This window comes from Neofelis nebulosa, chromosome 1 (genome assembly GCF_028018385.1).
Source record: "Neofelis nebulosa isolate mNeoNeb1 chromosome 1, mNeoNeb1.pri, whole genome shotgun sequence".
NCBI lineage: Eukaryota > Metazoa > Chordata > Mammalia > Carnivora > Felidae > Neofelis > Neofelis nebulosa.
In genome coordinates, this window is record NC_080782.1 from 79,213,298 (window position 1) to 79,357,476 (window position 144,179).

Sequence of the window (144,179 nt, forward strand, 5' to 3'; positions counted from 1 at the left end):
ACCGACTGAGCCACCCAGGTGTCCCAAGATTCACCTATTCTTTTGTTATTATTATTATTTTAAATATTTATTTTTGAGAATGAAAGAGATGTACAGAGTGAGGGAAGGACAGAGAGAGAGGGAGACACAGAACCTGAAGCAGGGTCCAGGGTCTGAGCTGTCAGCACAGAGCCCGATGCAGGGCTCAAACTAGAGATTCACCTACTCTCGATACTTCTCACCATAAAGGAAATTTGCCACCTCTCAACAAACCCTACTGCACATTAGGGTTCATTTGAATACAACTATCCTTGAGCAAAGTGTGGCACTAGAAGAGTTCTTGGTGTTTTCCTGTGATATTCCAGCACTTTTCAAAATAATATGTGCTGTTGATGTGACCCACATATTTAGTTTTATTACTATTACAGTTACACTTATATGAAAGTTTTCAATTATATATATAACTCAGAGGAAAAAGTGAATTTCTATTAAAACAAACAATAGTGCTGGACTATGATACTGACAAAAAAAATCATCTCACTAACTCCATCTGTATGAAACACCACTCTGATTTTTTTAAAAAAAGGGTAGTAGAGAGTAGAAATTAACAACATTAGTTTTAAGGCCAGACAGGTATGCATTTTACTTCCTACTTGAAATTAACCACACAACCGTGTGGTAGTTGCTTATCCCTAAGAGCCTAGGTTTCCAGAACTGTAAACAATATGGATACAGATATTCCTAACCAACAAGATTGTGCTGAGCAATAATCAAGCTAAAATTGTCAGTATATAACAAGATCTACAGGACCGTTATTACTGTTCTTAAAGTGGAAGAAACCTAAAAGTTGTTCCAACTCCCCTTCCCTGGTTTAATAGTCATGTATAAACAAGGAAGGGCATTTGGAGTTACTTGCTAGAGAGGTATGGAAATGAAAACTCCAGAACCCTCTCCATACAAACTATGGAACCATTCATAACCTTTCCAAGCAGCAGAATCCCATCTTTTATTTCCTATTTCACTTAATATATCCTTGTAAAGTATTGCCATTTTATTTCAACCTAAACACTAAAAGCTAAGTTTCCTTTCTGAAATTGTAGCTAAAGGAAAATAAAAGTTAAATTCGCTTTTTTCCAAACTTTTCATCTGAATAGCCCTGTCTTATAGTTTCTATGTAAATAATATTCTTGCCACTATAAAACAATCCAAATCATAGGATAATTGTTACTTTAAGTAACGTATTGCTCTGGTAGTGTAATAGTTGTAAAGAGTGAAGAATGCATTAGAAAGCCATTGACTTTAATTGTATCCTTGGGAATGCTTTGTGTTGTGCTCGCAGCTGGTTTTTTGCGTGGAAAAAAAAAAAGTCAAGGTCTCAGACGTAATTTTCAGTTGCTGCTGAAATTGTGGAGTGATACTATGGCTAATCTTCAAATACTAAGTAATATTTAAAAATGAATAGGCTTTGAAATGTATTTTTCTAAAACACTGAGGATTGTACCCTGCAACAATGGTACAATGTTTAATTGTTTTTTGTTTTTGTTTTTCTTCCATCCCTCCCAATCCCAACCCTCCACATCACTTAGGGAGGATATCAGATGTTATTTCTGGGTAGGAGTCATAGATATGTTGACTTTTCTAAATAATTTTAAAATCAGAAATATAAAGAGACTATAAACAAACTGTTAAACTTAAGAGATGTTTATAAAAAATTTGTGTTGGGGGGGGAGAAGATGTTACCCCAAAACATACTTCTTTGGCATAACAATTATTTCAGTCTGATTATTTTTAAGAAATAGCACACACAGGAGGTCTGAAAATTAAGTAAAACTTACTGTTTTTGTAAAACATTGACAAAAGAATCTCCATTTGTAAGGGTGTCTCCTCTGTACCAGGAAAAGAGAATGACTCTCCATTTCTAGAAATTCTTCTCAATGGAGAAGTAATGGACTTAAATCTGTGTAACAATCTTAGCCTTGTTTACTGTGCTTTATCTGATAACATCCCATAACTGTCTCCTCACTCCCCAACATCTCCTTTTATCTTTAGCTGGAGATGGGATTTAATGTGGTAGCTAGGGTCACTGGGAGTTACACAGTTTTCCAAGGCATCTCCCATATAAACAGAAGGCACACGTGTTATCCAACTTTTGCTTGTTTTTCTCCTGTTCATCTGTCTTTTATTATAGGGAGGTCTCAACCAAGAGACAGTTACCTTACTTAAAGGTAAGTCACCTTACTTAAAAGGTAAAGGAACATTTTTTCCTCTCCTAACAGGGTATAAATAGGTCAATATAGCCTAAAAAGAAATGTCTACAGATTTCCTTTGGTAATATGGCATTAAGGTGGCATCTTTCTCCTAAAAACCTGAGGCATTCTTTAATAACCAACTAATGTTCAGCATGCTACTTTGAGGAAAAGAGAAGAGATGGTTACCGCTAAGAGGAAAGGAAGGGAGGTTCTGAGCACTTAAACATATTGTCCCAGGGGAGAGTAAACCAAAGAAAAAACTAGATGAAAGCAGATCAAAACCGAACATTCAGTCCACTAGAGTCTAAACCTTTGACCTGTGTACACTGTGCTTCAAATTGTATTCATGGGGGAAATAAGCCTTATGGACATCAGTTTTAAGTGTAGCAGAAAAATAATAACATCCTGAGTCATTTATTCAATTCCTTAGAGAAAGCAAGAAGAGCTTCTTCTAAACAATCTGTTCATAAAACAGAAAAAGCAGTAATGAACAATGCTATTTGATGGATATCTAGTCAGTCATGTTTTCCTTTTGTCAGGTACTGTGCAAGGCATTTTACCAGGAATATATTAATGTCCCTATACTAGTGGAGTTTTGCAATGGACGACTGGCATGGCCTTGACCAAGATGGCCTGTTCACCTCAGCTTCACTAAACATTGGACTGTTTTTTGTTTTTTGTTTTTTTTCCCCCTGACTACAAGCCTCTGACCATTCTTTCCTTAGAGCATTTACTTTAGAAAGCTTGTAACCGCAATTTTTTTCTATCCCTTTGAAATGTAGATAAATCATCTCCCAGCCTCTCACCAGTTTTACAACCAAGGAATACCTTTTTCAAAGATCAGGGAGCCAAGCCTTTGAAATACAATAATCTAATAAGATAGATACCCTGTCTCCCAGTCTCCATGAGAGGATAGGTGCCTTAGATAATCAATAACTAGCAAATACAGAGAGCTTAACCACATTGACCAATGATGCCCCTAACCTCCTCTAGTACTTTCCATTGACTCATTCCAACTAATGGAATCTCTCCCACCTTTTGTCTGAGTGGAGCTGAGTTCAATCTTCCCAAAGCTATAGTCTTGAATAAATTCTTTCTTGCCGGTTTAACTCTGCCTAACACATTCTTTTCTTTAACAGCCTATGGGTTCAAAAGAAATTGGACAATAAAGAGATTTCCATATTTGTGAAAGATTGAGAAGTTAACAATTGTGAGAATGTGCATGAAATGATCAGTAAGGAATTAGTCTCAAGTTACAAACTGCATGTGAATCTCTACTTGATGGAATGTATAGTTACAGCCCTCAATTTCTATCCCCTGCATCACTTTAGGAGGCTTGCAGGGTTTGTAAATAAAGTTGAATGTTATCCATTTCCTCTGGGTAATTGTGGAACGGATGGTGAAGAAGAGTCCAGAACAAAACTAATGTTCAGAGAATGCTAGTAAAGAATAAAGAACAATAGATTGTAGAGAGAAAGAAATGAAATTAGGTAAGGAAACAACAACCAAATATACTTTAACTAGAGTGTAAAGTTCATTTTGGAGAAAATCTAGAGATAAAGGTGACTAATTACAGATATCTGTTACTGAAAAAGCTTAAACACATTGTCTTGCTTAAAAGTTTCTTTGGAATAAAGTAATTTTTAATAATAATTTCGAAGACTGAAATTTATATTCAGACAGTCCAAACAATTTGTGTTTTAAACTTGAGTTTTAGAGCAACTCTTTCTGCTTTCTTAACATTAAAAAATAATCGATCACCAAATAACTGAATCATTTTAAAATATTTTCACAGTACATTGCACACATTAAAATATTTTATAGGGTTATGTCATGCAATACTTTAAATATTTGAATCTTACTGTTATTGTTATTCTTATTCAACTTATTGTTATTGTTTATCTCTTCATAAAGTTTTCCATAAATTTCTTTTTTTTTAAGTTTTATTAAGTTAATTTGAGAGAAGGAGAGCACATGCATGCATATGTGCAGGGAGGGACAGAAAAAGAGAGGGAGAGAGAGAATCCTAAACCGACTGCATGCTCAGCATGGAGCCTGACATGGGACTCGATCCCATGACTGTGAGATTATTACTTGAGCCAAAATCAAGAGTCGGTTGCTTAACCAACTGAGCCATCCAAGCACCCCAAGACTTCCATAAATTTAACACCTACAAAAAAACAGCATATGTTTTTATTTACCCCATGATTTCTTCTACAGCTATGATATTAAGCCCTGTGCTCATTAATCAGCTCCACATTAATAAATTTAAGGACATTTTTTCAGGACATAATATTCTCTCATTTCTTTGCATTTAGAAAATCATGAACAATCATGAGTTTCGTTCTAACACTTTCTCCTTCTGCCTCTGAAAGTACATACATAATTAGCATTAATTTTCTTTCTAGGCTTTTTTCCTTTGGAAACCTCATCACTTTAATATTCATCTCTGCAACCTATTAAAGCAAGTGTGAGTTACATCTCTAACATTCCTAAGTGTCTAGATAGGCCTATGATTGTTTAGTAGAGACCCAATGGCTGCTAATAGGAACATGTCAGAGTAAATTCCTGGGACATAGGAATATGACATGTTGACTAGCATGCCATTTATTTATTCAACAAGCATTCTATGAAAAGCTACAGTGTCCCAGACATTGTGATAGATCATGAATATGTACTAATAGATAAGACATGGGACTCACATTCTAATAAGAAAGCAAGCAAAGCAAAGGAGTGAACTAATATTGTAGCAAACTTACCATTTGTCAAAAATTCTGCATGCTGTGAGATTTATGATCTCTTCCTATCCTATGAAACAAAATGCAAAGAAATCAAAGAACCTGCAGATTGTCTCATCTCTCAACACACTGCAGAATCAGGATAAGAATGTAAGTGTAACCATCATGAAGTCCAAATTCTTTCTACATTCCCTTGTGCAAAAGAAATTAATCAGAATGCTATAAGAAGAAGCAAAAAAAAATGAGGCCAGCAAAATAATGAAATAGGAGGTCTCAGCCCTCATCCCTTGCAAAAGCATTGAGTCAGCAGTCATTCCTGACAAAAGTGCAATTGTGGGAGCTTTGGGATCCAGCTAAGAGGATGAAATATCCTGGTGGAGCCCAAGACCAAGAACTGTGGTTTTAAGACAGCAGGCCTGCTTCCTGGTAGCAGGCAAGCTGAACACAGACCTGACTACAGCTGTGATATGGAAGCAGCCCTCTGACTCAGCTCGAGCCCCACTCAATCATGTCCCAGAGACAGTCTTTTCCACTCAGGTACCGAGCTGGAGCCACACCATCCAACAAAATGAACAAAATGAAAAAGCAAATTACTGAATGGAAGAAAATGTTTGCAGTGCATACATCTCATATAGATTAATATCCGAAGTACATAAGAAACTCCTACAACTCAATAACTAAAGAATAACCCAATTGAAAATGGGCAAAGGACCTGAACAGGTATTTCTCCAAATAAGAAATACAAATGGCTAGTAGGTAGGTGAAAAGCTGCTTAGCATCACCAATCATTAAGGGGAATGCACTCAAAACCATAATAAGATATCATCTTACACCTGTCAAGATAGGTATTAACAGAAAACAAAAGATAATAAATGCTGGTGAGGATGTAGAAAAAAGAGAACCCTTTTATGTTATTGATGGGAACATAAGTTATTATAGTTATTATGAAAATGAGTATGAAACTAACTCAAAAAGTTAAAAATAATCCTACCATATGATCCAGCAATCCCACTTTCTGGGTATAAATCCAAAGAAATTGAAATTTGGATCTCAGAATGCACTTTTTTTAAACACTGACTTTAAAAAAAAAAAAAAGCCAAGTACTGCATGATCTCATATATGGAATCTAAGTCCAACTCATAGAAGCAAAGAGGAGAATGGTGGTTACCAGGGGCTGGGGGCAGGGGTAATGAGTAGGTGATAGTCAAAGGGTACAAAGTTCAGTTAGACAAAGTGAGTAAGTTCTGGACATCTATTGTGAAAACTAAGTGTCTATGGTTAATAATAATGAATTGTATACTTTATTTATACTTAATGAATTTATACTGTATTTATTAAACAGATCTTATGCTAGGTTCTCTAATCACAAAGGAAAAAAAAGCAAGGGGAGTGGGATGACATCTTGGGAGGTTATGGATAATTTTACAGAATTGATAGTGGTAATGATTTCACAGATGTAGACCAATATATTCCAAACACATCATGTTGTATACATCATGTAGTGACAGCTTTTTGTATATGTATCAATAAAGTGGTTTTTATTTTATTTTTTACTTTTTCTATTTTTAGAGAGAGACAGCACAAGCAGGGGAAAGGGGCAGAGGAAGAGAGACTCTTAAAAAGGCTCCAAGATCAGCGCAGAACCCAGTTGGAGGCTCGATGTCACAACCCTTGCGATCATGAGTTGAGCTGAAATCAAGAATCGATGCTCAACTGGCTGAGCCACCAAGGCACACCAATAAAGAGGTTTTTAAAAAAACACGTAGGAATCAATCACTAGAGAATGTTTGCCAAAAGCAAAACAACAACAACAACAAAAAAATACATACAACCCCACAGAAAGCGAAGAAGAATGAAATAAGTGTGTGTGTATATCATAGCAAGCCATTCTCCTACCTAACTGGATTTCTTCGTATATTTTCTCTGTGCTTCAAAGTGATTAAGTCATCTAAGGAGGTGTTTTAAAACATAAGTGAACACTAACTGACCTGCAGGTTGAAGATAAATGATGTGGGGGAAAGAGGCAGTTTAGGTATTTTGATCAGACTCCATAATTTGAAGATGGATACATTTTTAAAAGTCAGTTTGGGACAAATGTGTACACTACATCTTCCTTTTTTCTGTACTAGTTTTCTACTAGTACTTGAATAAAAACAATGTTATTTTACCTTGACACTTTATGAATAAAAAAATTTTCAGTGGTAAGACTATAATCCTAGTTTTCATAAATGTGACAAATTTTGGGGGGGGGAATCTGAATGGCAGCACTCCAATGTTACAGCTCTGCTGTTATATTTCAGTTCCTCCTCATTTTCCGAAAGTAATAAGAAAAATTGTGAGAGTACTTCCTTTTTTTCTAAGCAGTTTAGAATAATATTATTTAGCATGGATAACACTATCATTTATTTAGCATCAATATTAATGATTTGGAATGGGAGTAAAATTACAGTAATGAAATTCATAGCTGGTACTAAGTCTTTAGCTGTTAGAACTGCCAAAGAGAGATAAATATATAAAATGACTTGGATTGCTTAAAACTCTGGTTTATAAATTGCAATGGGAGTTTTAACAGGCACTTCGACTTTGGGGAACAAGCACTAGATATTTCTAGAGAGGAATGAAACTTTGAATTGGAGAATAACATTTATAAACCAATATCCCAACTAAAGGAAGATTAGCTCATTTCCCTTGAACCATATATATATATATATATATATATATATATATATATATATATATTTTTTTTTTTTTTTTTTTGCTTTTACACTGTAAATGAAAACTCTGATTTACCCTTTTAAATGTAAGTTACTCATAGGCCAGAGTCCTGTTCATGAAACTTCACCACCAAAACCAGCCCAGTCCCTTAAATGTATGAACTTTTAAAAATCATTCCTAATGAGTTGAAGTTTAACGATCTCTCTTACAAAGCATTAATCTACCCTCTGCTGTATCTGATTCTACCATCAATAATGGCAGTGACACTGGTACCTAGGGGCTATCCTCATGAGGTTGTTAAATCAAGCTACATAAGAGCCATGGCTGCATATATATGGGATGCTCTTCACCTCAGTTTCAACCAGAGTAACCAGAGTAACATAAATTACCTTCCTGAGCTATTGAATCAAAAGGTTGATCAGAGGTATTAACGCAAATAAACTACATCTTGGGTAATATGTGGTAGCAGAGAACATCAAAAACAAAGAAAGATCCTTTAAAATATTTGAAAAAGACTTATTTTAAAGTATTTATTTATTTATTTTTAAGTAATCGTAAATAAACTACATCTTGGGTAATATGTGGTAGGAGAAAACATCAAAACAAAGAAAGGTCCTTTAAAATAGTTGAAGAAGACTTATTTAAAAATTTTTATTTATTTATTTTTATTTTTAAGTAATCCCTACACTCAATGTGGGGCTTGAACTTATGACTTACAACCATCAAGGGTCACATACTCTACTGACTGAGCCAGCCAGGGGCCCCAAGGAAGATTTTTTTTAAACCCTCAAATTTATGGTGAAAACTATTTTTGGAGGTCAGGACTTAACTTAGAGAAGCTAACACATTAAAGATCAAAAGGTATATATCATCATCACAACTCCACCATAATAGCAGTTACCATGCACTAAGAGCCACCTTTGGCACTTATTAGCTATTCCAATCAGTACTTATTATGTGTTACATTATGTAATCTTACTTCCATATATCATTTAAAGCAACTATGACTCAGAAGGGGTGAATAGGCTAAAGTAGAATAATCAGCAAGTAATAGAGTCCACACACAGTCAATGCCAAGGGCACCTTGCCTCCAAACTTGGGGGATCTTTTATCCGGTATAATACCTACCTATAAAAGGTTAGAATTTAAATAAATGTAGAGAAAATGATATTGAGACCAAACCACAGAAAAGAAAATTCCGAAGGATTAGTTGGACATAAATTTTTACCCCTGCATACTGAGGAATTTAAAATTTATATCAGAATTCCACCGAAATATTTATAGCACATTGTATATTATTGGCATATGTAAACTTTATTAAAATGTCTATAAAATTTTTGTTCATTCATTTTTTTTTGTTTTAATGTGTTTTCTTTCTTAATCCTTGGGTAAAAGAAGACTTCCAATGCTTTTAAGTTCTAGCAAGAGATATATGATCAGTATCTTCACAAGACCCTCTAAGTACTATACAGACCAGCTCTCATTCTCGACCTGTGACTTATCAAGGTATATGCCTTTTTGAGTAGTCTACATAATGCCAAAGTAGCTAAGATGGTGTTTGAGCAATGGTAACACTCCAAATAACATATAGTCATTCATACTATAGAGAGTTGTATGAGGAATTACAAGGATTTAGAACAGATAGAAATTAAATTTTTCTTCTGAAAACAAAATCTTGAACGCTCTTATGGGTATAAAGAAAATATTCAAAGTAGAAAATGTGTCTTAAGATCTCTTACATTCTGAAAAAAACAGTTGTTTAACTGACAATTCTCTGGCCACCAGAGGTGGACAAAGATAAGGAAACACCATTCACAAAAATAAACTCAAAATGGATAAAGGACCTGAATGTGAGACAGGAAACCATCAAAACCTTAGAGGAGAAAGCAGGAAAAGACCTCTCTGACCTCAGCCGTAGCAATCTCTTACTCGGCACATCCCCAAAGGCAAGGGAATTAAAAGCAAAAGTGAATTACTGGGACCTTATGAAGATAAAAAGCTTCTGCACAGCAAAGGAAACAACCAACAAAACTAAAAGGCAACCAACGGAATGGGAAAAGATATTTGCAAATGACACATCGGACAAAGGGCTAGTATCCAAAATCTATAAAGAGCTCATCAAACTCCACACCCGAAAAACAAATAACCCAGTGAAGAAATGGGCAGAAAACATGAATAGACACTTCTCTAAAGAAGACATCCGGATGGCCAACAGGCACATGAAAAGATGTTCAACGTCGCTCCTCATCAGGGAAATACAAATCAAAACCACACTCAGATACCACCTCACGCCAGTCAGAGTGGCCAAAATGAAGAAATCAGGAGACTATAGATGCTGGAGAGGATGTGGAGAGACGGGAACCCTCTTGCACTGTTGGTGGGAATGCAAATTGGTGCAGCCGCTCTGGAAAGCAGTGTGGAGGTTCCTCAAAAAATTAAAAATAGACCTACCCTATGACCCAGCAATAGCACTGCTAGGAATTTATCCAAGGGATACAGGAGTACTGATGCATAGGGGCACTTGTACCCCAATGTTTATAGCAGCACTCTCAACAATCGCCAAATTATGGAAAGAGCCTAAATGTCCATCAACTGATGAATGGATAAAGAAATTGTGGTTTATATACACAATGGAATACTACGTGGCAATGAGAAAGAATGAAATATGGCCTTTTGTAGCAACGTGGATGGAACTGGAGAGTGTGATGCTAAGTGAAATAAGCCATACGGAGAAAGACAGATACCATATGGTTTCACTCTTATGTGGATCCTGAGAAACGTAACAGAAACCCATGGGGGAGGGGAAGGGAAAAAAAAAAAAAAAAAAAAGAGGTTAGAGTGGGAGAGAGCCAAAGCATAAGAGACTGTTAAAAACTGAGAACAAACTGAGGGTTGATGGGGGGTGGGAGGGAGGGCAGGGTGGGTGATGGGTATTGAGGAGGGCACCTTTTGGGATGAGCACTGGGTGTTGTATGGAAACCAATTTGACAGTAAATTTCATATATTAAAAAATAAATAAATAAATAAATAAAAAATAAAAAAAAAAATAAAAAAAATTAAAAAAAAAAATGAAATACAACAGAGTGGGAATGGAGGGTAGTTTTGTAGCTAGGGAAGATATAGTGCCTCATAGGGAAATGGAGGAGAAAATTAGCTCCTTTGCTACCTCTGAAAGAAGAGGGAAGTATATGAGGAAGAAAACAAAATATTTCTATAAACAGTGTTCAAAATTTAAACGAAATTCCCCTCTGGTATTATCTCCCTGCTGCAAGAACGTTTAATTTCCACATAGCTGGACACCTTTGTCCAATATCAAGAGGAGCTAGTTGTTTCTGAAGTTTCTATTTGTTGCACAACACACTCTTGTCACAAGTGGCCCTGATAACTCTTTTGCAAAGACTGTTTTGAATCTGTAAAATGATACAATAGGACTAATAGCCAATTTCATTTCAAAATTGTAAAAAGGTCAAAATAAAGCACGGTATTATAGGAGACTAATGTCTCCCACAGAATGTATAAAGCACAAAATCTGAAAGTCTCCCGTGTTTGACATAAATTCCAATAAAAAGGTAAAATGATGCAATAGAATATACCATCCAATGGTAATGGTAAGAAATAGGGATAACAGTTCTAGTTTCAGTGAGTCTTTTATTGCAGGCAAATACTGTAATAAATCAAACTGCTGACAGGGGCTAATAAAAAAAAATCAAATTATCAGAAAGCATAGTAACAAGTGCTCTTAATCTTCCAGGGCTGCCATTACAAAATACCATAGACATGGTGGCTTAAATAACAGACATTTATTTTCTCAGTTCTGGAGGCACAAAAGCCCAAGATCAAGCCCTTGCAGTTGGTTTTCTGGGATAGCTCTCTACCTGGCTTGTGGAGCACTGACTTCTAGCTGTGTCCTCACATGGCCTTTCCCGGGTGCATGCACATGGAGGGAGCAAGTTCTCATCTCTCCCCCTCTTCTAGGGGCCCTAATCCCATCACAGAGTCCCCACCTTCATGACCTCAGATAAACCTAATTATCTCCCAAAGGCTTCACCTCTAAATGCCATCATATTAAATATCAAAACCTCAAAATATGAATTTGGGGGGGGGCACAAACATCCAGTCCCTAACAGAAAATAACTTCTTAATATACAATTGTGTATTTCTGGGATCCACTGCAGAATAAATAAATTAAAATTGCTGCTGCTAGAGTCTGGGACCATGGAATTTTAATCAGTTCTCCTCTATTTTTCTTATGCATATTTAGAGGAGAGAAATAAAAAACTATCAAGTGCTGTGGAAGGAACTTTATTATTTATGTATAAACTACTGGCATTAAATTAAAAAAAAATAAAGTGTCATTATACTAATTGCTGACCTCTTTCCCAGAGAGTTTGAAAGTCTGGTTATTATACTCTGTTCTAAGAATACCTACTAAATCAGAGAAGCAGTCAAAATTAAGAACTTAATTGGATATACAGTGTGCTTTTTATTTTCAGAGAAATTTATTTCAACAGTCTCTAGCTGCAACAAGACCACATAGACATAGGGAACCATTTATAAACTACACAAACAATGGAAGTCCTACACTGAATGAACTAAATGAAATATACAATGCTCTATTTAACATAATTTGGGGTGAGTACTTTCCATTATTATAAGAGAGATATCACAATGAAAGGAAATCTCGTTATCTTGACTGATCAGGATGATTGTATGTTTTTACTAATTTGAATAGTCTGCAAAACTTAAGTGAAAACAATTGAACTTCAGAAACTATTTAAATTGCCTAGATAATGTTTTAGGAGGGCATGCCAAAATAAACTGTGCTTTTAAAAGGATGAAAATGTTGACAGTTTAAATGAGACACACCAAAGAAGGCAAGTTCTATGCAAGCAAAAGAGATTGGGAGAGGTGAGGACAGAAAAGGGAAAATCATTTGCTCTTACTGGTGAAAGGCTTTAGGAATGAGAATTTTGCAGACTTGGTGTTCAATGCAATGGAAAATTGATGAAGGGCTTCGGGTAGGCAAAGATGGGTCAGTGTGACAGATGAAGAAGTCAGCTCTGACAGTAATAGCCAGACAGATGAAAAGTACTCAATCCTGGAAATGGGAGATCAAGTGAAAATGAGGTACTAGCAGCCAAGCTGAAGATAATCAAGTCTATTTTATAGTGAGAAAAAAATATAAAGAGGAAAGGACAAGAGTGGGATGCAAACTAGAAAGCATTTGTAATGTTTCCTTGGAGAACTGACAAAAATAAAGTGATCAAAAGATATTTCTTGAATGAACTAATTAATGATTTATTGAGTGATGACATTTTTTAATTCAACGAACATATATGTAGTACACACTATGCATCAAGTGAGTTTGTTGTTGGGGAAAACAGAAAAATGGTGTCAAAGCTTCCCTATTTGCCACACTAGAGAGATGATGATATTGCCAACTGTGAATAGAAATGTACATTTAATCTTCAAGCACTGAAATGTAGTTTTACTTTGACTTAATCCTAATGTCATCAACTGCTTGGAAAATATTTATTGTTGACTGCCAAAAAGAAGGCATTTTCAAGTGCAATTTCAAACCTTTCAGGCTTGCTAGCAAATTGAATGTTAAAGTCAATAGAATTTGCATTTATGAAGATTCATATGCATAGAAGTGAATTTTTCAGAATGTTTCCATCTATCTCAACCCCTGGAAAATGAGAAAAATGAGACATTAAACTGACTCTTGCAGCTTACCTCCTCTGTCATTTATGACACCTGATTCTGTATCTTGCAAAATTAGAGTATAATGTCAGAAAGCATTTGGTTGATGGTTGAAGAAAATATTAAATGATGCTGTTATTCACATACAAATGTCAGCACCGAATAATACAGCAATGCTTTGCTTCTAGATTTTGTGTATTCACTACCAACAGCGTTATGAACCAGGAAAAAAGAAGAAATGAAAGATTTGTTGCACTGAGTTTCAGGCATTGTTTAAGGTCTGTTTGCAGTAAGGATGTCTCCTCCCTCAAAATAGCATCAAGTATTTTCAGATCTCAAATGAGTTATTCAAGAGAAAGTGAATCCCTTGGAAAATATTTGAATTATCTGCGTAAAAACAGCTATTTTAGTCCATAGGATTAGAAAAAAAAATCACTCTCTCCAACACTGCATCTCCCACTTTCCTAGCTGAAATGACAGTCTCTTATAATGGTACCCCATATTAGATCCTGTCACAACTAACAGGTAACAGCTTTTGTGACAATGTGTAAATCCATACAATCCTGACCTAGGTCTGGGGCAACAGATGAGAATTTTTTTCAAACAACATTGCATCAATTCTACGATGCACTTTTTTTTTTAGGCTCTGAAGTCTATGAAAGCTGAACTGGAAGGATTTTTACTTACTTGGTCATTCACAAAATACAGTTTGCCTTAGGTGTGATGAAATATACTAAGCCTAATTATAATACCCAGCAGTAAATCTCCAACATATCTTGGAATCTGTGACCCAAAGAAGAATTTAAAATAGAGTATGACAAAGGTAAGAACATTCCTATAAGACCCGTGAAGTTATCATTTAGGATGTGTTAGACTTATAATCAGTGGCACAATCTCTACTCAGTGAGCTTGTTGCTTGACCAGTAGCTTGCATAAAGTGTCTACTTTCACATTCACTCGGATGCAAACTTTAATTCCCAAGAGATGAATATAGCTGCTCAGGCAATTAAACAGTTTGTTTAATTTAATGTTTGGAGGAAAAAAAATAAATGCCTGACAGCGTAAAGGTAGCAACTTTAACTACCATTTCTAGAGCCACTGCAAATCACTTGTGTGACCATTCTATCTTAATTATATAGCAGAGTGAAAATGGTCCCACTGCCCAAGACAGAATTCATGCTGTAAAACCTGCCAGAGGTGGAGATGAAATACTGACGTGAAAACAGCCTTAATGGATAAAACACAGGCTTGGGAATCCAGAAATGATTTCTGCTTTAATCTCTCCATCATTTCCTCACATGGTGAACACTCCCTTGGTTGTAAAATGGAAATGATTATGTTTTCAGTCTCTGTGAGATAATATGCAAATAAAAAAAAATCAAAATTTGTACCAGTTTTTGCTCCATGGAAAGAAAAGAGTATTTCAATACAAATAAAAGGAGAGGAAAAAGTATGATAAATAGATCAGAATTACTACTAATTAGGGTGAATAGGAATTTGATTGAATTCTTAAGCTATAAGTTGTATCAAATGAATTTATGTTAAGCAAGAAATATTTGTGACTTTCAAGGCTTAATTTCCTACCAGTTTGGGGGAGGATTGTGGTTTTCATTATGTTTCTACTGAAAAATCCTGACTTTGCCACCAAGTGTATTTGGTGAGCTGATCACAGACCCATAGAGCAGGTGGCCACCAGATGCAGCACACCTCTAGGAAACACAATCAGTGCTTGGCAAATTTGTTTAGGCAGGTGGTCTATGAATCCAGGTGGTCTTCTAAGCAAGTTTCACTGTATTTTCAACCTCAGAAGATAGAGGCAGAAAAACCACAGGGAAAATATTCAATACAGCTGTATTTCAGGGGACAGAAAGTAGGATTCTTATTTAAAAAAAAGAACTTACAAATTTACAAGGAGAGATAGCTTAGCTATGTGTGAGGCTCATTGGAACAGGGATACAGAGACTTGGGTGTGGGTTCTGGCTCTATGGTCGCAGCCCCATCACACGCTCCCAAAGCATCTGTTCTCTATTGCCTCAGAACTGGAGAGAACTCCAGTAATTACTTAGTTCAACTTTCTCATTTTCAAGATGGAGAAACAGATTCAGAGGGAATGAGAGCCTTGCTACAGTTCCATAGCCTGACAGACACATAAAAAGGGCAAAAATTCAGTCTAGAATTCTGCCACTAAACCACACTACCCCTCCTCACCTGAATAAGAAATTAACCAGCAGAATTACTAGGGACCACTAGGTGATCTCTAGCATCTCCTCCAACTCTAAAATTGCCCATTTCACATTAAAACATAGTGAAGTCTTGAGAAGTTTTAAGCATTTACATAGGAAACAATTTTAAGCTAGCTAAACCAACAGACTTAAAGTGGAAAGCTGAATGCAAGCCAAAAATAGGAGAGAAAGGACCATGTGTTCTACCATCTCAAATCTCACTGTCAATCTTTAGCATTTCTTCTCAAGCATTTACATTCAAGATGACATTTTTCTTTATTTACTATCTCCACTTGCAAAAGATATTCGGTTTCAAACTTCCGGGAAATTGCAATAAAATCACATTAAGCTAAAGTAATAAAATGCCATTATTAGAGTGACAAGAATCTGCATTACCTGAAGTTATAATGCCTGCTCCCCTACCAACAGGGATGTTGTGAGGATTAATGAGATATTTAGAAAGCATTTTATGCATACGGAGAAAAGAGCCTCATAAATGCAAAAGAGAAATAACAGTAGTTTATCTCCCCCATCAACGGAAGAAAGCCTGTCTAAACAGATGGACCTGGAATGGTATCTTGAAATTGAGAAAACATTACCTGTGTTAAAGAAGCCTTCGGAGAAAAGGCTTCTTGAGAAAAAAATTATCTTTGAAACTAGAGAGGTTTTATTCTTTAATCATCTCTCTGGGGTGACCAACCGTCCTGGCTTGCCTGAGACTGAGGTGTTTGTGGGCGGCAGGAATTGCAGGGCATTAACTGGGACAGTTCCAGGGCCACCAAGACACTTGCTCACCTTGTCAGTAGTTTTCTTTCAAATAGTTTTCATCTTTCCTATGGCACTGACAACCTCAGTCTCTAACACTGCAAGTCAAATTTTGAATTACTTAATCAACCAGGACGAAGACATGTTTCAGGGAAATGTTCAGACAAAGAACTGAATGCAGAGAAATGAGCTTGATCCTCATTCACCCAGGTCACGGTAGCTTTGAAGACATTCATGGGGACAAGGGAAATGGCAGTGACACTTCAGTGCAAACCCCATCACCTATTTTAACTGCTAATACTTCAACCTGCTAGCCCCTTGTGTTCTATGTAGTAAGTCATGGCACAACCTCCCATGACATTGCTTTTGCACTTTGTGGCTGAGCCTCTGCTCCTCAAGGTCTGACAATGGAGGGGAATTTCCAAAGGTTTGCAACTCTTGAAGGTTTGTCATGGGTTGCCTGATCACAAAGGAGCTCCATTGTTTGAAAATATGCCCAGATAGAGCATTGTTCAAAATGCATCTTATTTGTTGAGCGCTCCTCTCAATACTTTTTTGAAATGCCAAGGTGCTTTTTCTTCTATCATGGACCTCTCCTTAAACTCTTCCTTTCCTTTTAATTTTCTCCTTTTCTTTTTCTTTCTAGAAAAGTTTCTATAAAACTTTAATGTGCAAACACTTAACAAAAATCTATGGCATGTAAGAAGGAAAGGAAGTATTTTGTTTCAAACCTTATTTAAAAATACTGAATTTACTGGCCATTACAAAGTGTATAATTCTGGGGATATTAGGGACAAGATTAGGGAGGATAAAGTAAGGACTTTGCAAAAGTCAAAGTCAAACATCTTCAAATTATTGTTGCAGCCTCTGTTACCAATTTCTTTTTCTTTATTTCTTGTTTTCAGTATACCAGAATGTCAAAAAATGAAATTATCCCAGGCATTTTTACCCTCTGGCAGATGCTGCAACCATGATGAGAATAAACAATATACACAATATGTATCTATCCTTTACACTGTAACCAACATTCTTCTTACTATGACACTGTAAAGAAAATACACTTTCTTTTGTCTCTTTTATGCATCTTTACTTGTCGGATCAATTTGATAAATCACACATTATCAGACAAAGAAGGGAAAATGAACTTCAAAGCTATATTCCACAGTGACATTGTTCTGTACCAGTTGATCATACACTGAGGAAAAAAACAAAGGCATTCACCCAGCTACCTGCTCTTCATTTTAGAGTACTAATTGTATAAATGGAGTCGTAGTTGCTATGGCTGCTTTCCTGCCTCTAGCCTCTCATGGATTAATGCCTATTTGCCTACACTGCTATTTTTAATTCTATAGTATAGCTTGAAAAACAAACACCATCTAAAATCATCAAATCAGGTCACATGTGAAAGGTATTCTCATATATATCCTGCACCTCTTCCCAAATTTACGTTGGATTTCTCAACCCCCTGTACATAGGTAACTTTGTAGTCTTTCTGATTATACAATCATATGGAAACTGGCCATTATATGGAACCAGAGATTAAAATTATAGCTGGATACCTATAAACAGGAGCCCTCCTTGAAAACTGATGGAGTACTCCCATATTTTAATAATGAAAGTCACAGAAAAGCATGTAAGATATTTATTTTCAAACTGTGAATAAACATAAAAATACATTTCTGTAGTATAAGAATTTCTTAAGTAAATAATAACAATGCTTCCATTTGGACATCAAAGGCATCAAAGGCAATGTAAGTTTAGCTGTTATTGTTTGTAATTCTGTGTCCAGAAAAGTTTGATACTAATAACAAATACTTTTGAGTACCTACTGTTTTCAGGGGACAAAGGGATAAGGAAGATATGAGATAAGGGATAGGGAGACAAAGGGATAAGGAAGATAGCTGACAGCCTAAAGGAAACACAAAGGGGGAATATGAGCCACTAGAAGAGTCCTAATTCCTGCCAAAATAGAGTGGGTAAGGGAAATGGGACAAAGGTAGTATGGGGGGTTGAAAAGAGAACGGATTTCATCTGGGGAGAATGAAGAAAATCTTCCCGCAAGGAGTATCATTTGACATGGAATTTGAAAGATGAGTAGAATTTTGTACACAGTATAGGGGCCGTTTCTTCCCCCTTTTCTTTATTATGAACACTAACAAGAAAAATGACATTTTACTATCCATCCTGAATGGTAACCATGATGAAGTAATGAACACGTCCTCTTGAATATTTTTATCTATCCAACATATGTTCATTAATTAGGTGACGTTGCTGGGTCAGATTCCCTGGGGTCAGATTCTGGTTCCTTCACTTATTAGACTTGCCGCCCTGGGCATGTTACTTCTGTGTTTTGGTTCTCAGTTCCTGCAGCTATAAAATGAGTACAATTTCAGTTTCTACTTCACAGGGTTACTATGAATATTATGTGAAATAAAACAAATAAAAACTTAGGGAAAGCTTGGCACATAATAACTAATTTGTATAGGTCAGTTATTCTGAACTGTAGCAGAAATAGCAAAAAGAACCAAAAACACAGAAGTGGGGAACTTAAATGTGTTTCAACATGTGGGTGAGTTTGAATACAGGATAGAAAAATCCTAGGAGAACTACTGAGGCTCACCAACCTGGACACATGGTGTGAGTCATACTGTGAAGGACCACACATGCCAGAGTGGGGAGTCCATTTTCAAGATTTGGAAGGGGCAAACCAGGAAGGTAAATTGTTTCATGGAATCAAGTGGGAAAGCCATTGATAATTATAGGAGCCCAGCTTAAAAATCATGAGAGCCCAGTTACAAGAGACCAGTCAGGCTCCAGTGGAGACTTGCATTTATATCACTTTGCAACTGACTACAAAGGGGGCCGAGGAGATGGAGGGTTCAAGGAGAAATTCAAATTTCATTAAGTCATATAGCTGAGAATCAAGGGGCCTAAGTGGTGACCAGAAAGCCGAAGACAGGAGATACCAGAGTTGGTAAGGGAAGGGGAGAAGAATCAGAGTTCCAAAACCACAATTCTCCTTCTACAATATGCCTGAGGCCTATTTATATATGCAAAATGTTCGAGGAAAGAGAACTTGATGTAACTTAATGGAGTCATCTGTACACAGTGATTGAAAAAAATATTGCCAAGCATAAAGAAAATATAGAATTAAAAATTCCATTTTAAAAAGCATAACAGACAATGCAATATATTTATGATAGTTTAACTTAAATTGATTATAGAAAGCTGTACAAATGAAACTAACCTTAATAAGCTCTTATAGACTTGGATTTCAATCACTGTCCTCATTCTTATCAATGTCAGAGAATTCCAAGAGAATCAGTTTAATGAGCATGCACACATGGCTCTCAATTCCTCGTAGAGAAGAACCTATAGAAACTAAATATTTCAGTTCATTTCAAATAGTGTACTTCAGATTTTCCTCCCTTGGTTGCTGGGGATTTGCTACTGAGGTTTTAATTCTCACAGCTAATGTGATGTTCTTTATACACTGATTTTCCTCTGTTCTTCTTTCCCTCTACCGTAGGCCTTTCACAATAGGTATGTCAATCAAGCTACACAAACAATTCTAATTTAAGAAGCAAATGTATCACGTTAAGGATAACAGAGAAGTCACAGAATTGAATAAATACCCAGTGAAGAGGCCCAGGAAATAAGTGGGAACAAAGAAGAGTGGTGACTAGGCAGCAGCAAACACTCCAGTTCTTACCAAAGGAAGAGTCAGACTAGGATCCTGCCCCAGCATCACTGTTGTGGGAACTCTCCTCTGCTGCGAAACTCTTCCATGGCTCTGCATCAATCCACCAGGATCCAGGTCCTCAACAAGAGTGGATACAAGGTCACAGGAGGGGCACCTGTCCAACCATACTTCCTAGCATCAAAAAAGAGGTCGGACTCCTATTTTGCCATCTGTTTCTCCTGGGCTAGTCTCCATGTTAAAATGTTGGTTCTGAACCTTTCTTCAATGTCTAAGTAAGCATCCACTTCTTTCCTAGCTAAAAAAACAGCTTAGAGATTTGTGACTGACAGTACAGAGGAAGTGAGACACATACTGTGTACATATTAGTCTCTAAACTACAGGAAGGTAAGTTTGCTTTGCCTGTCTTAGTAGATATTTTATACAGGATATTATTTGTGTGTCTGTGTGTGTGTCTGTGTGTGTGTCTGTGTGTGTGTAGACAAAAAAAATGTGTATACAGATATAAGTATTGATATATGACTTGGCCAACTACTTAGTCCAGTCATTTCAAGCAGAAAAGCTTAGCATGACAAAATTAAACATCAAAATCTTAGTTTTAGTATTTATAATGTAAGATGAATTAGGCATGGACAAAAGTAAGCAAAGTAATTCTTTTGATTAAGCAAGGAGCAATCACTGAAGTATTACTTAGCCCCAAATTAATTCTATTCTACAGTCAAGGTGGTTTACATAAATTCCCACCACTGCTGAAAAGATGGGGATGGCATTCACTCTTAGGCACATTCAGCAGGCATATTTCATAAAATGGACAGCAGGGAAGAATCTCAACCCACTAGGTCATAGCTTTGCAAAGATCTTCAGAGTATTTATAAGAAAGGTATTAGTAGAGCCAAAGAAATTACGATACTTTCCAGTTATACAGAGTACTTATTTACACCACTAACAGTTAAAGGAAATAATAATAAAGATATGATGGTCTAAAATGGGAAAACACTAGTGTAAACAGAATTAAGCTGATTTCTTCAGCGTATGACATTCTATAGCCTTTAACATGGTAATGTGAATTATAGATATCCCAAGGTAAGATAAAATAGCTTATAGTTTCCAAACCTAACAGAGGGATCCTGATGTTCTATTGAACAAAGTTGCAAAGTGTTGGACTATACTTTGAAGTGAAAAGTTTGGGAAATTGCACATGTTCAGAACTGTATGCAATTAGCATGTCAACTTTCATAAAAGAAATTTCATATTTCAGAATAAGCCCTCTCAGGATTAAATGAAGACATAATATAAGAAACACTGCAGGACCAAACGATAAAAGAAGAGTCTTCATACTATCCATACAGAATAAGGACATACACGAATATGAAGTTCTCTAGTAAATAAGAATTAAAAGACAAAAAACATACCAGGCAAAAATCTGTACATATAGCTTGATCTCGGTGTGTCTGTATGAATAAATATTTTCCTGTATTGTAAACAAAAAGTGGATGCCTCTATGATAGTGTATGTTTAGACATTTTTTTTTAACTACATGGGATGTAGCTCAACGGTAGAGCACATGCTTTGCATGTATGAGGCCCCAGGTTCGATCCCTGGCATCTCCACTTTATAGAAGCTCCAATTCACTAGGGCACTGGGCAAGTCAGTCAGTTAAGCATCTGATTCTTGGTCTCAGCTCAAGACATGATTTCAAGGTTTGTGAGTTTAGTCCCACATCGTGCTCTGTGCTGACAGCATGGAGCCTGGTTAGGATTCTCTCTCCCCTTCCCCGACTTATGTGTACACTCTCGCTCTCTATCTCAAAATAAATAAATAAACTAAAAAAATAAAACATAGTAAATAGAGATAGCTATTGCCTCACTTGACCACAACTAAGTGTATCAACAAAAATTAAAGTGGCCATGAATTTCTGTATGAGAGATAAGGGCCACCAATCATGGGAGGATTTTAGATCAACCCTTTTGTATTTAGATAAAGCACATGTTAGGAATGCCTGGGTGGCTCAGTCGGTTGGGCATCCAACTTCGGCCCAGGTCATGACCTCACGGTTCGTGGGTTTAAGCCCCGCATCAGGCTCTGTGCTGACAGCTCAGAGCCTAGAGCCTGCTTTGTATTCTGTGTCTCCCTCTCTCTCTCTCTGCCCCTTCCCTACTCATACTCTGTCTCTCTCTCTGACTCTCAAAAATAAACACTGAAAAAAAAAATTTAATCACATGTTACAGTAGTAACTAAAATGGAAAGAAAAACAATGACCCAAGTGAATTTTGAATAATCAAAATGAAAATCCAAAGGTTTTGGGCAAAAATTTTCATATTTTAACAAGAAGGATTTTTTTAAACAATGTAAATATTGCTAATTCAATCAAAATTTATGAAATATGAAAATGGTGTTTTTCTCTTTCATTTTAATGTGAAACAAAAATGTCTTGATATGTGTTTGAACATATTTTATCTTTTACTGTGACAATAATTCCTCAACAACAAGAGTATGTTTGAATTCTTTTGTAGCATACAGAATATATTTTGACCAAGAAAGTTCAATTGATAGACATCTAAAGATTATAAAATTAATTCACCATTAAAAATAAAGCCACCTTCTGGGGCACCTGGGTGACTCAGTCAGCTAAGCATCCGACTTTGGCTCAGGTCATGATCTCATGGTTCCTGGGTTCAGGCCCTATGTCGGGCTCTGTGCTGACAGCTAGGATCCTCGAGCCTGCTTTGGATTCTGTATCTCCCCCTCTCTCTGCCCCTCCCCCACTCAAGCTCTGTCTCTCAAAAATAAATAAGTGTTAAAAAAATTTTTTTAAGGAAAATAAGGTCATCTTATTTTATATACATTTTTTCTACATAGTTCTTCAGCCATGATAATAAAAGGAAAAACCAGTACAGCAATGAAGAAAACAAATTTCAAATAGCAGCAATGTAAAAGGATTTGATAGAGAAAGTTAAGTTTCAGTAATATAAATAATTTGGCCATACTTGGATTAAGTAAATGGGAAAAATATGGTATATATAATTCTCTTAACAGTATTTATTTTAAAAGTCTAACCAATGACTGAACCCAAAGGACTTTTATCTGTGAAAAGACATGATTGCAAATACAGCCATTTATATAACCACAGAGGATGAAAGATATGAAAAGGAAATTAAATTTTCAATAAAGCAATTGCCAACCACTTTGCCATTTAAAATACAATGAACTAGCAGATGCACAATATATTTTTTATTTCATATTTGACCTTCAAGAGTCATACTATTTGTTGATAAGACACTACATATGAAACTAAACAACACTGGTAATAATTGCTATAAATCAAATTTTATGAATAAGCAATGTGGTCAGTCCTATTGGTTTTCTTGACCACATTATTATTATTTTTACTTGTATGTTACAATATATTACATTTTAAACAGATAATAAAAATATTAGTAATATACACATAGAAATCTGAATTATAAAATCAACATATTTAGAAAGAAAATAACATTGAAATTCTAATTTTATTAGAATGCCTTGTTGTCTTGTCTCTCAATATTAGGAATCTGAGTATTATTCCAAGTTGAAGGAAATTACCACTACTTTAACAGAACATCTCTCATCATTAACTCTGTACAGTATTTTATGGTAAAGCATTTTCTTAATTATTTAACGAGCACAGCTAGGTATCATTTTCTATGGGCCAGTGGTTTGATATTTGCATCTTATTTGATATTTGTAACAACCTTCTAAGAAAGATATTTTATTCCTAATTTATACATGAAAAAAAAAAAAAAACTAGACACAAAAAGTTTATAAAAGTCACACAGCTAACAGGTGGCAATCCCAGAGACTGACCTGGGTAATCAAGTTCAAGACTAAATTTTTAAGTCTTATGCTTTGTTGCCTTTCAATTCTCAGAGTAAGTTCATAATCCATTCATGATTTTAGGGTTTGGAACTAAATATAATCTTATTTCTAAAGACAATTCACCTGTACAAAAGGTACCATCACCTTTAAATTAGAAGTATATGTTAAATCTTAAAATGCATATCACAGTCAACATTTTAAGTCTTAACATATACAGAGTCTGCTTATTATGATGAAATATGTATGTGAATTAGAAATATGAACTCATGTTAACAGATTCCTAGTTCAGAGGGGGTAGAAAGACTCAACCATATGTAAATATTGAGTGACCTTAATCAAGTTGTATATTACCATAAAACTCATTTCCTTATCTGTAAATGGATATTTTAAAATTATAAGCTATACAGGTAAGATTATGCTACTGAGACAATAAATATATGGTTGAATCAGTTTTTGTTTTCAAATCATCTATATATCAGCTAATATCAATACCAAAGAGATTCTTCAGTTTTGAATCGTCCAAATCCAGTATCATTAACCTGGTGACTATAAAAACAGGTACTTTCATTTCATCAGCTTTTATTTTCCTTGAAACAATGATTGGTATCTAGAAGGAATACTTTTAAAAGACAGTACTTGTAAGTAAAAGACATTTCCTCTCCATCATTTCCATAATTCTCTTGTCCTGCCTTGTCCTCCAGAGGGTAATTGCAGAAGCATAGGCTGGCCTAAGAGAGTTAGGGCCAATCCATGGAGGAATAAGATCAAGCCCGAGAGATGAGAAAAGGTAGTGACTGTTCATATCATACCTAAGGAGGATGGAGAACACCAGTTTTAAAGCAAAAAACAAAACCTTGGGGGAAGCCAAATCAAGTAGACAGAAGCCTAACAGAGCAGATAAAAAACAAGAAAGCTTGAAGACATTTTGCAGAAACGTGAAGTACAGGAAGATTAGGTTAAATCTAACAATTTATCTTCACAGTGTTCCCTTTGAACATGTCTGCTAAATTCAAAGACTTTAAAAGAGAGCTGCTGACAAATCCACAATGGATCCTCCTAACTTTCATGGTAGAAGTAGAGTCCTTGTGTCCATTTGCCTTTTTCTGAGACATGCTCAGGAACATGGAGCTGGGATAGTGTTACGTAGTGGGCACTGATGTTTCCAGGCTCTATGGGCCCATACTTTCAGATACTGTGAAATGCTGTAACTGGATTGGCAGCTTGTCAAATCAAAACAGACTTGAATGCTTGACCTGGTTCTTTTCCCTAAGTAGTCCAAACAGGTTAGAAGTTGTAGGCACAGATTAAAGTCCTGCAAGTTATATTCAGGATAGACTAGTAGCACACATGGCTAATGATGTACACAGGTTTAAAGAAGAAGGAAAAAGAGGCAGAGAGACTAGGAAGAAAGCAGAGGAGTATTGTATGTTAGACTGTAACATGATATTTGTATGGAAATTTATAAACCAGAAAATAACATTTTGGTGGACATAAGAGAACATAAATATGTATTTTTATGGTAGTGTAGATATTTCTCAGATATGAGTAATCTAAGATTTATGTCTTAAAAAGTATTTCTGGAACCACTAGAGTCCTAAGAACAATAGTTTTCTCTTTGCTGGAAATATGTTCCTTTAAATTTCCTGCCATTTGGGTCTTCTACCTCTGCCTGTGCTTACTTCAAAATTGTCATCATTGCAACTCATGCAATCAAAGTCAGACATTCTACATGCCTATCCAAATATGTACCTTAAATTTCTTAATTTTATTCATCAAGGCACTTATTAAAGTTTTTAGGTGCTTACTTTAATGGGTATGATGATTGACACTGGGGATTCATCTTTCCATTCATATTTCCATTGTTATAATTCATTACCTCATCATTTTTCAACTAAATCTTAGTGGTAACAGCTGTGTTCTGCCTGATTCTTACTATGCCCTTTTCAATCGTGTCTCTTTATTATTCCTAGAATGAGTTTTATAATACACAAACCTGATTATGTCAAGTCCCTGCCATAACTCAAACTTTTTAACATGACATAGAAAACCTATCATGATATATTCTCTGCTTACCTTTGCAGTCTCATCTCTTGCTACTCTTCAATTACATCCAACCTTCATTTCCTCATCTAATTGCATCCCAGAACATTTCTTAACATTGAACTAAAGTTCACCCTGCATTGTCTCTTCCATATATTCCCATCCATCACACTTTATATTTTCAGACTCATTTCAAGTGACCCCTCCTCTGGGAAGGTACTCAAAGCTGTCTATAACCAATCACTCCCAGAAAGGCTGGTAGAGAAACTCTTTGAATAAGTTTTCATAAACACTAATACACACCTTTACCCTAAATTTTGTCACATAGTATAATTACTATCTGTTTAGTACCTGTCTCCACCCACACATTAAGCTAAAAACTTCTGGTGGCAAGGTATGTATCTCAGTTATGTTTACCATATACAGTAAAACTTTCAAAAAACTTAATGGAGGAATACATAGAAGAGTATCTCATCTGGATAAATATAAAACATCTGAAAAAGTTGACAGGTTGAAAATTATATCTGACAAGGTAGAAAGAGAAAATAAGAAAGATCTCGAAAGTTCTCATCACAAAAAAGAAATGGTAATTATGTGAAGTAATAGAGGTGTTAGCTGACACTTCAGGAGTGATCATATTGCAATATATAAATATATCAAATCAACACTTTGTACACTTTAAACTCATACAATGTTATATGTCAATTATATCTCAATTTCAAAACAAAATACTAAATGAATTAAGCTACCTTTCTTGGCATAACATGAATATAAAGACAAGTTCCAACTGGGGGAGAAATATTACAAGAACCTTTTGTGAAAGACAACTTGGTGTCTTATAGTATATCACAGCAAAATGGCTAATATGGGCAAAGTCTGCATGTGAAAGTGAAAACATAGTTAGGAAATTCTCTGAAACAAAGTCTTGACTGGTAGTCATGACTAATCACACCTAATAAAGCATGACAAATGTGTCTAAAGAAATAGATGAGGCTGCAAAAAATGCTCTGTGGAAATGTTATGTATAAAAAGAGATAACCTCAAAAAATAAGAGAAAAATAAGAGCATTGTGGTATGCATAATTTTCTGTAAAACTCCTCAGCATAGACAGTGGATATGAGTGTTTGTGTGTGTCTGTTTCCAGAGCTTCAATACATATTCATGGGACATTTAGTAAACATAACTGGAAATATACACTCTAAAGGTATATATCACTTTAAAGATTAACAAGTGCTTTGACTAACTTTATGAGAATTTTTATTGATTAGCATAATGTATATTAGTAATGGGGTTTTATTGGTAAAATTAGTTTTTCAAGATTTATTGAGAAAAAGATTTGTTCTAGAAAAAAGAAATGGTGTAAAAGTTCACTAGAGGTTTTCTTCACTAGATGATGTATAAAACAAAATCTGATAAGTATATACACATATATGTTTACATTGACATTAAAAGGTTTAATATGCACACATGCAGATAGAGACATAGATATATATGGAAACACACACACACACATACACTGTATTTAGATTTCATTAGTTTTTGCCTAATGCACTTTTTCTGTTCCAGGGTTCCACCCAAGATACCATATGACATTTAGTTGTCATGCATCCTTAAGATTTTTGTGCCATGACAATTTCCTACCTTTTTTTTATCTGGTTTTGATGATTTTGACACCTTTAATTCCTGGCTAAGTATTTTGTAGATGCCTTTCAATTATGTTTGGATGATGTTTTCTCATGATTAGAGAGAAGTTATGGGTTTCAGGATAGAAGACCACATATATGAAGTACCATTTTCAACACATATCAAGGACCTATGCTATCAGTATATTTATCACTAATGATGTTAATCTTGATCACCTGGCTAAATTAGTGTTTTCTAGGTTTTCCACCATAAAGTTAATTTTTTCCCTTTCTATACTATACTGTTTGGAAGAAAGTCACTAAATATACTCACAAATAAGGAGTTGAAAGTTATGCGCCATCATCTTTGGAAAAGGAATATATCTACATAAATTATTTGGAATTTTTATGTATGAGAAAGATGTTTCTTCTTTCTCATCTGTTTACTTAATATAATCAGTTATTTATATCACTATGGACTCATGCATATTTATTATATAATTTGAATTATAATCTATTACTACCTTTTGTTGTTGTTGTTACTCAAATTGTTCAAGTTTTAGCCATTGGGAGTTCTTCCTGTTGGCTCTCCTCCATCTCTTTAATATACCACATTGCTTTATTTGTTGAGTACTTCCTTAGTTTCTAACTGTAAAAGATGCTTATTTTATGTATTTCCTGCCCAAGTCTTAGAACCAGCCATTATATCTACAGAGCATTGTTTTCTTTCATTGGAAAATGACACCAGAAACAAAGATATGATCAAGTAGTCTCACTGCCACTGGAGGATCATTGCTTTTAGACTCCCTAAGTGGACAGAGCTAGGAAATATGTGTATAAACACCACCCTGTGGAATATGGACATGCATGTAATTTATATATCTACCAAGCAGTATTAATGTTAAGTTAAACATTCATTCATATTAGTGTCTTCAATGTTAATTCAGCGCCATATAAGTCATTTTACCCTCCTGCCTCGCTTATTTGAAACCTCCCTGACAGTGTGAGAAACATAGTTAGCACCATTTGCCATCCATTTACTTAATCCTCGTATTTTAAATACACCTATATCCTTACACTAATTCAGAGGGTCATTGTCCGAGTCTGTAAAGACAAATCCTGCTACTAAAATTATGTTAAATTTGTCTTAGGTCTATAGGCCAGATGCTATTTGAGTCCTAAAAGGATTGATCATCGGAAGTCATCCAGGTCACATAAGTCATTTAATTTTGTCTATTTGCTAGTTAACAGCAGAATGTGTGTCAGAGTTTAATCTGGGTTGAAGGGATGACAACAATAGCCTCTTCTATTTCTAATTATTGAAAGTTAGTCATATCCACCCCCAAAAGAATTTACTAACTGTGCCTGTCTAAACTGCCCATGTCAGTTTTCAATACAATGTATATTCAAGAAGAAATTTAAAAGTCAGCCTAGATTTTTAAGCATATCACTAGTATCAAGGATGATTTCTGAATAAATTAGAATTGTGATTAATAATTATGGCAATACAAAGAAAAATTTTAGTTTAATTAAGGCAAAAGAGGAGGACAGTACAGAACTACACTTCCTGAGCTGATACTGCACAAGAGTGGATTTGTGCATGTATTCTTTTCCTTCCAGAGCACAGCCCATTTATGACTACCGCAATAATAATGGATGACACTGTTGTATTTTTCCTCTTGCTATATTGCTTTTACCTTTTCTTTCAGAGAGGATAACCTTTAGACATGAATGGACATGAAAGAGGAAACCAAAGATCAAGATGTTGAACAGGGGCTCCTGGGTGGCTCAGTTGGTTAAGCATCTGACTTCAGCTTAAGTCATGATCTCACAGCTTGTGAGTTTGAGCCCCACATAGGGCTCTGGGCTGGCAGCTCAGACTCTGGAGTCTGCTTGGGATTCTGTATGTGTCTCTCTTTCTGCCCCTCCCCTGCTCATGCTCTGTCTATCTGTCTCTCTCTCTCTGTCTCAAAAACAAATAAACATTAAAAAAATATGTCGAATAACATAAGGAGTATACCAATGCTTTGCCAATGACATCAAGCCTCTTGGTCTAAATTAACTACATTCTGGAATACCAAATCTAACTTCAAAAAAGATTCCTCAAATATCAACAGCCATCTTGGTGCAGCAGTGAAAATGTGCTTTACAAATGTTCAATAAAGAGTAAGTGTGTTGTGCTTTGTATGTATCCAAACAAAAGGTAGGGATGTGGAGAAGTTGTAAAATTAAATATTTTATGTCAACATAAAGGAAAACTCTCTAATAATATTGGATACCCAACAATGGAAGGAAATGTCTGAGAAGGTAATGAACTACTTATTCTTAGAAATGTTCAAAATGCTTACTAGAGATTATTGTGGAAAGAGTTTCCATCAGATTAGGATAGATGGCCTCTCAACAAACTTATAGTTTTGAGTCACTGTGATAACTCTTTATGACATCTCATGAGTGTAGACAGTATAGAACTATGTTTTTTTAATTTCAGTGCCAATTATGTTCTCATTTGTACTTTTCATTTTAACTCTTCTGGCTATAGCACTGAACTAATTGAAAAATTCTTTATATAGTTATAAAAATGGCTCACAGTAGGTGTTAATTCATCTTGTTTGAAGTTAAATAGCTTTCTTAGAAAAGTTTTTTTCTTAGTGATTTTTTTAACTTCATTTATTTTGAGAGAGACAGAGAGCATGCATATGCACACTAGAAGAGGAGGGGCAGAAAGAGAGACAGAGAATCCCAAGCAGGCTCTGAGCTGTTAGGTCAGAGCCCAATGTGGGACTCGATCCCATTAACCTCGAGCTCATGACCTGAGACCAGATTAAGAGTTGGATACTTAAACCAACTGAGGCACCCAGGAACCCCAATTGAAGTTTGTTTTTCTTTTTCTTAAGTTTATTTATTTTGAAAGAGGGAGAGAGAGAGAGAGAGAGAGAGGTAGGGGCAGAGAGGGAAGGAGAGAGAGAATCCCAAGGAAGCTCTGCACTGTCAGAGCAGAGTCCAATGTGGTGCTTGAACTCATCAACTGTGAGATCATGACCTGAGCCAAAACCAAGAGTTGGACTCGTAACCAACTGAGCCATCCAGGAACCCCCAAGTGAGGTTTTAATTCAGAGCTCAAGACATGAGTCAATGCTGATAAATTTTAACTTAAATGCAACAAATTTGAATTTTAATAAATAAATATTTTTAAAAATGTGAGAGACAAGGGATACAACAGATCTATAGCTACATATGAATCAGTTCTCTCTGAAAAAATATATAAAAACTAGATGAAGTACTTCCCCACAACGAAGGATAAAAGAACCTCATCTAGATGGGTGGAAGAGGTAGAGACAGGATCTTAGCACAAAATGCCATACCAAGTGTGGCAACATACAATAGGGAGGAATCGTACCAGTGTAGCACTTCTGGAGGAGTGAGGGGGTAATGGTCCACATCAAACACCCCAATCCTTGAGATCTACACCAGAGAGATGAGCTCCTCAAAACATCTGTCTTAGAAAACCAATGGGACTAACTTCTGAGAGACCTAGAGTGCTATAGGAACCTAAGACTCTCCTTTTACAAGACTCATATACATCTCAATCACCCTGGGATACAGTCCAAAAGCACCAATTTGAAAAACACCCATACTATATGTGAAAGGGTCTCATTTGCTGTTGTGGGGGCATGTGCTTGAGGGTCAGGGGAAAGTTTGGGATCTCTCTGGAGATGGAAGGCTAGCAGATGCCTTCTGTGCACTCTCCATCTATCCTGTTACTGCTAGTAGCCCTTCTGGGATGCTGTACCTTCCCACTGCCCCACTGGGTTGGGAGGAATGAGTGGTCACCGCATTATCTCACTGCTCTGCTGAGGCTGGAGAGTTCAGGCAGTCATACTAATCCTCCACTCTGGCTGGGGCAGGTAAGCACAGCCATGGCATCCCCTTGCTCCCAACCTGGGGCCAATACATGTGCACAGATGCATGTGCACTCTTGCCAGCAGCATCCAGGTGGCCTGTGGGTGCATTCAGTCAAAGCATTTTTCCTCTGCCTTTCTGGAGCCATCGACTGTCTGCCTGTTCCACTACACTCTCCAGATTACCTGATAAAGCTGGCAGAGACATGCAAACCACACAGGGGATGTCCCTTGTTCACCTGGCCCTGGTGGGCAAGGAGGCTGGCATTCCTGAGTTCTAAGTCACTGTGAAAATTAGAATCACAGTTCTTGGCAGGCTAACATTCCTAGGGCACTACACAGATAAAAGACTGAAACATAACCCCAATCTTCCTGGGAAAATGTTTATTTATTAAACCTGCAGCTTCAGCCTGAAGGGCAAGATCCAGGTTTCCTCACATTTTGAGAATATGGAGTGGCTTGCAGAGAACATAAGCAGGGTGACATTATCCTTGTGCACCTCACTACAATTCAACAAGACCTCTCAGGAAAGGGCTATACATTTAACTGGAACCTGCAGTTTGATCTGAGGGAACCTCCAGATCAAATGGTGTGGAGGTCAATAGAGAGTATGATTATGGCACCACAGGGCTGTATATATTTGCATACTTTAAAAGCTGCTGTGTTAAACGAGATCCCTTCCCTTGGGCAACTGACAGGTCTAGGCACACCTTCAACAATAGGGTCTTATCAACAATAAATCACACTGTTTAGACAACTACAAAGGTTAAAGAGACAACAAAGAACTATGGCAAGGTTGAGCAAGAAGTTTTATCACCTACAGAAGGACATTCCATCAAGACTGAATGAGGTAGCTATTTCACTTATTACACAGAAAAAACACAACAACACAGAAAGCCAAACATAATGAGGACACAAAGAAATGTTCGGAACAAGAGAACAAGATGAAATCTCAGAAAAAGACCTTGTAGGTATGGAGATAAGTAATCTACCTGATAAAGAATTCAAAGTAATGGTCATAAAGGTACTCACCAAACTCATGAGTATGGTGAACATAGTGAGAACTTGAAAAAAGAGAGTATATAAGACAGTATCAAAGAAGTCACAGAATAACCGAACTGAAAAATACACTACAAGAGTTCCATATCAGATGAAACAGATCAGCAATTTGGAAGACAAAGCACTAGAAGTCACCCAGACAGAGTAGGAAAAAGAAATATAAACTTTAAAAAGTGAAGACCTGGGGCGCCTGGGTGGCGCAGTCGGTTAAGCGTCCGACTTCAGCCAGGTCACGATCTCACGGTCCGTGAGTTCGAGCCCCGCGTCAGGCTCTGGGCTGATGGCTCAGAGCCTGGAGCCTGTTTCCGATTCTGTGTCTCCCTCTCTCTCTGTCCCTCCCCCATTCATGCTCTGTCTCTCTCTGTCCCAAAAATAAATAAACGTTGAAAAAAAAAATTAAAAAAATAAAAATAAAAATAAAAAATAAAAATAAAAAGTGAAGACCTAAGGGAAAACATCAAAGAGACTAACATTCACATTATGGGCATCCCAGAAAGAGAGGAAAGAGAGAAAGATGCAGAAAACTTATTTGAGGAAACAATGGTTAAAAAGTTGCTTAATCTGGGATAGGAAACAGAAATCCAGGTATAGGAAAGTCCAGAGAGTTCCAAACAAATTGAACTAAAACATATCTATGCCAAGACACATTATAAGTAAAATGTCAAAATTTAAAAAAAAAAAGGAGATAATTTTAAAAGCAGCAACTCATTGCATACAAGGAAAACCCATTAGATTACTAGCAAATATTTGAGCAGAAACTTTGCAGCCCAGAGAAGGTTGTGGTATGACAGATTCACACATCTCAATAGAACAAACTTCTAACCAAGAGTACTCTTTACCCAGGAAGGTTGTCATTCAGAATTGAAGGGGAAATAAAAAGTTTTCCAGAAAAGTTAAAGCTAAAAGAGTTCATCACCACAAACCCAATTTTACAAGAAAAGTTCAAGGGAATTCTTTGAGCTAAAAAAGGAACAACATTAATTAACAAGAAAATATACAAAAGTAAAAATCTCACTGGATAGGTAAATACATAATACAGATAGATAAATCACTTATAAAACTAGCACGAAGGTAAAAAAAAAAGACATAAGTAGTTAAATTAGCTAAAACTACAATAATTATGAGATACATAAAATAAAATGAGGCAAAATGTGACATCATAAACTTAAGAGAAGTAAACATTTAGAGTTTAGAAATGTATTTAAGTGATCAACCTAGAAAAGACTGTTATACATGTATGATGTTATATATGAACACTTCACATGTAACCACAAAGCCAAAACTTATACACAAAACAAATACACAAAAGAAAGTGAGAAATGAATCTAAATATAACACTAAAGAAAGACATCATATCACAAGGGAAAAGAGAAAGAGAAAAATGAAAAAACAGAGAACAAAAACAGCAAGAAAACAATCAACAAAATAACAGTAAGTGCATTCTTATGAATAATTAAATGTCAATGTATTACACTCTCCAATCAAAAGACATATAGTGGCTGAATGGATAATAAAACAAGACTTATCTATGTACTGCCTGCAAGAGAGTGACTTTTTCTTTTTTTCTTTTTTAGCCTAAGTAGTAATGGTTTGGGTACCTGAAAAGTCTAAGTCCAGCCCTCACACATAGATTAGTCAGGGTTCCAGCTCTAATTATCCATTTCTCTATGAATCCCTCTGCTTTGGCCCTATGGCTAGCTTCATTATCAGAATGACTCTCTTCGTTGTCAGTAGGAACCCAGGCTACATGCTTCTTCATTTACATTCAAAGCCAAAAAAAAAAAAAAGAAAAGAGAAGAAAAGAAAAGAAAAAAAAAGAAAAAAAATTACTTCCCACAGCCATTGGGGAAAAAAAAACCCACACATTAGAACTTCATCTAATTGGGCTTCCTCCTGTCAATCAGGTATATTGGAGATGGTTGGTTGCCTCCCTGACATCCACTCCCCATTCACCTTTCCTGACAGAACTTTAAGGTAGACATGCACACCATCTCTATTCAACCATATGCTTTTTTAAATATAATTTATTGACAAATTGGCTAACATACAGTGTATGTATACAGTGTGCTCTTGGTTTGGGGAGTAGATTCCTGTGATTCATCACATACAACACCCAGTGCTCATCCCAACAAGTGTTTTCTTCAATGCCCATCATGCATTTTCCCTTCTCCCCCATGCCCCCCCCAAAAACCCTCAGTTTGTTCTCTGTATTTAAGAGTCCCTTATGATTTGCCTCCCTTCCTCTCTGTTACTTTCCCCCCTTTCATTCCCCCATGGCCTTCTGTTAAGTTTCTCAAGTTCCACATATGAGTGAAAGACATATGATACCTGGCTTTCTCTGACTGATTTATTTCACTTACATAATACCCTCCAGCTCCATCCACATTGTTTCAAATGGCTGGATTTCATTCTCTCTCATTGCCGAGTAGTATTCCATTGTATATATAAACCACATCTTCTTTATCCATTCGTCAGTATATGGACATTTAGGCTCTTTCCATAATTTGGCTACTGTTGAAAGCACTGCTATAAACATTGAGGTACATGTGCCCCTATGCATCAGCACTCTTGTATCCTTTGGGTAAATTCCTAGAAGTGATATTCCTGGGTTATAGGGTAGTTCTATCTTTTTTTTTTTTTTTTGAGTAACCTCCACACTGTTTTCCAGAACGGCTGCACCAGTTTGCATTCCCATCAACAGTGCAAGAGAGTTCCCGTTTCTCCACATCCTTGCCAACATCTGTTGTTGCCTGAGTTGTTAATTTTAGCCACTCTGACTGGTGTGAGGTGGTATCTCAATGTGGTTATGACTTATAGTTCCCTGATGAGTGACATGGAGCATCTTTTCATGTGTCTGTTGGCCATCTGTATGTCTTCTTTGGAAAAATGTCAATTCATGTCTTCTGCCCATTTCTTCACTGGATTATTTGTTTTTCAGGTGTTGAGTTTGGTAAGTTCTTTATAGATTTTGGATACTAACCCTTTATCCGACACGTCATTTGCAAATATCTTTTCCCATTCTGTCGGTTGCCTTTTAGCTTTGTTGACTGTTTCCTTTGCAATGCAGAAGCTTTTTACCTTGATGAGATCCCAATAGTTCATTTTTGCTTTTATCTCCCTTACCCTTGGAGACATGTCAGGCAAGAAATTGCTGCGGCCGAGGTCAAAGAAGTTGTTGCCTGTTTTGTCCTCTAGAGCTTCGGTGGTTTCCTGCCTAATATTTAGGTCTTCCATTCATTTTGAGTTTATTTTTGTGTATGGTGTAACCAGGTGGTCTAATTTCATTTTTCTGCATTTTGCTGTCCAGTTCTCCCAGCACCGTTTACTAAAGAGACTCTTTTTTCCATTGGATACTCTTTCCTGCTTTGTCAAAGATTAGCTGGCCATAAATTTGTGGGTCCACTTCTGGGTTGTTCATTGTATTCCATTGGTCTATGTCTCGGGTTTTGTGCCAATACCATATTGTCTTGATGATTACAGCTTTGTAGTAGAGGCTAAAGTCTGAGATTGTGATGCTTCCCACTTTGGTTTTCTTTTTCAACAATGCCTTGGCTATTCAGAGTCTTTTGTGGTTCCATACAAATTTTAGGATTGTTCTAGCTCTGAGGAAAATGTTAGTGCAATTTTGATGGGGATTGCGTTGAATGTGTAGATTGCTTTGGGTAGTATTGACATTTTAACATCCTTTATTCTTGGATTTAAGAATACACAGAGACTGAAAGGGATGGGAAAATATTCTCAATATTCTATGAAAATGGGAGGAAAAAAGAAAGTTGGAGTAGCAATAATTATCTCAGACAAAATAGACTTAAAAAAAAAGATTGTAACAAAAGACAAAGAAGGGCATTGCATACTGATAAAGAGACCAATCCAGCAAGAATATTCAACATTTATAAATATATATGCACCCAATATACAAGTACCAAAATATATAAAGAAAATATTAACATACCTAAAGGGGGATATTAACAGCACTACAATAATAGCAGGGATTTTAAAACACTACTTATATCAATGGATAGATCATCCAGACAGAAATTCAATAAGGAAACAATGGCTTTAAATGACATATTGGACCAGATGGACTTAACAGATATATTCAGAACATTACATCCAAAAGCAGGAGAATACATATTCTTTTCAAGGACACATGCAACATTTTCCAGAACGGTTCACATGTTAAGCCACAAAATAAGTCTCAATAAATTCAAGAAGGTTGAAATCATATCAACCATCATTTCTGTCCACAACAGTATGAAACTAGGAATCAATTACAAGACAACTGAAAGAAAAACATAAATATTTGGAGATTCAACATGTTATTCAACAACCACTGGATCTTCAAAGAAATTAGAGGAAACATTTGAAACAAAAGAAAAGAAAATGCCTAGAGACAAATGAAAGCAAACAAAAAAAAAAGAAATACTAAGATCAGGATGTAGTAAAAATAGTGCTAAGAGCAATGTTCACAGTAATACAAGCCTACCTCAAGAAAAAAATAAATCTCACATAAAGAATCTGATTTTACACCTAAAGTAACTAGAGAAAGAACATACAAAGCCCAAAGTTAGAAGGAAGGAAATAATAAAGATCAGAATAGAAATAAATGAGACTAAAAACAAAACAGAAAAGAACAATGAAAATAAGAGCTGATTCTTCAAAAATGATAAACAAAATTGACAAAACTGTAGCTACACTAAACAAGAACAGAAAGGACTCAAATAAATAAAATCAGAAATTAAAAGGTTACAACCCACATTAGAGAAATACAAACAAAGGTCCTTAAGACACTACTATGAATAATTATATTTCAACATGTTGAACAATCTACAAGATATGGATAAATTCCTACAAATGTATAATCTTCCAAGATTGAATAAGGAAGAAACAGAAAACCCGAAAAAAACAAAAACAAAAACAAAAAACTGATTGCTAGTAAGAAGACTGAGTCAGCAATCAAAACTTTTCATCAAACAAAAGTCCAGGGCCAGACAGCTTCACTGCCCTTAAAGAGCCTACAGCTGAGCCAGGAAAATAGATGTTAAACAATTACTTAACTATTCACTTTACAATTGAAAGAAAGAATACTTAACTATTCACTTCATAATAATATCCAGGATAATTTTGTGATTATATAGAGGAAACCTTTGGTCTAAAATCCGGAAATGATCACTGAGTCAAGTCTTAAAGCATAAAAAGAAATTGGTTATGCAAGAAGTGAACAGAAGATGGTTTCAAGAAGATGATAACATATATGAAAAGACCCTGAAATAGGAAGGATCATGTGTATTCAAGATACCTAAAATGGTTCATGCTCCTGGGGTGTACCAATAGGAGGGCAGGTGGAAAGGAATGTGTGATCACTGGAGGAATAAGCAGAGACCAGAGGAATCAGAGCTATATGAATATATCCTTCCATCCAAAGTTCATCCAATAAATACAATTACTCTTCCAAAATTACTGCAATGATTACATTTGGATAAAACACATGATTGTGATTTGTTTTTTTGGTCACATTTATAATCCATCTACATTACAGATGGCATAATACGCATCTTTTGAAATCTTAATAAGAGGTTTTGAAGTACTTTGAAAGTGAGCTACAATAAATAAATAAATATATATATATATATGTATGTATACACATGTATATATACACACATATATATACATATATATATACATGTATTTATACACGTACACACACACACATACATATAGTCAGTGAATGTAAATAAATCTTTCTGGTATATTCATATCGTTTCTCAGTCCAATAAGTGATTTGCAAACAAAGGCAATAATCTATTCTTCTCCTAAAACAAAGCCAAAAAGCTAAAAATGAGTATATATCCACCCCCAATGCAGTTTGAATGAATACTATTCAAATATCAATCATGTGATCCAGTTTGAAAGAGGGAAACAATGCATTGCATAGAATGAGACAAATAAATTTACTTCTCTATGTGATTATTTTTTCAACATCATAGAAATGTTCCAATATTAAAGTATTTTTTTCTAATACAGGTATTAGAAATGAATTTTACATTGTTTGTTTTAGAATGAAATAACCAGCTGAGGCCAGAAACAGAACAATTTTCATTCTATAATACGTTCATTTTTTCCAATTTAAAAATTATTCAATTTCATACTCCTCTGTTCCCCCTGCTATTTACCTGTTGGGAATTAAATTGTTTATTTATGCCACTGTAAAAGATTAAGTGGGGAAAAAAAGCAAACACCTACAAATCCATGACATTTTTTTTGTTGTTGTTGTTTTGATTCTCAAGCAAAGTATTGATTAAAGAGACCTGGAAAGAATAATGATAAATAAAAGAACTAATTTCCACTTGGAAGGATCCAGAGGTCATCTAATACAAATTTCCTCCTCTTATAAATAAGAAAACTGTGACCCACGGAGGTTAAATGATTTACCCAGGGTTCTCTAACTAGTTATGGAAGTTGATTGATTTCTGGTTTCCAGCTCTTCCCAATGCACCCTGTTCATAATTTCACTTTGCCATGTTATTGTTTTTCCACATGTTAAAGAAGTGGCTGCATATTGCTTTTCAAACTGCAATAATGTTAGAAATAAAATTCATCTAGGACTCTTGTTTATAAGGCATCAACTTCAAAAGATTCAATTAATGTTGCAAAGTAATGAGAATGGAAAAAAAAAGCCAGCAGAGCAATAGACCAAGATGCAAAAGTAAAGGGCCATACTCCTGCTGTCATTTAATCTTTATGTACCCCTTCAAATGGATAACCTTGGTGTTAAAAGTAAAGGAATCAATTTTGTTACATTTTATGCCCAACAGTGACAGTAAATTTGTGAAGTGCTTACCAGAAACAGAGGGCTTGGTTGGCTGTCTAGCAACAAAGTAAATAAACATATTGTAACTTAACTGTTTTTTAGAGAGACCTCATTTTATTATTCACTCATTAAATCTCTCCACTAATTGGAAGAAAATAATACAAGGCATGGTAGAGAGTGACAACAGGAGAAGTAAGCTCCAAATGTTCTAAATTTACTTTCTAGTAATTTATGAGGATGCACTAATTTTTTTCCCTAATTCAAACAGACCTACAAGGAGATAGATTAAATACTGATGAGATAAAGGAAAACTATTCCAGAATCACTGATTTAAAAAAATGTCTTTGTATTCAGCACTCAGTAATTATGGAAACTTTTGCAGCTATGACTCCTCTTACTTCAAGGAGAAAAGTTTGCTACAATAAAGGGAACTTTGAATAGTTTGATAAAATTTATGAATTATATCTATTACAATCATTAATACCGGTAGGCAATTTTCAAGAGAATTTGCTTCAAAATGAGTGGAAGGAGAAAAAAGAAAAGATTCATTACAGTTTTCCTTGTGAACCATTTCTACTCTTTTTACAGGCACATATCCCATCATACAAAACATAGCAAGAAGAGAGATAGTTTATTTCTGGTCTTGAGCAACTCCCTGGCTCTTGTTCTTGTAAGTAAGCAAATAAGAGGCTTCTGTCTCATCCTTTCTATTGCCCATAAGCAGATTTTGTATAATCCTTGACTCTGAACTTCTTGCTTGGCCTTTGAATCGATGGCATGACCACTGACTTCTACATAGATGTTATTTCCTGACTCCTTACTGTACCCTGATTTGGAGTGCTACCCGGCTTCTGTGTCCGTTTTGGATTTGTATAGTTTCCTTACCTGATCCCTAGGCAATATTTTATTTTTTCTTCACCTATTCTGGTTTTGTCTTTTGCTTCTGCCTCTGACATCTATCTCCATTCACACCCTCTCCATGTGCAGAAGTTCCCTTGATATGTTGTATTATAGAATTTGATATAAAAGACAAAATTTAAACTTTTGGTTGGTCACAGTTCTTTTTAAATACTCAAAATCTGTACTGTGTTGCTACTTAAATGTAATCAACTCTTCATGAGTCAAGACAAACCAAAAGTATGTCAATGCCCATGTGAAAAGCTACAATAATGTAGAGCCAATTAAAATGGATTTTAAATTCCAATAGTTCTGAAGATCATACTACATGTGTATATTCCAGATGTAGATATAAAAAGGAGAGACAAAAATAAGAATTTTATTTTATTATTATTGTTACTAACACCATCTTTTGAGTACTCCATGAATCTAGCTAGGATGGTACCTGATTTCTTTTCACCAGAGCTAAAAAACATTATTCAATGAGTATTTTGTGGAGCATTCACTAACTGCAGATGAGGAAACCAACACATACATAATTTAATTATCTTACTCAAGATCACACACTAAATAGGTGAAGGAGCTCAATGAGAAACTGGGTGTCAGAAAACAAAGAAAACATTTTGTCAGAAAACAAAATGAAATAAAAGGCATCCAAATTGGCAAAGAAGAAGTCAAATTTTCACTTTTTGCAGATGACATGATACTCTACGTGGAAAACCCAAAAGACTCCCCCACAAAACTGCTAGAACTGATACATGAATTCAACAAAGTTGCAGGGTACAAATTCAATGTACAGAGATCGGTTGCATTTCTATACACCAATAATGAGGCAACAGAAAGAGATATCAAGGAATTGATCCCAATTACAACTGCACCAAGAATCATAAAATACCTAGAAATAAACCTACCCAAAGAGGTAAAAGATCTGTATGCTGAAAAATATAGAAAACTTATGAAAGAAATTGAAGAAGATGCAAAGAAATGGAAAAACATTCCATGCTCGTAGATTGGAAGAACAAATGTTGTTAAAATGTCAATACTACCCAAAGCAATCTACGGATTCAACTGCAATCCAAATCAAAATTGCACTGACATTCTTCTCTGAGCTAGAACAAACAATCCATTTTATGTTTTGTTTTTTTTTTTTTTTTTTGGAACCACAAAAGACCTCGAATAGCCAAAGTAATGCTGAAAAAGAAAACAAAAGCGGAAGGAATCTCAATCCCAGACTTTAGCCTCTACCACAAAGCTTTATCATCAAGACAATATGGTATTGGCACAAAAACAGACACACAGACAATGGAATAGTATAAAGAACCCAGAATTGGATCCACAAATGTATGGCCAACTAATTTTTGACAAAGCAGGAAAGAGTATCCAATGGAAAAAAGAGTCTCTTTAGTAAATGGTGCTAGGAGAACTGGACAGCAGCATGCAGAAGTATAAAACTGGAACACTTTCTTACATCATACACAAAAAATAAACTCAAAATGTATGAAAGACCTAAATGTGAGACAGGAAACCACCAAAGCCCTAAAGGAGAAAACTGGCAACAACCTCTTTGACCTCTTTGCTGCACCAACTTCTTACTCAACAAGTCTCTGAGGCAAGGGAAATAAAAGCAAAAATGAACTATCAGGACCTCATCAAGATAAAAATCTTCTGCACAGCAAAGGAAACAATCAACAAAGCTAAAAGGCAACCGAGGGAATGGGAAAAGATATTTGTTAATGACATATCAGATAAAGGGTTAGTATTCAAAATCTATAAAGAACTTACCAAACTCAACATTACCAAACTCAACACACCTGAAAAACAAATAATCCAGTAAATAAATGGGCAGAAGACATAAATAGACACTTTTCCAAAGAAGACATCCAGATGGTCACATCTGGCCAAAGACACATAAAAAGATGCTCAACATCTCTCATCATCAGAGAAACATAAATCAAAACCACATTGAGATACCACCTCACACCAGTCAGAGTGGCTAAAATTAACAACTCAGGCAACAACAGATGTTGGCAAGGATGTGGAGAAATGGGAACCCTTTTACACTGCTGGTGGGAAGGAAAACTGGTACAGCCATTCTGGAAAACAGTATGGAGGTTCCTCAAAAAATTAAAAATAGAATTACCCTATGGCCCAGCAACAGCACTGCTAGGAATTTATCCAAAGGATAAAAGAGTGTTGATTCATAGGGACACATGTACTTCAACGTTTATAGCAGTGCTATCAACAATAGCCCAATTATGGATAGAATCCAAATGTCCATCAACTGATGAATGGATGAAGAAGATGTGGATATATATATATATATATATATATATATATATATATATATATAATAGAATACTACTCAGCAATGAGAAAGAATGAAATCTTTCTATTTGCAGCAATGTGGATGGAACTGGAGGGTATTCTGCTAAGTGAAATAAGTCAGAGAAAGCCAGATATCTTATGTTTTCACTCATATGTGGAATTTGAGAAACTTAACAGGAGACCATGGGGGAATGGAAGGGGAAAAAATAGTTTCAAACAGAAAGGGAGGCAAACTGTAAGAGACTCTTAATTACAGAGAACAAACTGAGGGTTGATGAGGGATGGAGGGAGGGGAAAATGGGTGATGAGCTTTGAGGAGGAAACTTGTTGGGATGAGCACTGGGTGTTGTATGTAAGCAATGAATCATGGGAATCTACTCCTGAAGCCAAGAGTGCCCTGTATATGCTGTATGTTAGCTAACTTGACAATAAATTAAGCTTAAAAAATAATAAAAAACAAAACATTAAAAAATATATTTTAAAAAAAGAAAAGAAACTGGGTTTTTAGGGCCACCTGGGTGGCTCAGTTGGTTAAGCATCTGACTCTTGGTTTCAGCTCGGGTCATGATCTCATGGGTTTAGTGAGTTAGAGCCCTGTATCGGGCTGCATGCTGACAGTGCAGAGCCTGCTTGGGATTCATTCATTCATTCTCTCTCTCTCTCTCTCTCTGCCCCTCTCCCACTCATGTTGCTCTTCCCCTACTTTCCATGTCTCTCAAAATAAATAAACAAGCTTTAAAAAAAAGAAATTGGATTTTTATGATTTCAAAGCTGATGCTGTCAGCAATTTGCTAATTTTTTCCCTAAGAAGCATAGCCTTTGCTCCCCTGAAACTCTGTTAAAAAGAAAACAAATTCAGTAGATGACTCCAACTAAAAGCTTTAAAAAAAAAAAGTCTTTTTCTTTTTTTTTTTTTTAACTTTAAAAGAGGTAGATCCAAAGGGAAGAAAAAGCAGTTATTCTCACACATTGCTGGTGTGGGTGTAAGTTGGCACAAACACAATGGGAAACTATTTGGCAGTTTTTACTAAAGCTGAACATATTAGTATCCTATCACCAGCAATTCTACTGCAGAGTGTGGGTATATATTCAAATGAAGTAAGTGCATATGTCAACTAAAGGACATGCCTATGAATGTTCAATCAGATTTACTTATAATAGCCTAAAACTCAAAACAACCCAAAATTCCATAAAGAATAAAAAAAAATTAAATAGATTGTGATATATCCATACACTGAAGTACTGTGTAACAATGGAAAAAGAAACAACTATGTATATCAAAGACATAAAGTTGAGCTGAAAAACCCTGACACAAAATAGTATATTACATGGTTCCATCAAGTTGAAAAACAAGGAAAACTCAACTCTGGTGACTGTGTTGGGGCAAGTTATTTCCTTTAAGGGGGGTTGTATTGACTGGAGAAGGTAGAGGGCTCCTCTACAGACATAAAAATATTCTACATTGACTTGGGTGTTGGGTTGCACTCGTATGTATTCGGGAACATTCACTGTACAATTAAAATGTGTGCATTTGTAACCTATGCTCCAATTTTATCTTATTCTTATTTTTTAATGTTTATTTATTTATTTTGAGAGAGAGGCAGAGAGAGAGAGAGAGAGAGAGAGAGAGAGACAGAGACAGAGACAGAGAGAGAGAACAGGGGAGGGGCAGAGACAGAGGGAGGCAGACAATCCCAAGCCGGTTCCGCACTGTCAACGCAGAGCCGGACATGGGGCTCAAACTCACAACCATGACATCTGACCTGAGCCGAAATCCACAGTCGGATGCTTAACCAACTGAGCCACCCAGGCACTCTATATGCTTAAATTTTAAAAAAGAAATGTTCTAGGATAAGATAAAAATGAATTCTCATCTATAAAAATGTTATAACAATCCCAGAAAACACACAATTTGAAACACTGTGTTTGCTTCTTTCCTTACAAGGTATGCTTATAAGTATGGTTTCCTTCCAAAATACAGGGTTCTTAAGAAGATCTAGTTAATAATTAGTACTGAGAAAATTGTACCACCTTTAGAGAGGAGAGGAAATACTAAATCATTTTCTCATGGTATACTAAAAAATAAATTCAACATGGTTTTAAAATTTAAACCTAGTCAAGACACTGAAAAAGTCCTGGAACAAATATAGCAGATTGGTTTTTTTTATTATTCAGTTGAATTAAGTCCATGTGTAAAACTCTATTTGAAACCATGAAGGAAAATATTGAACTATTTTCTATTTTAAAATTTATCATCATTAAAAGTTCAAAAGCAGAATTAGAAAAGTGAACCATACCCTAGAAAAGATTTTTTCAGTCTTTGACAGGAAATGGTTACTTATTATCTTTAGTACATAAAGAAAACTTTCTAAGCCTAACTCTGTCTGTCTATCTATCTATCTATCTATCTATCTATCTATCTATCCACCTACCCACCTTCCTATTTACTTATTTCAAAGAAAAGTAGCAGAGTAAAATCAAGAGAATATAGATAATGTAAACAATAAGTAAAACACATTTGTGACCAAATGAAAAATATTCAACTTCATAAGTCAAATGGTATAAATAAGAACTACAATTTAAAAATACTTAATCAGGGGCGTCTGTGTGGCTCAGTCGGTTGAGCAGCCGACTTTGGCTCAGGTCATGATCTTGCAGTCCGTGAGTTCGAGCCCCATGTCGGGCTCTATGCTGACAGTCGGAGCCTGGAGCCTGTTTCGGATTCCGTGTCTCCCTGTCTCTGACCCTCCCCCCGTTCATGCTCTGTCTCTCTCTGTCTCAAAAATAAATAAACGTTAAAAAATTTTTTTAAATACTTAATCAGGGCACCTGGGTGGCTTCACCGGTTAATGTCCGACTTTGGTTCATGTCATGATTAAACCACTCACGAGTTCAAGCTTGCATTGGGTTCACTGCTTTCAGCATAGAGCCCACTTCAGATCCTCTGTCCCCTCTCTCTCTGTCCCTCCCCTGCTGTTTCTCTATCTCTGTTTTTCTCTCTCTCTCTCAAAATAAATAAACTTTAAAAATACTTTATCAAATTGATGAAAAGTAAAAATATAATAAAGGAATAAGAAATACAGTGAAACAAACCCAATTATGCATGCTTATTACATGTAAATTGTATGAAACTTTGTTTTTAAATTTTTTCTTTATTTGGGCAAAATTAACATGTTCAAACTTTCTTGAGTGGAATCTAGCTATACAGCAAGAGCTTTTAAATGCTGTGGGAGTGCCTGGGTGGCTCAGTCAGTTAAGCGTCTGACTTCGGCTCAGGTCATTATCTCACAGTTTGTGGGTTCAAGCCCCATGATATTGCGGTGTGGAGCCTGCTGTTTGGGATTTCTCCCTCCCCTCTGCCACTGGCACCCACATGTGTTCTCTCTTTCTCTCTCTCAAAGTAAATAAATAAAAACTTTAAATGCTTTTGTTCTCTGAGACACCTGGGTAGCTCAGTCAGTTAAGCATCTGACTCTTGGGGTTATCACTGCGTGTCCAATATTTACATGACTATGACACCATTTGCATATTACAGAAGCCAATGACCACTTTTTCTATGTATAGGAGAAATAATTTTGAAATGTGATGGTAGAGTGCACATGGGAATAAGTGTTTAAAATACGGAAACAACTGACAATTAAGACGGTATCTTCAAAATGAGATTTAGTAGGATAAAAAAAGGAGAGAGAAAAAGAAAAGGAAATACCCAAAACTGAAAACTGTGTCAGTTTCAGACATGTTGTAGAAAGAGCAGTTTGGATTTAAGTGAAAACTAATACTCTGAATTGTAGACCCTGATTTGAAATAATGAAGACAAGTCCATGATAACGTTGCTAACATAGATGATAAACAAAGAGTGTAGGAGCTGGAATTTTGGTTGAAAAATCCTTAAGATTTTCTTCGCCACTGGTGGTATATGTTATTGGGAAAAATGGTCTCTAATGCACCAAGATCGATAACATTACTTGGAATAATTACGTATTACATATGATACTTTATGGATTTGTCCAAGATAGCATAAATAGATGAAAACCATGTCAAATATTTGACCAACAACCTCTCTCAATCTCGGGATGGGAACACAACATGCTGTTAGAGCAACTGGATTTCACTCAGCCAAGATACAATGTATCAGAAGAGTTCAGGGAAACAACAAAAGTTTTCAGATAAAGGGCGAAGAGGGGCTTCACACCAATTAAAATTAAGTTTTGAGTACATCTACATATATTTGATAAGAACTTTTATCTGCTATCTGCTATTAATAATACTAGCAAGTCCTTTAAACAAATTAGGGGTGACTGCATGGCTCCATTGGTTAAACATTCAACTCTTGATTTCAGCTCAGGTCATAATCTCAAGGTTGTGGGAATGAGTTCCATGCTGAGCATACAGCCTGTTTAAGATTCTCTCTCTACTTTCACTCCTGCGTGGAATTCGAGAAACTTAACAAATGAACATAAGGGAAGGGAAGGAAAAATAAGATAAAAACAGAGAGGGAAGCAAACCATAAGAGACTCTTACATACAGAGAACAAACCTAGGGTTGATGTGGCAGGGGTGGTGGGTTAAATGGGTGATGGGCATTAAGAAAGGCATTCTTGGGGATAAGCACTGGGTATCATATGTAAGAGATGAATCACTGGGCTCTACTCCTGAAGACAAGACTACACTGTATGTTAACTAACTTGAGAGAAAAAAAAAAGATTCTCTTTTACTCTGCTCCTCCCCTCTCCTGCTCATGCTCTCTAAAAAAATGACTAAACAAATTAAGTTTGGCTGTTTCACCTTTTTAAATACTTTTTAATTTTTTTTATATTTTGGGCGCACCTGGGTGGCTCAGTCGGTTAAGTGGCCAACTTCAGCTCAGGTCATGATCTCACCGTTCGTGACTTTGAGCCCCACGTCAGCTTCTGTGCTCACAGCTCAGAATCTGCTTTGGATTCTGTGTGTGTGTGTCTCTCTCTCTGGCCACCCCCACCCCCCGCTGTCTCTAAAAAATAAACATTATTTTTAATTTTTATATTTTTTTGTATTAAAGGAAATTGCATGTGAAATTTGCATAAAGGTGGTAGTCTAATAAAATACAATACAGAAATGTTTCCTTGAAGAAAATGTTTACATACAAATATTATGAATTACTTGATACAAAGTCTATTTTCTAGTCTCTGTGGACCAATATATAAATATGACTAAACAGAAGGATGAACAAATTGGGAAACATGCTTTATTTTTTTTTAATTTTTTTTTTACATTTATTTATTTTTGAGAGACAGAGACAGAGCACAAGTGGAGAGGGGCAGAGAGAGAAGGAGACAGAATCCAAAGCAGGCTCCAGGCTCTGAGCTGTCAGCACAGAGCCAGATGTGGGGCTCGAACTCACAAACCGTGAGATCCTGACCTGAGCCGAAGCTGTACACTCAACCAACTGAGCCACCCAGGCACCCCGAAACATGCTTTATTTTTAAGTTTTTGTTTTTATAAACATTCCAGCATGAAAATACCGGAAAGAAGAAACCTTGTATGGCTCTACATATTTGCTGTAAAAGATTACAGATACTATTATAAAAATAATGATTTATATGATGTTAAAATATGTCAGGCTATTTTCTAATGATAATTTATTATATGGTAACCCATTATATATTTCAACATGATATATAAAAATGTATAGTTTTTTTTTCCCAGTTTAGGTATTGCTTTAAAAATTTATTTATAATTCCATTTGTTACTACCTTGGCAAAGATGATTATCTTCAAATTTTAATTCACATAACACTACTATGAACTATAAAGATTCCAGAGAAGTTACTCAGTTTGGAATACCAATTGTGTGAAAAATATTCATGACTAGTGACTTTGAAATGAAGGAAATAAATTTTGATAATTCAGTAATTTGTAAATGATATGTTTCATACAACTATCTCCAACATATCAAAGAATATCAGACATGGGCAATATTAATTAGATTGAGTCATCTTTGATCTTGATATTTTTCCATCATTCAGTAATATAAAAATAATACTTTATAAAAGTTTTTATTTATGAAGGTATGTTTGTATAGGTAAACAAAACATGTTTTATACCTTATAAATATTTAGACATACTGTATGTGACTCCCAGTGGTATACCAATACTCTTGGTTGCACAGATGTTAGGCAATAGGCAAGAGTTCAGTCAGTAAGAGTTAACTCAGTAGAGGGGGTGGTATATGGAGAAGGGAGAGGATTTAAGAAATTAAAAACAGCATGGGGGCGCCTGGGTGGCTCAGTCGGTTGAGCCTCTGACTTTGGCTCAGGTCATGATCTCACAGCTTGTGAGTTCGAGCCCTGTGTCGGGCTCTGTGCTGACAGCTCAGAGCCTGGAGCCTGCTTCGGAGTCTGTGTCTCCCTCTCTCTCTGCCCCTAACCCATTCACATTCTGTCTCTGTCTCTCTAAAAAATAAATAAACATTAAAAAAAAAAAATCTTATAAAGGGGCTCCTGGGTTGTTCAGTCAGTTAAACATCTGACTTCAGCTCAGGTCACCATCTCATGGCTTGTGAGTTCCAGCCCCACGTTGGGCTCTGTGCTGACAGCTTGGAGCCTGGAGCCTGCTTCAGATTCTGTGTCTCCCTCTCTCTCTGCCCCTAATCCATTCGCATTCTGTCTCTGTCTCTCTAAAAAATAAATAAACATTAAAAAAAAAAAAAAAAGATGGCCACAATTGAAAAAACAAAAACAAAAACAAAAACAAAAACCAGCATGTATTATGGCCTGGAATTTTTCATTTTTTAAAAAAAAAAAATTGTTCCCATTAAAATAACTGAAAATATTTCAATATACTACAACATTAGCTATGTGATAAAATGCAGGGGTGGATTTAACAGTAGATGAATAGTTAAACACTTTATGTTGTATCCATACAATAAAATGCTACACAGGCACTAAAAATCAAATTTTTGAAGGCTGTTAAACTTAAAAGCATTTGCCTATGAATTTAAATACATAGTAAGATATAAAGTAAGATTTCCATCGTGATCTGGGTTATATCCGTTTTTGCTTTCTTGTTCATTCTGATGACTCTCTCAGGCCTCTGCCTCTTTTGTGATACTATCATTTTTATACATATAAAAAATAAGTAATAGTCTAAAATACAGGTGATTTAAAAATATTATTCTTTTATTCTTAGAGGCTTAAAATACCAACTCCTTCCACATATGTCAGTCGTAATGGGAATGTATAAAGTGTTCTATTAACTGAATTGTAATTTTGTATCAGTGAGGGATAATCTGTTATACATTTTATAACTCTCATTGTCTAGCTCAGTATTTAATACAATCATGCTTCAAATAATGTTATTTTAAGCATGAGTCCAATACTTATCCAGCATAAGAACTGAATGTCCTTATTAGAATGAAATTCAAACAAGCCCAATGAGTTAATGACAACAAAGGACAAATGGACTTCCTTGAAAACTGCAGTTACCTTGGCTATGAAAATGACAAATGACAAATGATATTGTGAAAGGAACTTCAGGTTAAATTTTTGTTGTCAATTCTACTTATCAATGTGGGAAGAACACCATCAGTATTTACCGTGTTAGAGCAGATGGGAGGGTCAGTATGTATCTTAATATACATGCCTAATGACTCGCTATTTTCCTCACTGACGTATAGAAAAACAGGAAACATGGGGGATATGTATGAATAATTTGACAATCAGAAAGAATCACTTTCACTAGTCCCCAAATGATGATATAGGTGAAGGGGCTTAGTAAAGCAGAAGTTAATCATGATTATCATGCCCAGAGACATTGCAGACTTCTGTGTTCCCTGCTTAAAGAATGTTAACAGGAAATTGGATCTATATAGTATTTCCCAAGTAATTAGACAGAAGGGGCTCTTTGAATTAAGGTTTAGAGAGTTATATATGGTTCCAGCCTTCCTTTGTTTTCTACTTTCTCTGCCTATATTGCCCTTGGCAATATTTCAACAAGGAAATCATAAACTTCTTCTGAAATTAGAAGTCTGTGGTGATTAGATGTAGCACTTAGATGGGCAGACAGTGCTGCTGCAGAAAAATTTTTTAACAATTGTGAATTACTTGCTGCTACATAAACATGGTTTCCCATGTTTATAAACTCAGGTTGGACTTTTGACTGAGGTGCTTCTGCTCACTTCTGTGTAACTTTTCCAGAAGAATAGGCTAGTCTTCTTAATATGGAGGCAGTGCTTCAAGAGGGTAAACCCAATGTCCAAGCACTTACCAAGCCTCTGGTTCAATCATGCTTTTGATAGTCCTTTGGCCAAAACAAGTCACAATGGCAAGCACATAATTAATGTTCAAGGAGACTGCATCAGGGTGTAAGTACCATTATGGAACCAGTAGAAGACTCTACAGTGGGGTTTTCAGCAGCATGCTCAAATAGCCTCAAAGAAACATCATAAATGTTTTGGAGCTAGATAAAGGTGATGCCTGCACAAGACTGTGAATATACTGAATAGCAGTATATTTGCACAGCCTAAATCGTTTATTTTATGTTATGTGAATTTCACCTCATTAAAACATTAAAAGAAAGAAATATCCTAAGATGTTCCTTCAATTGAGAGAACATATACCACATATAATATACATATAAGAGCAAATAAATGTATATATATATATATATATATCTATATATATATATATATAGATATATATATATATACATATACATATATATATACATATACACACACACATATATATATATGTATATATATATATCAGAGATACTTATTCTTCATCAACAAATTATATGGTTATTTAACTATATATTAAAATGAACTATCTGTAGACCTAAAAGAAACTCTTATCTTTTCATGTCAGTTAGAGAAGACAAAGAGCAAATGATTTCACTCATATGTGAAATTTAAGAAACAAATGAGCAAAGGGAAACTAAAAAAAGGAGGCAAATCAAGGAATAGAATGTTTATTTTTTATTTTAGAGAGAGAGAGCTCATGAATGGGAGAAAGGGGTAGAAAGAGATAGAGAGAGCGAGAGTGAGAGCAAGAGAGAGAGAGAGGAAGAATGAATACTAAGCAGACTCCATGCTCAGCACATAGCCTAACATGGGCCTCGATCTCACAACCTTGGAATCATGACCTGAGCCAAAATCAAGAGTCAGACCCTCAACTGACTGAACCACCCAGGCACCCCATGAAAGAAATTCTTAACCATAGAGAACTGATGGTTACCAGAAAGGAGGTGGGTGGGGAAATGGGTAAAATAGGTGATAGAGATTAAAGAGTGCACTTACTGTAATGAGACCGGGAGATGTATCAAGTGTTGAATCACTGTATTATACACCTGAAACCAATATCACACTGTATGTTAACTAACTGGAATTAAAAAAAAAAAAAGGAATTCTTATCAGTGAAAATTATGTATTTTAACAGAAAAAGAACAAATCACATTAGATGGGCTTCTTTTATAAGAAGCTTATAGCTTCTTATAGATTGTTAAACTTTACCTCTTTCAAATTTATTGTTTAATTGAAAAATTCTTCAGAAGAGACAAAATTTTATGTCTCTTAACAGAAGAAACACAATACTCATTTATTTTGCTTCAAATAAATATCCCTACTTTACCATTTTCAAGGAAAAAGACCTCTAACATTCTCTCAAAGATGAGTTCCAAGCAAAAAGACAATCCAATTAAAAAATGGGCAGAAGACATGAAAATGCATTTTTCCAAAGACACACATACAGATAACCCACAAGTACATGAAAAGATGCTCAACGTCATTAATCATTTGGGAAATGCAAATCAAAGCCACTATGAGCTATGACCTCACATCTGTTTGAATGACTATTATCAAAAAGACAAATAATAAGTGTTGGTAAAAATAGAGACTAGGAAACCCTCGTGTACTGTTGGGGGGAAGATAAATCAGGGTCGCCACTATGGAAAATAGTATGGAGGTTCCTCCAAAAATTAAAGAATGTAATTACTGTATGATCCAACAATCCAACCTCTGGTGATCTATCCAAAGAAAACAATAAGACCAATCCAGAAAACTATCTGCACCCCTATGTTCAACAGTATTTGCAATAGTCAAGATATGGAAAGCAGAGTGTAAATGGGTGAATGGATAAAGAAGTCATGGTGTATATATATGTCCACAATGGAAAATTATCAGCCATAATAAAGAGTGGAAGCTTGCCATTTACAAAATGGATGGGCTATGTTGAGAATATTATGCTAAGTCAAATAGGGAAAGAAAAATGCCATATGATTTCAATGATATATGGAATCTAAAACAACAAAACACATGAACAACAAAACAAAACTTATAGATACAGAGAAAAGAGTGGTAGTTGCTGGGAGAAGTGAAGTTGGGGTCTGGCCAAAACTGGTGAGGGGGGTTGGAAGTACAGACTTCCGTTGTGAAATGTAAAGGTCATGGGGATGTTGTACAGCACAAAAGGACTGTACTCAGTGGTATTATAGAGCATATTTGAAGGTTGCCGGGAGAGTTGAGCTTCACAGTTCTCATCACAAGAAAAAAAAATATTTTCTTAAATTTTTTATGGTGACCACAGTCACTAGACTACCTGTGGTGATCATTTCATAGTATAAACAAGTGTTGAATCATTACGTTGTATACCTGAAATTAATACAATGTTGCATGTCAATATTATCTCAATATAGGAAAGAAACAAAAATTAAATCAATTCTTTGGTTCAAATGCCTGTCATTCTTGTTTTCTGTTCTATACATGTTGTGACATGTTTATAATACAATGAATGACTTTTTAATACAAAGAGACTGTTTCATTGTTTCATTAAATTAGAACCATTTTCCAATTTAAAGGGATAGTAATATTTTTAATATATTTTTTCTCCTTTAAAAAGCTATATTATTCTGCTTTCAGTTATTTCAAGTTAGGGTGAACTAGAATCTACTCACTTACATGATTGTTCTTCAAGCCTGAAACTTCTCTCCTACTTTCTTGAGGCTTTAGGTGTGCCTTTAGGACTACTTAGAACTCTGGAGGAATTGTTTTACCCTATTATCATAAATCAAGAGAATTTAATTCAAATAGAATACCAAATACAGCTAGTATTCATGATCAGTTTATTTTCTAATAATCTATTCATCTAATAGAATATGTTAAAATACTCTTTGAAAGATACTTTTTCATCAATATGAATAACTTAACTAATTTTCCTATGTCTAAATTATTAGTGAAAATTGAATTTAAATATAACCACATGCATTCTCTAAAAATTCATGTAATTCCAAAGTCCTAATTACAGTTCCCCATTATTTGAGGCTGAGGCCTGACACAATAATAGAATGTTAAAAATTAAATGTAGCCTCAACTCAGATAGAGATGATTTTAATAAATCTTATTTCTATTTTATAGCTTAGCTAGAAGGAGTAATTTAAATAGATGTATAAATCAATGTTGATGTATATCTGCATTTATTTACATAAAATATGTCTATGGCATATTATTGAGTGAAAAAGCAGGTGCATGCATTCACTGAAAATACATGACATGAACTAGGTTTTTTGGTCAGGATCCAGTTAGGAAATCAGAAACCAATCTATGTAAAGCAGTGAGGGGTCCAAAGTAACAATTTATTATAAAGGTGATAGATGGGCTGAAAGAACTCAAGGAATATGATGGTGTTGCCCAGAAATCAGGACTTCCCACTACCCAGACCAAATCCCCAAGTTCACTTTGATGCTTCTAGATGTATGTACTAAGCAGTAGCTTCTATGCTCCCATTACTGAAACTACTGATGCTGCTGCCTGGGTCACAAAGCCACTTATAGGTGATTCTGATGCTGGAGCCAGAGGCAGAATGGCTATCCCTCTCACCAGGTGTCTTACCTCTGTCCAGAGACAACTATTGGCAGAACCTATGTAAAATCCAACTGCAAAAGAGGCTTAAAATGTAATTTTCAGGTTTCCAATTCTTTGCAATAGTTAACACAAAAGCATGGGAACAGGGGTGAGTACTAACAAATATTACCACCAATGGGGAGAAAAGGTTTTAAACCATGCCCTTATGGAAAGCTTAATCTTCTGAGGAAAGACAATTTATCTGAGAAAAACAAATAGTATTTTACCTGTTACAGCTGCTATGAAGGAGAGGTACCCAGTCTTTTAAGACTAGAAGATATTAGAAATTTATCTAGAAAGGGAGGATAGAATGGTTTCTCTGAAAAAAAAAAAACTGACAATTTAGCTGCTATCTAAAGGTGTCACTTATGTTAACTTCAAGAAAAATTAAGGGGGAAATATCCCAGATAAAGGAATTTCCATAATATTGACATACAAGGTACCATTAGAAACCACTGTGAATAGATCAGAGGGCCAAAGGAGAGGGGAAAATGAGTGGAAATTGATAAGCAGATAGGTTTTAAAATAATACATAGAATAAAAATCCATTTATGTAAAATAGCATACCAGTATCTATATTGATTTATATACATAGAGATACACTTTCTGAGCTATTTGGTGTTTTTGTTGTTGTTGTTATTAATGAATATACATATGTTTTTATAACAATACTATTGAAGCACAAACAAAATCACTGAATGGATATTTCTAGAAAATCTGCAGTCAAAAAAAGATGACCTAATGTAAGCACTGCCATATATATGTGAAAAATCAGTGAGTTTATTTTGAATGACTATTTAGAAAGCTGTATCTTTCCAGACAGGACTAAATTCTTAAGTTCCTTTATTTTGTGGCTCAAATGCTGTTTAATGAGAGGTTTATTATCCAGAGACATAAGTTATATACTGTTGATAAATAATATATACAATTAAAATTCAAATATGAAACTACAGTCAGAGTAGACTCCTGAATTCCTAGACACTCATATCTGGAAAGTCATTCCTGTATAATCAATCTATGCTCCAAAAGTATAAAAGATATTATATCATGGGAAGCATCTTGAAGGGAATAAAAATTATTTACGGCAGCGCTGACCAAAAAAGTATTGCAAAGTTTCCACAGTTTCCTTAAGAAAAATTTGGTCAAAGAATAAAACTTTGTTTTTCTTTAAGATTTTTCTTTAAAATACTAACATAATAATGAGCATTTTAAATCTGTAAGAAGGAGAGGTAATACATAGCATTTCTAAACTCTGTTTGCCAATAGGTCCTGTTTTAAATTATCATCCTGCATTGCTGATATTCTATAAAACATATTGAAAATATTATTGGAGAGATGGAAGTTTAAAAATATTCCATGAATATTCATGTCATCCCTATATATGTACATGCATGTGAACTCTAAGAAATCTATAAACTTCAAATTTTACACAAAGAGGAAACAACTTTAACCCGATTTGAATGACTTAGCCATTTAATTCATTCTTTTAGTCAATCCGTTTGCAACTATTTTTTGAGAGCTAACTCATCCCAAGCCCTATTCTGCATCGCAGAGACTTGTGTAACTCATCCTCAATTAAGAGAATCAAACTTTTAATTCAGTGATAAGGCTTGATAAGGCCTTATCATGATAAGTCATGACAAGGCTTGATATTTTATCTAAAAATATATACTTTTATCTCATTATAAAACTGGTACAAATCTATTATAGAAAAGTGTATCAAATACTGGAAAGTAGAAACAAGGGAAGAGTCACCCATAATTTTACCACACAAAAATGATCATCTTAATTTTTTCATTTATGTATGTATGTGTCTATTTATGTATAAAATATTTGTGATATTATATGCATATTTTTATACCTTTTTTCAATAAGAAACAGAATAATACAAGAGTACAGGATCTGCGATCAAAGTTTCTGGGATCAAAGTTCAAATTCCAACTCTCATGTTCTAATGATGTAAGCTCAAGCAGTTTACCTAACACCTTTCTCTCTTGGTGTTATCCACTATAAAACAGGAATGATAACAGTACTTGCTGTGTTTTGTTAATATGAGAATTAGAAAGTTACATAAATGTTTGGAATAGTGTTTTAAATATAATGAGCTTTCAATATACACTAGCTACTAATTAAATACTAAAATATACTCTTTCTACCACAATATTAACTTTTTGTGAATGTTTTGTTTTTTACTTATATTTTAATTCCAATGTAGTTACCTTACAGTGTTATAGTAGTTTCGTGTGTACAATATAGGGATTCAACAATTCCATACATTTCTCAGGGCTCATTGTGTTAAGTGGACTCTTAAGCCCTTCACCTTTTTCACCCATTGTCCCTCACCACATATTACATTAAATTGATATTATATTAGTGGATAATTAGACTTCTTCCATGCTTTCCTTATTATTAAGAGCACTAGAATAAAAATCTTTCTGTATAAAGAATTTACTTTCTTTTTAATTACTCTTAAAGATACACTATCAGAACAGGAGCTATGGTTCAAAGTGGATGAAGACCTTTAAAGATTTTTTTTAGGAAAGCAAAATGGCCTCCATTAAGGTTGTACCAACTTATGTTTCTTCAAAACTACATAAGCAGATTCTTTTCACAATGCTGAGAATTTTGATCTTCAAACAAAGAGTTACTTGGGTTACCTTGTGGAACAACAATTCTTTGTCAGGCATTAGGGCAGAGAGTGGTTAGAAAAGCAAACCAAATCCGTGGCATCCTGGAAGCTCATCATCTTTTCTTTATTGATTTCTATCAACTCTTCATACTGCATTGTAGCATCTTGAGCCCTGTTTGAGCTATGTTGAATAGTTGCTGAGTGACAGATCACATAAAACTTTTTTTTTATGATGTTTACTATGTATTTACCAATGTGTCCTTTTTTTCTTTTGACTTAAAAAATTCTTCGAGTACTATTTAAACCCCTAAATTCAAAATTCATTATTTTATAACATTTACTTGATTCTTATCTGAATTTAAATTGTGGAAGACCTGAAGTTTAGAGAGAAAGTATATAAAGGTTATTAAAATTATCCATACATGTTATCCAGAAGTAACTGCAACTAGAAATTTGTGCATATATATATATATATATATATATATATATATATATATATATACATGTATTTTACACATATATATATACACACACATAGTGTATACATATCAATATTAAAAATAAAGATAGTATAATTTAATGAGTGGTTCATGTCAATTAAAACATTAAAAGGAATATTGCTAAAAGTTGCCAAATACTGAAAAGACAGTTTTGTTCATGAGAATTTACTCCCACAATTCTGGGTCTATTGTTGTCTTAGGTACTTAAAATCTTGCAAACTGTATTTATTATTATTTTGGATAGAAGATAAACACTTTCTGCTTATGGGATTTACCACCAAACACTAAATGAGCATGTTAATGTATGAAACAAATATTGAGTTGTCAGAGATAGAACAAATATACAGTTGTTATTTGTTTGTATGCTTATCAAGGACTGAAGTTTAGTGACTTTTAATTTTCTTTAATTCTACCTCATATTTGAGAAGCTGACTTTTTCCCCATTTGAATTGAGAAAGATTTTTTTACTAGTTAGAACAAAATATTAAACTTTATCTTAACTATTTATAAACATTTGAGATTCTAATACAACTGGAAAAGTTTTTAGATGATCTGCTGCATTAATATATTCATCAACAAACCAAAATCAGAACATTTGTTGAAATGATGATTTTTCTGAAGACTGGTTCTCTTTTTTCTTTCACTCTTTCATGATGGTTTATTTTAAATATTTTTTTTTTTTTGCTTCCCGGACATACATATGTGAACAAACATCTCCACTGGAAAAAAAATAATGTATATCCATTTCAGCCAAAATTACAGTAGAATTTACCTCAGTAAAAAGCAGGTTTTCCACACACATTTGTTCTTGTTTGGTTCACTCATTTTCAAAAGAAGAAAATGGTAAAGGATAAGAATATTAGGGAGCAAAATTGGATGTAATAATCTGTACAAGTAGCCTTTTTAAGTAGGTAAAATTTTATGAACACTGGAATGAGGTTTCTATAAATATTCATTCATATACATTTATTACAAATACATTAATATGACAAAAGATTTTTATATATCCAAGAATCAATAGCTTAACAGCACATAATTTATAAGAAAAGTTTACTATTATTGTCATTGTTATTCTACTAAGTACATGATCTTTTTTTTTTTAATTTTTTTTAGCGTTTATTTATTTTTGAGACAGAGAGAGACAGAGCATGAGCGAGGGAAGGTCAGAGAGAGAGGGAGACAAAGAATCGGAAGCAGGGTCCAGGCTCTGAGCTGTCAGCACAGAGCCTGACTCGGGGCTCGAACTCAGGGACCTTGAGATCATGACCTGAGCCGAAGTCCGACGCTTAACCGACCAAGCCACCCAGGCGCCCCCATGATCTTTTTATACAACATGAAATTTTGTATATTCAACTTTGAATATTTTCACAAATCCTTTTCTTAGAAAGTTGATAGTTCTGTTATCACAAATAGAAATAAACTGAGGTTGGTGATACAATCACCTTTGTTCCGTATGCTGAATATTTAAGTCAGCACTCCGTAGAAGTTGTGATTTTTTTTAAGAAATATTTTAAGGAAATGTATGAAGGCTCTATGTGCCTAGGAACATCTCAAGGAATATTAAAAATGAAATTTTATCTTCCTTTGTCTTTTTGTATCTTCTGGTAAAACTTCATTAAAATGTATCCAAATTTCAAAAGTAGATTTTATATTTGTATTCCAGACCATACATATTCTTCCTTTTCTCAAAGCTTCTCAAAACGAAGCTGAAATGTGCTAAATGGATTCTGACATATCCTCCTTTATAGATATATAAATTGACAGAAACTGTTAGAAAGATTGGGTTGTAGAATAAATTAATTTTGACAGTGAAAGGATAAAAAGATGCACTCAAGAAATATAGTGATCGTGACACAAGATCTGAATGAGAACTACAACAAAATGTTTTCTTTTTAACTGGAAAAGAAAAAGAGATGTCTAAAATAACCTTATCAAAGTTCCCACAAAGGCTAAAAAAAAAAACATATACCTGAGAATAATGTAGATGAATTTTTTTTTGTAAGTTTATTCTGAGAGAGAGAGAGAGAGAGAGAGAGAGAGAGAGAGAGAGAGAGACAGGGGAGGGGCAGAGAGAGGGAGAGAGAATCCCAAGCAGGCTCCATGCCATCAGCACAGAGCCCAATGCGGGGCTCCAACTCACTGTGAGATCATTACCTGAAGTGAAAAGAAGAGTCAGATGTTTAACTGCCTGACCCACCCAGGCGCCCCATAGATGAATCTTAATTCATAGATACATAGATAGCTCTGCATACAAAATTAAAAGCCTAAAAATATGATATAGGTGGGAAGAGTATTCTTTTTAGAATCCATTACCAGTGCTTTCATTATATTTTTAAAGTTCAGAGATTTTTAGTTCAAGGCAGTCTTTAAACATAAGTGTAATTCCCCTACCTCCCCAAATCCCATTTGGCATTGGGGGATCCCCAGCTGAAGCTATCTATCACTGCATCCAGAGAGCAAAACTACCTTGACATATACTTTCCATTGAACCAGAGCCCACGATCAGCTCTCCTGTTCACAAGAGATGCTATTGTGGAAACTAACTGGCAAATCGCTAAGAACACCGTAGCCACCCACACTCCTCAGTCTAACTCTTACTTAAAAACATGAGTAAGAATTATCAAATATTTGGAGTAAAGATCTAACAACATAAAAGGGACTAAGATGGATTAAAATGAAACATAATACAAATGATAAAAGAATTTTAAAATTCAAATCTGTATTCTCAGCAAGGCTATCTGCAAAAAGGAATAATTATATAACTCAATGAGGGCTATCAGATATTTTAAGATTGATTCCTAAAGGGAAAAAATCCAATAAAATGGCACAAGTGAAGAGGAAATTAATGTTCTGGAAGTTAAAGTACTAACACCAAGTGTTGAACAAATGAGACCTAATAATTACATGTTTTACCTACTTTTTTTTTCCTCAGAGTAATTTGAAAATGTGTAATTAATTATCTTTTCTCAAAATGAAGCTTAGGCACACATAGTTTTCCAGATTTAACTAAGCTCACCCAGTTAACTAAAATTTATTTATATTTTATTTTTACCATTTTAATAAAGAACAACCATAGAATTTAAAGCCATAGAATTTAAAAAGATTTTTTTCTTGGCCTTCCCCTAAGGCATGAATAAAATTTTCTGTAGTCTCTTTCACTCTCTATCTTATCTGAATGACCTACTAGAATTAGATTATATCAGGTCAAGGGTTGTATGGATTGATCTCCAATGGTAGGGTCAATTTCTGGATTCACAAATATCTCCATGACTTTATTCTCATCTCTCTCCAGCCTATTATACCAGCAGACTCACACTGAGCAGGGATACTGTAACCTCCCTCTAGGGGATTACTGTGACACAAACATTTATCCCCCATGAAATCTGGGGTAATCTTTTAGGTTGTATAAAAAGTTAACTAAATTTTAAAATGAAGCAGTGAAACTTGATTAAGTTACTCTCTTTACTACTTCACCATTATGCCTTTTCTGAAAACAACAAGGATAGGTTCCAAAAACATCTAAAATCTACACATCGGAAATTCCAGAAAGAATAGAATTAAATAATCAAAAATAAAATAAAATTCGTCATTTCTAAAAAAAAAAAAAATCACAAACTTCCTCATGGAATGAGCCCTTCAAGAACCAACCAGGACTTTTTTTTTTTTTTTTTAAATACACACACCTAAATCTTTTAGATGAAAGTTCAAAGTTTGAAGAAAGTGAGAGAATTTTAAATTCTACAGAGAAGTGAAAAACGTATCCTATATTACAGGTAAAAATGTCTGGAAACACCAGAGACTGGTGGCGCTCGAATAAATTTAGCAGGGTTTACTATTCTGAAGATGACTGAGAAGCTGAAGAACTGACAAGAACTTTTGAAAATCTCATAGAGCTGGGAGACCTAAAATAGTCTGAAGATTATCAGGGAAGAGGGGACCAGAGCAGGTGTTTGTTTATTTGTTTTTTTCTTTGAAATACAAGAGATCCTCAAAGGCCAAACTCTAAGAATAACAATGTATCAGATGCAGTACAGCTGTGGGGTGCCTGGGTGGCTCAGTAGGTTGAGTGGTTGAACATCACTCTTGATCTTGGTTCCCGGTCACGATCTCATGGTTCATGAGATTGAGCCTCATGTGGGGCTTTATCACTGACAGTGTGGGGCTTCCTTGGATTCTCTCTCTCCCTCTCTCCCTACCCCTGCCCTGCTTACTCTTGCACTCTTTCTCTCAAAATAAATAAATAAACATTAAAAAAAAAAGAAAAAGAAAAAGAAAAAGAAACAATGCAGCTGTTACAAGGACTGAATGCTGCCATGGGTTCAATCCCTGATTGAATTAAAATTGATCTATCCCTAGCCTCACTACCTGACTAAAGCAAATGTAAATTATTTCCAATGAATAACATCATCCTGAGTGTCAAATTAATTCTTACAATTTTTCCATCTATAATGTCTATTATTCAGTAAAAGAAATGAGCAGTTATGAAAAAGGACAAGAATTACTCAAGCAGCAACACAAAAAAGATCAAACAGATTCACAGGTAAGCTGTACATTAGAGTTATCACACAGAGGCTTTAAACTTGCTATAATTAGGGAGACAAACCATAAGAGACTTAAATACAGAGAGCAAGCTGAGGGTTGCTGGTGGGGTGTTGGGTGGGGGGGTGGGCTAAATGGGTGATGGGCATTAAGGAAGGCACTCTTTGGGATTAGCACTGGGTGTCATATGTAAGTGATGAATCACTAAATTCTACTCTTGAAACCATTAGTACACTATATGTTAACTAACTTGGATTTAAGTAAAAAAAAAAATAATAATAAATAAATAAATAAAATAAAATAAAATAAAATAAAATAAAATAAAATAAACAATTAAAGACCAAGCCTCATTCATTTTTGTTAACACCAACACTTGTTATGGATTTGATAGACAGTATACAGTTAACAAATGCTTGTTGTCTAAATAAAAAAATAAATGCTAAAATTAATATATTCAGGAATACAAATAAGATGCAGAATTTAGGGGCGCCTGGGTGGCTCAGTCGGTTAAGCGTCCGACTTCAGCTCAGGTCACGATCTCACGGTATGTGAGTTCGAGCCCCGCGTCGGGCTCTGTGCTGACTGCTCAGAGCCTGGAGCCTGTTTGAGATTCTGTGTCTCCCTCTCTCTCTGACCCTCCCCGGTTCATGCTCTGTCTCTGTCTCAAAAATAAATAAACGTTAAAAAAAAATTAAAAAATAAATAAATAAATAAATAAATAAATAAAGATGCAGAATTTAGAGTCGACAAAAACTATATTTTTAAATTCTAAAAATCAAGTGGAAATGAAAATGTAATTAAGAACCTAGTACATGTGTGCTTAAGAGCAGATCAGATACAGCTAAAGAGTTAATTATTAATCTTGAAAATTATTAATCTTGAATTATTAATTTTGAAAATAGTTCAGGAAAAAAAAAATCCAGACTGAAGTTCCAAGATTCACAGTACTGGCATCCCAGAATGAGAAAAAAAGACAGAACGAGGCAATGGAATATTTAAAGAGACGAGAGCAGAGAATTTTCCAAAACTGAGGAAAGAAATCAAGCCACAGATCTAAGAAATTCCAGGTGACTGTACCTCCCTAGCAAGATGACATGTGAGAGTATATGTCATGTGATACTACTGAGAGCACAGCTCTCTCCCTCCCGCATTAATGAAGCATTTCTACATGAAGCCTTAGCTGGATAAATGTGTTGCAGACTTCTCACCTGGGCCAGTTCATCTCATTAATCTCAGAGGCAGACGTATAATGCATTCTATGATGCTGGCAAACAGTAACCTCTACACAAAATACCTTTTAAAATTCCCAAAGAAACGAAAACTAAAACAATATCTCATATTTCACACCCAGCCTCCCCAGGCCAACTTGGCCTGATCCAAATACTTTCTTGAACTCAGTATTGGATAATGGGAACAGAGGTCTGTTTCTTTGACAATTCAGGATTCATCAGACCTTATCTTAACAGTTGCCTACAAGTGAATGAGAATCAGGCTGATTCATAGCTCTCATTTTTCCCATCCATCTCTTTGTATCTGGACTTACATATCTCCTTTCTATGTTAACAACTGGTAAATGCTCATAAGTTAAATCCTTTTTCTGAAAAGTTCAACTTTAATCCTGTATTCTGTTTTCTATTCATGCTTTTTAAATTCTCCAATTTAAAATATCTACTCCTCTTCTCTTTTTAATATCCCTTACACAGTTTTCTCTATCCTTTTCAAATTTCCTCTGTTAAGTTGTTTTTGCTGTATCACTTGCATATAATAGACAGATGCTTTTTCCATGCTTGTGAACCTTGTTACTTTCAGTGAGAATTTAATGCATTTGCATGTATAGTTTGGACTATTACCGATTATAACTAAATATAAACTAGATTTTATTGTTTCCATGATTGCTTTTGTTTGGTTGTTTACTTTTCTGTTGAGGTCACTTTCAAGGTTACTAAGCATTTTCTTTTTACTGTACATATTTTTTGGAAGAGTAAACTCTATCCTGACCTTAATTTGACTACTTTTGTTATAGACAGAACCACTTGGTTTTCTAATTTATCTGGAACCTATATAAAAATCTCTCTCAAAGCTATAGTCACAAGGTTCATTTTGTAGGTTTAGACAGATTTCCTGTTGAGCTTAGGGGTTTGAGTTTAAGCGGCAAGGACTGTGAATTTGGTGTGAAATTTGTATTTTCCTTTATTTTAAGGAACGTGCCAGAGTGCACTCTGCCTAACAAGTACCCACCTTATTTTTATGTGGATGCCCTAGGGTTCTGCTTCGTTTCCCAATCAAGGGTGAGCTGTTGAGGCTTCATTTCAAATAGAAATAATCTATCCAAGGGACTTACTTTATAATTTTTTATCTTTCCTACAGCCAAAGGAAGGAGAAACAATAAGCAAAACTTACAGGTTTTGACCAATATTGTTATTATTCAAAATAAATAGAGAATATCATTTGAGATTGCCTCTTACCACCAATGTTTTTTTTTTAAGTTCTATCCCTGTTTATTTTTCTTTTTACATTTTGTTTTGAATGAGCATTATCTAGATTATCTTATGGATTCCTAGTAGTCAGATAAATATAAAATGGCAAATTCTTCCATTTTCCCCCCAAGTATCTGGTGATTAATGATTTATCTACAGTGGTAATAAAGGGCTTTTAATCTAGAGTTATAGTCTGTATCTTTTCTCCTCTCCCAATTAACTCCAAGTTATCTCATTAATTTCTTCTTCAATCCCTCTAGTTACAACCTGTCTCTTTTGATAGTATTAACTTACTTGATCTTTAATCTCTTCTGAAGTAGCCTGTTCTTCTTCAGTTCATATTATCTCTTTTAACATGTACCTCTTTATCCTTCCTGTGGTCAAGTGCTTTTTTCTAGAAACCTGTCTATAGCTTTTCATAGACTTGGTATTCTTCTCTAAGAGGCTGGGAGTAAGCTGCAGAGAATTTAAAACTGTGATCAGAATCCCTTGTAGATAAATCCAGTCATATGTATAAAAAGAAATGAAGAGCTGACTTAGCTACATGAAGTGTCATCAAGGTGATGAGGGTGATGATAAATAGCAGACACGGTGGTGGCTCCACTGGCAGGATAGCTTAGATAAAAATAAGGCAATAGCAACAGTGGTGGTGTTTTGATGATAGCTATACTGATAACTATGTTAAGAATACCAGCAAAAGTAAGTGGTAAGTTGCAATAATGAGGGCAGTTATAGTGCTATTTTGAGAGACAGTGATGGTGGTGATGGCAGAGGTGGTAGTCGTAGGGTGAGTGATGGATCTCGTCTCCTGAAAAATGTTTCCCTAGCTCTCAGTCTACAGCTATCCTGCCTGAGGCCCTTTCCCTAGTTATGCTATCACTAATGTCTGGGAGTAAGGAGACTCACCAGCCTTGTTCTACAAGGGATAAAAGGTTACTATCTAACCTCATTGTTACAGCTAAAGAAAGAAAGATGCACCCCTAGATTTTATAGAGAAGCTGGAAGGCATTAGTCTATAACAAGAATTACATATGTAAATTTATAAAGTAATAAATCCATTTTCTTAGCTACAGTATCGGGATGTTAATAATATTTCCTCATCTAATTGTGAGGTTAAGGTGAGACAATACCATCTGTCAAACACATAATAGCTTTCTAATGGCTTTTGAAAACATTTTTTTTTTCCTTTCTTTTCTGTTTCCTTAAAACTTATAGTCCAACCTGGTATGCAAACTGTTACTTCAGTTTGAAAAGGAGGCTCCCATATGAAAAAAACAAAAAAAAAACAAAAAAAAAAACAGTTCCAGGTTTTAATGAAATTGGTTCACGAATTAATTTTCAAAACACACGATTCTAGAGAGGGAATTGGCAGGATCTAGTTTAAACAACTGGGTAGGAGATTTGTCCCACATGTCAGGAATAAGTTTCCCAGACATGTCCCCTCAAAACCCTTATGTTATGGTTTATTTTATAAGAGCTCAAGTAGAAGAAAAAAAAAGTCTATTGTATTTTGTTTGGGCCATGATAGGGAGCACAGAGCTTATGACAACAGACAACACAGATATAGGTAAGAATGCTCAGGTTAGAAGCCACAGCATCACAAAAACACAGAACATTTTCCTTTAATGAGTGTCTAGGATTACACATTTTGCAGAGAGTACTAAAGGAGAGACATCTTCAAAAACAATCCACAACAATGTACTGAAGGCAAACTTTTACCAGTTGCAAATCCAAAAGCTATGATATTTCTTCTTCCAGAAAAAGACAAGTTTGGCCTCCACTTCCCTTCAATTCATCACCTTGAAGCTAGAGCCATCTTTTCAAAAGAAACATCTGATTATTCCATCTCTCTGCTTTTGAATTTTTTGATGGATACTCAATATTCTTAGAATAAAGGCAAGGTTCTTTGTCATGGTCCCAAGGTCCAGCATGGTTTTGATCTAACCTATCAACAACCTCACTCTCACTTCACATCATGCTCTGCCTTGCTGATCCCACTTCAACTGCTTCGTCTTTGTTCACTGCCACACAGACAATTCATCCCCACAGCCTGGAATATTCACATCTTCCTAAGAATCTTTGTTCACACTAGAGTGCAATGGACCATCACCTCAGGGAAGCCTCCCCTGAAATTCCTTACCTAAAGCCAAGTCATCCTCTTTGTGACTCTCATGACTCTTTTCCATGTTATTTACTGTAGTAATTCCCATTTGTTTAAAATATGATTTGAATAATATCTTTTGTTTCCAAATTAAATTTCAACCTCTGTGAGGGCAGGGATTGTGGCTGTTTTTTTTCTTTTCACTCAGGTTCCTGATACCCTCCATACTAAGACACACAGTAAGTATGCATCTTCTATTCCAAATGACCTTCCCTATCACATTAGGTGGGGTGAAACCACGAGTCACATAGGAAGTCATTAAAGCCCAAGGAAAGAGGAATTAAAACCTTCATTGTAAGGGCTAAATTTCCTCACCATTTTTTTGTTAAAGAAGAAATAAAGTATATGTATATGCATAATGTAACATCTAGAATTGATAACCAAATATATTTATAATTATACTAAGAAAGATATTAGTATTTATATTTATTTATATTATTATATATTTATTTATATATTTATATTATTTATTTTTATTTATATTAATTTTTATATATTTATATTATTTATATTATTATATTTAAATTCTTTTTTCTGACATATAAGGTCTGTGAGTCTAAAAGAAATTTGATTGCTATATCCAATATATCTATGTGTTTCCATAAAAAATGTCTACCCATGACAGATCTGGCACTCTTTAATTTTTTTTTTTAATATTTATTTTTGAGAGAGACAGAGCATGAGAGGGGGAGAGGCAGAGAGAAAGGGAGACATAGAATCTGAAGGAGGTTCCAGGCTTTGAGCTGTCAGCCCACAGCCCAACTTGGGGCTCAAACTCATGAACTGCGAGATCATGACCTAAGCTGAAGTCGGACGCTTAACCAACTGAGCTACCCAGGCACCCCCAGATCTGGTATTCGAAACAAAATATTACCATCAAGTTTCGGTTTCCCAAAAAAGATGAAAATGAGATAAATAATACTCCTTGAAGAATATTACTTCTCAAGCAGGAATTCTTTATAGATGGGCATAGTTTCTATGTTTGACTGACGATATGGCTTTTTTACATACAATATTATGACACAATTAATGTTGCTTATCTACACTCACAGTGTTTTTTTAGAAGAAACTATGAATCCCATTCTCACTAACTCCTCGTCCTACCCATCTTACTCAATGTTATGGCTGAAGTTCTAAACATCAGACAGAGACCACACATAGATGACTTCAAGGGTCATTGCTAGGGGAAGTGGAGATCCATGAACATGTCAAATCCAGGCAAAATATATATAAATAACAAGCAGTATATAGTTCCAATACTTATGTATCCCTCACTCATGCTAGAAGCTAGGGGTTAAGTGCATAAAGCCCTCAAAAATGGCACAAGTCATCAGTCTGGTAAATTTATGTTTCTAATTGCCACTATTAATGTAAACTCACCCACACATTCATATTTTATTCATTCCTCTCTACTATGTTCAGATCACTAAGAACTTATTTTCTTCCTTGTATCTGAGAGACCTGCACTAATTTTCTGCAATGGAACCTGGATTATGTTATAAGGAAGGTTCAGAGCTCATCAGAGTTCAGGATCAAACCCACCACCTGGTCTACTATGTAGGGTTTTTGCCTGGAGGAATCAATGGTAATGGCAATCTAACTGCTAATTCAAGAATGCTCCTGAATATATTACTCTAATGGTTAAAATGATGAAAACCTAGACTTATGGGAGATGTAAAAACAGGTCCTTATCAGCTCCATCTTCAACCAAAGGTAAATGCACAGGTCCCTGCTAAAACCACCATACATAGGCTCCAATACATCAAGGTATCTGGCGAGTCTCTGCCTCCTATATCCCATTCTTAACCAGTTTTATGTTGATTATGCCTCCATTATCCCTTATCCTGAGATATACTGCAGGGCTCACAACATTCAGACAGATACTTCATTGTCACTATCCACTGTGCTTTCAATCTGAATTTAACCTCCAACATGGGCTTCTGGATTATTCTAGGCTCCCTGTCTTAAAACTCACCTGCCAGTCTCACAGCTCACATGCCTTGCCTACTTGCCTTACTGAGTCCAGAGTCTTTAGCTTTACTTCTTTGGAAGAAGGTTTGGCAAAAAATACAATGGATGGATTTATAAATCTCCTGGGCCAACAAATGTTAGTGGAGAGAAAAACCAGTACGTCTCATAGGAGTTTTTTTATCTCTACCAAAGAATGTCAAATTTAAGACTTCTGTTGTATAGCTGCTTTATTGCAGTTTCCTGTGTCAGCACTCCAGCTGATAGGAGGCAAGTCATGTCTAGACCAGTCAAGCTTGAGTGTATTAGCCTCAACAGCAGCTTATATGTAGCTACCTTCTCTCTCTAACTTCTTCCCAACATCCACCAGGTTGACATATAAAAAGATGTTTACCTTATTATTTACCAAAACAGGAAAGCATCTAAAAGCTAAAATAAACTGCACTAGAAAATGTGAAAAAGGAGAATGGTTAGATCACAGTTTTTTTTCTTTTTTTTAATGTGTACTCAAAAGAAAGATTTGCTCTCCAAAATCAATTTCTGCCCACTCTGATTCTTGTGTGAGTGTTTTGACAAAAGCTTTGAAGAAGCCTTAAGAGGTAGGAATCAATATTGAGATTACACTAACTGGCCTATAAACAATTCTTGCCTTTGCAGCCAAAAGCTCAGGATAAAAGCCACATAAAGAGGTCATATTTAACTGATTTTTATATGAGAAGCAATAGACAGAGTTGGGACACATGAAATCTGCTTTTTTTCTGCTAGATATTTGATTTCTAAATCCTCACTTATCATATATTGAGGAAAAGCTGACAAGAGTTTTAGATTGTATATGGAAAACTATAAAGTTTATACCTTGGATATTTCCTTATTTAACACATATAAATAACTGTTGATAGCTAAATTTAGATATTTGGGTAAAAAAATCTCCCCATGACAGGCCACCTGTTTTAATATCCTTCCTATAAACATGTGAGGCAAGATGTCATAATGGCTCTATAAACTGGGCACTAGCAACCCAGACAGCTAGTTAGTTAGTCCCAAAATGACTTAGAAGAGCCTTCAGCAAAGTTATATGTGAGCCTCTGCATCATAGACAACTACTCACCCTTTTCTAAGGCCTGGCCTTCCTCTCTATCAGCAGCCACCTCCTTTGGATATCCAGACCTTCGTTAATTTTCCAATGGTAAGAACATTTAAAAACTAGAGGGACTGATGGGCTGTTTGTTTGAGAACAGACTAATTCATGGAATCACAGTAGAGGTGAAACACAAGGCCACAGGAACCAGGAACCAGAGCAAATACGGTGGCAGATATTTATAGACTGTCCCTTTAGATTGCTGCCTGTGAATGGCCAACTGGAACTACAAGCCAGCCCTCATCCTTTGAGGAGGGTGAGAGAGCAGTAGGTAATAGACTGAAAAACCACACTGGAGTAGGGGCTCCTGGGTGGCTCAGTCGGTTAAGCATCCAACTCTTGGTCTCAGCTCAGGTCATGATCTCATGGTTTCATGAGTTTGAGCCCTGCATTGGACTCTGTGGTGACAGCACAGAAACTGGTTGGGATTCTCTCTCTCCCTCTCTCTCTGCTTCTCCCCTGTTCACACCTTCTCTGTCTCTCTCAAAAATAAGTAAACTAAGAAAGAAAGAAAGAAAGAAAGAAAGAAAGAAAGAAAGAAAGAAAGAAAGAAAGAAAGAAAGAAAGAAAGAAAGAAAGAAAGAAAGAAAGAAAGAAAGAAAGAAAGAAAGAAAGAAAGAAAGAAAGAAAGAAAGAAAGAAAGAAAGAAAGAAAGAAAGAAAGAAAGAAAGAAAGAAAGAAAAAGACCGACCACACTGAAGTACCAAAGAAAGAAGAGCTCCCAATGGAAGAGATGCTGGTAAGGCAAACAGAAACAATGTCAACACAGTGCTCCAGAATCCAAGGAGTGTTTTAAAAAGAGAAAACTGAACCAACATTTATCCCACTTGTGCTCAATTTTATACCTATAACTTCATTAGGTAAAAGTAAACTCCCTCCTCAAAAGCCGATTTCCAAGTAAGTCAAAATACCACTACCACCTGTAGCACTGTCATTTAAAAATGTTAATGCTAGGATTCTAGCAACATTATAGTATCACTTTTAAAAGCATAAGAAACTCCACAATATGCATTCAAATAACATGTTTTTTAATGAGATGAAGTGCATCCATTTTATTTCAAAAGATGAGTCATGTAAGAATGATTCAAGATAGCATCTATCACATGCAGACCCTATCAGGCATATAAAAAGGCATAAAAAGTCTTACTCTGGGCATTCTAGCAGATTTAGGTGAAGTGAAATAAAATTTCTAGGTTCCCCAACAAAGGCTTATTTATACTGAATTTCACCGTAGTGGGCCCAGTCTCCTTCTAGAACAGCCCCTGGTAATTTTAATAGGCTTTCCCTGATCACTCTGATCTCCCCTGTTTTTAAGCATCAAAAGCTTAAGTTATTATAATTTCAATTTATTTTTGTTAATTATTATTAGTTTCATAAGATAGAGTAAAATGATAAGGTAGTATGAAAAGATAAAATTTAGCATAAAATTATATACCTGGACTATAAGAAACAAAAGATTAATGTTTTTATCATCTATTCAGGACATTAAATTTGAGGGAAAAAGTACTGATAGCCTTAAAGTTCTATTTCCCTATTCTTCTTAAATTGTACTTTCTTGGGGTGCCTACGTGGCTCAGTTGGTTAAGTGTCCTACTTTTGATTTCATCTCAGATCATGATCTCATGGTTTGTGGGTTCAAGTCCCATATCAGGCTCTGTGCTGACAGCTCAGAACCTGGAGCCTGCTTCAGATTCTGTGTGTGTGTCTCTCTCTGCTCCTCCCCTGATGCTCTGTCTCACTCACTCTCAAAAATAAATAAACATTTAAAAAAATTTTTTAAGTGCACTTTCTTTAGAGTCTTAATTTTTATTCACTCTTACAAAGTGAATTGAACACCCAAATGCTCAATCTTGATGAATAAGAAATGAGCTATATGGTGAGTGAAACTTTTTCATTGTTGTTGATCACTCCCAGAATTTAAAAAATTTTAAATAGAATTCTTTTTAGCCAATTGCAAATGCCTGTGTTTCTTCAGTCACTGAACTGCAAAGAGATAAATCCGAAGAAAGTGGTATCCTACTTTTTTGCACCAAGCATCACCTTTCAGTAGCCCCAACTCAAAACCAAATTTTCCCAAGAAATCTTAGCAACACTTCTCTTAAGAATAAAAGGAAAATCTGGGGGCACCTGGGTGGCTCACGATTGAGCATCCTCCTCTTGATTTTGGTTCAGGTCATGATCCCAGGGTTGTGGGATTGAGCCCATGTCAGGCTCCAAGTTAGCATGCTTGAGATTTGTTTTCTTCCTTTCTCTCTCTCTCTCTCTCTCTCTCTCTCTCTCTCTCTCTCTCTCTCTCTCTCTCTCTCTCTCTCTGCTTCTGCTCCCCTCTTCTACTTGCTCTCTGTCTCTAGAATAATTAAAAAAAAACTTTTAAATAAACAAAGAATAAAAGACAAATCTAATATTTATAACTAGAAAAAAAAGCAAATTTGTTTTGTTTTCAGTTAGCTAGACATAGAAAAAATCCTTGTTTCTTCTTAGATGCCTGACAGGTTGAAAACTAGTTCAGTGAAAGAGACATATAAGAAAGAGCAAATGCCATTACTTTCTCATATCTTGACAAAACAATGGGATTTTCCCCACCAAAAATATGGCTTAAGTATGCTGAGCAAGGTGATTTTATTGACAATGCTACCAGTTATCCTATTCAAAACATGCCTTACTTGCCTGAGTACTTTAACATAGTTTAAAATCTATGGACTTTTTGTTGTTGTTGTTGCTGTTGTTGTTGTTGTTGTTGTTGTTGTTACACAAAGGTTTTCTTTGCTTTCATGCACATCTGCCAGCAGTCTTTCTAACATATTTAAGAAACCCATAGCCATAATTCCAAAGACATTCTAGAAGCATATTTTCCATCTGCTTATTCTATCCAATATCAAAAAAGAGATACTAATGAAATATAAACTAATCACTTTAAGCAGCTCCTTTGTAAAACATAATAATCTTTTCAATAATCATATTAATTTCTACCCTAAAATCTGTATGTGTTAATTTTTAATAAATTATTAAAGGAATACCTTCATGATAATGCTTTTTACTGGCATACCTAGTTTATCAAGCAACTTTTTTGCTAACCTGCTAAATAGTTGCAAAGATTTTATTAATATTACCCCTTATCCTTGATCTGATTTTTTTATTTCCATTCTATGAAACTATTATGTTCTAAGAAATACTACAGTTTGAGCAATAATTCCGGTTAGAAGAAGTGAGGAAAAACAGGAAGAAAAATTTTGTGGTCACGGCCTATATTTACACATCATTACAACATATTACAAGAAAATGTCAAAATGTTTATCGTTCTAGGGGGACCTGAGTGGCTCAGTCAGTTAAGCGTCACACTTTGGCTCAGGTCATGATCTCACCTTCTGTGAGTTCAAGGCCCCGCATCGGGCTCTGTGCTGACAGCTCAGCTCAGAGCCTGGAGCCTGCTTCAGATTCTGTGTCTCCCTCTCTCTGCTCCTCCCCTGCTTGTACTCTGTCTCTCTCTCTCTCAAAAAATAAACATTAAAAAAAAAAGTTTAAAAAACGTTCATCATTCTAGACAGCAATAAGGAACAAAACTTTTCTCAATAGCAAACTTACAGCAGGATTTCTACTGCCTTTAGACCATACTGCAATAAAAAAAAAATTATTCTTTAGCAATAACTCATAAATTGCCTAATAAGCCTGTTAATTTAATCATTATTAGCTGATTCAGCAAAGAAATCTTTATTGAGGGCATGTGATGTATCAACACTAGAATGAAACATCCTCAACATTACTGTCTTACCTGGGAGAAAGACAAATTATGACAATATGCATGATAAATAAAATAAGTGAAAAATCAATGAGGCACAAAATTAGGCCACAGAATGGAGAAATTACCTCTACCAACAACAAAGAAGTCTTCACAGAAGAGGAAATCACTCATCTCTTAATAATTAGGGTTTACAGGGCAGAAAAATAATAAACAATAAGTGCACTCAATGCAGAGAAAATACTATGTGCCATAGCACATAACAGGAGATCACTATCACCTCCATGTAAGGTGAGTTGGGTGAAACTGCAGGAGATAATGGTGAAGAAGGAAAGGCTGTATCAAGAAGATCTTCACAACACAAAATTAATTCATTAATTTAATAGACCTGTTTTAGAGGTAGGAGGACTTAAAGGAATTTCATAAGAGGAATGATGATATATCATAGCGAAATTTTAGCTTGGATATGATCACAGCACCAGCCCCCTCCCCATTCATACAGAACTTACGCATGACTCACTGTCCTCCTCTCCATCATTACTCTTTGGGAGCTTAAGCATCAGAATGGCTCAAATAACACCCTAAACTTTTGGACCTTTGAACTCGTCATATTCAAAATTTTGCAACCTCAGCCACACAAGCCCAAAAACTACATTACCGATAACTGGGCTGCCTCTGATTTCTTAATTTCTCATTCCCTAAATAGCACCACCAAGCACCCTGCTTTCCTCATCTAGTAGTATTTCTTCAGTCAATACTTTGACCACAAAACTCCAAATCTATGGACTTTCATAAGTTTTCACCATGTCACCATGTTCTTACCTTCACTTGTTTTCATGACTAGTTTAAATTCCATGCTATGATGGCGAATATGATATGCCAATGACTGGGGCAGGAGGTGCTCCTATATTTGGATTACCATTATTTCTGGTTATGTCTGTGAGAATGTTTCCAGATGAGATTACTATTAGCATCAATAGATTACAAAAGCATATGACCCTCTACAATATAAGTGAGCATCATTTAGTCCATTTAGGGTCTGAATATTGAAAAACAAAAAAAGTGGTAAAAGGAAGAATTTAGTCTCTTAGCCTGACTGCTGAGCTGGAACACTGGTCTTTTTCTGACAGGTGATCTTGGCTGTCAGGCCTTTTGACTCAGACTAGAACTGCATTATTCATTTTTCTGGTTGTTTAGCTCACATTCAGCCTCCATAATCATGTGAGCCAATCCTCCATACATACATCTCTCTCTCTCTCTCTCTCTCTCTCTCTCTCTCTCTATGTATGTATATATATATATACATATATATATATATACATATATATATGTATATATATATATCTGTAGGAGGAGATAATGTATGTGTATGTGTATGTGTGTGTATATGCATAAAATTTCCTATTGTTCTGTTTCTCTGCAGAACCTGACTAATCTAATGCATAAGGTTAATCATTATATCATTCTCTTTAAAACATCCCCCACTCTCCAATATTCCATCCATGCACAAACTAAACTTATGAGAGCCCAATTTTCTTACCTTTCCAAGGATGATTCTCAGCAGTTCAATGTTCTTTTATAAAATACAAATATACATTCATTATTTGCCTTTTAAACACAACTATCTATTTAGCTTATCATAAGCCAGACACTGTCCTAGACCTGAGAGATAGAGAAATAAGCAAGACCAAAGTCATGTTCTGTTGGCTTTTTCATTCTAACAAATTAAATCGATTTGATTTCGCAGATGAAAAGTAAATACATAAAGCAATTTTAGTTAGTAATAAACATATAAAAATTCAAAGCAAGATAAGTAGTTAGAGAATACGAGGTGAAGCAAGTTGATTTTGGTCATCAAGGGAGGTCTCTCTGAAGAGGAGAAATTAGAGCTAAGAATTAAATAAAGTAGGAACAGGGGATTCTGGGAAGATGGTGGCGTAGGAGGACGCTGGGCTCATGCGCCACCTGCTGATCACTTACATTCCACCTACACCTGCCTGAATAACCCAGAAAACCACCAGAAGACTAGCAGAATGGAGTCTCCGGAGCCAAGCGCAGACGAGAGGCCCACGGAAGAGGGTAGGAAGGGCAGAGAGGCAGTGCACGCTCCACGGACTGGCTGGAGGGAGCCCGGCGGAGGGGCGGCCCGCCGGCCAAGCAGACCCCCCCGAGTTTGGCTTGCAAAAGCATAGGGGCCAGACGGAGTGTGTTCCGACAGCAAGAGGGACTTGACATCTGGAAGGTTATGAGCTAACAGCTCTGCTCGGAGAACGGGAGGGCTGGAGGACAATGGGAGGGAGAGTTGTTGAGCCCCAGACCACAGAACTCAGCTTGGCGGGGAACAAAGGCACTCGCCAGCGCCATCTCCCTCGCCCATCCCCAGCCCAAATCCCAAAGGAAACCGGTTCCTGACAGGGAATTTGCTTGCACCAGGCAAACACCCAAAGCTGTGCTTCTGCGGATCCATCCCTCCGGTGGGTCTGACTCCCTCCTAGTGCTGCAGGGTCCCTCCCAAAGCGGATCTCCGAAGGAAAAGCGAGCTGAGCCTGGCCTCCCACCTCTGTGCACCTTTCCCATCCACCCCAGCTAATACGCCAGATCCCCAGCACCACAAGCCTGGCAGAGTGCAAGTAGCCCAGACGGGCCAGCCACCCCACAGTGAATCCCGCCCCTAGGAGAGGGGAAGAGAAGGCACACACCAGTCTGACTGTGGCCCCAGCGGTGGGCTGGGGGCAGACATCAGGTCAGACTGTGGCCCCGCCCACCAACTCCAGTCATACACCACAGCACAGGGGAAGTGCCCCGCAGTCCCGCACCACTCCAGGGACTATCCAAAATGACAAAATGGAAGAATTCCCCTCAGAAAAAAGGTCCAGGAAATAACAACAGCAAACGAACTGATCAAAAAGGATTTAAACAATATAACAGAAAGTGAATTTAGAATAATAGTCATAAAATTAATCTCTGGGCTTGAAAACAGTATAAAGGACAGCAGAGAATCTCTTGCTACAGAGATCAAGGGACTAAGGAACAGCCAGGAGAAGCTAAAAAATGCTATCAACGAGCTGCAAAATAAAATGCTCGGATTGAAGAGGCAGAGGAGAGAATAGGTGAACTAGAAGATAAAATTATGGAAAAAGAAGAAGCTGAGAAAAAGAGAGATAAAAAAATCCAGGAGTATGAGGGGAAAATTAGAGAACTAAGTGATGCACTAAAGAGAAATAATCTACGAATAATTGGTATTCCAGAGGAGGAAGAGAGAGGGAAAGGTGCTGAAGGGGTACTTGAAGAAATAATAGCTGAGAACTTCCGGACCTGGGGAAGGAAAAAGGCATTGAAATCCAAGAGGCACAGAGAATTCCCTTCAGACATAACTTGAATCGATCTTCTGGCACGACATATCATAGTGAAACTGGCAAAATACAAGGATAAAGAGAAAATTCTGAAAGCAGCTAGAGATAAACATGCTCTAACATATAAAGGGAGACCTATAAGACTCGTGACCAATCTCTCTACTGAAACTTGGCAGGCCAGAAAGGAATGGCAGGAGATCTTCAATGTGATGAACAGAAAAAATATGCGGCTGAGAATCCTTTATCCAGCAAATCTGACATTTAGAATAGAAGGAGAGATAAAAGTCTTCCCAAACAAACAAAAACTGAAGGAATTCGTCACCACTAAACCAGCCCTACAAGAGATCCTAAGGGGGATCCTGTGAGACAAAGTACCAGAGACATCGCTACAAGCATGAAACCTACAGACATCACAATGACTCTAAACCCATATCTTTCTATAATAACACTGAATGTAAATGGACTAAATGCGCCACCCAAAAGACATAGGGTATCAGAATGGATTAAAAAAAAAAGACATCTATTTGCTGTCTACAAGAGACTCATTTTAGACCTGAGGACACCTTCAGATTGAGAGTGAGGGGATGGAGAACCATTTATCACTGTAACAAGAGATGAAGAAGGGCATTATATAATAATCACAGGGTCTATCCATCAGAAAGAACTAACAATTATAAATGTCTATGTGCCGAATACAGGAGCCCCCAAATATATAAAACAATTACTCACAAACATAAGCAACCTTACTGATAAGAATGTGGTAATTGCAGGGGACTGTAACACTCCACTCACAGAAATGGATAGATCATCTAGACACATGGTCAATAAAGAAACAAGGGCCCTGAATGATACATTGGATCAGATGGACTTGACAGATATATTTAGAACTCTGCATCCCGAAGCTACAGAATATACTTTCTTCTCGAGTGCACATGGAACATTCTCCAAGATAGATCACATACTGGGTCACAAAACAGCCCTTCATAAGTATACAAGAACTGAAATCATACCATGCATAGTTTCAGACCACAATGCTATGAAGCTTGAAATCAACCACAGGAAAAAGTCTGGAAAACCTCCAAAAGCATGGAGGTTAAAGAACACCCTACTAAAGAATGAATGGGTCAACCAGGCAATTAGAGAAGATATTAAAAAATAAATGAAAACAAATGAAAATGAAAATACAACAACCCAAATGCTTTGGGATGCAGCGAAGGCAGTCCTGAGAGGAAAATACATTGCAATCCAGGCCTATCTCAAGAAACAAGAAAAATCCCAAATACAAAATATAACAGCACACCTAAAGGAAATAGAAGCACAACAGCAAAGACAGCCAAAATCCAGCAGAAGAGAAATAATACAGATCAGAGTAGAAATAAACAATATAGAATCTAAAAAAACTGTAGAGCAGATCAACGAAACCAAGAGTTGGTTTTTTGAAAAAATACACAAAATTGACAAACCTCTAGCCAGGCTTCTCAAAAAGAAAAGGGAGATGACCCAAAGAGATAAAATCATGAATGAAAATGGAATTATTACAACAAATCCCTCAGAAATACAAGCAATTATCAGGGAATACTATGAAAAACTATATGCCAACAAACTGGACAACATGGAAGCAATGGACGAACTCCTAAACACCCACATGCTTCCAAAACTCAATCAGGAGGAATAGAAAGCTTGAACAGACCCATAACCAGAGAAGAAATTGAATCAGTCATCAAAAATCTCCCAACAAATAAGAGTCCAGGACCAGATGGCTTCCCAGGGGAGTTCTACCAGACGTTTCAAGCAGAGATAATACCTATCCTTCTCAAGCTATTCCAAAAAATAGAAAGGGAAGGAAAACTTCCAGACTCATTCTATGAAGCCAGTATTACTTTGATTCCTAAACTAGACAGAGACCCAATAAAAAAAGAGAACTACAGGCCAATATCCCTGATGAATATGGATGCAAAAATTCTCAATAAGATACTAGCAAATCGAATTCAACAGCATATAAAAAGAATCATTCACCATGATCAAGTGGGATTCATTCCTGGGATGTAGGGTTGGTTCAACATTCACAAATCAATCAACGTGGTACATTACATTAATAAAAGAAAAGATAAGAACCATATGATCCTGTCAATCGATGCAGAAAAGGCCTTTGACAAAATCCAGCACCCTTTCTTAATAAAAACCTTCGAGAAAGTCGGGATAGAAGCAACATACTTAAAGATCATAAAAGCCATTTATGAAAAGCCCACAGCTAACATCATCCTCAATGGGGAAAAACTGAGAGCTTTTTCCCTGAGATCAGGAACACGACAGGGATGTCCACTCTCACCGCTGTTGTTTAACATAGTGTTGGAAGTGCTAGCATCAGCAATCAGACAACAAAAGGAAATCAAAGGCATCCAAATTGGCAAAGATGAAGTCAAGCTCTCACTTTTTGCAGATGACATGATATTATACATGGAAAATCCGATAGACTCCACCAGAAGTCTGCTAGAACTGATACCTGAATTCAGCAAAGTTGCAGGTTACAAAATCAATGTACAGAAATCAGTTGCATTCTTAGACACTAACAATGAAGCAACAGAAAGACAAATAAAGAAACTGATCCCATTTACAATTGCACCAAGAAGCATAAAATACCTAGGAATAAATCTAACCAAAGATGTAAAAGATCTGTATGCTGAAAACTATAGAAAGCTTATGAAGGAAATTGAAGAAGATATAAAGAAATAGAAAAACATTCCGTGCTCATGGATTGGAAGAATAAATATTGTTAAAATGTCAATACTACCCAAAGCTATCTACACATTCAATGCAATCCCAATCAAAATTGCACCAGCAATCTTCTCGAAACTAGAACAAGCAATCCTAAAATTCATATGGAACCACAAAAGGCCCCGAATAGCCAAAGTAATTTTGAAAAAGAAGACCAAAGCAGGAGGTATCACAATCCCAGACTTTAGCTTCTACTACAAAGCTGTAATCATCCAGACAGCATGGTATTGTCACAAAAACAGACACAGAGACCACTGGAATAGAATAGAGACTCCAGAATTGGACCCACAAAAGTATGGCCAACTCATCTTTGACAAAGCAGGAAAGAACATCCAATGGAAAAAAGACAGTCTCTTTAACAAATGGTGCTGGAAGAACTGGACAACAACATGCAGAAGGTTGAAACTAGACCACTTTCTCACACCATTCACAAAAATAAACTCAAAATGGATAAAGGACCTGAATGTGAGACAGGAAACCATCAAAACCCGAGAGGAGAAAGCAGGAAAAGACCTCTTTGACCTCAGCCGTAGCAATCTCTTACTTGACACATCCCCAAAGGCAAGGGAATTAAAAGCAAAAATGAACTACTGGGACCTTATGAAGATAAAAAGCTTCTGCACAGCAAAGGAAACCACCAACAAAACTAAAAGACAACAGACGGAATGGGAAAAGATATTTGCAAATGACATATTGGACAAAGGGCTAGTATCAAAATCTATAAAGAGCTCACCAAACTCCACACCCAAAAAACAAATAACCCAGTGAAGAAATGGGCAGAAAACATGAATAGACACTTCTCTAAAGAAGACATCCGGATGGCCAACAGGCACATGAAAAGATGCTCAACGTCGCTCCTCATCAGAGGAAATACAAATCAAAACCACACTTAGATGTCACCTCGTGCCAGTCAGAGTGGCCAAAACAAACAAATCAGGAGACTATAGATGCTGGAGAGGATGTGGAGGAATGGGATCCCTCTCGCACTGTTAGTGGGAATGAAAATTGGTACAACCACTCTGGAAAACAGTGTGGAGATTCCTCAAAAAATTAAAAATAGACCTACCCTATGACCCAGCAATAGCACTGCTAGGAATTTACCCAAGGGATACAGGAGTACTGATGCATAGGGGCACTTGTACCCCAATGTTTATAGCAGCACTTTCAACAATAGCCAAATTATGGAAAGAGCCTAAATGTCCATCAACTGATGAATGGATAAAAAAATTGTGGTTTATATACAAAATGGAGTACTACTTGGCAATGAGAAAGAATGAAATATGGCCCTTTGTAGCAACATGGATGGAACTGGAGAGTGTTATGCTAAGTGAAATAAGCCATACAGAAAAGGACAGATATCATAAGGTTTCACTCTTATGTGGATCCTGAGAAACTTAACAGAAACCCATGGGGGAGGGGAAGGAAAAAAAAAAAAAGAGGTTAGAGTGGAAGAGAGCCAAAGCATAAGAGACTCAAAAACTGAGAACAAACTGAGGGTTGATGGGGGTGGGAGGGAGGGGAGGGTGGGTGATGGGTATTGAAGAGGGCACCTTTTGAGATGAGCACTGGGTGTTGTATGGAAACCAATTTGACAATAAACTTCATATATTGGAAAAATAAAAATAAATAAATAAATAAATAAATAAATAAATAAATAAATAAAGTACAGAACAAACACTATGAAGAGCAGAGTTAGCCCTGAAATATGTCCTGCCTTACTCAGTGTGTAAGACATGGTTCTCCAATGGCCTAAACCAGTGAAGGTCCCTGTGACTTCTCTGATCCAGTTTTCTTTTGCTTTCTTCTTGGATTACTCTGGTGTAGCCACACAAGCCTACTTGACCAGCACTGGATGGGCATGCTGCCATGTTGGAGACTGCATAGTAGGTGTTTCCTACATTTAGAACACCTTTCCCCAGACATTTGTGTGGACTCCCTCAAAGAAGCCTACTTAAAACAATCCCTTGCACATAATAAGTGCTATATGAGCATTAGGTATTGCTAGTTTAATAGGGAAGTTTAGCCTTGACTTTTTAAGGAGCTCCCAACCCTCTTCTTGGCAGTGGAGGCAAGAAGAAAAGAATCCTTTTGACCACATACTTCTGCATTAAAAACTAAAATAAACAAGTGCTTTACTAACAAAACACATCTGTGGTATGCTTTTAATCTGAAGAGCATAATTTTGAAACCTCTTGTCTAAGGGCTTTGCCTTTGGGAAACCATGATTATTCATACAATTTCTGCTTTGTACCACACCATATCGCTCCTGTAAGGCAAGTGAACATAGTGTCTATTTGCTGTTTGAAGGGGAGTTATGGGAAAGGAGAAACTACAGGAATAAAACAGTGAGAAAGTAGAAATAGTTCACTATCTCAAAATACTATTCTGCCATTATAGACTTTATAAATTCTTTCATGTACCAAAGGATTATCCCAGAAGTTCTTTGAAACTTTGGTGTATCAGAAATAGACAGGTAAAGGTTTATGCATTTCATCAGGAATTTTAACTTTGTGCTCCACACTGTTATTTAATAATGGTGCAGTTACAATAGTGTTTCTTAAACTTAATGTACAATGACTTACCTGGAGATCTTGTTAAAAAGCTGATATTGATTAAGTACTTTGGGGGTGGTGCCCAGTGTTCTGCATTTCTAACACATCCTCAGGATGCTAATGTTGGTCCTGGGAACTTAATACAAGCTTAGTTTGGATATGTCTTCCTTTTTTTTTTTTTAAGTTTATTTATTTTGAGAGGGAGAGAGAGAGCATGAGCATGGGAGGGGCAGAGAGAGAGGGAAACAGAGAATCCCAAGCAGGTTCCACACTGTCAGCACAGAGCCCAATGCAGGACTCAAACTCACAAACTGTGAGATCATGACCTGAGCCAATTTATTTTCAGAGAGAGAGGGAGAGAAAGGGAGAGAATCCCAAGCAGGCTCCAAACTGTCAGCACAGAGCCCAATGTGGGGCTTAAGCTCACAAAACATGAGATGATGACTCGAGCGGACACCAAGAGTCAGATGCTTAACTGAGTGACCCAGACACTCCTTGATATGTCTTTCTTAATGGAATACATACATAATTGCTCTATATAACATACCTTGATGTATGCAAGCCAAAACTTATTTCAAAGAATTAGAAAATTAAAAGTTGAATAATTTGCACCGGGTTTACTCAGAATCAGCAGTACAACACATCTCTAATTTTAGATAGTCCTCAATATTGCACACTACATGATTCAATTCAAAGTTTTCAACACACAGAACTGGAATTTGGGTTGTATACTTTTTATTTATTTTACCTTTTTTTTTTTTACTTTTTAAAGAAAATGTTTAGTTGAATATTTTTAAGAAAAGGGGTTTTGATCTTTTCTTATGTAAAAGTACATTAGTGAGAGAAAATATGTCCTCTCTCTCACATACACATACAACAATGGATACAATTAACATAGTCTTGTTAACAAACAAGACTTATTGAATTACAGCCTTAGTAAAATTTTAACTAGATGGCATAACCTGGTGTTAGAAAGAAACAAACATAGGAAAGGACTTACCACTTTACACAGCAACTATTATTGCTGAACCTATCACCTCAGTGTGGAATACAGGATAACATTTTTTTTTCATTAAAAACAAGGATTATATAAATTCCATTGTGGAAACTCTAAGTTAATGAAAGCAAATAGTTTCTTTTGTGAAGTATATGATCAAACACAGAAACCATGCCCTCTGCCAACACGCCTTTTACTGCCATGGCCAAAGAGAAAGTGCATTCACTAAATATTTTCTTGGAATACAGCTCCCACCCAGGGTGACAAGTATTATAATTTTTATTTACATAAAAAAAAGAAAGAATTGTAGCAGTTTGTGTCTATCTTACTGCAATTCCTCATAAGCAGAAGAAATAAATAGCTTCATACCAGCTAAAAATTAGACCTGGTTAAAAGTTTGAGAGAAGTTGATTTCTTTGCTCTTTACTTAAACCTTGCTAAAAATAGAAATATTGTAAATTATACATTTTTAAAGTTATACCTGTCCAACAGATTTCTTCTGGCCATTTCGAAATTTCTCACCATTCTCCAAGCTCCATGCAGTTTTAGGATTAGTAGAATTTGACTTTTTTTTTTTAAGGAATGTCTGGGATACCACAATTCTTTTTCCACCTGTTTTATTCCTCTTAGTATTCTAGACTCAAGTTAAGAAACATCCTTCTAGTTAAGTTTTCTGTATTGCTTGTTTATACTTCAGCTGGTATTTTCTTCTTCCTGTGGTCACATTGGCATTTTATATGTATTTCATACAGCACCTGTATCACTGTATTAAAATAGCTTGTTTACACGTTGTCTCTAGTAACCACCCAGCTTTGCTAAGGCATTCACTGAGACAGCCCAGATATCTTTCATACCTACAAAACTACCAGACTACAATACAGACCTACCAAGGTGGTTGATGGTTTGAGTAAAGGACTAGATGAATGAACAATACATTTCCTCCTCAATGTATGGACTTTAAAAGCACTTAAAATATGACCACATCTAAGTTAAAAATATCATCTGTATTATACCATATAATCCTCATCACATTTTTAAGAAAAAGGAGTAATTATTAACTCCACCCACATAATATGGAAACTGAGACTCAAAAGGTTAATTAAAGTATCCAAAGTCACATAAATAGTAAACTATGACACTAAAATTTGAAATCAGACCTCTTGCATTGTATACACTATGATAGTAAGGGGTGGAAAATTTAAATAGGATATTTGCAGAGGGAAAATTCTGACTCACACTGAGATGTATCAGACAACTCTGAGCCTGTGAGATTCCTAAAAACCACTATCTACAAGAATGCTTCAGACCCTGTCACTTATCCTATATATTTTAACTCTGAGCTGACCTTGGAACTTTGTTTTCACATGGATTTGAGCATTTCTAACTTTGGCCACACTGTATTACTTCATACTCTAAAAACGAGGTTGCAGGTTTTTTCTGTAGGTTCTAGAAAATTCACAAACCACCAATTTGCCTCCACTTTTGAATTCATAATACACAATGAGGCCAAGGAGGAGCAAGAAATGGAGGAAAAATATATTAACAATATAATTTCACTGCATTTCATGCTTTCTTGTTATACTTTTATGTTAGAAGTGTCTTTGTAACTTGGTGAACTTCAGCTAGCAGGTGATCAGCACATTCACTTAATAAAAAGAGACTGAATAAAATTAGTTATTAAAAAAAGTACCACATACAAACTACATAGTACTATTCATACCATTTCATTACATAACATGCCAACAAAGAAAATTGAATAAAAGGAGAAAATATACCATGGACTTGCTATTTTTATTTGTTTTGTATGGGTTATAGCCTATTAGAAGTTTTGAATAACTAACAATAATCCTAGTTATACAAACTGGATTTTCAGTCAACAAAAAATGATAGAACACAATTCAGCTTAACATGACTTTAAGCAAGACTAAAGTGTATGAAAAGAGTACAGAAATCAGTTATGTATGGCTTCAGGTTCCACACTATTAACGAAAGAGCTATTGATTATCCAGAATAAAGGACACAACAGCCAGTCAGTAGCACTTTCGGTTACTTTTCCAGAAGTGACAATGGGTTTTATTAAGCCTTTCAAACTCATCCATATGGTTCTTTAATAAAAATATAAGCAACAATGACAATTCCATGTCTTTTTCACATGTACCATGACTGCTTCTTCTCTTCTCTCTAGAGAAGATGGGTCACTAGTTTCATCTTATACCACAACTTACAGGAAGACAAACATTTACAAACCAAGTTTAAAAATATGGTTCTGCTTCCCCTTAGCCATGATTCATAAAACTGATCAAATTTCTTATGATTAACAGCACGTATTACAGAGCTCTATATATCATGGGCCCAGAAAGAACCCAGAAGAGACAAAATGTATCATATCTAACTTTGAAAAATATGACCACAGTAAAATTGAGTGAATGGACACAAACTCCACGATTAGGCAAAATCAACCAGGAAGAGCTCAGTGGCTAGACTTGCACAGAGTATAGGTGTACCTCCTTGAATCCACCCATTGACTTCATTGTTTCTTGTGCCTCTGCTCTGTATTTGCAAAAGTCAGTGAGGATCAAGCACATACTCTCAGCATTGAGCTTTTCTGTGAACTTGGTCATGATCTTTGTCTTATTAATGAAGTATTCTAAACAATTGAAAATGAATGTTTGGAATTGTTCAGGTAATTAGAAAAATGTCTTCATTCCAAAAACAAGTGCAGGAAGAAAGAGGAGCCTTCAAACTCATGTTTTCTGGAAACTCCACATTTTTAAATAGAATTTTACACAGAAAATAAAAAACACAATAACCTGGCATATTTACAGTATTTTGTAAGAATTTAATGGTGGTGGGCTTTAGTAAGGACTCCCATTCAGGCTTTATTACTTTAATAAAACAACTTTAGTACATTTACTATTCTACAGCAGTACTTTATTATGAGTTACCGAAAGTAAACTGCCCTTGTCAAAATAAATAAAGTACATCTCAGGATTCCACATTCCTGATTTTATAATGTTGCCTTTTAATGTTCATTGCTACTCATTTGCACAATTTAGTTATCTCTTGGGAATTTTCAAGTCATTAGTATGAATTAGTACAGTATTAAGTATAAAATGATACTTCTAAGAATTTTAAAAGAAATGCACTCAGAAGCACAGATTAATGGAAGTAATGTATCTCCTACATTTACAGCTCCCACAATGAAAGCAGATGGACCACAAATACACTTTTTCTAAGTAGTCATTTTTAGTGGCAAAACTGCCAACACAGCAATATTCTAAGTCCATTTCTCCAACACAAACTCACAGAAAAACTCAACATGGTATAGCATAGAGAATACTGAAGAGACATTGGATAGAAGTCTTGGTCGTGCCCTGACATTGTCTAAATGACTCCATGCATGATGTGGTTCCTTCATCTATTCCCAAATGGTGCCTTCCACAATGTGCATACTCAGGAGTCCAGAATATCTGGCAATGTCTAGGGAGTTGATAAAGTACTTTGTAGTTTACATAGCTCTTTCCTATATGTATTATTTTATTTTTGCAGAATGGCATCATCCCATGCAACAAGAAGGGGAAACTACAGCACTTCCAAGAAGTTTATTAGCCATGTTTCTAGCAAGTGCCAGAATCAGTACCAGAACCTACATATTCTAAGTCCTCATGGATCTGAGGAGGAAGCAACCTTAGCCCATTATGCCGCAGAGATTTCATGTATTAAAAAGACTGGGGTCAGAGTTGACCAAGGTTCCTTAGGACTTTACTAATGCATACCCCTTCTGAAGTAATACATCCTCCACACCAATCCAATAAATTTCTTGCCTAATCTTTAAGTACACTGGTTGTTTTTTTATGAGAAACAACTGAGCTAGTTTGTTTGTTGTTGTTGTTGTTGTTGTTGTTGTTGTTGTTGTTGTTTATCTGTTTTAATGCTCTTGCTAACTCTTGGAAAGCATCACTGATAAGGTCTCTTTGGAGAGGCTATAATCCCCAAATTAAATCCATGGTAAATACTAAAATAAATACTAAGTTTTTAATATAAAACTTATATAAAAATACTAAGTTTTTAATATAGTCATTATTTACCTTAGCTTAAACTAAAGAACTTGGAATTATGTACCAGCCAAGAAGTTGCTGAAGCTATATTTATGTGGCATCCAGTACATGATGAGTGCTGTAAGCCTAAAATAAGAGAGTAGATATAAAATGGGAAGTTTTAAATTAAATTTGACTACAAACATTAAATATGAAAGTAATTACTATCTTATTTTTGTTATTATTCTTTAACCAGAGTATCTATACTGTTCCCTCCTTTAAGATTCCTTACTCCATTATCAACCCATGCTCCACTTTTTTGCCTAAAGAACTGCTCATATGGCTTAAGCCCCAGCTAATATATCAGCCATCCAGTGTGGCTTTCCTGGACAATTAAAACAAATTTTGTTAACTCCTCTTCTGTGATAACCCACTTTAATCATATTTCTGTTTCAAAATTTCCTAGTTTTATTATAATTACTTTGCATGTTTGTCCCAGCCTTCAATCTGAGTTTCTCATGTCAAGAACCTGTTTAGTGGTCATTATGTATTTGTCTAGGTATATAGGTATGTATTGACTTTTTGACAGATTTATGGGTAGGGTATACCTAGCACCTGCAACAGAGCCTCTGTAAGAGTCTGGAATGAAGGAATACATGAGGGGAGATGATAGAAAATATTTGAAATCTGATGACTACAAAAGTCAGTAAGTCCATGCAATGAAACTGAGCACTTTATAGTCCATATAGAACTTGCTATAGTGGCAGGTGTAAAAACAGAATTTTAAAGAGGACAATAGGCAAAAGCATTTGTATCTTTCCATGGCAATATAAAATGAATAGAGATAAATTAATGATTATCATAGTCCATCAAAAGGTACTGCTTTTCCCCTTCAAATTATCTCTTATCTCCTCTTGACATAGTCGAATGAATTCACTAATTAATACTAATGAACAGAAATCCTTAGGTAAATCATTCACTTCCCTTTGAAAGGAGGCTAAATTAACATTAAGATGGGTCAAAGTCAGGCCCAGAATCTTCAAAAGTGACTGTTTAATTGAGTGGATTTAACTTATCTTCCCATGATAATTGATAGCAAAAGCATGCATTTAATTGGAAATCCCCATGAAATAAAGCAAGACATACTGAAACTCTGTTCCATATTTTTTTTCAGGAATCACTTATCTTTTAAGAAAAATGAAGTTACTGATATATTTAGCAATTAATTTTCAGCTGTCGTATAATTTAAATCTTTGACAAGAAAAATTGGATAACTTTGATGTTTGACTTCTAAAATTAACAAACGATGCTGGATTTATGCTAGAGTTAAACTGCTCACTGTAAATACACAGACTATTTACCCTGAATAATTAGTAACACAGAAGTTTACAAGATGAGATTCCAAAGCAGCATCTTTAGATTTTAAGGTCATTATCCCAATGTAAAGCTGAAAAATGTTTGTAAGTATCTCATCAGGTCAGAAGGTCAATAAACTCTAGTAAAAAGGTATAGAGAGAATGAAAAAAATTCCTAAGAGACATGATAAAATAAGAAACACAAATTTACCTTTGATTTTGACCCTTTATTTAAAAGGAAAGAACATGAAAACTGGAGGATAAAATCTACTCTGAGAGTATTATGGGGCTCATATTACAGAACAGTGATGGCTGACATGGGTATTCGGACAGGCTGCAGCCACAGGACATGAAGGGATAGAGGAGGCAGCATTGCTGGAAGTGAGCATAGGAAGGCCTGATAAGCAAAAGAACAAGTGATTTGTATATACTCAAAGATAGACTTCTGGACTCATTTTCTTCTTTCACTTACTAGTTCAAGTTATATGACTCACAAAACCTGTTTTCTTAACTGAAGAATATGAATATCAACCAAACTTAAAGAATTTATTTTTACTGGTCACGGATTCCCGGAACAAGAGAAACCACTTCATGTGTTCTAAGCATGAAAGATTTGATACAAAGAATGAGAGAACTACCCACAAATTCGAAGAGTTGGGGAGTGAAGGTCAGAGAAGCCACCATGATGATCTCAGCCTGGAGCACTGATATGCATTAGCTGCTCCAACTCCTGCAAATATATGGAAGCTCCCATTGACTTTTTCTTTCTGCAGCAGTGAGAGGGTGGTCTCCAGGAACTGGCCAGGAAGCCCATATCAATCAGTGTCTCATCTGCACAGCATCTGTCTGACACTGCTTTCTGAGAATAATGTCCTCGCCTTCCTTCTGCTTTCCTAGTGAAATAAAAATGCTTCTTATTGGCATAGGCCAACCAGGAACATACAGGGAGAGGGATTCTAAAAATGGAGGCTTTGGCTTTTCTGTATGTCAAAGGAAATTTTAGAAAGAAATGGTGATGATTTGGAGCGCCCGCGTGGCTCAGTGGGTTAAGCGTCCGACTTTGGCTCAGGTCATGATCTCGTGGTTTGTGAGCTGGAGCCCTGTGTTGGGCTCTGTGCTGACACTCAGAGCCTGGAGCCTGCTTCAAATTCTGCTTCCCCCTCTCTCTGCCCCACCCTGCTCATGCTCTGTGTCTTTCTGTCTCTCGATAATAAATACACGTTAAAAAATTTTTTTAAAAAGTGGTGATGCTTCAACTACTCAACATAGATGGAAATAAGATTAAATTGATTTATGTATAATAAGAGTACAATAAGTAGTGGTACCATCATCATCATCATCATCATCATCATCATCATCATCATCATCTTTATAGGCCAGAAAAAAACTATTGGACAACACTGACTGTCAAAGAGAGACTATGTCTTAGTATTCGGCTCCAGGCACCAAGAGTCTTTTCCAAAAAACAGAGTTTGGTGGTCTTTCAAGGAAAAAAAAATTAATGAGGAGGTTTTTCTCCATACTTTTTATTATTTCTCAAAATGTTTTTTGGTGGACCCATATAACTTAGACAAGGAGAAGTTAACATTATTTTAGGGAGAAAAAGGAAAGTGGAGAATGAAGGGAGGAAAGGAGGAAGAGAGTAAAGTGTGAAAGAAACTTGGATTTTAGCTGTTATGTTCCTGGGACTCAGTTCAAGCCCAAAGCTTTTCCTCCTTGTTTTAGGTTACTCATAACTGATGTGGAAAAGCACCCATTGTGTCTTTAATTAGTGAGGAACATGACAATGAGAAGGAAAGTTTTAGCAGCTAGGAAACAGAATCAAGCACAAGGAAATAAATAATCTAATTGGTAAAAGTTATCACGGACAATTCAGCAAATTCAGCAGTTTGACACTACACATGTCTAAAGTGCAGCCAATTATAATACAGAGAAAATATAATGTATTTACACAGCAATATAAAAGCTCATCATGAAAAAAAAACCTGAAATATTATTGAGCCTCTCTGTTATACACAACTCTGCTGAAGAAGTTACGACAATGAGAGCCAGGGGCAGGAGATGGAGCCAGTGATAGATAACAGTACAAATAAGCTCATGTCACGTGCCTCCTGACTGGCACAGGCAAAAGTCAAGACCAGGATGCAGTATCTGAAATCAGGACTCAAGAGTGGTTCTCTCTGAGACAAAGTCAAATAAAGTAAGAGAGTAAGTACAAGCTTCTTTGAAAGAGAGCTAGAAACAAGGGGAAACAAAAAGAAAGTGACTGGAAATGTTCCTAGAGTTCCATGAGCCATAAAGCTGTACATACATACACTCTGTGGAGCTAGTCACTGGGAGGGTGGTCATCAATCAGTATGGTCACACTGGAAGACTCCCTCAGGGCAAGTTAAGAGGAAAAATAAAGACCTAAATAGTGCCATATATCAAGCCCATGAATCTGGGAACAGGATGGGAAAAGATGCATTTATGGTACGAATTAATCCAAACGATCAAGAGGGCAAATGTTCCACATGAACGCTATGTGTCATAAAGTACCCTGTGACCATGCATAAAATAGTGGCACATTTTGCCAGAAAGGTCATCTTGTTTACTCTTACTCCAGCCTTTTTCCTTTATCTGTTTAAAATATATCCATATAGGTTTGCAGCATGCCAATATATTCAAGACTATTTTCAATACAAAGACATTTTGTTCACTTCTGTTTTCAGGCCCTTTGAGGAACATTAAAGTGCTTTTTTCCTAACACATCCTGATACATTCTCACAATGGACTAAACTGGCATTAAGAACGTCAATGTGTTGTAACATCTAAGAGATTAGAAAAAACTTCTGAACATTCATTGAACAATGATTCAAGAGGTACCTTTAATGTTCTAGTTCCACTCTTGGTTACTGGCTATGCAGTGGATTTAAGCTACTCTCCTAAACAAACAATGCCAACTTCCCATTGCTTTCAGAGTATAAATACCACACTGTGGCTTTCAAATTCTTCTACGCCATGTCCCCAATTTATCTTTCAGACACATATTCAAATATAAACCTCAAATAGCACATTCTTCATGAACATTTTCATATTTCTCCTAAACTGAATGTGGTCCTTCCTTACATAAAATATCTTTCCTTCTCTTTTATATAACATCGTGTCTTGTTTCCAGTTAAATGCCTTTTTGTAAGAAGCTCACATCAAACCTTAGTGGATAACAACAGTAACTTATTATTTTTCCTGTTTCTGAACCGTGTCTAGGAGGTTCCTTTGCTGAATTTGCCTGTTCTCATTTATATAACTGTGCTCACGTGGAAGGTGAGCTCAGCAGGAAGGTCCCAAATGGCCTCACTTATGTCTGGTAGTTTGTACTGCTACCAAAAGGTAAACCATTTTTTTTCCTTCAAGACGTCCCTCCATCTTTCTGCAGGCTAGACTGACTTAGTAATATTATGGCCTCAGAGCAGCATTCCAAGGTGACAAAAAGGACACTGCAAGATATCTTGAGGCCTAGGCTCTGGAGATCACACATTTTTATCACATTTTATCAGCCACATTTTTTTAGAAACAGCAAGTCACAAAGCCACCTGTGATTCAATGAATGGTAAAAGAGACTATTTCTTGATTGGAGAAACTAAAAAGGACTTATAGCCTGACTAAATCTATCACAATCCATCCTCTGGTTGTATAATTACTTATAATCCTCCCCTATATAAAATACTTTTATTTGTTCTCAAGACCCCTATAAGTATTACGTGTAGCTTACTGACCTCAAAGTCCATTCCTGAATTATCTGCATTTTTCCCTGAGATCTGTAAGCTAAGATGAAGGCTATGTACCACTACTGCCTCCCCCAAACATCCATCCATTCATCTAGCAAACATTGGTAAAGTGGAGACAGAATAACCTCAATAAAAATACTGCGAACACATAACCTCAATGTGAATGGGAACACATGGAATTTACTGATGCAGCATAATTCTGAAATCCAGCCTGTCACTTACTGCTATTTGCTGTAACTCTGAAAATTAGGGAATATTATTTGATCATGGCCCCTATGAACTCCCTAAGACTGGTTCTTTAATCCATTTTTCTCCAAAGTTCTTGGTGCCTTCTCTGCATTCCCGGTTCTTCTAAGATGCTTTTCTTTTCTACAGCCTATGTAATTAAGTAGTTATTATGGCCTGCTTGCTGCTTTCCAAAGACCTCTTTTCTTTTTTAAATGACTTAACTCCTAAAGGGTAAATCCAAGTTGGTAGTCTTCTTACCAATTCAACACCAATGTTCTTGAATAGCAATCCTAGAATCTTCTATTTTTAAAAAATTGGCTTTCAAATCAAACAGTTTCTTCTGTAGTTCATCTATAATTTCCCATACCAAATCCTAAATAGCTATGAAAATATAATTGGCACCTTCAGGATCTGTCTAGAGATCCCCTTAGTCAAAACTCAAAAGGTATTTAGTACAATAGCTATCTTTTGAATTCTAAGTGATAGTTTTGACAACTGTTCAGCCACTTGTGACATAGATCATTCTTTCTCCAGCTTCCAACTGTTCCTTTATTTCCTTTCTAGCCTCTCCTGGGAGTCTCCTTGCCTCTATCCATCACCTAGTCCCAAATATTAAACCTATTTAGGGTTCTGTTGCAGCCTTACTTGTATCCAGCTCATGTCTGGCAGTTTGTGCTTTCCATCCACTGGGGCACCTTGGTTCTTTGTCTTATGGCATCTCATCCTCTAATAGGTAATGCCAGCTTCCTTACATGATAACCTCAGGGCAGCATTCTAAGAGCAGAAAGGCGGAACCCACGCAATATCACTTCCATGTCATTCTATTTATCACAGAAAATCACAGGACAAATGTTCATTCAAAAATTGAAGAAATCTAAATTTTGTTGAGGATTTTTGCACCTATGTTCATTAGAGATATTGGCCTATAGCTTTCTCTATTATGTAGTGTCTTTATCCGGTTTTGTTGTCAGGATAATGCTGGCCTCACAGAATGAATTTTAAATCTTTCCCTTCTTTTCTATTATTTGGAAAGGTTTGAGAAGAATAGGTATTAACTCATCTTTAGGTGCTTGATAGAATTCACCTGTAAGGCCATCTGGTCTGGACTCTTGTTTGTTGGGAGTTTTTTTAATTACTGATTTAATTTCATTACTAGCAATCAATCTGTTTGAATTTTACATTTCTTCTTGATTCAGTTATGAAAGGTTTGATGTTTCTAGGAATTTGTCTATTTCTTCTAGGATGTCTAATTTGTTTGCTTATACTTTTTCATAATATTCTCTTATAATCCTTTGTATTTCTATGGTTTGGTTATTATTTTTTCTCCATCTTTTATTTTGAAACATCTTTTTGTTTTGTTTTGTTTTGTTTTGTTTTATTAGTCTGGCTAAAGTTTTATCAATTAGCAAAACAAATCCAACACTACATTTAAAAAATCATTCACCATGACCAAATGGGATTAATTCCTATTGTGCAAGAGTAGTTCAACACTCACAAATTAATCACTGTGATTCATCATATTAATAAGACAAAGGAAAAAAAAACATATGATCATCTCAATAGATGCAGAAAAAGCATTTGACAACGTACAACATTAATTCAAGATAAAAACCCTCAAGTAAGTAGGTTTAGAGAGAACATACTTCAACATAATAAAGGCTACATATGAAAAACCCACAACTAGCATCATATTCAGTGGTGAAAAACAAATCTTTCCCCCTAAAGTCAGCAACAAGACAAGGATGTTTACTCTCATTACTTATATTTGACATAGTACTGGAAGTCCTAGCCACAGTATTCAGACAAAATAAAGAAAAGGTATCTAAATTGTTAAGAAAGAAGACTTTCATTATTTTCAGAAAACATGATACTATATATATAGAAAATCCTAAACACTACACATGCACACACACACACAACTACTAGCACTGATAAATGAACTGAATACAATTGCAAGATATAAAGTCAAATACAGAAATATGCTGCATTTATGTACACTAATAATGAAGCAGCAGAAAGAGAAATTAAGAAAACTATCCCATTTACAATTGTACTAAAAAGAATAAAATACCTAGAAGCATTTAACCAAGGAAGTGAAAGATCTGTACTTTGCAAACTATACAACAGTGATGAAAGTTCAAGATGACAGAAACAAATGGAAAGATACTCCATGTTCATGGATTGGAGAACCTATATTGTTAAAGTGTTCATACTTCTAAATGCAATCTAAAGATTTAATACAATCCCTTCAAAATACCAAAAGCATTTTACACAGAAATATAACACACAATCCTAAAGTTTGTATGGAACCACAAAAGACCTCAAATAGCCAAAACAATCTTGAAAAAGAAGAACAAAGTGGGAGGTATTACAATCACAGATTACAAGATATACTACAAAGCTGTAGTCATCAAAACAGTATGGTACTGGCACACACACAAAAAAAAGACACATATATTAAGAGAACAGAATACGGTCCAGAAATAAACCCACATTTTTATGGTCAATTAATCTATGACAAAGGAGACAAGAAGATGCAATGGGGGAAAGACAGTCTCCTCAAGAAATGGTGCTGGGAAAACTGAACAGCTACATGCAAAAGAATGAAATTGGACCACTTTCTGAAGACACCACATGCAAAAATAAACTCAAAATGGATTACAGACCTAAATGTTAGATCTGAAACCATAAAATTCCTAGAAGAAAATATAGGTAGTAATTTCTTTTATATCCACCCTAAAAACATTTTTCTGGATGTGTCTCCTTTGGTGAGGGAAACAAAAGCAAAATTAAATTATTGGGAATACACCAAAATAAAAGCTTTTGAACAGCAAAAAAAAAAAAAGGCAACTTACTGAATGGTAGAAGATATTTGTTCATGATACATTCAATAGAGGTTTGATATCCAAAATATATAAATAACTTATACAACTCAACACCCAAAAAACACATAGCCTATTAAAAAGTTGGCAGAGGGCCTGAAGAGACATTTTATCAGAGAAGACATACAGATGGCCAGGAGATACATGAAAAGATACTCAACATCACTAATTGTCAGGGAAATGCAAATTAGAACCATACCAAGCTATCGCTTTACACTTATCATATGGCTAAAATCAAATACATAAGAAACAACAAGTGTTGGCGAAGATATGGAGAAAATGGAACCCTCGTGCTCTGCAAACTGGTGCAGCTGCTGTGCAAAACAATATGAAGATACCTCAAAAAATTAAAAATAGAATTACTATGTAATTCAGTAATTCCACTACCGGGTATTTACCCAAAGAAAACAAAAACACTAATTTGAAAAATATATGCACCCTTATGTTTATTGCAGTACTATTTAAAATAGCCAAAATATGGAAGCAATCCAAGTATCCATCAATAGATGAATGGAAGAAGATGTGGTATGTATGTATACACACACACACACACACACACACACACACACACACACACACACACTAAGATATTACTCAGCCATGTAAAAAAAATGACATCTTACTCTTTGCAACAGGTATGGACCTAAAGGGTATAACACTAAGTGAAACAAGTCAGTCAGAAAAAGACAAATACCATATGATTTAACTCATGTGTGGAATTTAAGAAACAAAACAAAGAAACAAAGAAAGAAAACAGGCAAACAAAAAAGCAGACTCTTAAATACAAACAAACTGGTGGCTGCCAGAGGGGAGATAGGTTAGGAGATGGATGAAATTGATAAAGGGGATTAAGAGTACATTTCTCTTAATGAGCACTGAGAAGTGTATAGAATTGTTAAATCAGTATATTGGACACCTGAAACTAATATAACACCATATGTTAATTATACCAAAAAAAAAAAAATTGAAGAAATCCACCCCAATACAAAGAATGCAAAACCACATTTCTACCACACATGTGGTAGATAATTACACTCTTTCTTACTAGTCCTATAGCTCAGGGACTCTATTGCCACAATGTCTCCCACATTGTTTCACACATTATTTGTTACACATTTTGTACTTATTACATATTTATTCTACAAAAGGTAAGGCTAACCATAGTATTATCTCTAAATTAAAGGATAATAAATACATGTCTATGCAAATGTTTAAGAGAGCACCGTATTCTTAAAAATTAGAGATGCATCTGTAGGCGATTAAGCACTTATTGAAAATTAAAAGCCATTCTAATAAGCTCAGTCTGCTTTCTGCTAATAGAAATGTGGATTATGTGTCTTTGAGAAAAAACATACAGGTAAATATCTTTAAAGCAATCTATGATTTAGACTTTTTTATCTTTTCTATTTTGAATTTTGTACACTAAATGGAATTTCACTACATGGAAACCTATATTAAAAATCACCTTCAGACAGGGTACATAATTCAAATTCAGAATAAACTTTCAAAAATGTGAGAAACTGACTTATAACTAATAACATAAACATTTTCTCAATCATACTGTTCTTTTCTAAGCATTCCTTAAAAAGAAATTTCAGGGGCGCCTGGGTGGCGCAGTCGGTTAAGCGTCCGACTTCAGCCAGGTCACGATCTCGCGTTCTGTGAGTTCGAGCCCCGCGTCAGGCTCTGGGCTGATGGCTCGGAGCCTGGAGCCTGTTTCCGATTCTGTGTCTCCCTCTCTCTGCCCCTCCCCCGTTCATGCTCTGTCTCTCTGTCCCAAAAATAAATTAAAAAAAAAAAAACACATTGTAAAAAAAAAGAAATTTCATGATGAGAATAAATAATTTAACACACTTTTTCCTGTGGCTGTAATTACTTATTCCAAAAAACAAAAAATACTTAGGTACTGTTTTACTTGCACTTAAGCATATTTAAAAATACAGCTAAATATTCATCTGGTTTTATCCAAGTAAACTTTGATACAAAAGGGGGGAAATATATTTCATTCAAAGTCAGTTTTTAAACCATTTTTCTTAAATAATAACTATGTGGCACTGAGGAAATAACTTAATCTCTTTGGATCTCTAGTTCTCCTAAGAACTAAAATAGGAATTTCTTTCAGGTCTGAAGCACTTCGTTTTCTATATGCCTCTTTGCTGTCTAACACACTAATGCAAAATTGAAGGACTCATTAAGTTGTTATTCACTATCCATCAGTTTCATTAACAAGAGCTTTACTACTTAGAAGGGAGAATATGGTAGTAGATGATTAATGAGCCAGATCTTCAGTCCAAATATACGTTCTCACATTGCTTAGCATACTGATTAACCAGCTAAGAAAAAAAATCATAGGTTGAGACCGTCTAATTTCCTTATGGTGGCAATTTTATTTTTCAGTTAATGAAGTTAACACCTAGGAGACTGGACGAGAAAAATGGACAAAATGCATAAGTGTCTACAAAATGAGGACAAATGCCAAATCAAAATACAAGAAAACAAGCAATGTTAGAATAAAATATTAAAGCTAACTTGCAAATGATATTTTTTTTAAGTTGAAGTCTCGGGTTAACTTTTTTCCTCAGTATTTACACAAACTACTGACCTTTGATCATGGCGTTCCTTTTTCTGTTTTTCTTTTCACTTCTAACAAGAGGTTAAGATGGCAAGAAGCCTCCTGATTATGTCATTTATAATTATACTTTCCATACTGAAAGGGACCAAGGCTTCTTAGACAGCTGATTTTAGCTGGATCTGGTAATATGTAAGAGATATCTGAGATGCCCTGTTAAGTTGAAAACAGGCTTTCACTCTCCAGGAGTGGAACTGTTTCAGCATCAAAATAATAATGTGAGAATAATGTCATATAAATGAAATTTCATTAAGTTCATAATGGTATTTTAAAACTTACGGGTTATCTTTAGAGGTTACTAGAGTACCCATTCATTGTTCTGAAAATTGGTAAAGGGAATAAATAAGCATTTATCCTGCTTCTAATTCATGAAGTATGCTTAGGGCAGGCAAACAGTACAAGGTAGGACAATGCTATACCAATGCTTATACCAATGCTATTGCAATCAATAAAACAGAAATAGTATATAAAGATCTAAGTGCAGGAATTTTGAGATCCCTTAAGCAAAATTTTCTTACAATCAAGAATTTTCTTAAATTGCGCTTGAGTGCTGGTGTGTTCTTCCCTCTGCTCCTTCCACGGTATAAGAGCTCAGACCTCAGCTCTGAGCTCCTGTAATTTCTCTCCTCCTTCCTTCATGTGGGCACATAAACCATATAACTTCAATGTTCCTCCAGGAGAAACACAAAGAGCTTCACTTTGGAGCATCCTTACACAGGGGTATTTTTCCCACTCTGTAAAGGCAATCTTGAATTTGATCCCAAATATCATTTGTACTAGTTTTTCAACCCAAAACTAATTTGTATGTTTTAGCTTAATAAATCTTCTTAAATTTTCAAAGCATTTCCACATGAATTATCTCATTTGATCATGTATGTTATTCTGAACAGTATTACTTAATTGAAATGTTACCAGGAAGAGGTTTTTCCAGTGGACATTGTGCATATAGGGTGGAAAGACACTTTACTGGAAAGAGGGAAGAAAAAAAGGAATATATTTGAATGGGGATATAAATATAACAGCTTGATGGAAGTGAAAGAAAAATTTGAGGAGTTTCAACAAAAAAATGAGAGAAAAGATGTGTTTGTTTCTGTGTGTGTGTGTGTGTGTGTGTGTGTGTGTGTGTGTGTGTGTGTGTAAAAAGAAAAAAATGAAGATTAAGGAAGAGGGCATAGGATGGAAAAAAAAAACTGATAGATTCAACAGGTTCTGAAGTGTGTTAATCAAGCTATATTGCTTATACCTAATTGTGCTGTCCATTTGATCTATGGCTATTAAAATAAGTTACAATCCATAATTTATTATCTCTGTCCTTTGAAAGACTAATTGGCTTTTTTACAATTAAACACTATTCAGAACTCTTCAGCTGTTCTTATCAAACCTTCAACTGACTATAAACGTATGACCAAAGCAGTCCCTTGGGAGAGATGATTCAATTGCTAAATCGTCATCAGAAGAAAACACTTTCAGAGCATTTTTCTCAAAGTGTGAGCTAACTTTCTAGGATCAGTCACCTAGCATCCTTACTAAATCAGATTCTTGGGTGCTGCCAGGACACACCAGATCAAAAATTTCTGAAGGTGGGACCCAGGAAATTGCATTTTTAACAAGAATCTTAGGTGTTTCTTATATACACTAAAGTGTCTTCTGCTAGGAGAAATAGAGACAAGAGGCATGTCAGGTTAATCATCTCAAGTATGTTTTCCAGCTATTGGATCAGTATCTTTCAGAAGAAAAAAGAATGAAACAACAGTTATCTGGTAGTCCTCCTCAACTGTAGGGCAAGGGCAAGGCAACATCATTCTGCACAGAATCACACCGTTTTAACTTCCTTCTGTAACTGGCTAAAGTAAAATACCGGTATCTTGAAATTTCAAAGAAAACTAAACAATAAAATTGAAAAGTAGACAACTTGGCTGTAATTATGTGGCATTTGTTTCTTTCCCAGGTATTCATTCTTTATCATATTTAATTTCTGTCACCCAAAATGGGAGAATGGGAAGATTAAAATAAGAGTATGAGTTTATTGAAAAGTCTTAGAGAAATGTTGCATTAGAACCACAAAGACCAGGGAAGCAGGCAATCTTATGTAAATAAAAGCCCTGTTGCAACTCATTTTCAAGGCAGATGTATGGCAGGATCCTGCAGGAGCTTACATCTGTTACATATGTGCCAGCCTTCCTCTGTAGGAACTCTGAGCTGTGTAATCAAGCACATTCTCACTCACCAGGGGAGGCTAAAATCCATATGGCTCACTTACTGCTTATTCTTGGACTGAATCCTGATGGGAACCATGTGACAGACCAAATAGGTATAGATTTTAGGGATGATAGTGGAATAAGATCTGACTATTTGGAAACCATTTTTGTCACACTATCAAGTATCTTTGGACAAATATACCAGAAAATACCTTTCTTGTGGAGTTCAATTTGTTGGACAAAGTCCAGGATGATTTCTGTTTCACCATGTCTTGAAAAGTCTCAGAGGTTCCATGTAAGACCCAAATAATGTAGTATTCAAGAGATATAAATGGATCTAGAAATTCTGAATGCTACTGAAGTTACCCAATTCCTCATCAGATCTAGAATCCCACTGAACTATATAAATGAGAAATGAGCAAAATGTCCTCTACAAGGTTATTATGGGCTTATTCATCCATTTACCCTGATAGTAAATAAGACTGTTCTATTTGTTCTATTATCTCTTATGTGGTTGTGAGAATTATTTAAGATAACATATATGAAAATTGTGTAAAGGGATGAAGTATAATAGAGGATTGGATCATGTTGATGACATTCCAGGATAGTTGCCCCAAGATAATGTGTCTATGTTAAAATTCCAGATAACAACATTAATTTAAAAAAATTAAATTTTGGGGGGCGCCTGGATGGCTCAGTCGGTTAAGCGGCCGACTTCGGCTCAGGTCATGATCTCACGGTCCATGAGTTTGAGCCCCGCGTCGGGCTCTGTGCTGACAGCTCAGAGCCTGGAGCCTGTTTCAGATTCTGTGTCTCCCTCTCTCTGACTCTCCCCCGTTCATGCTCGGTCTCTCTCTGTCTCAAAAATAAACGTTAAAAAAAAATTAAAAATAAAAATAAATTTTTGCACATATATTTGGTAAATATCACTTATAAATGTGATTATGCACAAGAATCTTATTGTTCATTTAATATCTGCTTATCATTTCCTCTTATCCTTCACAAATCTCATTTACATGCAGGGTATCCTCAGCCTTCACTGATATCCTACTGACTCCTGTAATTTACTGTCTCTTATTATTCACGTAAGGTGGCCAAATACAGCAAAATGGAGTCTGTTAAGTTGTGCATGTGCAAATTTTTGCTGTGCTAACTACTGTGCAAACAATATATGGACAGCATAAATATTCCTCTCATTTTCTGCTTTTATTCTTCAATGTCTTTAGATATGGGAACTTCTTCTTTTTTTGCATCAAGTATAAATTCAAGAGGTACCTAACAAGATGAGTTGAAAAATGTTTGACAGCTCATATAAGATTTTCTCATGTAGATTCTATTCAGAGAACTGTGCTAGGAATTTAAGAATGTAATAACTAGCATTTATTTTTATTATATATAATAATATATACTACATATGTTTGTATATATAAATGTTTACATATATAATGTTTATGTATATATATATATATGAATTTTATTATTTCTTAAACCCCATAAAGTAGGCAACTATAATTATTTTCATATTACATATACCTAAACTGCAGAACACAGAGGTTAAGTAACCAACAGACAGTAAATGGCCAATCCAGGTTTGAGCCAACTTTCTGATTCCATAGATGACTGAGTTCAAGAGCTCCAAGAAGCAGACACCAAACAGGGTTAAAAATACAAAGAGTTTACTTGGGGAAATACCTATGGAGAAACAGAGAAAAAGCCAGGAAAGGCCAGGAGAGCTGTCAGACCACCATGCAAGTCTCTATAGAAGTGAAAGAGGGAAAAAATGGATTGGGCAGAAGGGACTTAGATGCAGGGAGTCTAAGGTTTGGCAAGCCTGTTGGAGTCTGAAGGTCAGTTACCATCAGAGGATCACTCTGTCTCCCAAGACTGAAGCTCCCATCATCTCCCTGCTGTGCTCAGGTATTGAAGAGGAACAGCCAGTACGAAGTGTGCCTCACTGCAAGCACAGCTACAGGTTTGAGAACACATATGGGACCTATGGTCAGTTATGCTCCTTATGCTCTCTATACCTATAGGTCTGCATAGCACATTCTCAGGACCAAGAACACAGTCTTAAACTCTACACTATCCTGTCCACTAGTCTCAAGCAGAAGGGGGTGGAGCAGGGGGAAAATTGAAGAAAAATCAGGAAAAGCAGTTCTGTGGCTAAGTTTTAAGAGAGAAGTGAGTTTAATAAAATGGAAAGAGTGCAGTAGTAAACCCAAAAGAACACAGATTCTTATAAATCCTTGCATTCTTCCAAGTGAGAATTGGGCTAAAAGATTTATATTTAGAAAGTCATATAATTTGTGGACTAAAGGTTATATAGAGTTGCTTGGATCATTCTCATATCTGAAACATGGTCTCCCAAGGGTTTGACACACCCAAGGAACTCATCCTGGGAACCTGACCATTAGGCACTCAGAACTGCGCTGGGGATGCCCACAGTTTTGTATTCCTAGTATGTGTTTTGGCACATACCTGGAGACTCCAAAGGCTTTGGGAAGGGTAAAAAGGGCCTAAAAATTCCTGAAGGGAATGGAAAACCAATGTTGAGCTATCTTTACCCCATCAGGTGTATTGTCTGTACCAGATGGCCTTTTAAGGCTTTAAAAACCAGTAAGAGCTGTTCCTCTGACAGAGATACATGTGAAATGCAACTTTTAGATTGAGGATAATCTAAATATAGTGAATCTAAATATAGTAAATTATTTCTTTGTATATATATACAATAATACCCTTTAAATGAATCTATTAACATTTTCTTGCCAACTCTTTTTACCACGTAACACCCAAAGCAACTGAATTCTTATATTAACCAGCTTAACTTAGATAAGAAAATTCACAAGTTACACAAGAAAGGTCCATGTAGTTACATATTTCAGAAATCATCATTTTCTTCTACACGGCTCACTATAACAATTTATTAGATGTTCCTACCCCAGCCTCAATGCCACTACAATCTCTCCCACACACTGTTGTCAGATGAATCTTCTAGAGCTGCAGCGTATAATGAAAACTACAGACACGTGTTTGAATTCCAAGCTTTTCTGATCATTTGTGTGACTCAGAAAGTCACAAAAATCTCTCTGACACTCTATTTCCTAATCTATAAAAAATAAACAAGATGGGTTTTTAGTTTCATATTTGCATTTCATTGTCTACTACTGGACACTGTTAATTGTTTCTCCTTTTCTAGAGGACATGATGATAAGCTTTACCAGTAGAGGGTGCTGGAGAGACACCGGAGGTGGTAGGGGTTTCCCTGCCTGGTTAGGGTGAGCCTCTCTCCCAGGTTCCTGAAGCACATAGAATTTGGGGGTACCCAGCTCCTATATCACATGGCAGCCAATAGCACCTGTGGGCAAGCAATATGCAGCACTTTTCTACGAGCAACTTCCTTGGCATGCACTTAAGTAGCTATGCAAAAGGTATGACCATCTATGGTCACAGGTATGACCTGTGATGACCATAGATGGTCATACCTGTGAATAGCTTTCCCTCTTGGCTTCTCAGGGCACTGTGAGGCTCAGAACTTTTCCAGAGACAGCTTCATGACCATCCCAGAGGATGATTCTCAATGAGCCTTTTTTGAAAAACCTCAGCCACTTTTACCATCCAGTGAGCCATGGCTGCAACCTTTCCAAAAAAAGTTTGCATCTCAGTCCCATAGGAGGAAATTATCCAGATTTGCTTCATTGTTGGGTGCTGGGTATCGTCCTTACCTAGGAGTAGAGGCTTCTGCCTATATTTGTTATGGCAAATTCTTTAGCTTTCTTTCCCCCTTATTAGTCAATCCAATATTATATTAATTCTTTGTATTTTACTTTCCATGTTTAAATTACTGTGTGATTTCTGTCTCCTAATTGGAAGCTAATACAGCAGTAATACCTATTGCCATAGGATTGTTAATTGAAATGAAGGATATAAATTGCAAAGCACAGTAATATGCTAATGGAAAAAGTACTTAGTAAGTTGTAACTGCTAATATTATTATTGGAATTTAACACTGACAATGATAATTCCTAATCAGCCAAATCGGAGAACTCACCATTTTGCAAACACACTGGTTTCTTATCTCTATGTCTTTGCTTATGCTAATACCTCTGGTTAGACTGTCTTTGAACTAGTTTGTCAAGATTCAGAACCTCTGGAAAAATACCAGAATTCTCACCTAGGGTTATTCAGCCCTAGCCCAACGGAAACTTGATTTGAAAGCAAATGCTCTTGATAGTGGTAAATTCATTTCAATCTAATAAACATTTGCTATATGCCAAACACTATGCTATTCACAGCAGATACCAAAGAAAAATAAGGTAGCTTTCTGCCCTCAAGTCAGTTACACCCCATTGAATATACAGAATTGATGACAAAGAACTATAATGTGATTCTAATGGGGTTACAAGTTTATTTACACTGTACTTAAATGTGTTCCCAAAATTTATCTTCTTTTATCTATTACTGATTTTGCTTTCTAAGTAGTTGATCACCATTAATATTAAACATACCCAACATAGTAAAAATGTTTATAACAATTTGTTTTAATTTTCAGTTTCTTGACAATCTAAGTCGTACTCCATTCTACATTCACCCTCCTCCAAGAAGACATCTTTCATTGTTAAAGAAGGCATCTAGGTTTGACTTTACAGCATTAGCAGAAATGAAATATTCTTGCCTTAAGCTGGCTCTTGTGTCTGTGTTCGTTAGCATTTCTGTGGCATTGGTGCGTGTGTTTCCATCTTTGGGCAGTATAAGGGCTCCTGCTGCTCAACTTTTGCCTTGCATAACTTGTGGTTTTTGTCCCTATCAACTCCTTAATGAGACCTTATGTCTGACTAAACTCCACTGTGGTACTCACACTGGTACGGGAGACATCTTCTGATTCTCTTTCCTGTTAATCACCACAGACCCCTAGACTTAGTCTAACCGACACCCTGTGCTGTGGGGTCATCTTGGATCTGATCCACTGCATGCCCATAGACTCCCAATTACTTTCACTATTCCTGGGACCAGGAGGCAACTCTGGTAAAATATAACCAAAGAGAGCCAAGATTACTTCCCGACTGTTAAATAGGTCCTTTCTACCTAACTAACTCTGTTCTCTGCAGAACTGCCCTGGATCAATTCTAGACCACAGCATATCACCGGTTGTCTATGCTAGAGTCCGAACAGGAAGAGGAGCCACAATGTCCCCACCTTCAACTTCTCCCTCTGACAACTGCAAGGATTTCATTTCAGTGGGACTCACACATCTCGACCAGATGTCTCCTGTACCTCTGAGGGAGGTGTACCTCTGTTGTCCCCATAATTCTCTGGAGCCAGGAGAAGGAGATTTTCCTTTTACTTCTTTTCTGAAAGAGATTTCATCTACATGATATTTTTTTTTTCTCAGCTCATTCCACTCAGAAAAGCCTTATGGTAGGCATAGAATCTGAGTTACTACTGAAGACATAAAAATGTTTTACCTATTACATCATTTTCATTTTTCAACATGATTTAATTAGGAAATTCCCTTCACAGTGTTTCCTAAAGTATAAAGATTCTTAGTGTTTCCTAAAGTATAAAGATTCTTGGTGTTTCTTGTTCTCTTTAGAGGAGGAGGTCTCCTAAGTTGCATCCAAAATCCTCTCCTGCCTCATTGGCTCAACCATATTCCAGCATCTGGCTCACTCATGAAACTGTCCTGATTTTGTGTGTGTGTGTGTGTGTGTGTGTGTGTGTGTGTGTGTGTGAAAAATATTTAACCTGACTTTTTGAGCTTGAAATTGATTTAGCAACCTGTGTTCCCCTCTTCATGTTCTGCTAGCAGTAGCATCTTCATTTTTCTGCTTGGATGCTGGACTACATGTACAGACAGAATAATTTGGACACAATCTAAAAGAAATGTGTTTCCACTAGTTAAAAATGCGGTATCAAAGATACACACAAAAAAGTACTTAATGACTCCAACGCAATCCCCAGAATTCTATCCACACTGCAGAAGGACCTTGAAAGGACTTTAAAAGATCAAGAGGAGGTATTGAGTTAACTTGACAGAGAAGATATCCCTAACTCAGAGGTCATTTCTTACTTACCTCTGTATTCTTCCAAGCACCTCACATAGCTCATCTCATATTGTAGCAATACCAACTATTTGTTGAACTGAACTTATTGGAATTGGTATGTCACACTCCATCTTCTACTGAATAAGTAAAAATTAGTCACTCACTTTTCCCCTGATAAAATAAAAGCATATTCCTTGACAAAATCTTCTCATGAAATCTCAGGCAGAACCTGAGATGTGTTTTGGAAAGCTGGGCTTATTTTTATTTCTACTAAAAATGAATCCACTTGAATCTAAAAGCTAAGTGGCTGCACTATGTTTGGTTTCTACGCACCACTTCATCAACATTTTCATGATCTATTGCTTTTGTTTGCTTTCCGGTGAAGGGAGTCTGGGATATTTCTCTGATTGAAAAAAGAGGAGAGAAGTCATTGGTGCATAGACGGTTCCAAAACTTCTTTCCCTGACTGATTCTGTAGTCACAACAAGCGTATCGCTGCAGGTGGTTTGAGTCTGAAATTCAGCTTGAGGGAGAGTCAATCAATGATTCACTTTAAGGAAAAATGGCTAGCTTTAGGCAAAAAAATTAAAATTCAGGACAATAAATGAAAGTGTATGCCATGTTCAGAAATTGTATTAGTGATTCAACAAAGAGGTGAGAAATTCAACATTGTTTTAGTCTTGCCCTTATTTGTTTTAAAGTGTCCTGCATTTTTTTTTATAATGTCATCTAAGCTTTCTTTGTCTAAAGCAGGGCTTTAAACTTAGCAGAAAAATGAAATACCCTGAAAAGCAGTTTAGTCAAAACTCTATCACAATGATCAGAACAGACCGTCTACACAGGAACCCAATAGGCAGGATTTCACTGTATCAGTTACACACCACAGAAATGGACTCAGCTGATTACATATATGCTAGAAATGGTCTTTGGAATAATTTAATTAATGTATTCGCATATAGTTTTGAAATACATAAAAAGAAGTCAGTAAAATCACATTTACTTTAGCATAGATTGCAATAATGTCTCAGAATAAATGGAGAGACATGCACTTGAAAGCAGCATAAAGAAGTAGTAGAATTAATAAATGGATAAGCACATGCTTTTTGCAGCATTAAGAAGTAGAATTACTTTTATATTACAAATTATATAAATTAGGCATCAGAAAAACAATATACATTAGTAGAAAAAGTATTGGCTCTTCATTTGAACTAACTTGAGTACATTAGTGCTGAAATTGGCAAAAATCCAAATTAGATTTTTTTCTGATGAGTCTGAAGACAAAGGGGTACCCATGCACTGCTGGAAAGAATGCAAAATGGTGCAACCATTATGGAAGGGAATTTGGCAATGTTCAGCAAAATCAAAATGCTCTATAGAATCTTCAATATAGCAATGTCTTCTCCTAGAAATTATCCTAAAGATATCACAGAAAAAAATTGGAAAGATATATGCAACCATCTGTCATTTAGATGTTACAATTTATAATCACAAAAGAATGAAAATTATCCTTCATAGAAACTTGAATATATGATTTCATATCCATACAATGAAATATACAGATTTGTAAAAGTAATAATTGCTAACTAGTGTATTTTGCCATGGAGTAATCCCTGGTATATATTTCAAAGTGAGTTAGCAATGTAGGGAAAATTTGTATAGTAGGCTACCTTTCATCTAAAACAAGAATTGTCACTTTCCCAAAGAAAACATCCAGATGACTAACAGACACATGAAAAGATGCTCAATATCACTCATGATCAGGGAAATACGTATCAAAACCACAATGAGTTACCACCTCACACCTGTCAGAATGGCTAACATTAACAACCCAGGTAACAATAGTGTTGGTGAGGATACAGAGAAAGAGGAAATCTTTTGCACCGCTGGTGGAAGTGCAAACTGGTGCAGCCACTATGGAAAACAGTATGGAGAGTTTTCAAAAAATTAAAGAGAACTATCCTACGACCCAGCAGTTGCACTACTAGATATTTATCCAAAGGATACAGAAGTGTTGATTTGAAGGGGCACATACGCCCTAATGTTTATAGCAGCACTATTGACAACAGCCAAAGTATAGAAAGAGCCCAAATGTCCATCAACTGATGAATAAAGAAAATGTGATATATATACACAATGGAATATTACTTGGCAACCAAAAAAATGAAGTCTTGCCATCTGCAACAACATAGATGGAACTAGAGTGTATTATGCTAAGCAAAGTAAGTCAGTCACTGAAAGACAAGTATCATATGATTTCACTCATATGTGGAGTTTAACAAACAAAATAGATGAACAGAGGGGAAGGGAAACAAAAGAAAAAGGTAAAAACAGAGAGGGAGACAAACCATAAGAGACTCTTAAAGAGTTTGTTATCAAACAAACTGAGGGTTGCTGGTGGGATGTTGGGTGGGGGGATGGGTAAAATGGGCATTAAGGAGGGCACATGTTGGGATGAGCACTGAGTGTTATATGTAATTAATGAATCACTAATTCTATTCCTGAAATCATTATTACTATATGTTAACTAACTTGGATTTCAATTTCAAAAAAATAAATAAAATACAATAAAAATAAAGTATTAAAAATAAAAATAGTAAATAAACATTAAAAAATAAAGCTAGTTTAGTTATAATTATATCAGTACTGCTATTTATTTACTTATTTATTTTAAAGTTATTTATTTATTTTGAGAAAGAGCACAAGCAGAGAGAGGGGGAGAGAGAGAATCCCAAACTGACAGTGCAGTGCCTGATGCGGGACTTGAACCCATAAACTCTGAGATCATGACACGAGCCAAAGCCAAGAGTCGGATGCTCAACCAGCTTAGCCACCCAGGTGCCCCAATACTGCCATATTTTTTAAATGGAGGACAGGAGTGCCTGGGTAGTTCAGAGAGTTGAGTGAGTGACTCTTGGTTTCACCTCAGGTCATGATCTCACAGTTTGAAGGTTTGAACCCTGCATTGGACTTAGACTATGTCAGCGCAGAGTCTGATTGAAATTCTCTCTCCCTCTCTCTCTGTCCCTACCCTACTTGTGCTTTATCTCTCACTAGCTCTTTCTCTGAAAATAAATAAATAAATAAATAAATAAATAAATAAATAAATAAACAAAAAAAAATGGAGACTAACTCATCAATATTTTTAAATCCTTAAGAATGCATTTTTAAAAACATGATTGATACCTTATATAAGATGCCATATAATTAACGTATTATTTTATAAAACTGGATAAACGAAAAATATCAAGCCTTAATTTGTTTTTTTATGCACTGTAACTAAAAGTAACAAAATAATTAATGAAACAAATTTTCTCCTCATAAAGGTATTGCAGCTAATAAACAAAAAGATTAGAATTAGAATATCATAATTTTGCAATCTTTGATGAAATAATAATTAATGGCTGCAAAAATAAAAAAAAGAGAAAAAGAAAATCACACAATGAGTCCTTCTTGATGTAAGTATTCAATATCATCTGTGAAGGGACATTCAAAAATATAAAACCTCTACCTAATCAAGCCTGTAAATTGAGCAGCCATTTTATAAAACATGAAGGGACAGCATAACATCTTAAACAACACAACAGGGATGCAAAAAGATTGTAAGAAATTCTACCAAACAATGCTGTTATTCCAATAACTGAACTCCAAAAAAATGAGTAAATAAAGAGGTGGAAGGAAGCTTTAGGTTAATACAGAACAGTTACATGAACCAATTGCAATGCATAGTCCTTATTTCAATCATAATTCAAAGAAAGTTAAAAAAAAGAGGCACAAATTTGAGATTCTTATATTTAATAATATTAAGAACCTACCAGTATTTAAGTGTGATGATGGTATTATTGGTAATTTCTTTAATATTTTTCAACTTTTAGATATAAGTAATCTAAATATTTCCTTCAAAATAAAACAGGAGAGGGATGCTAAAGGGAGAGAGAGATGAAATAAGATTGGTCAAGAGTTAATAATTGCTTAAATTTGGGTACAATGGGCACCTAAGAGTTCATTATACTATTATTTCTAGTTTTGTATATATTTGAAAATTTTAATAGAATAAAAATTAAATTTGGTGTAGATTATTAACTCTCTAATTGAGCAACTTATCTACCATCCCTTAATAGCACCTGTAAAAGGAGATACTGTTTTCAGAGGGTGGTTATTTGCTGGGCAATCAGTTAACGTTAATGTTGTGCCTCCCTCATTATACCTTAACCAAAGTCCACTCAATACAGATCTTTGTCATCTGACGTCAAACTTAATATAACTCTACATGTTTAGGTAAAATGTCAACACTACTTATTACATCAATACAAAAACAGAAGCATAGAAGCTTAACCCCATGTTATGATCACTTATGACAAGATGAATATTGAGCCTCAAGAATTGAAGTATTAGTTTATGAAATTTTTGAAAATTGCAAATTTACTTTAAAATTACTCAAACTTTATTTTTTAAATTATGCTTAGTTAACATATAATGTAATATTGGCTTCAGGAGTAGAATTTAGTGATTCCTTACTTACATATAACATCCAGTGCTCATCACAAGTGCTCTCCTGATACCCATCCCCCATCTAGCCCATTCACCCAACCACCTACCCTACAGCAACTCTTTGTTCTCTGTAGTTAAGAGTCTCTTATGGTGTGCCTCCCTCTCTTTTTTTTTTCCCTTTCCCTGTGTGTATCTGTTGTGTTTCTTAAATTCCACCTATGAGTGAAATCGAGTGGTATTTGCCTTTCTCTGATGGACTTATTTCGCTTAGCATAATACACTCTAGCTTCAATCAAAATTACTCAGACTTTAGAGTTGCTTTCTACTCTATGTGAAACATAACAAATGACTTGAATCAAGAAAAGAAATAAGCACCATGAGTAACAACAGATTTACTTGTTGTATTTAAGCTACATTATTTCACAAAGTATATTTATATCTCCGAGAATTACCTGAGAGTTATTACAAATACAAAATCCGTGTGTGAGGCACAAATATTTGTTGTAAGCTTTACTCCTGTAGAAGAGAAGGTACTGAATGCATCTCAAATACAGCATGCATTTTAAAGCTAACTCATTATACCAACTCTAGAGAAGTATAACTCTGGAGCCTGTTAAGAACTGTCAGAAAATTCTTATGGACACGGAGACAACAGCAAGGCAGATTGTGGTTCACCTTGTGACATTTTCACAACAGCTCATCATAATTATAGATATAAAGGGTGCTTGGTCAGTCAATTCCATAAATTATTGGCAGAAATGCCAAGGAATGTCCTCCTGTCCCTCCCTCAAGTGACTTGAAGCAGCATGCTATATTTTCCATCTATCATTTTGATAGACCATCACAGTTTTGTTTTAAACTAAAATCTCTATAATTTCCTGTGACCTCAAGCCACACACACGTGTGCAGCACACGCACACACACAAACACTATTCCACCCTTTAAGAACAAAAAGAATGACTTCTCCAAGATTATTTTCTTTTTTTTAATTTTTTTTAACGTTTTATTTATTTTTGAGACAGGGAGAGACAGAGCATGAACGGGGGAGGGTCAGAGAGAGGGAGACACAGAATCTGAAACAGGATCCAGGCTCTCAGATGTCAGCACAGAGCCTGACGCCGGGCTCGAACTCACGGACCACGAGATGACCTGAGCCAAAGTCGGCCGCTTAACCAACTGAGCCACCCAGGCGCCCCTCCAAGATTATTTTCTTTAAAGATAATAAAAATAATAATAGCTAAAAAAAAAATGGTAGTGCTGAAACCACTTGAGAAATGGACCATGTGGGAGTAACGGCATTTTTGGGTTTGCTATTTTTAGGAGAATCTGACTTTTTAATAATTCTATACTGTTCACATAGGTTTTCACTGCAGCAACAAGCTGCTGTTGAGTTTCCTACTTTAAGAGAGAAATGGGATAGGCTATGTTTAAGAGCATGTGCAGCCCTCTGGAAGGATCAGAACTAAGAGGTAGACAGACCTGTGCTGGACCAAAAGGTTCTGGGTAGGGTAAGGCAAGAGACAAATTAAAAGCAGGGTGTGCCCAACTATGCCCAAAATTAGTTGGTTCTCATCTCCAGACAAGCAAAAAGCAACATCTTGTTGAAGACTATCTGAGGCTAGAGCAAAAAGTAGGTAAACATAATGGGTGTAGAGGCATCTATAAGTGACATACCTAGTGACCTTTTTGCCTAATAAAGGTCAGGAATGAGAAAGGAGTGTTACAATTATGCTGAAGGCAAGCCATCATAGATTTTTTTTTAGTTTTTCTCTTTCCCAATCTCAAGTTGAAAATGTAGTTTTTACTATAAAGGAAAGAAGGGAGGAAGGAAAAAAGACCAAAATTTGTTTTAAAAAAAAGAAAGAAAGAATAAATATCGGCAAAGGAGAAATATGAAATATGAAAACCAAGGCAAAAGAGAAATATAATTTTACATAGACCCTATAAAATTTATAGATACTGTGCTTACACTATTAACAGATTCTGTGATATATGTTTAATATACATTATATATTTAATCTTTAATTGTAAAATACATTATATCTTTAATCTCAGTGCATTTATGATATTGTCATATTTTTGGATGAAATTATTTAGGCTTAGAGAAGTTAAATGATTTACCTAAGATCATTCAACAAGTTCATAATGATTCTAGAATTTAAAACAAAGCTGTCTGATTCTAAAGGTAACCTCTTTATCACTCTTCTTTACAGAATTCAATGAAGATAGCCATCCATATGTGATGTTTAAGATATTTAATAGGATGGCAAAAGTTTATGTAACAAATACTAAGCATAAAAATACCAAATCAACTGTGAAATTACATATAAAAAGGTGATAAATTTGGAGGTTGCTGGGTGGCTCAGTCAGTTGAGCGGTTGAGCATCTGACTTCAGTTCAGGTCATGAACTCGTGGTTCTTGGTTTCAAGCCCCATATTTGGCTCATTGCTGTCAACAGGGAGCCTGCCAGGGATCCTCTCTCCCTGTCTCTCATTGCCCCTCCCCCACTCTCTCTCTCAAAAGTAAATGAAACATTAAAAAAAGGTAACAAATTTGTTAAAATGTTAATAGTTGTTACTGTATATGGTGATTTTAAGGCTGTTTTATTTTCTTGTTTATGTTTTTTCTAATTCTTAAATATTTACTACAGTGACTTATCTTACTTTTATAATCATGAGAAAAATGTGTAGTAATTTGTCCATGCCTCTAAATTATATTTACTGACGGGCGCCTGGGTGGCTCAGTCGGTTGAGCATCTGACTTTGGCTCAGGTCATGATCTCACAGTTGACGAGTTCTAGCCCTGATTCTGGCTCTGTGCTGACAGCTCAGAGCCTGGAGCCTGCTTCGGATTCTGTGTATCCCCCTCTCTCTGCCCCTCCCCCGCTCATGCTCTGTCTCTCTCTCTCTCAAAAAAAAGTAAAAATTATAAATAAATAAATAAATAAATAAATAAATAAATAACATATACTGAGATCAGTTTCAGTTGATGCAATGCTACCACTACTCAATTTTATTTTCTTATTTAATTTATTCATTAAAGTTCACTACTTATTTTATCCAAAGTCCAGCCAGTTTCTCTTTTCTAAAGGCTTTTGATTTAAATATTATAAAAATTAATTCACAAATTTATATGGTCCCTAAATCTCTTATTCTTTTCCCAAATTCAGCATACCTAAAACCAAAATCAACATTTTTAAACCAATGTTACCAGCTATGTCAATTTCTCTATCATTATTCATTTTCCTAATGCTTTAGGCAAAAGCACTGGGACAGCTTAAAGGAAAAATTTTATCCCTTAACATTCCACCAGTCTAATTCTAATGGAAGCTTCCTTTGAATTAACTGCCACGTGTATCCCTTTCTTTTTATTCAAGATGGCACCACTCTGTTTCATGTCCTTGCCAGGATGGTGTCTCATATGCATTAGACACATTTAATATATAGCTCTCAAAAATTATATTAAAGCATGCACTGCCTTTGCCACATCATTCCCACGGTCATAAATGGTCAAATACTTTCAAGTGTCTATCAATTCTTTATCCAGGTATTTAAGTTTCACCTCCTGCCCCAACATATTCCAACCAACTTTTTTGGTCTCAAATGCCACTACTTGGTTCCCTCATTGGAACCAATCTCCACTTTCCCATTCTCCATGTATTTTAACCTCTCTGGTCTGTGAAGTCCTATCTGCTCCTGGCAGCCCAAATCGAGCCTGAGCTTCTGTAAGGTCTCACTAAGCATGAAACCTTAGGCAATATAAACAATAATGTGTCTTCCACAGAAGTCTAGGCAACCAAGGAGGGTAATGTTAACACTGTCAAGATTCAGGAAGAGGATCTTGTTACCCTTTTTACCAGATGGAGACACTGAAGCACATTAAATGACTCAGGGAAGCTACATACAAAGCCAGGGTATACTTAGTAATAAAGAAATATATTGAAAAGTACTAACATGGTATAAGTGGCCTTTTTGTAACTGAGAATCAGATCCATCTTATGAACTATTTCAAGACACCTACTTCAAATAAATATGCTTTTCTCAGTAAGGAAAAGTGTTGAAACTCAAATGTTTCATCAAGGATGAATGAAAACAAAGTATTATTCCAAACTCCTTTCTCCACATGTTTAAAGAGACCATAAAAGACAATGAATATTCTGTTTCAGAAATGCTTACCTCTAACACCTGCTCATATCCAACTCAATGCAAACAATATAAGAGAGCTGTAATATATTGGGGACAAATAATTCATATGGTGGCTTTGGGAAACATAGCTTGCGTCAGAGGTAGACAGAAAACTAAATACAGAAGTTTCTTGTCTCTTTGTCTCTCTGTTGTCATGATCTTAGAAGGTCAAAATAGATATATTTTTATTTTCAATCTTATTGATAAAATTAAAAAGTTGAACCTTTAATTAATCTTTCATCTTCTATGGGAAAATGCTCACTTTTTGTTTCCAGTCAAGTTCTTTGTTATTCTTTGCCTCAGAGAGTCCAGCAATGAATTTCCATTTATATGGCTGATGGGTGTTGGTTAAGGCTCTAGGAACACTCAAATCATCAGATACCTTTTAGAAAGTAATAGATTTTGAGACACTTTAGTAAATTACATTTTAAAAGTATAGCACTTGGGGCGCCTGGGTGGCGCAGTTGGTTAAGCGTCCAACTTCAGCCAGGTCACGATCTCGCGGTCCGTGAGTTTGAGCCCCGCGTCAGGCTCTGGGCTGATGGCTTGGAGCCTAGAGCCTGTTTCCGATTCTGTGTCTTCCTCTCTCTCTGCCCCTCCCCCGTTCATGCTCTGTCTCTCTCTGTCCCAAAAATAAATAAAAAATGTTAAAAAAAATAAATAAAAATAAAAGTATAGCACTATGCCATATATTTCCTGCTTTTGGTTTAATAACTTCATGTGTTTTGTAGTTCTATTTTCTATTAGAAAAATGAATGTAGACATTTAACAAGTCAAGAATATGAGTTCAATATAGAATTATGAAAGCTCATGAAACTTAAAATTATATGCTTTTTATCTCAGCAAGTTTCCATTTTATTTCCAAAGAAATATTTAACACTTTTTAAAATGTACAATTTTTCAGACTATGAAATCCTGAAACAATTAAAGAAGTTATATTGCTTTAACCGCAGCTATCAAACCAAATGGACATACTTCCAGAAGAAAAGAAAATTATAGAAAGACCATTCTATCAGTAACACTCTTTTTTTTTCATATTTTTAATATGAAAAAACACAAAGTACACATTACATAAAATCAAAAGATATTTATGGTACAAAAAAATTGGGCATATTTTTAATTTGTTTTTGAGAAATGACCTTAACTGTAAATGAAATCTAAAACATGGAAACTATACTCTCATACCTCTAGTCTTCATAAAATCCTTCCATAAGTTTGTTCAACCTTACCTCATTCATTAAGAATAACTAAAATCAATTATTCTGTTATTTAATCAAATAATTTTAAATGGTCACATGTAAGTCTCATGAAATAGTATACGACAGGTTATAATAACCTTTAGTTTCTCTCCCACCACAAACATACCTTCTCAGAAATTTCACTATCTGTAGGAGTAGAGAGAATAAGCATCTGGGAAACCTGAGGTCTCATTACATTAAATTCCTGGATGGCCCTAATCAACAGAATATTTGAAGCTCACAGTGTAGAAAGAGTAGCCACAGAGAACAGAAGCATCTGGGAGCCAGGTAGCATGCAATGACAGCAGATGTGCAGGGGGAAAGCTTTGGCAGAGAAAAGTGTATCCCCTGTGGCCTTGCAACATGAATGCTTAAATTATTAGGCACACCTCCTATTTGAGGCTGTGATCATTTGCCCTAGGGGCCTCTTCTTCCTTGTTTTCCTCATTCGATTCCTTTTCTGTCACTTTTCATGTTGGAATGTTTATAGGTGTTTCTTGTGAAAGGTATTTGAAAAGTGTAAGAATTATGTGTAGAATGCTTTCGGCTCTTCAGGGGAAAAGTGCCATAAAATCTAATACATAAATAATAAATCAACTCAACAGATGTTGACTTTTTCTTGTCAGACAGCGACTTTAAACTCCTGATTCAGAATCTCTGACAGAATAAATAAACTAAAAGTGAAATTCAATTTGTCTACCTTACCCAGGGACAAAAGATAAAAAACTTAGATTAAACAGAATTATCTATATTCTATCAAACAAGATGGGACAAGAATCATCATTCACATCTTCAAAGCAGATCTTATAATAAAAAGTAACATGCAGAACAGGATTTTTTTTTCAAGATGAATATCCTGTGCATTAAATGTAAATTAAAAAAACCAAAAACATATGTGCTAAGGTTCTGAAAATAACATCTTTTTTTTTTTCTTAAACATGGAGAGCGCTAAAACAGTCTATTTATTTTTAATTTTTGAGAGAAGAAAAGCAAGCACGAGCAGGGGAGGTGCAAAGAGAGAAAGGGGGACAGAGGATCTGAAGCAGGCTCCACAGTGATAGCAGAAAGCCCAATGCGAGGCTTGAGCTCATGAACAGGGAGATCATGACCTGAGCCAAAGTTGGATGCTTAACTAATTGAGCCACCCAGGTGCCCCAACATATCTTTTTTTTTTAAAGAAACAAACACTGAAAATAGTCAAAAAATACTAAAATATAAGCACTAATTGAGAATCACCTTTCAATTTATTTTCTAAAAAAGCCCTATTTCCTGGCATTGCCAGCATAACATTAGCCAAAAAGGAGACAATCTTTATACCAGGAAACAGAATATACTCCTCTAAAATTTAAGTTCACTATCTATAGTTGTTCAAAATTTATCTTCATTGCCTATGTTTCTACTTTTAGCATTATAGCGCAGATACTTCTCATTTAAACTTACATATCCCTGAAAATTCCACAACTTAAGCTATTACAGGTTTTAAATATTGTAGCTGGGGAAAACTTTGACTCTGCTACTCAAAGTGCAATGCAAGGACAAGCAGCATAGTCATTATGCTGAACCTGTTAAAAATGACAAAATCACCCCAGATCTACTGATTCAGAACTTGAATTTTAACCAAAATCCCTAAACAATTTGTATGTTATTACAGTACTAATAGTACTAAAAGTACTAATTTGGCTACTTCCTAGTATGTAATTAGCTTTCTACCTACATGAATAACTTTTTGGTGATTCCTTTTAATTGTTTGTAAGCTTTATCTAATCCACACAATATACTCTCTTAAAAGAATTACATGACTCCACTGATTGAATGAGAGAGAAGAATTGATTCTACAGGTTAATTTTCCTGGTAGAAAGAAAAAGAATATGCATTGAATGGAAAAAATTCTTAGAAAAACCTTGAAATAGATGTTTTGTCTTTTGTGATCTGACCCCACCTTCACAATGGCCACAACTTTCATGCAAATGTCAATTTCCTTTTCAACCACATTCTCCTCCTTTTATTAATTCTTTTAGATTGTTTTTCCTTTTCTTTGAGAGGAATAGTTTAGCCAAAATTTCATCTACCCTCAAAGTCTTTTTAAGATGCCTAATATTTCAAGCAAGATTTTATTTGTAGTTTTTTGGAGTTTGTTTTTGTTATACATAAAAATTCCACACACTGAAAAATTCGCAACAAATGTGAAGTGCTTAAAAATAATAAAAACCGTAATCAGAAGCAAGAGCCTAGAAATAAAACTATGCATAAACTGCTAAATAATATATAACAAGACAACCAAGAATACTGAATAGAAAAAATACATTTTTTCAAATAAATAGTGCTGGGAATATTGCATATTCACATGTAAAAGAATCAAACTAGACCTCTCTTCTGTCACTCACAAAAATTAACTTTAAATGGGTTCAAGACTTATATATGAATCCAGAAACCTTTAAACTCCTAGAGCAAAGTATAGGAAACAAGCTCCTTGACATTACTTTTGGCAATGACTTTTGGATATGACACCTAAAGTGCAAGTAACAAAATAAAAAATAAATGAGGAGGACTACATCAGACTGAAATGCTTCTGCCTAGCAAAAGAAACAATCAACAAAATGACAAGACAACCTTCAAAGTGGGAAAATATATTTGCAAACCATGTCTCTGATAAGGGCTAATATCAAAAATGTATTTTAAAGAGCCATAGAACTCAATAGCCAACAAATAAATACTCCAATTTAAAAATGAGGCAACAACCTGAATAGACATTCTTCCAAAGAAGATACACCAATGACCAATAGGGGCATGAAGAAATACTCAATATCACTAATAATTAGGGAAATTCAAGTTAAAACCTAATGAGATATTACCTCACACCTATTAGAATGGTTATTCAAGAAAAAAAGTGTTCACAAGAATATGGAGAAAAGGGAATCCTCATTCACTGTTGGTGGGATTATAAACTGGCACGGCCATTATAGAAAACAGTGTGAAGTTTTCTCAAAAAATTAAAAATAAAACTGCCATAAGATACAATAATTTCACTTTTGGAATTGCATCCAAAGGAAGTGAAAACACTATGCCAAAGACATCTGTACTCCCCTGTTCATAGCAGCATATAATATTATGACATGGAAAGAACCTTAAATGTCCATAGATAGATGAATGGATAAAGAAACTGCTGTATTTGTACACAGTGGAGTATTATGTATCCATAAAGAAGGAGATCCTGTCATTTGTGACAACATGGACAGACTTTGAGGGCATTACGCTAAGTGAAATAAGTCAGACAGAGAACACAAATATTTTATGACCTCACTTATTATATATGGCACCCCCAAAAAACAAGCAAAACAAACAAATGAACAAAAATTCATAGAAAAATAAATCAGATTTGTAGTTATAAGATATGGGGAGTTGGGAGTGAGAAAACTGGATGAAGATGATCAAGATGTACAAATTCAGAGAAAAATAAAACATAAGGACACCTATCACCCATTTTACAATAACAAATTCTTCTGACTAGGAAACCACATTTTTTAATTTATCATTTTGTTGATTTTGTTTTTAATTTTACAAAGATAACTCTAAAGAACTAAATGATATTGGGGCGCCTAGGTGGTTCAGTTGGTTAGGCGTCTGACTTTGGCTCAGGTCATGACCTCACTTTTTTGAGTTTGAGCCCTACGTTGGGCTCTGTGCTGACAGCTCAGAGCCTGGAGCCTGCTTCAGATTCTGTGTCTCCCTCTTTCTCTGCCCCTCCCCTGCTGTCACTCTGTCTCTGTGTCTCTCTCTGTCTCTATCTCTCTCTCAAAAATAAGATTAAAAAAAAAAATTTTAAAGACTCTAAACAATACAACAGTTAGTCTTGTACAGTGTTATATAAGGGTAGTCATTCCACATTACTTGAGTTTTTTATTCAACATGTTCTTGAAAGTCATTTCTCTATTTACATGAACTGTAATAGACTGATTTTCATGACCATAAAATATTCTAATCTTTTCTCCGTTGTCTTTGGGCTACTTCCAGCCTTTTGTTACCATTAATAACATTATCATGAACATCCTTATACATTGTGACCTGGTGCACATGCAGTACTTCTAGGACATAAGCCTAAGAGGGAAATTACATCACATTGCTAGATAATTGTTCTTTAAATTGGTTATTCAGATTTCTATCCATCTAAAAACTACACCAGGGTAATCAGAGAAGAAGAAGCCTCTTACCACTCAGGTAAGGAAGGAAAGAGACATAAGTTAGAAAATATTAAAAAGGCTCATTGAGACAAGTAACATTTATCTAAATAGATAACATTTGTTGAAAAGAAAGCATTGCATTTGTCCAGAAAAATATTTAGTATCCATAAAAGTGGTCACATTTTAGATGTAAAAAGTAGCTATGTCCAGAGTAGGATAACATTAACTGTCTCTTTATAGTTTAAATATTCAACTTTTACACTGTATAACATGAATTACAGTGGGTGATGAAATAGTAGCTTTCATCACACACTCAAACCTATATATTCATTATGCTATAGACATGCCTTCTCAATGATTCAAAGAAACCCTTGAAGGAGATAGACAGGGAGGAGAGGCCTTCTGGATGGGCATATGTTAATGTTATACTCTCTTTTACATGTAATTTAAAGTATATGGTTTAAATTGTGTAGCACTTCACAAATGTATTTGGAAATGTGTACCTTAAAAAGCATGCACAAATAGCACTTAACATCCTGAAGGAGAACATCCCAAAGGAGAACAAGTATATTCCCATTAAGATATTTTAATACTAAATTAAGTTGGAATTTTGGAGGTACGTAAAGCCTCAAAACTCTGGATGTTGTCCTTTATGGGACCTGGACTTTTTCCTGCATTATAAGCATCACAAAGAGGACCGTTCACAGAATGAGAAACTGCTATAGCATAAAATGGATTGTAAAGTAGGCATTTTTTATTCTATCATCTCCCTTTTACTTATGCATGAAACTAGACAATTCCTGGTTTAGGCCAGGAAAATAGGATTCAGGAGACACAAAAATCCTATCCAGATGAGGTTAGAGACTGTGAATACAGTGAGAAAGGAATTTATTGATGGTGGGCAGATTTTTTCCTTGTTGATGTTAGCCTGTTGTAGGTCAAACAGTTATGGACCAGGGAATGGAATAGACATGCCAATGATAATGGTTAATGGTCTGCATATGAGGTATATTTAGCTAGATTACTTCAAGTATTACCTTTCCAAGTATTTATATTGTGTGATTTAACAAACACCAACTTTATGAATATAATTCTTTTTTTACGTTTATTTATTTTGAGAGAGAGAGAGAGAGGGAGAGAGAGAGAGAGAAAGAGAGAGAGAGAGAGAGAGAGAGAGAGAGAGAGAGAACACAAGTAAGGGAAAGGCAGAGAGAGAGAGGAAGAGAAAGAATCCCAAACAGGTTTCGTGCTGTCAGCACAAAGTCCAACATGAGGCTCCATCTCCTGAACCGTGAGATCATGACCTGAGCTGAAACCAATAGTCAGACACTCAACTGGTTGAGCCACTCAGTTACCCCAATATAAAATATTTCTTATAAATTTAATATACTAAACTTATAAATACCATGAATTTAAAGTTCTCTTAGATGTTTTAATACTGGAAACAGTTTATTAAGATTTTGCCTCAAAAATCAAAGCCTAAATGGATGATTCACATCATTACCAGGATCTTCAGAAATCTAACTACAATTCTTTTTGACTAGATTCAATCTCATTTTGTAATATATTCTTAAGCCCACAGAATTCCTTTGAATTAAATTTTTTAATGTTTATTTTATTCTTGAAAGAGAGAGAGAGAGAGAGAGAGAGAGAGAGAGAGAAAGCACGAGTGGGAGAGGGGCAAAGAAAGGGAGACACAGAATTCAAAGCAGGCTTCAGGCTCCAAGCTGTCAGCACAGAGCCAGATGTGGGGCTCGAACTCACAAACCATGAGATCATGACCTGAGCCAAAGTTGGCCATCCAACTGACTGAGCCAACCAGGCACCTCATGCCCACATAATTCTAAGGTACTTAATATTTTATCCAAGCGAATTTTTGACACTTCACTTGGTATTGTCTGCCTCTAGGTCACACATGTCTGTTTTAACTGATATTTCCCATGATTGAGAAAATACCATTTATGCTAACAATTATAGTTTATTTTTTTCACTGATGCAATAAAATGAATAGGATGATTAAATGGCTTAATTTTATAATACTTATTGATTCATGGCTTTTTAGATTTAATTTGTTCCAATGGACCATAGTTATTTCTCCCCTTTTGATGTTCTTAATTCTCACAACTTTGGCCTAAGAGAGCCCCATTAACATTGGCTTCTATGACCCTTGGACATGATTCCATTAATATTTAAAAGCCTCCTTGCTTTCAGATACAACATGATTTTCCAGTCTCATTTATACCTTCCTGCTTCTAACCTCTCCAAGGAACTCATGTTCATGTTAGTGGAAAAGTACCATTAACAATGAGAATCTGAGCACTAAGGTGAAGTGTTTCGATGGACAAAGCCAGAAAAGACTTGTCTTTTTTTCTTAGAAAAACATGCATCCATACTGATAATTCCAATTAAATTTTAGTAGTACATAGTCCCCATTTAACTTGTTAATCCTGTATTGTATTTGTACTTCCTTTCCTTTAATACTAAAAACTTATTATTTTTATTGAATTTGCTTTGACAATCCAAGAAAATAGACCCAAAATTAAACAGTATTAAAGCAAACAATGAAGTAACAAAGTTCAGCCGTTTTTCTACAGTTTCCTTTGTTATTAGGAATGTTGCTCCTAATGATATTTTATCCTATTACTTTGTTCTAGAGTTGCTCCTCATCTTTCATTCTGTCTGGTTATTTAAGTACTATTTGATGATGGGGCACCTAGTTGGCACAGTTGGTTAAGTTTCTGACTCTTGGATTCTGCTCAGGTCATGATCTCAAGGTATTTGAGCTCAAGCCCCACACTGGGCTCAGGGCTGACGGGCGTGGAACCTGCTTGGGATTCTCGCTCCCTCTCTCTGCCCATCCCCTATTCTCACTCTTTCAAAATAAATAAATAAACTTAAAAAAAATAAGTACTATTTGATGATCAATTTGGTTCCATTTTTTTTCAGTTCACTTCTAATTTCAAAGCGGTGCCATTCTTCTAAAGGAAGGAGATTTCCATTTACTAGTCTTTTCTTGGAAGTAGAATGCCTCCTAGAGAAAAGAATCTTCTTCATTACTATGGTTAATAGTCAGCAACTCAGTCTCCACATTTTGTTTAATGGTTAATTTCAGTACCATCACCTGGTCTAATGACCTCCTACATATTTATAGGTACAAGATTAATATGTATGGTATCTACCTGGATAAGCCATCTCTAACTCCCATGGCTTAATTTTCAGTATTATTAAAATACATGTATTTCCACACAGTTAACTTTTAACTCTTCTGAATGCCATTTTATCTTAAAGCTTCTCAATTTATCTGGCTTCTTTTTCTGAGGTTCAAGTTCTTCATTTTATAATGAGTATTTTTTTAACTAACATAATATATTATGTAGTTTTAAAATAAGATTTACCTTATATAAATGCAAATATTCTTTCAATAATAGCCATAGACTTTGATTTTCCTTCAGAGTAATAAGAATGTATGAATCCTATTTGATTGCCAGTAATTACAGGGCTTTGTGAAGTATTCTTTTGACTCATGATTAGAATGAGGCTTTACTTCATATATATTATCAATACACCATACTTGCTAACAAACTTAGAGCAAAACTCCCGATTTTAAGACAACTTTCCTTGCGTACAGACATCTATTACCTTATACTATATAAATTAAAATTCCCAAATGCCAATTAGGGAGGTTAGGAAATACAAAAATGTTTATCAAATAAATTATAATTATTTTTTTAACAAGAAGAAATAAAATTGTCAAGAATTACATTTTAAACATTGTCCAGAAAATTCAGGTGGAAAAAATATAATTCATATATCTTCAAGATTATATGAACCAATCCTATACAATTTATGGATATAATATTCTAGTTTTTTAATCACAGCACATTTAAATTGCATTATGTTTCAATTTCATCCCATTTTTTAGAGAAAATAAATTATTTCATCTACAAAACAGATATTAACTCTCAAGTTAAAATAGAACTACTTACAGGTATACATATTTAAATGTAAGCATTTATTCAGTGTCTTTATTTAAAATATAGTTAATTCCCATTTTCTATTCTAGATTCTAGAATTTGTTCTAGACTTGAATACAGTACCCACATGTTCTCGGTTACTACTTAAAAGGCTAAGAGACCTTAATGATAAAACCTTGATGGTCAACAACTTGTCTAGACATTTAGATAAATACTTTGCAGTATCTTCAGAGAAAAGAAATCAGAAAGCCTGTGGACCTTTGGGACAAGAACCAAAAAGGTCCAGGTATACTAATATGGGTTGTTGATGTATAATCTTGCATTTTTTAATGATTATTTTTTAAATATATACAGTTATTACATTTCCCACAATGTAGCAGATGAAATAAATAAAATTCAACCTCTCTTATGTAAGTAGAATTTTGAATTTTCTTTTATTATTTTTTTGTAAATATCATTGTCCTACAAATTTTTGAATACATGTGGAATAGATTGAATTTTCCTAGGCTTTCCCTTAGATACATGTCATAATTACAGCATTTAAAGAAATAATCTAGTTTTGGTGGTCATATTTTGACATCTTCTAGAGGTAAACTAGAAGCATCCTTCCTTTGAAACAAACTAGAAAAATCATTCCTTTGAAGCAAGGATTTAATTGCAAATAGTTTCTTTGTGAGGTCATTCCAGCAAATAGCAGTAAGAGAATGGAAAAGCGAAACAAGGACAAGAAGGACCTCAGTAAAGTATGTTATCAAACCTAACAACTGTGGGCCATTAGAACTCAACACTACTGGAGAACCCTAGGAGAGAGTGAAGAACACTCCTCAGAAATACCTAAATAGGGAGCAAGGAAACTGGAGTATTAATCTCTCAAAATCCTGTTGGCAATTGGCTGATGGCATCAATGACAACCATATTGAAAAAATGCTATCATTGATTGACACATAGATCCCACCTGGGAGCTCAAACAAGGGGTAGTCATATAAAGGATACAGAAGTAAGTAAGCACAGTCACTAAATACAATAGTAATTAATAACTTTTATCTAAAACCAGTACAAAGTATAAACCTAGGGCTCTATAAAAATGGCTATTCTTATATTCACATGGTTGTAGATCATTTGCTGATTAAGTGAAGGTCTCATTAGACCATGTAGAAGCTTAGCTATACCCCTCCAAATCAGTTTACACACACAGGGATAGAATAGTTCTGCACACAGTCTGGTCTGGATTAATATCTCATGAATGCTTGAGTTATCCTATCCGTAGGACACGTAAACATGATAAAGGTTAAATTCAGTTCTCACTATCACACATAGGCTTCCCAGGATAACACATCCTGGTCCAGGGGAAAACCCTTTATCCCTCTATTCTCTTACTCCTATTTCAAAAATAGGCATGGTCCTTAGAGATCCAACAGTCATTTTGTTGTCATGAAGGCAAAAGATAGAAGAATTGGGTTATCAATGTCATCATTGCTCCTGTGAACATTCTAACCCTAAAATGCTTAAGTTTTTGTAATGACAAAATATAATGCCACTCTTAATTGAATGTCCTGGTACTTAAAATCAAACAAAATCTTAGCTCATTCACCTCAAATCTTGCTGAAGCATCCTCTTTTCTATGAAGCTTACTTGGATCCTAATATTTTTCTTCTTTAACAGGGTGAACATCTCTTCACTCATAAATATCTCATGTTATTTCAATATATTTTATTTACTAATTTGTCAAGTGTACTGTAATTTTCTTATTTTTAAATAACTAGAGTATAAGTTCTTCATGTGCAAGAAATATAATGGCATTCATATGCTTGAACCTACACTGAACTTAACTCAACCTGTTCTAACACCTGTTCAAGAAATCATTATTACAGAACATTGTATCAGTTAGGATGTGTTCAGCTTCAAGTAACAGGAAATTCTGATATCAAGTAGTTTAAACACTAAAGGATTTTATAATAACAAGAACCAAGAATTCCATATGTAGGCCAAGTCCTTTGGACTCATCTTGTTTTCAATCCCCTTGGTTCTTATCTCTGTGTGTTAGTATCATTCTCATGCTGGTAGGATATGGCTACAGCAGTTCTAGTCCTCATATCCAGATGAAACCTTCCATCAGGCTTTCTCATATCCCATTGGGCAGAATTCCATCACATGCTCATAGTTAAGCTCAATCATTGGCAAGGAAAATAGAAGTATCATGATTTGGCTTATAATAATCAAGACCCATAACCTGGGGCTTGAGTTATGACCAGTATCTCCTGAAGCATACGTATTCAGAGGAAAATGTACACACAGATAAAGTTAAGGTTATGTTAGGAGAAATATAAATGTCCAGAAGACAAAAAACATTGTTACTTAAAACCTGCAAATAAAACCACACAGAGTGATTTTGTTGGCATTTGATAGTGTTGAAAATGTATTTTACAGAGCCCTTAAATTCCAGTAGACTTTCATTTTTATTTTATAAAACAGTATTATCTTAGCATTATAAAGCTTACCTATACCAAATATTATAAAATTTGAACAGAAAATTTTAATTAGGCAAAAAGTCATCAAGTCGAATTCCAATTTAAAATATCATGTCATAAAGCTCTTCTTCTCTTATTATTTTATCAGTAATAAAAAGATTTAAAAATCAGTATTTATACTATTGAATAATGTATTACAAACTAAAGAAGAAAATGTTTATTAAGGATGTTAATAATTATTAGGAAATATTTGTCATTCGTCTCTAAAAGGAAAAAGTCAATTATTAAAAATTCACAGTGTTTACTATTACTAAAATTCATGTTGCAATGTCATCTTTCCCTCACAGTGAATGGTAATATATTGAGGCACACTTTTTTTTTTACCTTCCCCCCCTTTTTATATTTATTTTGCTTCAAGTTATATTAGAGGATCCAAGGACTTATTAAATATTACAATGCATAAGGGTGATAACAGTAGGAAGTCACTACAAATATTAGTGAAGAGCCTATATAAACAATACATAGCTGGAAAGATAATTTTTGCCCTAATATTTAGAACATGAGATCTCAAAGTAAGGGAATAAGTTTTTATTTGGTGGACACTAATATAAGAAATACTCTGATTGTGTAACTGTGACATGATAAAGAACAGTCATTTAAATCTAAGACACTTACTGGGGTGCCAGGGTGGCCTAATCAGTTAAGGAGCCAACTCCTGATTTCAGCTCAGGCCATGATCTCACAGCCTGATCTCATGAACTCACTCATGTGAGTTTGAGCCCCACATAGTGCTTTGTGCTGACAGTGTGGAGCCTGCTTGGCATTCTCTGTCTCCCTCTCTCTCTGCCCCGCCCCTATTCACTCTCTATTTCTGTCTTTCAAAAATAAATAAATAAACATTAAAAAAATAAAGAACACTTATTTAAATATATGTCCTTGTTTTATAAGCCTACATTTCAAAAAGATACAATTATACCAAAATTTGTGGGTTACAACAAAACCCGGGATAAGAGAGAAGTTCATAGAAATAAGTGCATCAATAAACAAGGAAAATATCAAATAACCACCTTTATATCCCCCCTCAAAAAAAACTCAAAAAAGAACTACAAATGAAGCCCCATGTTAGAAAAAAGGGAAAATGAAAAAGATTGGAGCAGAAATAAGTGACATAGAGACTGAAAAGACAATAAAGAAGATTAAAAAAACTAAGAGCTGGTTCTTTGAAAAGATAAAATTGACAAGCCTTTAGCTAAACTCACCAAGAAAAAAGAGAGGACTCAAATATAATCAGATATTAAAGTGGAGACATTATAACTGATAACACAGAAGTACTAAGAATTGTAAGAGACTACTTTGAACAATTATATGTCAACAAGTTGGAGAACCTTAAGGAAATGAATAAATTTCTAGAAACATACAACCTACCAAGACTGAATCATGGTACTATAGAAAAACTAGGTGTGCTCAGTTGATTAAACAGCTGATTTCTGCTCAGGTCATGATCTCACAGTTTGTGAGTTAAAACACCACCTCAGGCTCTGTGCTGACAGCTCAGAGCACCTTTCCAATAGTGCTATGACTCTGTGTCTCCCTCTCTCTCTGTACCCCCTTCCCCTTGCACACATTCTCTCTCTCTCTCTCTCTCAAAAATAAATAAACATTTTAAAAAATAAAAAAAAAAGAAAATCTAAATGGACAAAAAAAGAAAAAAATAATAAAATCTAAGTGGACCAATTACTAAGAAGATTGAAACAGAAATCAAAACCTCCAAACAAATAAAAGTACAGGACCAGAGGACTTCACTGGGAAATTCTACCAAACTTTCAAAGAATACCAATTCTTCTCAAACTCTTCCAAAAAAATACAGAGGAGGAAAATCTTCCAAACTAATTTTGTAGGCCAGTATTACCCTGATACCCTGGACTTCACTGGGAAATTCTACCAAACTTTCAAAGAATACCAATTCTTCTCAAACTCTTCCAAAAAAATACAGAGGAGGAAAATCTTCCAAACTAATTTTGTAGGCCAGTATTACCCTGATACAAAACCAGACAGGGATACCACAAGAAAATCACAGGCCAATATTTCTGATGAACATAGATGCCAAATTTCTCAATAAGATATTAGTAAGCTGAATTCAACAATACATTCCGTTCCATGATCAAATGGGATTTATCCCAGAACGGCTCAACATCCAGGAAACATGCTATGTGTTACACCACACTAACAAAATAAAGAATAAAAATCATAAATGATCATTTCAATAAATGCAGGAAAAGCATTTAACGAAATTCAACATCCATTAATGATAAAAACTCTCAACACATTGGAGATCAAGGGGACATACCTCAATATAACAAAGAACAGATATGACTAACCAATAGCTAACATCGTACTCAATAATGAAAACCTGAAAACCTTTCCTCTAAGATCAGGAACAAGACAAAGCACCTAAACTTGCCACTTTTATTCAACATACTAAAGTCCTTGCTAGAGCAATTAGACAAGAAAAAGAAGTAAAAGGCATTCAAATTGGAAAAGAAGAAATAAAACTGTCACTATTTGCAGATGGCATGGCACTGTATATTGAAAACCCTAAAAACTCCATCAAAAATTGTCAGAACTAATAAATTCAGTAAAGTTGCAGGATACAAAATCAATACACAGAAATTTGTTGTGTTTTTATACACTAATTAACAAACTATCAGAAACAGAAATAAAAAAAAACAATCTTATGTACAATTATATCAAACATAATAAAATACCTCCAAATAAACTTAAACAAAGGCATTTACTCTGAAAACTATAAGACATTAATGAAGGAAATTGAAGACACAAACAAATGGAGACATATTTCAAGCTCATGGATTGGAAGAATTAATATTGTTAAAACACCCATACCATACTACTCAAAGCAATCTACAGATTTAATGCAGTCCCTATCAAAATACCAGTAATTTTTTTTTCTTTTAGCAAGTGCTTTTGGGTTCCAACTTTAATCTTTCTTTTTTTATGAGAAAAGAGAGGACGTAAGTGAGCAAGGGGCAGAGAGAGAGAGAAACCGGGGTCACCCCAAGCCAGGAGTCGAGCTTACACAAGTGGGGCTCGAACTCAACTGATGTGGGATTTGAATTCACAAACCATGAGATCATGACCTAAGCCAAAGTCAGATGCATAATGACTGAGCCACCCAGGCACCCCCAACTTTAGTTTCTATTCATACCTTCTTTGCCTTTGCCCACTTTTGGATTTTCTGCCTTGTAAAAGTTGACTCAATCATGTTTTATTTACAATATACTGTCTTTCCTTAAAAAACAATTTTTTGAAAAAATTTTAATGTTTATTTATTTTTGACAGAGAGAGAGACAGAGCATGAGCGGGGAGGGGCAGAGAGAGGGGGAGACACAGAATCCGAAGCAGGCTCCAGGCTCCCAACTGTCAGCACAGAGCCCAACGTGGGGCCTGAATTCACAGACTGCAAGATCATGACCTGAGCCGAAGTCAGATGCTCAACTGACTGAGCCAATCAGGTACCCCAAAAAATAAATTTTAAAAAGGTAAAAAATATTATTTTTTCCATTTCATTACAGTATAAGACGTTGCCTTTGTAATGAAAATTAACTAGAAAATTAAGTTAGAAAATTCAGAACACAAGAGAGAACCATTTATCTATGTACCATGATCACCCATTTTGTCATTTGGCAACTTCACCTTTCCAATACAATTATCTGTATTTTCATCTAAGCAAAGAAACCAGGTTGACATGATTATTCACAATACCTAGGGGGAAAGATTCGATTTACTTTCAGTCTCTAGAAACCTAATTGACAAATACTGTCCTTCATGTACATATCCCAAGATGAAAGAAGCTATTATGTAGTTATGTTTATTCATTCAGTAATTTAATAAATGCAAGGCAGTATACTAAGTACCACTGAGATAAAGATTAAAACAAAATCACAGCCCTCAAAGAATTCTAAGCCAAGTGGAAGAGACAGACAAGTGGATAGAGCATACAAAGCTGTATTGTACATTTGATAACTGTGGTGTAAAAAAATTCAGCCCAAAAAGAAATAGCCAATGAAGTGGAGAGTAGGCAGGGAATTAGGGGAAGCTGCACAGAGTAAGTGATGCTTAAGCTGATTCTTGAAGGATGAATAGTAGAGGGCTGAGAGGAGAAATAAAGAAAGGAGTTCCAAGCCAATGAGTTTTTGTTGTTGTTGTTATTAAAAGTAGTCTAGCAGGGGCACCTGGGTGGCTCCGTCAGTTTAAGCATCTGACTCTTGATCTCTGCTCAGGTCATGATCCCAAGGTTCATAGGTTCAAGCCCCGCATCAGCTCTGTGCTGACAGCATGGAGCCCACTTGGGATTTTCTGCCTTCCTCCCTCTCTCTGCCCCTCCACTGCTTGTGCAAGCACATGTACATGCATGGTCACTGTCTCAAAAATAAATAAACATTAAAAAAAGTAGTCTAGTAAAGATAAAATCCAGTGTAAGTATGACAGAATGGCAAAAGAGGAGTCTGATATGTAGGCCATATTATGAAAGGTATTAAATATTAAGTCAAAGAGGTTTGTAGGAGATACAGCATCACTGCAGGATTCAAACAAGCTAAGGATTTCGGATTTTGATAGAACTCTCTGGCAGCTCTGTGGAAGAAGAATTTCAAAGGAACAAGATTGGAGGCAGGGACAGGAATAATGATTTATTACAACAGTGTTAGGTATCAGTGTTTAATCCAAAGAAAATTGAAAAAACAGAGAGAATGGCATAGATGTGGAGAAGAGAAGGTGAAACAGAATTTGGGTACAATTTGGATTTGAGCCCTCAAAAGTACACAGAGGAACATTTTGGTTTCTGAGGTTGATTTCAATTTACTGAAAAATTATAGAACAAAGACAGAGATGCATGTTTTTGTGGGGTTTTTTTTGGTTGTTCTTATTTTATTATTTTTGTTCTGAGAGTGAGAGAAGAGGAAAATGTTAAGTTCAGTGATGTCCAGTAGTCACTCAGAAATGTGTATATTTGGTGATGATTTTCAAAATATTGAATAGTCAGTTCAACAAGCAGCATCTGGGTGTCTCAGTCGGTTAAGCATCTGACTCTTGATTTTGTCTCAGGTCATCATCTCAAAGTTCATGAGATGGAGACCCGAGTCATCCTCTGCACTGACACTACAGAACTTGCTTGGGATTCTCTCTCTCCTTTCGCTACACCCCTCCCCCACTTTTGTCAACAATAAATAAATAAATAAATATTTTTAAAAAATAGCTCAACAAGCTCATCAATGAAGGCCACCTGGCACATATAGTCCTAGAGCTAGTGCAGAGTCAGGTGTCAGGTCTTTACTTACTAAGCTGTGGGAAGATTCTGGCAGGACACTGTGGGGGACGAAGTTGGAGGTAAGGCTCACACAGTGACTATTAACTAACTAGTATGGAAATACTTTATAATTTTAGCAATTTTATGTCCATAGGGTATATACTACCTAAACATTATCCCTAATTGAAGTGAGGAAATAGATGACACAATTTAAAACTCTGTAGTTCTTGTCACTGTTTAATGTAGAGAGGCAGAATATGTCTTTGGTGGAGAATGTTCTTTTGAATGAGAACATTTTCATGGGTATTTTATTTAAACAAAGGTAAGTCTCAGGCTCAGGGCCTATTCTGTAAAGTAAAAGTTGAGGAAAAGACAACTAAAATGCTTTGAATAATAAAGCAAAAGACATTCTCATATATTAGGGAGAAGACATTTTGTCCCAAACAGGTATTTTGATTGTAGAAGATTTTTAACCTTTTCTAAGGATCTCTCAAGCAAGAACTTAAAAAAGATAAATGGGTCCCAGCAACATGGTAGCTGATCAGTCCTGAACAGAGGAACAGCCAGTAGGGTGGCATCGATGAAAATCAGGATAAATGTCAGGTATAGAGTGAAGGGCTTCAACACAGCTATGAAATACAGAAAGGCAGTGATTTGATGGCCAGAATTAACAAAACACAAGTTTAAAACAGTAAATAATGAGCACCAATTTAAGTTCCCTCTGAGGATTTTTAGAACAAATGGGAAAGTATGGGCTTCCTGAAATCAGACAGAATAAATGTGCAGCCTAGACTTAAATGGATATAAAATAGGATGAAAGGAAACCTGGTAAATTCAGGAAAACTTGAGCAACATACAGATATAGTATTTAAGAAAGCTGAGGGATTTATAGGTTTAATATCCTTTAGCTAAGAGTTTATTTCATTATTTCGGATGGTTCAATGACTGGAAGTTTGTAAAATTAAGTAAACTTAGGACAAAATTCTGTAAGATGGTAACATTTATATAACAAATGGAGCAATCAGCACCTTTAAAGAAAACGAGGTATGAAATGTAGAAGACTGAACTGTTGAATAAACTAAAGAAAGATTTTTAAAGTGTATGTGGTCAAGGTAAGTAAGACAAAACTGAAAAGAATCAATGGTATTGGTAATAAGAAAGCCATTCATACTCTATGTGGGAGGACTTTCAGTGAAGTAGGGCTGACATAAGCCTATTTGTAATGATTTGGGAGAAGAAAACGTGGAAAGGAAAATACAAAGCAAATTTAGACCACATTCTATACAAATAAACGTATCAAGAATGATGTAACTCAAGAGCGAAAGCAATGACTGGGTTAAGAAAAGTTATTTCTTTTAGATGGGACTAAATATCTAAGAGGAGGAATGGGGATAAAGAGAGAGGTGGGGAACAGAGAGTGACAGAAGGTCTCAGAAGAGATAGGGAGTCATAGTAATTCAAACACTAAGGAGATCGCATGAACCAGAAAAAAGTAACCCTCTTCCTTTTCTGCAATCCTCATCTCTATCTCCTGTTTTAGAGCTAGAAAACTCAGAGTACTAAAATAAATGATAGCTTAGTGAGAGATACAAGAGTATACCTCTCTTTCACAGAGTTGTATAATAAGAACTGAACTCTTGCACAATTTGAAAAACAGCTTTCAGTATTAAGGCAATACATCATATGGAACAAATATTACTCTGGGATGCTGTTCAGATAGTGATCTTGTACTAAAATTAGTAAGTCATTCCGCATACAATACCATCATCAGAATGATTATAGAAGGTAATTTCATTTGAAAAAGGGAAACTACTGAAGTCTCCCATAAAGCAAAACAGTTTATTTTAAAAGAAGAGGTCTCATTGATCTCCATAAGGATGGGGCTTTTTTAAAGCTTAGCAATTATATGGTTCTCACAGAAAAAAAAAAATAGGCAAATGGATGAACTATGTACATGTGGGTTTGTAAATGAGTGAATCACATCATTGTGAACCAGCTTATCACAGGAGTTTAAGAGTAGATTCTGAAACTGGACTGGCTACTATTGAACGCCTTTTCTTGACCAGTTATCTTAATCTAGTCTAAGTCCCTTCATCTGGAGAAATAGGGGGAATAATAGTAATAGTAATAAAGTAGTAAAGTAATAAATAAAGTAAAAAAGTAATAAAGTAAAAAAAAGTAATAAAAATAGAATAGTAATAATAATAGAAGAAGAGAAGTGGAGGAGAGGAGGTGGAGAAGGAGGAAGAGGAAAAGGAGAGAAGGAAGGAGGAGGAGAAAGACAAGAACAGAAAGAACAAGAGAAAAAGGAGGAAGAGGGATAGCATTACTCATTTAAAAATAATAAGAGGTTTCATGTACACACACAGGTATATGTTTATGAAAATGCATTTGTGGTGGCTAAAAATTTATTTCTCCCAAGACATGGTGAGTTTCCTCACTTGAGTATGGAATAATCAGCTAGAAGACAAAATTACCAAACTGGATGTTTGCTAGAAATCACTGAAAGTAGGATGTTGAGATTTTTATAATCTTCAAGTTAAAGATAGAAAAATATGCAACAATATTTATTCGACCCAAGGCAAGTATTAAGTAAATAAATCCAAAGCCTCTAGACCACTTACTTGATCAAGATCAGTTTAACTTGGAAAATAAACTTAGATTTATTGTTTGTGTGTGTGTGTAATGTCTATGTGTGTGTTACGACAAATAATACAGAAAGGAATTTAAAAAGTAGGTGTCTGTTATTAAAGTCAGTCCCTGACAGTTTGTAATGCACCTGGTTGGGGTCATTGGAGGTAAACAATCACTGGAAATATGGAAATCCAGTTATGAATCTCCACGGAGCTCTAGCAGACCCACAGATGGATCCAGAGTAGAGATGCATATTCCAAGTAGCTGACATTTTGATAATATTTTTTTTTCAAAGTAACATCAAAAAAGGGAGACCTTTACTAGCCCTGTCTTGGAATGTCAGTGTGGTGCTTCAGGGATTCACTGAATTCCTTTATCCTGTTCAACTTTTAACCTTCATTGATCTAAAATTTTTGTACTAAAACAAACAAAAAAAAAGTTCCCTTTATCTCATCAATTCCTCAAGGAGAAAAAGAGACATGCAGTCATAAATTATTGATTCTCTGCCTTTTTAAAAATGGAAAAAGTGGCACTTTGTACAATATCTGCAACCTGATTATTTATTAATCTTTTCTCCACACAATATCTCAGAATTATCATACTACAATAAGAGTTTGAATTCATACTCAAAAAACTATGGGTATATAGGGACAGTAGAGAAGAGCTGACCTACCTGAGGAAATAATTCACTTTTTTAACATATGTCAAAGCTATAGTTTAATGACGGCTTTTAAGTGTAAGGTGACCCAAAAGTTCTTAATTATCTTTAATATAAATGGCCAACTGAGTTGAAATATGGTCTTATAAATAAATCAATTGGTTTGAACCAAGGACCAATGAACTGCAATTTTCATCTTAAGATGGGGCATTTAATGTCTTTTCATGTTTATAAAATAAATCCCTAACCCTACAGAACACCTGAGGTTCTGAATAAATGTATGCAATCACATCTATCCAATCTATGTCTATATCTAAAAACAGTTTAAAGAATGTACTTTCCAAATAAAAACTTTCTCTAACCTATTTTTTCATGTTTGTTCTCATTAAAATGGGTAAGCATGTTTTCTCTAGCGAAAGACAAATAACCTAGAAAAAATTCACAAATCACATATAAGATAAGTTTCCAGCATCCACAATATACAAAAACAAACAAAAATCTCTTAAAAGTCAACAAAAAGACAAATAACCCAATTAAAGAACAGCAAAAGGCTTGAACATTTACCCAAAATGATACACATACAGCCAGTAAAATATGAAAAGATGCTCAGTAACACTAGTAATTAAGGAAATGAAAATATAAACCACAAAGAAATATCACCTCACACCCACTAGGATGGATATAAAAAATGAAAAATAGCAGGGTTCCAGGTCAAAATTATGAGATATGAAGTCTCTGAACTCATCTCCTCCATGGAACACATAAAATTACACCCATTAATAGAACAATCCCTCCTCAAAAAGAACTGAGGGTGGACTGAACAACAATTGAACAACCAAAGGTAGACAGATTGGTGTGGCACCTGAGTGGCTCAGTCAGTTGCACAGCTGACTCTTGATTGTGGCTCGGGTCATGATACCAGGGTCCTGGGATGGAGCTATGTGTTGGGCTTTGCGCTGAGTGTAGAGTGTGTTTAAAATTCTCTTTCCCCCTCTGCCACTCTTCACTACTCATGTTCTCTATCAGAGAGAGAGAGAGAGAGAGAGAGAGAGAGAGAGAGAGAGAGAGAGAGAGAGAGAGAGAAATGGGGAGAGACAGCAAGAGAGACGGAGATATGGTAACAAAGGGAATCCCAACTCCCAATGCTGCCAACAGCAGTGGGGAGGGATAGTACTGACGGAGTGGGAACAGATCTCTCTGTCCTTGGGCACAAAATACAAGCCACAGTTTAAAAGAGCAACTAGCATTTAAAAGAGATAACACTAGAACTCTGCCAACTAACAATCTAATTAAAAAATGGGCAGAGAACCTGAATAGATATTTCTCCAAAGATGACATCCAGATGGTCAACAGACACAGGAAACAATGCTCAACATCACTCATCATCAGGGAAATACAAGTCAAAACCACAATGAGATATAACTTCACACCTGTTAGAATGGCTAAAATCAAGAAGAAAAGAAACAAGTGTTGGCAAGGATATGGAGAAAAAGGAACCCTCTTGCACAGATGGTGGGAATGTAAATTGTTACAGCTACTGTGAAAACAGTATAGGGGTTCCCCAAAAATTAAAAATAGAAATACCACATGATCCAATAATTTCACTATTGTGTGTTTACCCAGGAAAAACAATAGTAATTTGAAAAATATATGCACCCTACATCTATTGCAACATTATTTACAATAGCCAAAACACAGAAGCAACTTAAGTGTCCATCAATAGACAAATGGATAAGAAAAAGTGGTTTGTGTATGTGTATGTATGTATGTATGTATATACATACATAATGGAAAGTTACCCAGCCATAAAAAAAAAAAATATATGAGGTCATGCCATTTGAGGCAACATTTGTGGACCTAGAAAGTATTATTCTAAGTGAAAGAAGTCAGACTAGAAAGGATAAATACCTTATGATTCAACTCATAAATGTAATCTAAAAAAAATGAATAAAGAGAAAGAATCAGAATAATAAATACAGAAAAATTGAGGGGAAGGGAGTGGGGACTGGGTAAAATGGGTGAAGGGGAGAGAAAGATAAGACCTTTAGTTATGGAATTAACCATGGGAATAAAAAGCATAAGGAAAACAGTCAATGATATTTTAATAGCAAAGTAATGGGACAGATGGTAGCTATACTTGGGGTGAGCATAACATAACGTATAAAGTTTTCAAATCACTAAGTTGTACACCTGGAACTAATGTAACATTGTGTGTCAACTATACTCAAATGAAAAATAGCATATGTTGGTGAGTATGTGGGGAAATTTGAACTCTCATACATTGCTACTTAAAATATGAAATGGTTCAGTGACTGTGCATTAGAATTGCATTAGGCAATTCCTTTAAAAGATTAAACATAGAATATGTGACATCACAATTCCATTTCTAGGTATATGTCCCAAAGAATTAAAAACAGATATTCAAACAAATGCATATATATATATATATATATATATATATATATATATATTCATAGAAGCACTAGTCACAATACCAAAAGGTAGAAACAACCCAACTATTCATCAATGGATGAATGCGTAAACAAAAATCAGACACAAAAGGTTACATACTTTATGGTTACACACACACACACATACACATTTTAAAGCTAGATAGAAGTGTTTCCAGATATGTTTTGAAAGTAGATAAAGGTGGTCACACAACACTGTGAAGGTACTAAACACTTCTGAAGGATTCACTCTAAAATAGCTAAATTTTAAGTTATGTGAATTCACTTCAATTAAAAAAATGTTAATGGGATGCCTGGGTGGCTCAGTAGGTTAAGCCTCCGACTTCCACTCAGGTCATGATCCCACGGTCCGTGAGTTCGAGCCCCGCGTCGGGCTCTGTGCTGACATCTCAGAGCCTGGAGCCTGCTTCAGATTCTGTGTCTCCCTCTCTCTCTGACCCTCCCCCGTTCATGCTCTGTCTCTCTCAGTCTCAAAAATAAATAAAACATTTAAAAAATTAAATAAATAAATAAAAATAAATTAAAAAATTAAAAAAACTCCATCTTCCTTTTTTTTTTCAACATTTAACTGCATCTTCAACCTCTCCTCCCATTTTTAAGTCTTATTGAGATATACTTACATATCATAAAATTCACCCACTTGAAAGATGCAATATAATGGTTTTTAGTATATTTTGCAGAGTTCAGCAACCATCAGCACAATCTGATTTTAGAATATTTTCCTAGCCCATTAGCAATCACTTCCCATTTTCTCCTTTCTGTATTCATTCCTCTGGCCAAGGTAAGCAGTAATTTACTTTTTGTGTGTATTAATTTGCCTATCCTGAACATTTCATATAAATGAAATCATATAATATATAGCTTTTTGTTTCTGGCTTCTTTCCCTTAATATCATGCTTTCAAGATTCATCCACACTTAGTAAGTATCGATACTTCATTCACTTTATAGCTGAATGACATTCTACTGTATGAATACCTTATTTTGTTTATTCATCTATTGATAGACATTTGAGTGATTTCCACTTTTTTGGCTACTATTAGTAATGCTGCTATAAACATTTGTGTACAAATTTCTACATGGATCTGATTTTATTTCTCTTGAGGATATATCTAGGGATGGAAGTGCTGAATCATAATACAACTCTATTTAATAATTTGAGGAACTGTCAAACTGTTTTCTATAATAGCTACACACCATTCTACGTTTCTCAGCTTAATATAATTCACCTTCTCTCTCTGTAACCTAAGTTTTGCATCTAAAATCTATCAGTGGAAGACTTTCTTTACCCTTCCTTTTTATGGCGGGGGCCAGATGCTAGGGTACAGGACCATGGGACTGGAGGAAAGTGATGGTACAGAAAAGTAAAATAGTGATTAGGCTATAAAAACATAAAGGCACACATCTTGGCTAAGTGAATTTATAGACAGAAAACTAAACTTTTTACATGCAAATATGAGTAGATTATTATGTACATTCAGGTACAACAATTGATAATTTAAAAGCCTTGGAAGTTATATATTAGGAAATGACTATTATATTATAATGGTTAGAGAAAACCTTCTTGGGACTGGGAGATTAACTACTGAAATGATAGAAGGCAGAAGGTTTGGCAGAAAGGTAAGTGGAAGAACCATGGACATTTGGATCAAAGTATTTAAAATAAAATCTTGGTACAAATTTTCAGGAAATTTGGAAAGTCATTGTATAGTGCAAAGAAGGCAGGTAATCAAGAAGGACTGAAGCCTGTGAGTGAAAAGATTTTAAACCAAGACAGGTGGAAGATGCTGGCTCTGAAGTTTGGCGGCTGACATGCTTGGTTAAGAGAATGATTGATAAAAGTCCACATGTTGCTAAAAAGTTGATTGGAAAATGTTTACAGAAGAATAAAAAATAGATACTTGTGAAAACTGGTCTTTGGTTCTCTTTTGTGTCCATCCTTTATACAGATTGATGAGCAAAGAAAAGAAAATCAATTTAGATGATTAAAAAAAAAAAAAAAAAAAAAAAAAAAAAAAAAAAAAAACCTCTGTCCTTCCAGCCATCCAGACTGGACTGTTGTCTCCAAATACACTTGGTGATAGGAATTACCTGGCAGCAACAAGAAATATCTTTCACTAAACAGAAGGTTTTTCAAAGACCATTCAGTCAAGTAAATGGCTACCTCATTAACCAAACTGGGAAAGATTCCAAATGTTTACAAAATAACTGTATTCAACAGCTACAGGCACATTCTATGCTTTTTTCACGGGCTTTCTCTCTTTTTTAGCTGCATTAAAGCAGCCTACCATTTTCTTAGGTAGCATGCTAGCACACTTTTGTTTTTTATTTTAAACAAAGCATGACTGACAATAATAAAGAAAATTATACATCAATTTCCCCTCACCAAAAACAAATAAAAAAAAAACATATTCAGATACTCCGTGCTTGAGATTGGAGTATGAATTCCAAGCCAATCATTTAAATGAGTTCACCTCATCCTTTGTTTAGTTATGTATGCAAGCTGAACTAGTCAGATTGCAGAAAATGTATAATTACCATGTCTATTCTAGTTCTAAAAATCCCTTTAAATCCTTTCTGCAAATATAATTATTTCAAAAGCAACATTCTGTTTTTAGTCTAAGGTCGTCTACCTTTAAAAAAATACATTACCTACACCTTGATTAGAAAAACAATTGAGTTACTTGGTATTTTTGCAGCAATTTAGAGTATTAAAACAAGACTAGCCTTAAGAAAAAGGGTTTGCCTGGACCCCTCATCTCCACTTAAAACCGACCTTCTATTTTCTGTACACATCTACCCTATGTTCATAGTGACCTCCAATTTCCCCTTATGTTTTGAAGTTAATAGATCAGAATGCAATCCATGACCTTAGGCTTCAGATCCTTCAATTCACCCCACCTTCAAAATGCACCTATTGTCGGCTTTCATTCTACAGATCTTTGTTCTATGAAAGGCACCTTAGTTATCATATTTATTTATGATTTGCTGTTTAGCTTGTCACCACTCCAAAAAAAAAGTGTATTTAAGTCAGAATAGTGACTTTCTATTGAGGGTGTCTTAGATCAAAGAAAATAATCCTGACTGTGGGCATATCAAGACCACTCTAGAGATATTCTGAGAAAAACTTTAGGTAACTGCCTATTCCAATTTTGTATCAGACTGATTGCCTCAGTCTAGAAAATAAATACACATGGTAGCAAATCCTAACAGCAAACCCAAAGAGGCTAAGTCACAGGAGCCGTTCATCACAGTGTTAGGTAATTCTTGAGATTTAGGATGATTGATGTGTTTAATTTAAACTGGCCTGGGTATACAGGATGTGTCCCTGAAATGGTAATAGGGTGAGTGGGTGAGATGGAGGAGGAGACTTTAATGAAAAGCATTTTTGTTTTAAAACTTTCTTGCACATATGTCTTTCAACAATAACAACACAAAAAATGTTTTAATTGCTTCCATATTATACATTTCTATCCTGTTCTCTGAGCTTCTTCTAAAATGCCAATGAGGTAAAACCTGTCTTAAGTCTCAATGCGTAAGACATTCTTTTTCTTTTTCTTTTTTTTTTTTTTAAGTAAAAAAGCCTTTCATACAAAACTCATTTCAGTTTGTTAGGATAGGGGAATCCAAAGCCACATGGATCAGTTAAAGTCCTAATCATGATATGTTAAAATACATTAGTTGAAATAATGGTATTCATACTGGTGGGCTCAATTTTAGTCTTTTATTTAAGGAAAAATACAGAGCAGTTACTGAATTGGAGATACGTGGTACAAAAACAAAGCTTACTGTAATGTAGGACTGTTTGGTTTTCACTATTGATAAAAAAAACTTTATTATATTTGTAATTTAGTATTCTCTCTATTGCATAGTAGAATATGACTGTTGTAGAAGTACTAAACTCTAGTATTAAAATTTGTGCGTATGCAAAATATAGGTAGTTTTGGTAAAGGGAAGACCAAAGGGAATGGTCTGATTCATATGATCATTTTCATGTACTGAGTATTTAACCTCTTCTGTGGGACAAACACTATGCTAGGTTCTGTAAATGACAGTGAGCTCCTTTGAACTTTACAATTTAGATAAGCAAATAAGTATTACTAACAAAAAAGTATCATGAATCAAAATATAATTATGATGTCTATTTAGTACCAGAAGGGAAAATTACAAGGTGCGTTGAGAGCATATGAGATCCTAATGCTAGTCTGGGAAATCAGGAAAGATCTCCCTGAGGAAGCGTTATCTGAGCAAGTTCTGAAAGTTGGCAGATAGCTACATGATGGGTTAAAAATTGGAAGAAGAGCACTATAGGAAGAGGATCCAAATGGGCAAAATGTGATATATTCAAGACAATGAAAGATAGTGATGATGCCTGGAGAATAATGGACTATAAGGAGAATGTGGAACATGAAGATTAAAGTGTAGGCAGAAAACAAATCAAAGAGAACCTATTACACCTCACCAGAGATGTTGTTTTCCATCCTAACATCAGTGAAAAAAATGATTAAAATGTTTTCATCGGGACCTAGCATGGACACGTATTCACATTAACATCCTCCTGGCTTGGTCACAGATAATGAATGGAAACTTATCCAGAGTCAAAGTGGCAAATTAGTTTAAAAGCTATTGTATTAACTCAAAGGAAAGGATGGTATCTTCAGCTTTAATGGCGATGGCCAACTGGGAGAATATGAAAAGACTTAAGAAATATTCAAGAGATAGGGGTGCCTGGGTGGCTCAGTCAGTTGGGCGTCCGACTTCAACTCAGGTCAAGATCTCACAGTTCATGAGTTTGAGCCCCTGTCAGGCTCTGTGCTGACACAGCTTAGAGCCTGGAGCCTGCTTCGGATTCTGTGTATCCCTCTCTCTCTCTGCCCATTCCCCACTCACACTCTGTCTCTCTCTGTCCCAAAAATAAATAAATGTTAAAAAGAAATTTTTAAAAAGAAACATTCAAGAGATAATGTAGACAGAATTAAGTGAAGGGTAAATGAAAAAGGTGCAAGTTTCAGAGAAAAATGTAGGTTTTTGTCTTGTACAACTGGATGAAAGTTGTGTCATTTGCTGAAATAAAAAAAATATCTGGGGGAAATATGGTTTTGTAAGATAGTGAGCTCAATTTTGGTCATATTTATATTAAATTTCCTTTGAGACATCCAAGAGGAAATGTATTTTAATATATAAAGTTTAGAAAGTAAATCTGGGCAAGAGATACAAACTGAGATCATTGGCATATACATGGCAAAACATGAATATGGAGAGAAGTTCTAGGATGGAATATTTAGGAACTAAATATTGAGAAGCTATATGAAAAGATAAGCTAGCAGGAAAGATTGATTGTGAGATTTTACAGAATACTGTTAGGCCTCCTAAAGAACTTTCTGGATGTAGTAAAAGCTGCAAATATACACAATCAGTGAAGATGAAACAAAAATGTGTTGTACTATTAAGATAGGATGGAAAATTTAAGATAATTGATCTTTGTTCAACTCCATAAGCATACATATGAAAACTGGTAAACCCAAAACAAATGGAAATTAAGCTTTCCTTCTTACAGTGAATTTGAGAAGTGAATCCATAAAGATTGAAAATTTCTCTGTTAGTTGTGACTTTCAGAGTGTCCAAAGTCAGTGTTGTAAGATTGAAACAAATACACCAAAGATGTTGCTTGGGCTTAAAGAAACCAACAAAAATAGGGCATTCCATGATGTTCTGTGTCAGTTGAAAATGTATGTGTTTCCATCTTTTTTCCATTTGCTTAATCTTCTATATTTTTAGAACTAATTCTTCTCCAAGATTTCTGGCAGGAGTGTGAATCTTGTACACATTCACGCAAAGTCATCAAGCAGGCTAAATTTTCTCTTGGGGATAACCATTCTGGAGTCCACTGTCCTCCACCTTTAAAATGCACTGGATGATTTTTATACTGTATCAACAGGGTAACAGTTATACTGTAACTGTTTTTGCAGAAATTATATTTATCAGTATCCTGGCAATTTTGGCTGTTTTCTGAGTCCCATGTTTTCTCATTTCTTTTTGTTCCAGTTTTATTGAGTTATAACTGACATAGAATATTGTTTATGTGTAGAATATAATGACTTGATATATGTATATATTGCAAAATTATTACCATAGTAAGTTTATTTAACA

The 144,179-nt window shown here is 35.4% G+C and overlaps 1 long non-coding RNA gene across 2 annotated transcripts; it reads left to right on the forward strand.

Annotated features, from left to right (window-relative positions):
* The first annotated feature begins 54,423 nt into the window (after positions 1 to 54,423).
* LOC131510796 (uncharacterized) lies at positions 54,424 to 98,040 on the forward strand. Of its 2 annotated transcripts, none has more exons than XR_009261201.1 (4): positions 54,424 to 54,561; positions 62,045 to 62,121; positions 63,023 to 63,216; positions 97,944 to 98,040. It is a non-coding gene; the product is annotated as an uncharacterized LOC131510796 (long non-coding RNA). The 2 variants fall into 2 exon arrangements; XR_009261213.1 differs by lacking the exon at positions 97,944 to 98,040 and adding an exon at positions 86,827 to 87,068.
* Positions 98,041 to 144,179: the final 46,139 nt, after the last annotated feature.